We start from the raw sequence: 144,179 nt of genomic DNA on the forward strand, positions 1-144,179 counted from the left end.
TTGGCTAAGATTCCTGGTGTGCTCCCTGGAGTCAGAAGGTTTGCTGGCTTTGAGTCTGTCTGTTCATTTCAAGTGTTCTGGTGAGGGGAAATTAGAGGGACTTATGGCTTCCGTCTATAGGGTCGCACAGAGTCGGACACGACTGAAGCAACTTAGCAGCAGCAGCAGCAGTGCTTAGTTGAGAATGAAATTTCATCAACTGGGAGAGAGGATGAAGGAAGAAGAGAACAGGACAGAAAAGTATGATAAGAGCCCTAAAGTCATGGCTGGGCTGGGAAAGAGGGTCAGCAAGGAACAGTGGTTAAGGGAAACAAAACCTCACTCAATTCCCAGCATTGCTACCTGCTGCCTCTAGGACTAGGAGGAAGTTACTTAGCTTCCCTTTCCTCCTCTATGAAATGATATAAAAATATCATGTTGCTGTAAAAAGACTACAGTGCATAACACACGTAGATCTCTCAGTAAATTATCTGTTATTATTATGATTATCCCTTCTACTGGATTGGATCTTCCTGTTTTTCTAAGACTGAGTGCTAGCTGTACTGTTACTGTTATGGGTGATGATTTGGTAAAATTGGAGTAACCCACCACCCCCATCAAATATCCCGCTGACCAGCCAAATGAATGGGGCCTGAAATTCCCATCTTTGCAGTTAATCCAATGGGCAGGAATCTTCCTCCGTTACCTGTCTGTTCTTTAACATAAATATATTATCCAAGAGTCTACAACATCCTAAGGCCAAAAATCTTAACTCCTTCATGACACAGTTGTGTTCTATTTTCCTATTTTCTTTCTTTCAATGGGGGAGGAGCACTTTCCTGATTAGACAATACAAAGTATGCTGATTGCTTTAACTCCTGAAGTGTAGTCTCACTTGGTCCTAAGACGGTCAAAGGATCAAAGCTTCATCCTTCACTCACATTTGTCACCCACCTTCATCTAGGTTAGGAGTGTGGGAAAGGGGCCAGTGGCTTTCTTTCTCCATCCCCTCCCCCAACTCATCTGGTTTTCCTCACTCATGGCCCATGTCTGGTCCGCAGGAATACCTGACTCTGGAAAATTCTGGGAGTTCAAGCCGATCCCAGCACAGCACCTCTTCTCTGCTTACCTATGACTTTAAGCAGCCCTTCTCTCACCCTTCAGATTCAGTCCCTGTGTACCCTCAAGCCCCCTGGATCCTTTAAAGTCTCAGGTAAAGGCCTCAGTTTGGGAGGAAGTGGACTGAAGAGAAGAGTAAAACCACAGCTCAGCTTTCTCCAAAAAAATGCTCACTACACATCCTCTCTCTTCAACACATGTATACCCTCCCCATGGGATTCAAGAGTCACCTAACCAATTCTCAAAGAAAATTTCTGCATTATCGTCTGTCCTACCTGACTTTAGCATTTGGGGTCTCAGTTAAAACTTCTAGTTTAACACATTGTTCCATAAACCTATCCCCAAGGGCACCATGGTAAATGTACATCTTCACGAGCATGAATTTGTCACAGATTTGTGGTGAGACGGAAAGGGACTGGAGGGGTGTTGTGTAGGGAAAGGGTTTGACTGCTTTACTTGGTAAGAAATACAAATTAAAAATTAAATCAGATTACATTGTGGGGCAGAAAGCAAAGTTGAATACATATTAAAGTATAACATGAGACTTCAAGGAAATGTCCTACTTGCTGTGGCTTTTGCAAGCAAACCCTCTAACTCACCCTAACTCTCCACCACCTCCAGGAGTGAATGTTCACATATCTCTCCTATTAGGAAGGTGCTGAGGGTGGGCAGGAGGAGGTACCCCTTGCAAGATATGCATGAATACATTATTAGCTATTAATTGCAGTGGAGATAGCAATCAAGTCACCTAGACGCTATACTGACCTACCAACATTCATTATCACACTTTTTGCAGATTTGTATATTAAATTGTTAGGGATGAGGAAACAGAACAATAGTCTGTTGTTTTGTGTTTTCTGCCAGAATGTCAGGAATAGGTACAGAGTAGGAAAAAACCTCTTAGAACTGCACTGTCCAGCAAGGTAGTCTAAGCACAAGTGCCTATGCAATGTGGCCGGTCCAACTGAGATGTGCTGGCATATAAAATATAGTGTAGATTTTGAAGACCTAGTATAAAAAATAGAAGGGAAACTATATCATGAATAAGTTTCCATGTTGATTATATAATGAAATAGTCTGGATATACCAGGTTAAATAAAATGCATTACTGAAATTAATTTTACTTTTTAAATAGAACTCAAAAAAAATAGCTATCAGAAAATTCTAATTACATATATGGTTCGCATTTGTGGTGTACAATCTAGTGCTGTTGAACAGCTTTGTTTTTTGATTCCTTAATCCAAGGGTCACCAAATGTGGGCCAAATCTAGCCCACTGCCTGTTTTTGTCAATAAGGTTACAATGGAACACAGTGACCCCATTTCTTTGCATACTGAGTGTTTTCATACTATAATGTAAGATCTGAGTTGTTGCAAAGGAACTGTAAGGCCTTCCCAGGTGGCTCAGAGGTAAAAAATTCGAATGCCAAGCAGGAGACGTGAGTTTGATCCCTGGGTCAGGAAGATTCCCTTGGAGAAGGAAATGGCAACCCACTCTAGTATTCTTTCCTGGGAAATCCCATGGACAGAGGAGCCTGGTGGGTTACAGTCCATGGGGTTGCAAAGAGTCAGATATGACTTAGCAACCAAACAACAATAATAACAAAGAGAACACATGGGCTGCAAAGCCCTAAAATATTTATTATTTGGATCTTTATAGAATGAGTTTTCAGATTCCTGGTAATCCAACTCCCTGTATTTTTCAAGGAAGAAAGCAAAGCACTGATAGAGAAAATGATTAACCGAAAGTTATGTGAACATGTGTGGAGAAGGCAATGGCACCCCACTCCAGTGCTCTTGCCTGGAAAATCCCATGGATGGAGGAGCCTGGTGGAGTGCCGTTTATGGGGTCAGTAAGAGTTCGATACGACTGAGCGACTTCACTTTCACTTTTCCCTTTCATGCATTGGAGAAGGAAATGGCAACCCACTCCAGTACTCTTGCCTGGAAAATCCCACGGATGGAGGAATCTGGTAGGTGGCAGTCCATGGGGTTGTGAAGAGTCGGACACAACTGAGCAACTTCACTTTCCCTTTTCCCTTTCATGCATTGGAGAAGGAAATGGCAACCCACTCCAGTGTTCTTGCCTGGAGAATCCCAGGGACAGGGGAACCTGGTGGGCTGCTGACTATGGGATCGCACAGAGTCAGACATGACTGAAGCGACTTAGCAGCAGTAGCAGCAGCAGCCACTACAACTTAGACAGAGTTGATACAAAATAAACAAACAAAAATCCCACTTCATTTATAAATATTGCTAAATTAAACATTTACAAAACCCTTTTCAAAGATCTGGCCATCCAATTACTCTATGATCTTTAACAAGGATAAACCACATGACATATTTCTCCTAGGACTTAGCGAAAGGAAAAATGTCCCTCCAGATGGACTTGCATGGGTTTTTAAATAATAGAATGAGAACTCTATAACCCAACATGTTGCTCATTTTGTGTGCACTCCCAGGATGACTGGCGCTAAAAGTCTGCTTAATTTCAATTACCAAAGGGTAGCTGAAGCACACCAGTCTTGAAACAGAAGACCAAGGGGTCTTATGTTGGTTAATTTTATGTGTTAAATTGACTGGTTTATGGAGTGTCTAAAATTTGTCTAATCATTATTTCAGATGTGTCTCTGACCGTGTTTCCAGATGAAATTATTCTCAGTAAAGTAGATTGCCCTCCCTTATGTGTGTGGGTATCATTCAATCTGAATATAACAAAAGATGGAGGAAGGAAGAATTTGTTCTCTCTTGGCTGGGACATCGATCTCCTGCCCTCAGACTGAGACTTACACCCTCAGCTTTTCTTGTTCTCAGGCCTTCAGACTCAGACTGAACTATACCACTGGCTTTCCTGAGTCTCCAGCTTGCAGATGGCAGATCTTGGGACATTTTAGCTTTCATAGTTGTACGGGTCAATCCCTCATAACAAACAGAAGTAATAGCATATATAGAGAGGAAGATTAAATGTATTTATCTGAAACTATATATTTTAGATACATTTATTGTTTATAAATTTTTTATAATATAACTATATTTATAATATATAAATATTTTATTGTATATATTAAATATATTATATAATAACTATATATCTATAATATATATTATAAAAATATACACATTTATGGGCTTCCCAGGTGGCGCTAGTGGTAAAGAACCCACCTGCCAATGCAGGAAATGTAAGAGACGCAGATTCAATCCCTGGGTCAGGAAGGTCCCCTGGGGAAGGACATGGCAACCCATTCCAGTATTCTTGTCTGGAGAATCCCATGGACAGAGGAACCTGGTGGGCTACAGTCCATAGGATCGCAAATAGTAGGGCATGATTGAAGAGACTTAGCATGCATGCACACATACATATTTATATATAAATATATTATAAATACATTTAATCTTCCTCTTTATATATCTTATCTCTGGAGAACCCTGACTACTACAAGTCTGTTATATTATACCCTTTCTCAGCCTCACCTAACCTTTATTTAGTAGCACATTTCTTTCTGCACTTACTGTTATCTCCTTGTGCTTGTTTCAACAAATATTTATTTAGGGCCAAATTGAGCCGCACCCTTGATAAACAAAAAGAAAGTTTCTATTCTCAAGGAATTTACAATATAAATGCTGAAGTGAAGAAAAACCCTTACCCACCAGAAATACAATCTAGAGGGGCAGCCAACCTTTTGAGTGGAATAGGTGATACCCTTTACAATGTGATTTCATGAACCATGTAGAGGTCTCCCTGCTATGCTAAATAATATTGCTGTCTCCTACAAGCTATAATCAGGAGGGTAGTCACATGATTTATATACGGCCACTCCCAATTTCTGTGCCCATGGCAGAAATCACAATGTATCAGCATTATTTTCCACAAATCTATTGTAAACGGGCTGTGACATGAATCAGACAGCCACTGACAATCAGAAAGGAATATACGCCATCTCCTAATATCCACAAATAGAAGATCAGTCATTGTGATACAATTTCAGCTTCTTATTAAAGAGTAAAAATTGCAAAAGGAGCAAAGCTAGATGGAAAGTGATATCAGCCATAAACTATTCAGTATAAGTTAAATAACTCTCTCTCTCTTCCCTACTCACTGCCCTCCCACTCCAGCACTGGGTTCACAGTAGTTTGACCTTAAAGAGACTGGCTTCCAGGGACTTGTACAGAAGAAAAAATGAGAGATATGAGAAGGTTTTAGAACAAATATTGCTTACTCCATTATTTTGCATATTAATAATATTCTACCTGAAAATAAAGGATATCCAAACTTTCTTCCTGGCCCTCAACAGGACTTCTGCCTTGAATCTCTACCTTATTCCTTTACCCTTTGCTTTCTCTTTTCATTACGTATTCCTCCTAACTGTAAAATTCCTGAACATGTGTGTATTTAAAGGCGATTAATCATTCAGATACCATAATTAGTTCAAGAATTGTGTCTTTTCTAGATGGAATGAGCTAATTAATTTTTTTTCTCCCAGGGAACCTGCTCTCGGATGTGAACTAATTAGTGAGCTGCACATCAAAAGAAGTGAAGTGTTTCTTGTAAATAGGGTTTCATTTAAAACAGATCAAAAGAAGATTTACCCAAGTCACTCCCCCATCCTCTGATTTTTCAAGCATCAGGCAGACACCAAAGAGAACAACAAAAACAACAAATCACTTCATGATACACATGATGCTGAAACAACAACTGCGATGCCAAAGTCAAATATTAATGAGAAGGGTGAACCAAATATGTCCGGGGATGGAATTTCACTTCTTGGAACTTTCACAGCTGGGTTTCTGATATCGATCAGCCAGGCAGCAATCCATGTTTGTGATTTACTCTATGGGTAAAGTGAGAGGGTTGGAAATATGGTCTCTAGACTGGCTGGAAGCTGGGTGACCTTGCGCATTGGGTCCCAAACCCTTCTCTATCCACCTCTCAAGAGACTTGTGAGGATCAAGTGAGATGATTAATGTGACAAGGGTTTAGAAAAAATCTAAAATGGCTATACAAATGTGAAGCATTTTTGGCATTGTTAACAAGGTCTCTATAGGCATAATAAATTAGAAGAGGAAAATTTCCCAGATGATTTTGGCCAAAATTATAGCTCCTGAAGAAAGCAGTATCCCAGTGGGCTGTCTCCGTAGATCAGATTCACAGCATAATTGCTCAAACCTCCTTTCTCCTGTGATTACAGTTAGAAATTAGCTTCCAAAGAAGAAACAAGTCAAACTAAGCCAAAGGATGAAAAGATCTTTTTGTTTTCCTTTGAGGTTTCAGATCCCTGGACATGACAGATTTCCCAAGAGCAAGCTTACTTGTCCTTCTAAATATTTAGTCATGTGTCCATCAGCCTAGAAGGGCAAATGGAACCTAAGCCACCAGTGATTGACTGTGAAAAGAGCTCCTTGACTTGAATTTAAAATGCAAACTGATGTAAAAGAAATCAATAACTACTTTTTTATTGCACAAATAGCTTCGTGTCATTTTTTGGTGGTTGTTGCTGAACACCGAGAATTTCAAGGTGGGTGAGGAAGCAGGTAAGATGTTCCCTAAAGAAAAGCTCTTCCCAGAGAAATGAGGCCAATGTATTCCCGCAGATGAGAGCATGAACACAAATGGAGAGGTACACTTTGATCTGATGACAAGGAGTGACGCAGGGAGCAGCTGGCAAGGAAGGAGGTGGCTCTGGAAAGCATTGGAAGGACCTCAGGTCCCTTTGTGTACAAGTAATATATGCAGCAAAACTGACAACAATATAAATCCAGAACTGCTAAGTAGATCTGCGGATGACCTTAAGACAAAGACATGAGACAGTTTACATTTTCCCCCAACCCCACCAATCTGGGAAGGCACACCTCTTCTCACAGGGAAGACAAAGTAAGAGAGAAAAAGAGGTCTGGAAGCTACCTTCTCAATGCTTCAGACAAGTACAGGGTTGTGTATAATGGATCCAGGTGGGAGCGGTGGCTGGAGAGAGGTGGTGGTAGAGGATGGTTAGCCCTACCCTGAACAACAGCACTGCAGGCACTATGGCACTGGGCAGAGGAAATTCTTTTTTCACTTTTCTAACTATTTTTATAGAAGAGAAATTCACATAACATAAAATTAACCACTTTGTGATATACATTTTAATGGTATTTAGCACGTCCACCGTGCTGTACAACAATCACCTCAACCTAACTACAAACTTTTCCATCACCTCAAAAGAGGCTCTATACCAGTTAAACCGTCATTTCCCATTCCACCCTGCCCAAAGGCAACACGTTTTTAAAAAAATTCATTTACTTATTTGCTGTGCTGTGTCTTTGTTGCTGCACTGGCTTTTCTCTAGTTGTGACAGGCGGGGCTACTCTCTAGTTGCTGTGTACAGGCTTCTGATTGTGGTGACTTCTCTTGTTGTAGAGCACAGGCTTCAGTAGCTGCACATGGGCTCAGTAGTTGTGGCTCCCGGGCTCTAAAGCACCGGCTTAATACTTGTGGTGCACAGGCTTAGTTGCTCCATGTCATGTGGGATCTCCCCAGACTAGGGATTGAACCTGTGTCTCCTGCCTTGGCAGGCAGATTCTTTACCATTGAGCCACCAGGGAAGCCCAGAAGCAATACTTTTAATAGGGGCCTTCTTTTGTCCATCTCATCCAAATATTATAATACTCAGGGCTCACTAGTGTCTTCTTTAAGCCTAGTTGTAAATCTCAACCATGTCAACTGTTTAGACACAGTCTTTGCATCTCTGGACTTGGCTCAGGCAGTCCAGAGGCCCTCCCCAGAGTCCTGTACCTAGTGCTGTCACAAGCATCTTTGGTTGAAGGATCACACCTCTAATAGAGGCACATCAGGCCTTTGGAAAGGAGTTCAGAGGTGTGTGGTGCCAGCACTCAAGGCACATTTAAGGCTATCTCTGGATCCACCTCAGGGGTGGAACTTTACATTTGATCATGAACAAATTTCCAATTGGCTACAAGCCCCTTGCTCTGGACCAATGCTTGAAGTGATGACAGGCAGCTTCTTGAAGGACTTGACAGTATCACATCTTTCATGATGTCCCCACAAGGCCAGCACGATATAGTAGGTGCTCCATCCACAATGGTTGAATCATCCACTAGGAGGGAAAGGTGCTGAACACTGGGGTACCAGTTAGCTCTGAGGGAAGGCCTAGCTTCGATTCTTGCTTCTATTTTCATGCACCCAGATCTTGGTATTTCTGAGCCTCAGTGTCCTTGTTTGCAAAGCAAGTTTATAATACTGCTTCTCTCTTAGGGTCTGAGTGAATATTATGCAAGTTATAATATATGTAAAGTGCTTAGTCCAGCTTCTCCAACACTGGAGGCCTCTGCACACTGTAACAAAGGTGATTTCGTGGTAGAAATGAAGGAGAGGGCTAGAAGGTACATGATATTGTTGAAAAAGTAAGAGAGTCTTAGGTCAAGAAACAAGACTGTAAAATCAGCTGGGAGATACAAAGATGGTTTAAGGCCAACTAACAAGAAATGATGACGTTTCTGCTTTTGGCTCCATGAGTTTCAGCAATGATACTCTGAAAGACTTCTTCAAGCAGTAGGGAGATGGCCAGAGAAAAAGATTGATGTGGTCTGTATTGTACAAACAACCAGCCCAGCCCTTGATCCCATGTGCTCTTGCACTACTAAAACAAACAAATAAACAAAAAAACCCAAACCCCAATGACCTCTATTGGTTAAACTTCTACAATAGGAATCAAATGTCCCATGGAAGCCTGCTCCTTGGCATCCTAAATGAACCTCTCAGGCTGGGGTGTGAGAACAGAATCTATGTTAAGCCGCGAGAGGCAGATTCCCAAATACCAGGAGGAGCTTGTATTCTGATGTGGGGTTATCCTCCTGCCCTGCATATCTGGATTCCCACGGGAGGCAGGGCATAGCTCTTCCACCCCATGTATGCCCCTAAATTCTTCCTAGATCAAGCTAAACAAACTGTCAGCATAAGCCGAACTGATTCTGTTTCACCCAAGCACATTGGTTTCCAGGGCCATGGTGCTTCTTGCAACTTGCAATGCTGGAAAAAGAAAAACACTTTATTTTGGAGCTATGATGGAATTAGTTAATACAGATTGAAGTTTTCTTTGTTAAAAGAATTGCCTTTTTTCCTAGTTAAACCTGCAGACTCAATCAATTTAGGTATGACTGTTTTATTGTACCAGGTCAATCAAAAATAGAAAGAAAAATAATGGAGATGTAATAGTACTTGGATACATATGTATGTGTAACTATATTGCTCTTGGTATATTCCCATTCCAGAACCAATTTTGTTGTTCACAACTGGAATTAACTGGAGAGTGATGTTTTGTGATGTACCAAGAACTCAGTTCTTGGCCCTTCCACTTTCCATTGATTAAAACAGACATGGCCTGCCTTATGGATGGCAAGAAACTTGAAGTATAACAGAAACTTGAATGAGAAAAGCAAGATTAAATAAGATCCAAACAGACTAAGACAATAGGCCAAATAGAATCCCAGGGAAGGGGGAGCCTGGTGGGCTTCCGTCTATGGGGTCACACAGAGTCGGACACGACTGAAGTGACTTAGCAGCAGCAGCAGCAGCAAGATAAAACATTGTAAGCAAAAACGTCATGTTATGAAATTTTTTAAAAGCCACCTAGAATGCACAAGGCAGGAATAATATGGTTTAACAGTTCACTTGAAAATGATCTGGAGAGAGAAAATAGTTTCAACTTTCATGAAAACTTCTGTCAATTTATATCAGACTCCAGGAACACTGCGTTGAGTAGGATTCTGAAATACTGATATATGCTGAGCTCACTGGACAAGAGGGCTGTGACCAATTTCCTCTGTTGGCTTTGGGTGAAGGATGGGAGGACACTGATACAGATATTGCCTATTATTTGCCAATGGTGGGGTAAAATTGATGTGTATCCATAAAATGTGTAAAGTTCTCTACTGTTTTTTTCTTGCCCAATATCCATTCATCTTTCTTCTGATAAGTGAAAGCTGCTTTTTTCTGGTTATACACCCCTCCACCACTCTCAGCACAAATGATTTCAGTGTTGCTGACTCTACTCCCTGCCCCATCAGTGTATCACATCCCCGTGGCAACAATGATTATCTCAAGGATAATCAGGCTCCCAGCAGAACAAATCAAAGGCAATTCTGAGATTTTTATTTAAAATGTTGAGCAAAAGGAAATCTCTCTGTTCAGCATGGTTTTTGGGAAAGTAAGAAGTGACCCTTAAGTTGCTTGGCAGGCTTTTTTTTTAATCACCATGAGGGAGGAAGCAGACTGATAATAGAATCAAAAAGAAGAAAACAAAGAAAAGAGATGGAGAGCTCTGATGAAATTATTTAAGCAAAGGATTCAACTGTGCCTGAAGCCTACTATCCCTGGTCTTTCAGTCATATGAGCTGACTTTTTGTTTAATTTTGTTTTTAGGACATTTTGCGCTTGGTTTCCTGACACTTTTAAACAAAGAATCCTTAATATTGTGATTTAATAGAGTAAATACACCTAGGAGATGATGGTCCCATTGTTTTCTGTGCTAGCCACAAAGTTTAAGGTTAAGAAAGGAACTCCTAATGCCACACTCCATTCTCTTCTTTGCAATTCATTTAAATAAATGGATGTTTTTTCCCTTGGGAAAAAAAAAAGAAAGAAAAGGACTCCAGGTTGTAGGAGGAGATGAGCCAGTATTTATTGACCCAGTATTTATTGAACGCTTACTATGTGCCAGATACTGTCCTCATTAGAATCTCATTACAACTCTATGTAGAAATAGAATTATTTCTATGTAGAAATTATTTCTACATAGAAATATGGATTATTATTCTTCATATTACAGATTAGGAGACTGAGGCTTAAAGAAGCTAAGAAATTTCCTTAAAGTCACACAGTTGATCAGTGAAGGAGCCAAATTTGCATCCATAACTGCCTGGCCCCAGATCCCACATTCTTTACTTCAAAATTGAACTGCTTGGTCCTCTTTTCTTTGCTAGTGTGAAATACAGAGAAATATCCACTGACCAATAAATATGTATCTGAAAAAATATGTTTTTTTTAATTGCCTCCAACACATACACACACCCTTCTAAAGAAAATGGGATCTAGTAATGGAAGGTCCTTTTATTAGTTGAGGCTGGTGATGGATTTGATAGAAAAATTTGAGAGAAATAGCACTATATGCTACAGTGAAATTTCTCTTCGTGGTAAAAGGTTGGGGAATTTAGAGGCCAGCGAATGATCTGGAAGGAAAGATAAGCCAGGAAGACCGAGTACTGCAAATAAGAAATGGAGGGAAAAAAGGATTCCTTCCAACCCTTCTCTTATTCTCCCTTGTTTTCCAGCCCTCCTTGGGAAGACCTCAGGGATGAAGAATATCTAAGCAGCAGTGATGGCCATTACTGCCGTGGACCAAACATCTCCTCCTCTACCTCCCAGACACACACAGTCACATTTTCCTTTAAAGTTAAGGGTACCACGTGACTGACTTCAGTCAACGGAATGTGAGCAGAAGAGAGGAGAAGAAATACATGTTACTTATGGGCCTTGTATTCTTCCCCTTGCTGAGGTGATCATGGAACCACATATCAAGATAGAAACTCTATCAGTCTCTCTCCCTGAGGAAGCACACCAAGCAGAATCTCCCTGTAGATCTATTTTGGGTATTTAATGTGAGTGAGAAATAAATTTTGGCTGTGCTAAGACACTGAGATGCAGAGACTGTTTGTTACTGCAACATCACTTAACTTTTATTGACTATTTCAGGTTTGTTCACTGTGGTTAAACTCTCTGTCATCTCTCCTGTGAGGCTCTCAGTTAATCCAACATTGATCACTGATACGTTGTTGTGAGGGGATTCCTTTGAGGAAGCTCCAGAAAGATGTAGGATCTGTTGATATCTGGGTTTCATATATAGTTTGTATGCTTATCTACTTTTGCCAGTGATTTCAATTTGACAGTTTTTCCTTTTCCACCTACTGTAATGTATAGGTCATTTTGTTCAACAGGTTATCTAAACATTTGAGGATTTTGGGGGATACTGTATTACTTATGAAGAGAAACTGCTGTTGAATCTAATCTGTTTGGTAGAAAAGAGAACAAGATAAAATTATATATGAAAATCCAACAATTTGCCATAATCACCAAAAGGAACTTAAGTAAGAATTATTATCATTTTTGAAGGACTTCAATTTCACAACTTACAGAATTATTTCCTTTTAATTTTACATTTTGACTCTCCCCTGCTCATTTAATAATACCATTTTACATAAGTTTCTTCACATTTATCATTTAATTCACTCCCGTAGGTAATTCCCCTTTGAGATGGCTGAAAATTGAAAGTGTTAGTTGCTCAGTTGTGTCTGACTCTTTGCAACCCCATGAACTGTAGACCACCAGGCTCCCCTGTCCATGGAATTCTCCTGGCAAGAATACTAGAGTGGGTTGCCATTTCCTTCTCCAGGGGATCTTCCGGACCCAGGGATCAAACATGGATCTCCTGCATTGCGAGTAGATTCTTTACCATTTGAACCACCAGGGAAGCCCCTGAAGTAGCTGAGACAACTGTTTTTAAACATTATTTCTGTATTCATTTTCTCATATACTTCATCCAACAAATCGATGAGGTAAGCAATGCATCTTTTATTACTTCATTTGACAGATGGGAGCGCTAAGTCTAAGAGAGACCATGTGTCTTGTATGTGGCAACAAAGTAGTGAAGAAAAACCTAAAAACTAAATCTCATGGCTCAGAGCAAAAAAACAGGAAGACCTAGATTGCCATTTTTAAAAAAATTATCCTCCACTTGAGAAAAGACTGAAAAGGAACAGGGAAAATGAAATGAGTTGTGTAAAAGGGCTGTGATTATGGGTAAGTGCTTATTGTTTAAAACATTTTCTTTAATGTTTTTATAACTGTGGTTTAAATATGAATGAATAAAAATCAGAAAAGGGAAATAGAAAACTTGATGAAGTTTCATGGAAAGTGGTCTTGTCTTCTGTGTTCCTAAGAGGGAAGGGACTGATTTCAGCTCAAATATTTCTGGAGTTCAAGATCCAGCCCTTGGTTAATTTTATGCTTATAAATTTGTCAATTCTGAGAAAAAATCAATAACTAATATTTATTGAACACTTACTACACCTTAGGCACCAGACTAGGTGTTTTACATGGATTATTTTATTGTGTCCTTTGCAACTATCTGATGAGTTACATAGGGTTATTAGTTCTATTTTACAGCGAGGACACTGAGTCTCAAGAAACTTGCTCACAACTACATGTCTAGAACACTGTAAGACATGGACTGCAACCCAGTCAGCTTGACATCAGTGTTTATGTTCATAATCACTGTGCTACATAGTCTCTAAGCTATTCTATTTGTCATCGGAGGGGAAGCCTGAAGACATAAAGCTCACATTTTCTCAGAATATAGATTTGTGCTTTCCTTCTTATATCTAGTTACATGACTTTCTTCTCACATCTATTTAGTTTTTTTTCATGCTTGGGATGAAGAGTAAGTATCATCTCTAACACCACTCCCTATTGATTAGCAGTATCTCTCTGGAGTGTGGTATTGACAAAGATTCTAAGACTATAAGAAAAATTGCCATGATTGGATTTGCAATGTCTGCCATGGGCACCGAAGAGGGAAGGGTCGACCAAGTGCAAGCAATTTGACAGCCAGCATCTGAAGGTGGTAAAAAGAAGCATTTGGATAGCAAAGCTAGGACCCAAATCATTCAAGGGCAACAGAAGTGATTCTGACTCTAAACCAATCAAAAGTGAATAGGGAGAAACCATGAGTCCCAGGTGAGTGATAGGAGCCTGGCCCATAATGGGACGTTATTACTCCTACCTCTCGGGCTTCCCTGGTGGCTCAGAGGTTAAAGTGTCTGCCTCCAATGTGGAAGACCTAGGTTCGATCCCTGGGTCGGGAAGATCCCCTGGAGAAGGAAATGATAACCCACTCCAGTATCCTTGCCTGGAAAATCCCATGGACGGAGAAGCCTGGTAGGCTACAGTCCACGGGGTCGCAAAGAGTTGGACACGACTGAGCTACTTCACTTCACTCTCAATAGTAGAATCTTGTTCTTTTTCTCTGTTGTGCTTACTTATTTATTTGACAAATACCATATGCCAAACAGTATTCTACCAACGAAGGAAAATGTCTAAAACAACATGGACGTAAGCTCTGCTCTCCTGTAGCTTATATTCTAGTGGGAATAAAAGCAATAAACTGGTAAAGCAGCAAAAATATTTCATATAATAATTCAGTATTAAGTGCCATGAAACAGTCAAGCAAATAAGGAGATCTAGCCATGGGGTGGGGTGCAGGGTGAGAGGAGAAGACTTAGGTAGGCATTAATGAGGGGAGGGTCTGGCTATCCAGTTGTCAACTTCACAATGACACTAGTACATTGGTGCCTTCAGGCTCTCAGCTGCAATAAAGTATGTGTTAACATGCACAGCTTAGCACACAAGACATCTTGGTTCCTACATCCTCTCCCTTCTGCTATGTGGACTTTGACTCATTTTCTATAGCCATATTCTTTGTGCTTCTCAGTAAATCTCTCCTTTGTGGATTTTCTTGTGTAGTTTTCAAATTTCCACAATGTTTTAATCTATGTATTGGATCATTAAAATTGTCTTTTCCTATGCTGTTTCCCCCTCTTAGAGTATATTTCCCACTTCTTTAGCTCACGAATATGACTCATTCTCAAGATCTAGGTTGAGTTAACCCAAATCCACCCAAGTGGAGTTAGGTATCTCTTTCTGAGGTCATCATGATCCTGTGCAGACCATTTTTGGGATGTTCCAGTGTCCCAAACCTCTGGGACACCAGCCTTCTGACTCCAAAGCTTTTCAACTTCAGCTTCATCTAGCCCAGAATTAGTGATGTATGGGTCTTGTTGAAGGTTCCTTTGTAGCCCTAGTCCTAATTCAAAGCTTGATACATGCCAGGAACTCAACAGCTATAATACAGAGGAGATCATGGCTGGAGAGATGGGTCTGTGGGCCTGACACATGCTGTATTCTTGACCCTTCACAGATCACTTACACTCTCTGAAATAGTTTTCTCATCAATTTAAGGTAAAATAAAAACTCATTTCAAAGGATGATTAAAAGAATTAAAGGAGATGACTCATATAAAACATTCTGTAAAATATCTAACAAAAACTTAGCCCTCATTTACTGCATATAAATAATAGCAATTAAGTTCAAAGTTGAATAATTAATAGTTGTGATAGCAGTAGTATAACAGATAGATAATGAAATATGGATGAATGGATGGACAAGTAGATGCTTCTGCTTTTGTGGTTACTTACATCAGTACTTGACTTGGAATGACTATGATGTCCTGAATTCCTTTAGCCTGGCTTCGTGTTCTTCTTGGTTATAGACTACCTAACATTCCTTCTGTCTCTAGCCTTTGCCTTTAGTACCTTTTGCAGGATTTAAAGACTGTCTTCTTAATCCACCACTGTTCACCGTGGATTAACATCCAGAGATTCATCAAATAGAAGACTGACATCTGCATTATTATATACAGTTGTGTTAATTTTACTCCTTCATTCACCTTCTCCTTTTTTCATCTACTCACCAATAACTAGTCATTTATGTAGCATTTAATGCTTCATAAATGTTATGAGGCTTTACATAGCCCTAACTGAGAGGGATATGGTAAAAAGAGTTTATTTGGTATTTTAAATCTAATTTCTCAACATTATCCTTTTGTTTCACCCCAGTGGTTTGCATATTTAGGTTCAGCACCCGGAGTTTTGCCAAGCAAATTGTTATTGATGTGTGGAGTTAAAAAGGCAGGAACAAGAGGTTTCTTACTGTGCTAACTGGTAACTCTACGTGCCTTAAAATAAATCATGCCTGGAACTGCCAAGCCATCTTGGTGTTCTGCTTGCTGATCTGTGAAGACGTTTAGACCTTTTCCTGAGTGTGTCTTGATTCCCAGTCTGCTGGCTGCAGAACCCTCCTGGCTCATGGGCAGAGGGATGAACAGCAGCAAGATGGCCTCTGCCTTCAACATCTCTGACAGTCTCCTTCCTGGTTGGAAGGTCCATCTGTGGCAGGGGCTGATGTTGGGTATAGGGCTGGTCATCAAAGCCCTGAACACTGAGGCACAGGCCAAGGAACATAGGAAGAAGTCAAGCCTGACTCCACAGCCCTTGATATCCTTCCTGATTCCAGAGCAGAAGGTTAAATCAGGAAAGAGGTCAAGCACAAGGAAGCACAGAGATGTCAATGGACAGACATACCCACCTACACATGCACATTAATGCTGCCATTAAGGTCATGTCATGCTTTCAACAATATATAACATGGGGCAACAGTGGAGAAACAGACATAGAGAATAGACTTACGGACATGGGGAGAGGGGAGGAGAGGGTGAGATGCATGGAGAGAGTAACATGGAAACTCACATTACCATCTGTAAAATAGATAGCCAATGGGAATTTGCTATATGGCTAAGGAAACTCAAACAGGGGCTCTGTATCAACCTAGAGGGGTGGGATGAGGAGGGAGGTTCAAAAGGGAGGGGATATATGTATACCTATGACTGATTCATGTTGAGGTTTGACAGAAAACAGCAAAATTCTATAAAGCAATTATCCTTCAATAAAAAATAATTAATAAAAAATAAATAATTTTTAAAAATAAAAAATCAAAAAAATATATAACATGGTGGAATGTACCTGACGTAGTGTCAAGAGAAAAAGTAAAGATAAGAAGCATATGTACAACCTTATATGTGGATACATGTATATGTAAATGATTAGAAAAAGTGACTGGAAGAAAACAAAAATAATAATTGTGTATTGGTTGTATCACATGTAAATGTTAAGACATTTTCACTTCAGATATCTTCTTTGTGTTATCTTTTTATATTTTCCAAATTTATACCATGTTCTAATCTCATTTTTTAAGTTATTGTCATTTAAGGCAAAGTGGTAAGACAAGAGATAGAATCAGAGAGGATGAGAGGCAGAATATTTTAGGCAAGTTTCAGGGGACAGAAACCCAATTCAAACTGACTTGGAAAAAAAAAGTGTACTGAGTTACCACTAGGCAGAACCCCAGGTTTAGGATCCAAGAACTCCAGCAACGTCCTAGGGGCCCATGTATCCTCCTCCTCCCCTCTTCCCTCCCCTTCCTCTCTGTCTCCCCCTCCCCTTCCTCTCTCCTTTTCTTCCCCTTCTCCCTCTCCTCTTCCTCCTTCTCCTCTCCTCCCCCTCTGCCTCCTTCTCTTCCTTCTCCCGATCTTCTGTCAATAGCACTAGAGGCTGCAGAGTGAAATGGTTGAGAGCACAGGCTCAGGAGCCAGGCTGTCTGGGCTCAAATTGTGCCTTCCCCACGCAGGAACTTTTTAAACCTGGATTAATTTAACCACTAAATATCACAGTTTTCTCATCTGTGGAATAGGGATGATAATAATAGCAACAACCATTATAATAATGACCATAAATATAAGCTCTATGAAGGTTAAATGAGTTAATATATGTAAAGCATTTAGATTAGTTCTTGGCATATGGCTGGATTTCATTAAATGTTATCTATCACCACCACTGCCACCACTGTTATCACTTTCCTTTGTTGACTACATTTTGAAGATAAGATCTCATCAATGACAAAATGGCTACCAGTTGCCATACACCTACATCCTTTGAGCTTAGCATCCTTGAAAGAAAGAGGATTTCTATTTGTCTATGTTCAATTATCAACCTCGTGTGTGTGCTCAGTCACTTCATTTGTGTCTAACTCTTTGCAACCACAGAGACTGTAGCCCATCAGACTCCTCTGTCCATGGGATTTCCCAGGCAAGTATACTGGAGTGGGTTGCCATTTCCATCTCCAGGGGATCCTCCCCACCAAGAGAACAAACCAAATTCTCCTGCATCGGCAGGTGAATTCTTTATCACTGAGCCAGCTGGGAAGCCTCTCTGCTGCTGCTGCTGCTAAGTCGCTTCAGTCGTGGCCGACTCTGTGCGACCCCATAGACGGCAGCCGACCAGGCTCCGCTGTCCCTGGGATTCTCCAGGCAAGAACACTGGAGTGGGTTGCCACTTCCTTCTCCAATGTGTAAAAGTGAAAAGTGAAAGTGAAGTCGCTCAGTCGTCTCCGACTAGTAGCGACCCCATGGACTGCAGCCCACCAGGCTCCTCTGTCCATGCGATTTTCTAGGCAAGAGTACTGGAGTGGCTTGCCATTGCCTTCTCCGGGGAAGCCTCTCAGGTGGCTCTAAATGACTTGGTCTGGTTCCAGGCCCAAACACAAGCCTGTCACTAGGCCCAGGAGGTCAGGGTAAGGTAGATTGGTCAGTCTGGGTCACAGGTGTTTCCTATTGTGGGGCTGAAACACTGTAATTGACAACCCCACCAGGGCCTCGGAGAATGAAAGAGATCGCCCAGAGGAAAAAAGACTGTGAATAGGCAATCAAAAAATTATTGCTATTAAAGAGGGACTTTCTTGAATTGAGTCTTCTAAACCTCTTGCTATTCAGTCATAGAAACCAGTGATTAAATCCTTAGGGTATGGCCTCAAATTGGATTCCATAGGGCCACAACTTGCAGTGGAAAAGTGGGCTCTATTCCAGATGGATGATAAAATGTAGGCTGGAGTGGAATGAACAAATATGTGAAATACTACCCTTTCCACCCTATGCTTAATAGACAGGTGGGCACGTGGCATCTAGACACCTGAAAACTATACCTCATCAGAGTTAAGGTGTTACAGGTTAGAGTGAGGGGGACCAGTTAGAAACCATAGCTGTCATCCAGACAAGAGATTTTGGTGTCCTGAACCAAAGGGAATGGAGAGATATGAGAAGATGGGAGTAAGCTCAACAGGACTTAGGAGAAGGCTAAGAGGAGAGAGAGAGGAGTCCAAATGGTGCCCATAGTTTCCTCTCTAAATGAATATCATTTAATGAGATGGAAATACATGGAGAAGAATATGTTGGAGACGGAGAAGATGGAGGTGAGATGAAGACAGGAAAGCCATTTCCTACCAAGGGGTATCACATGTCCTTTTCCTAGAAGACTGTGATGGCAGCACTGACCAAAAACTGTTAAATGATCCCTGGCAATTTCTCCATGTTGACATAGAAGATTGAAGACAACTGTTTTGTAAGCAAAACATATACATTCTGACTTTAAGATCACCAGGTATTTCTTAAAGTTCATTTGCATGCTGGTGAGTTAGTGAACAAAACCCTGAGCCACACAATACATTTGCAATATTTTCAAACTCAGAAGAAAATCTGCAGTTTTTCAGTAATCAACATGATCAGCTCAAACAAATAATTTGTCATGAAGTAATCTGTGTAAATTACTATAGTGAGAATATTTTCTATCATCTGCATGGTTTTATGGAAAGAATTTCGTCTATTATTTAATCCCTTGGGGTTCAGGGAATTGTTTTACAGTGATATAATACAGCAGAAGCCGGGTTTATTTACAGGACTTGTTAGAAGTGATTTTGTGTTCTCTCTCCTTGGCTTTGAGGCTAAAATAAAGGATGCACAGAGCCAGTCCAGACATTCTTGAGAAAACTGGAGGAAAAGGGAATCAAGCATAGATATCATTCACATTCTTAAGACCTTTTAAGATTCATGTGCTAATTTTAAAGATGGGCATTGGAAAAACAAAAGCACAAAAACATATATAACATTGCTGTTCAGTCGCCAAGCCGTATCTGACTCTTTGCAACCCCATGGACTGCAGCATGCCAGGCACCCCTGTCCTTCACTATCCCCTGGAGTTTGCTCAGATTCATGTCCATTGGTTCAGTGATGCTACTTAACTGTCTCATTATCTGCCACCCCCTTCTCCTGTTGCCTTCAATCTTTCCTAATATTTTACATTGGTGAGTCTTAATTCTTTTGGGTTTTAGGTACCTTTGAGAATCTTATGAAACTATGGAAACTATGCCCAGAAGAATCCACATGCATGTGGATACATGTCACATGCAATGTAGCAAGAACTCAGGGAATGCTTTAAGCCCATCTATGGACTCTAGGTTAAGGACACTTACTGTGTCCATAAGGACACTACTACTGTCCATGAATTTTCGTGACCACTCATCTTCATTGTTCTTCACTTTAATTATCAGTATGAGGACAACGAATAGATGAACACCGTGGTGCGTGTACTAGTGTATATAGCACACATTTCTTGATTGTCCAAAGATTAATATGCAGTCTGATAACCTAAATTATCAGAACTCAACTGAGAACCCAAAAGGAAGCAAGGTACAAAACTACAGGAAGACCATGTACTAAAACTGAAGCACTTCCCTCTAAAAGAGTTACTCTGGTGCCATACAGAATTTTGTTTTTCACAAAATTCTAATAAGTTCAGCTATATGCTCTCCTGCTGCTGCTGCTGCTAAGTCACTTCAGTCGTGTCCGACTCTGTGTGACCCCATAGACGGCAGCCCACCAGGCTCCCCCATCCCTGGGGTTCTCCGGCAAGAACACTGGAGTGGGTTGCCATTTCCTTCTCCAATGTGTGAAAGTGAAGTCGCTCAGTCATGTCAGACTCGTAGCGACCCCATGGACTGCAGCCTACCAGGCTCCTCTGTCCATGGGATTTTCTAGGCAAGAGTACTGGAGTGGCTCGCCATTGCCTTCTCCAATATGCTCTCCTAGCCACCAGCAAATCAGACAATGGAAATTGGGCTGCTATAGATAGGCATACTGATCACCTCAAGAACTCAGTTTATTGAGAAACTGACAACAAGGAAAGAGGGGAAAAAAATTCTCAATGAATTGTCAAGGGCACACTTTACACCTGCCTTTAGGCTAGGTGCTATGGATAGAAAGACGAGTAATTTCAGGTTGATTTAGGAATTGGGGATTGGTGAGAATGAAAAAAATAATCTCAGTGTAACATGGTAAATATTTCAGTAAAAATATGTAAAAGTTGCTAATTTGAGAACAAAAGAAGAAATATCAGGCGCTCCCTTTGGAGCCTAGGAAGACTTTACTCTTCAAGGATGAGTCAGAGTTGACCAGGTAGTTATAGGAATGAATGAATTTCAGATCAAGACACAGAGTTGAGTTTGGTCAGATGAGTGATAGGTGGGTGAAAACAGGCAGAGTTGGCTGAGCAGCTGTGAGGGGCAGAGGTAAGGGGCAGATGCACATAGGTGAGTATAGATGTGAAGTTTGGATGGGAAGGAGTGAATTAGTATCAGGAATGGAGGGAGCCCTGCTGACAAGAGACCAGGGTCATTGTATAGCAGTCCTTCAGTTCCGTTCAGTTCAGTTCAGTTGCTCATTCGTGTCCGACTCTTTGCAACCCCATGAATCACAGCACGCCAGGCCTCCCTGTCCATCACCAACTCCCGGAGTTCACTCAAACTCATGTCCATTGAGTCGGTGATGCCATTCAGCCATCTCATTCTCCATTGTCCCCTTCTCCTCCCGCCCCCAATCCCTCCCAGCATCAGAGTCTTTTCCAGTGAGTCAACTCATCGCATGAGGTGGCCAAAGTATTGGAGTTTCAGCTTTAGCATCAGTCCTTCCAATGAACACTTAGGACTGATCTCCTTTAGAATGGACTGGTTGGATCTCCTTGCAGCCCAAGGGACTCTCAAGAGTCTTCTCCAACACCACAGTTCAAAAGCGTCAATTCTTCGGCGATCAGCTTTCTTCACAGTCCAACTCTCACATCCATACATGACCACTGGAAAAACCATAGCCTTGACTAGACGGACTTTGTTTGGCAAAGTAATGTCTCTGCTTTTTAGTATACTATCTAGGTTGGTCATTCTCTGTCGTTTCCTTCTCCTCCCACCCCCGATCCTTCCCAGCATCAGAGTCTTTTCCAGTGAGTCAACTCATCACATGAGGTGGCCAAAGCATTGGAGTTTCAGCTTTAGCACCAAGTTGGTGATGGACAGGGAGGCCTGTCGTGCTGTGATTCATGGGGTTGCAAACAGTCAGACACAACTGGGCGACTGAATTGAACTGAACTGAGGTTGGTCATAACTTTCCTTCCAAGGAGTCAGTGTCTTTTAATTTCATGGCTGCAATCAGCATCTGCAGTGATTTTGGAGCCCAAAAAAATAAAGTCTGACACTGTTTCCACTGTTTTTCCATCTATTTCCCATGAAGTGATGGGACCAGATGCCTTGATCTTCGTTTTCTGAATGTTGAGCTTTAAGCCAACCTTTTCACTCTCCTCTTTCACTCTCATCAAGAGACTTTTTAGTTCCTCTTCACTTTCTGCCATAAGGGTGGTGTCATCTGCATATCTGAGGTTATTGATATTTCTCCCAGCAATCTTGATTCCAGCTTGTGCTTCTTCCAGCCCAGCGTTCCTCATGATGTACTCTGCATATAAGTTAAATAAGCAGGGTGACAATATACAACCTTGACATATGACATACTCCTTTCCCTATTTGGAACCAGTCTGTTGTTCCATACTAAATAAAGGGATTTGGACTTTTCTCAATAGGCAGTAAAGAGCCAGTAGAGGGTTTTCTCACAAGATAGGACCTTGAAGGAATCAGATTTATGAAAAATAACTCCAGAAGCAATTTGGAGGATCAACTAGAGCTAGCATTGATGGGACTGGCAAGGCAAGCAGTTGGGAAACTATTACAATGGTCTGATTGTAAGATGAGGAGGACATGAAGCAAGGCAGTGTTGACAAAGATAAATAGAAGCATGTGTGCACACAGGCGTGCATATGCTCAAGAGGAAGAGAGAAAGAAAGAGAAGGAGAAACATTATTTGTGTGTGTGTGTTGTATACATGTGTTGATAAGAACTAAGACCTTCAAGCCTTGGCAAGGTGTTGAGAAAGAGGAAGGAAGAGGAAGAAACTCAGTAATTTCACTGTATATATAATCTCAATATTTATATCCTGTCGCAATCTCACATATTTGGATCTTTGTTAGTTTAGAAGACATGGTTATTTGAGTGGCACAATCTCAAGTTTGCCTTTGAAATATCTATGAAGATTGTGGTTACCAAATGCCAAACCATAGACTTTCCATATTAGAATTCCTTGGGGTCTTCATTGAAAACATATTCCTGGGAACTTCCACAGATATGACAAATCACTTGGGGTGGGAGCACAGGGAATTCACATTTTTAACTAGCTGGTTAAGTGACTCTGCTGGGAAGCTGTGACTGGGAACAACCCCTGTTAAACTTAACTTTCAGTCAACTTGAAGAAGGGTATATAAATATTCTGAAGAGTAAATCTCTCATGCAACATTCAAGAATGCATACACTACCAATATTTTCAGTACACAAAAAGATATATTTGATAGCACGTTTGGGGGGGGCCTCATCTCAAAGTAACTGCATATGCTTTAGACTAACTCATTGCATTTCTTTCTGTGTATTCCTTAATTAAGTCTCTTCAGTAATTTACCCTTAGCCTAAAGCTTTGATAAATATCAATGAGTTAACAGGCCAAGCTAAAGCTAAGCAGTCTGCAGAAAATCATGTCAAAGGTCCTATTTTTTCCTCTCTCTTTACCGCCCACCCTAGGTGAGCTCATCCAGTCCTGTTGCTTAAATAGCATCTATGTGCCGATGACTCACAAATTTCTATCTCCATCGTGAGCCTATCATCTGCACTTTAGGGTCATATATCCGACTGTCTCCTTGTCATCTCTAGTTGGCATCTCATACGAATCTCAATTTTAAGAATGCTGAAAAGTACTGAACTCTTAAATCATTCCACCTAACCTTTTCCTCTCCAATCTTCTCAACCTCAGCAAATGGTACCACCATTTACCCAGTCACTCTAGCCAAAATCCTAGGGGAGACCAGTCTTGATCCCTCCCTCTTCCTAACCACCCCCTTCCACATTTATTTCTAAATCCTGTGACTCTTACTCCACAAATGTATTCCAAATCTGCCCGTGACTCTTCACCTCTACTTCTATGACCTTGATCCCAGCCACCACCATCTTCGGCTTTATTTAACAGGAACTCCTCCAAGCCACTCTTACCACTGGAGTCAGAGGATTCTTAAGGAGGGCTCTATATTACAGAACCTCATGCCTTTGCTAAAGATCCTGCAGTGGTGTTTCAGTGCACTCAGAATCATATCCAAATCCCTTTCCAGGGTTTCCTTTCTTTTCCATCTCATCCAGGCCCTGTCTCCTTCCAATCAAATGGACTTTCCTCCAGGTCCTTGAACACACCTGACTCCTCCCCATTGCAAGGTCATCACTCCTGCTCTTCCCAATGTATTCAATTCCTGAAAGGCTCCTCCTCCAACCTGAGTTAAATCTCTTTTCCAAGAGGTTTGCTCTGCTCAGCTAAGATTCAACACACATTTTCTGTAAGGGGCCAGACAGGAAATATATTAAGGCATGCAGGCCCTCAACTCTGTTTTTGTAGCAAAAGCATCCATAGATAATATATAAATGAGACGTGTGACTGTGTTTCAATAAAACTTCATTTACAAAAATAGGCAACATGCAGATTTGGCCTCTCAGCTGTAGTTTGCTGATCCCTGACCTAAACCAAAGTGTGACTTGTCTGTTATTCCTTTTCAGGGTTTCTCATGAGTCCTAAACATGTGCCCACTGCCTGTCTCTCTCACTAGTTTCTTAACTCCATGAGGGTAGAGAGCTCACTCTTATATATTCCCATCAAATACACAGTTCCTGGTAGAATGTTTGCTGCAGTGAGGCCTCAGTAAATACTGGTTGGATAAAGAAAGAAAAGGACAATTGAGGAAGGAAGAGAGAATTTCTCTTTGAAGTCCAAGCACATTTTGTAGAAAGGCAGCAGCTATCACTGGCCCATACTTTTTAGCTCCTCTTTCTCAACAGAGTTCTTGAATGAATCACTTATTCATTTATCACTCTGTTCATTCCACCATTTGTTTAGTGATGCAGTGTTAACTAATATCCAAAATATTAGTAATGGCAAAATGGCAGGCTGAGGGTTCTTTCCAGATCTCTGATCCTAGAAGCCTTCTTTCTGGTTTTTCTGCGGGGAGGCCAGTGCAAGATTTAAGCTTTGTGAAGCAAAATTGAGAGGCTGAAGTGATTAGTAAAAAAAAAAGCCAGGAGAGACACCTCTCAGCCAATAGGTAGCCCTGCCTTCTCTGCCTGACTCATTACCCTGAAACAGCCCTCAACGTCACTCTTCACTATTTCTCCACTTGGACAGATGAAATGCAAATAATTGGGTACACTGAAAGCTTAGCACCAACAATACTTTGAAAGAGGTGCCTCCCTGAGGGTTGTGTGTCCTACTCCTCCCCCCCTATCCCTTCCCCATCTTCCATCCTCCTCCAGGCTGACTGGAACACCAGAGGGAAAGCTGAGAGCTGGGCAGTATTAAAGATCATCAACTAAAGAGCTCTTCACCAGTCAGGATTTCGTTTAATAGACAGCAAGAGTATTCCTGCTGGCTCCCGTTAAGTTTCACTAAAACTGTGCCTAATTAAAATCTTCAATTTAATTACGCTCGTCTGCATTACAAATTTTGATTAAATTGCTTCAATGTGGTGCAAGGAGAGATGTTCCTTCACATGCAGAGTGAACCCATCCTGAGGCTAGCTAGCTTCTGTGTCCAAAAATCTCTTGGGATCCCCATGTCTAATCCGGATTGCCTTGACCCTCCCCAATCTTGAGATGTGGTGAATCACCTATGGCTCAGGGAATTGGCAACTGTTGCTTTGCCCACATCTGCAAGAGCTGTCTTGGAGCCACACAGAAGCTGACAGCTGTCTTCCCCCACTCACCTCCCCCTTCCCAGGCTCCCTTCCTCCCCTGCTTTTGAAATACCCACATCTCGGGAAAAAATCGCACCCAATCTGTCAGAGAAATATGCTGCGGGACTGAAGTTCTGGCAATCTGTTTCACTCTCAGCTTGTTAATGGCCCTACAGAGAACTTTAGAGTCCTCGATTCAGAGTCCCAAAGTAAACAGAGCCCTGGTCACCCAGGCCAAGGCATTCTCCCCCTCCTTCCACTCATGGACAAAAGCACTGCCAAGACTCAGTTTCCCAACACTTCTTTCTCCCTTCCAGGGCCCTTCACTCCAGCCTGTAAAGTCCAAAGACCTGATGTCACCCAGGCAACTTCCTCCACCTTATACCCACTGAGCAACCAGACCTTTCCTGATGGTCTCACCCTCAACAAAATATCCCCACATGAGGTCCCAATCCCTCCTCTAAGGTTTCTCCTGTTAACTGACTAGCCAAACTGATGATCAAATTTCAGCCAAAACAACAAAAGCAGCAGCAACAACAACAACAAAAAAAAAGTGTGAAAAGAATGCTCCCTACAGCTTAAGCCAAAGTGCGAGCTTCCTTCCATGTGAGTGTGCCTGGGATAATTTGTTCCTATGTGAAGCCACAGGCTAAATGCTCCTTGTCATCCTGTAGAGTAAGTTTTACTCAGAAATAATTTAAACTCTGATTTGTATATTGCAGAGTAAACTGGAAAATTCACACAATGTATTAAGACAGAAGAGGAGACTTGAAAGGTAAGCCTGCTGGGGGCTGGCCCCAGGCCCCTTGAGTCTCACTCAGTTTCCTTCATCTTGGTCAAAGAAGCACATGTAGTCCTGGTGATGTATTCATCACCATGTTAACATGTGTCCCTCACTGGGAACTCTGACACAAGAAGACTTTTATTTTAAGTGTGACCGTCCCCCCTGTGAGAGATGGCTCAATCTACTTCTTCCGCATCCACTCCCTTCAGCTCCACTCTGAAATAATCAACTGCATGATGGGACAGTTTCACTTGAATGGCCTGCCATGGCCTTGAAATGAACTTGTCTACCATTCTACACCAGTACCATCAAACCTGCTATCCTTTGTCATTAAAGGGGTCCCACTTTCACCAGGCACTGTGTTGGAAAACATAGCACATATCCTCAACATTATTCATCAAATAAGTAAATAAATAATTAAGAGTTGCTTTTGTGTTGTTGTTTCAAAACCACCCCATAATAAATCCTTGCTGCTGCTGCTAAGGCACGTCAGTCGTGTCCGACTCTGTGCAACCCCATAGACGGCAGCCTACAAGGCTCTGCCGTCCCTGGGATTCTCCAGGCAAGAACAGTGGAGTGGGTTGCCATTTCCTTCTCCAATGCATGAAAGTGAAAAGTGAAAGTGAAGTCGCTCAGTCATGTCTGACCCATAGCGACCCCATGGACTGCAGCCTACCAGGCTCCTCTGTCCATGGGATTTTCCAGGCAAGAGTACTGGAGTGGGTTGCCATTGCCTTCTCCTAATAAATCCTAAGCAAGAGAGTTCCAGAAAACCATCTATTTCTGCTTCATTGACTATGCCAAAGCCTTTGACTGTGTGGATCACAATAAACTGTGGAACATTCTGAAAGATATGGGAATACCAGACCACCTGACCTGCCTCTTGAGAAACCTGTATGCAGGTCAGGAAGCAACAGTCAGAACTGTACATGGAACAACAGACTGGTTCCAAATAGGAAAAGGAGTACGTCAAGGCCGTATATTGTCACCTTGCTTATTTAATTATATGCAGAGTATATCATGAGGAACGCTGGGTTGGAAGAAGCACAAGCTGGAATCAAGATTGCTGGGAGAAATATCAATAACCTCAGATATGCAGATGACACTACCCTTATGGCAGAAAGTGAAGAGGAACTCAAAAGCCTCTTGATGAAAGTGAAAGAGGAGAGTGAAACGGTTAGCTTGAAGCTCAACATTCAGAAAACAAAGATCATGGCATCTGGTCCCATCAATTCATGGGAAATAGATGGAGAAACAGTGGAAACAGTGTCAGACTTTATTTTTCTTGGCTCCAAAATCACTGCAGATGCTGATTGCAGCCATGAAATTAAAAGACGCTTACTCCTTGGAAGGAAAGTTATGACCAACCTAGATAGCATATTAAAAAGCAGAGACATTCCTTTGCCAACCAAGATCCGTCTAGTCAAGGCTATGGTTTTTCCCGTGGTCATGTATGGATGTGAGAGTTGGACTGTGAAGAAAGCTGAACTCCGAAGAATTGATGCTTTTGAACTGTGGTGCTGGAGAAGACTCTTGAGAGTCCCTTGTACTGCAAGGAGATCCAACCAGTCCATTCTAAAGGAGATCAATCCTGGGTGTTCATTAGAAGGACTGATGCTAAAGCTGAAACTCCAATACTTTGGTCACCTCATGCGACGAGTTGACTCACTGGAAAAGACTCTGATGCTGGGAAAGGTTGGGGGCGGGAGGAGAAGGGGACGACAGAAATGAGATGGCTGGATGGCATCACCGACTCTGTGGACATGAGTTTGAGTGAACTCCGGGAGTTGGTGATGGACAGGGAGGCCTGGCGTGCTGTGATTCATGGGGCCGCAGAGAGTCAGACACGACTGAGCAACTGAACTGAACTGAACTGAACTGAATAAATCCTTACCTGTTCTTTAATGAGTAAATTGACTTGATTTTAGTGTTTCTTTCTTTAAAGCAAATATGCCTCTGGTTACTGATTCTATATGAGCATGCACTCTATAATAGTTTAAGACAAGATGTTTCAACCTAACTTAATAATCCTCTTTTCCCCAAGCAAGTTCAGTTCAGTTCAGTTCAGTCGCTCAGTCATGTGCGACTCTTTGCAACCCTATGAATCACAGCACGCCAGGCCTCCCTGTCCATCACCAACTCCCAGAGTTCACTCAAACTCATGTCCACAGAGTCGGTGATGCCATCCAGCCATCTCATTCTCTGTCATCCCCGTCTCCTCCCACCCCCAATCCCTCCCAGCATCAAAGTCTTTTCCAGTGAGTCAACTCTTCACATGAGGTGGCCAAAGTCTTGGAGTTTCAGCTTTAGCATCAGTCCTTCTAATGAACACCCAGGATTAATTTCCTTTAGTTGGATCTCCTTGCAGTCCAAGGGACTCTTAAGAGTCTTCCTGACCTGCATACAGGTTTCTCAAGAGGCAGGTCAGGTGGTCTGGTATTCCCATCTCTTTCAGAATGTTCCACAGTTTATTGTGATCCACACAGTCAAAGGCTTTGGCATAGTCAATAAAGCAGAAATAGATGCTTTTCTGGAACTCTCTTGCTTTTTCCATGATCCAGCGGATGTTGACAATTTGATCTCTGCCTCCTCTGCCTTTTCTAAAACCAGCTTGAACATCTGCTGACGCCTGGCTTGGAGAATTTTAAGCATCACTTTACTAGCGTGTGAGATGAGTGCAATTGTGCGGTAGTTTGAGCATTCTTTGGCATTGCCTTTCTTTGGGTTTGGAATGAAAACTGACTTTTTCCAGTCCTGTGGCCACTGCTGAGTTTTCCAAATTTGATAGTATATTGAATGCAGCACTTTCACAGCATCATCTTTTAGGATTTGAAATAGCTCAACTGGAATTCCATCACCTCCACTAGCTTTGTTCGTAGTGATGCTTCCTAAGGCCCACTTGATTTCACATTCCAGGATGTCTGGCTCTAGGTCAGTGATCACACCATCCTGATTATCTGGATCATGAAGATCTCTTTTGTACAGTTCTTCTGTGTATTCTTGCCACCTTTTCTTAATATCTTCTGCTTCTGTTAGGTCCATACCATTTCTGTCCTTTCTTGAGCCCATCTTTGCATGAAATGTTCCTTTGTCATCTCTAATTTTCTTGAAGAGATCTCTAGTCTTTCCTATTCTATTGTTTTCCTTTATTTCTTTGCATTGATCACTGAGGAAAGCTTTCTTATCTCTCCTTGCTATTCTTAGGAACTCTGCATTCAAATGGCTATATCTTTCCTTTTCTCCTTTGCTTTTCACTTCCCTTTTTTTTCACAGCTATTCGTAAGGACTCCTCAGACAGCCATTTTGCTTTTATGCATCTCTTTTTCTTGGGGATGGTCTTGATTCCTGTCTCCTGTACAATGTCACGAACCTCTGTCCATAGTTTATCAGGCACTCTCTCTATCAGATCTAGTCCCTTAAATCTATTTGTCACTTCCAGTGTATAATCATAAGGGATTTGATTTAGGTCATACCTGAATGATCTAGTGCTTTTCTCCACTTTCTTCAATTTCAGTCTGAATTTGGCAATAAGGATTTCATGATCTGAGCCACAGTCAGCTCCTGGTCTTGTTTTGGCTGACTGTATAGAGCTTCTCCATCTTTGGCTGCAAAGAATATAATCAATCTAATTTCAGTGTCGACCATCTGGTGATATCCATGTGTAGAGTGTTCTCTTGTGTTGTTGGAAGAGGGTAGCCAGCACATTGTAGGGCTCAACAAATGTTAAGTATTAATAGAAATAATACTAAATAAAAATTTATCACAACGTGGTAAAAGATGTCAGTGGATGGTATGCAATTAGCTGCCAAGCAAACAAGAACAGAAAGCTAAGAAAGACAGAGAGACAGCTGAGAGGTCAGGAGGGAGCAGTCCCTCCCACCCTGACAGTGTTGTAAGACACAGCATCCAAGGAGATTTAGGAAGGTACTCAGGAGACTTTGAGGCCTGCTTGTGGCCAGACAGACCAGCTTCCCTAGAGCTTGTGGTTTATGCTTCTTTGGCAAGATGATGCTAATTTGAGAGCAGAGTCCAGTGGAAAAGTAGACTCGCACTAGGGTAGTGGCAGGTGTGGCATGAAGCCAGAGGCCTGAAATGAAAAGCACAAAAGGCATTATGGAGGAGGCATTCAAGTATTTACAGAGTGTATTAATTATAACAACACCTTAATGGCTAAAACATTTATTGAGAGCTTGCTCTGAGCTGAGTAGTATTTAAGTGCTGTACAGCAATTACCTGTTTAATCCCTATCACAGTCTGGAAAGGGACCTTTTATTTTTCTAATTTGATAGATGTGAACTGGACCCCCGAAAGGGTAACTAATCTGTGCAAGGTTGCACAGCTAGAAAGTGGTAGAGTTAGGGTCTGAATCCAAAGCCTGAGTATTTCATCCTCAAATCTTTCTTCCTCTTACTTAAATGTCTGCATTTTTATTTCATTTTTCTTTTTCCTCTGACAATGCTTCAACTTCACACTCAGCAAACTCTTTGAAGGTAGAGGTAGGGTCTCAGAGTTCCTAAAATTCTTCTCAATGACCCACCCAATGCCTTCTAATGTAAATATGTAATAAATGTGATTGATTTATTGATAGAAATATTTGTTAGTCACCACACTGAGAAAATCACTGTAGCAAAGAGGGGAAACCTGTCTAGAAAGGATCACTCAATACTATCTGGTGAAGTCAGTGTACTATCAATAGGCTATATGTAATAGTTTCTCCTGGCCCACTCAGCACTGCTGTTTCTATTGCCTGGCACTCTCTTTTCTTACCTCCACCCTTTTCCTGGTTTATTTCCTCTAAGAAATACTTAACAATCGTCTATAGGCGTTAGCACAGATGCCTTTTTCTCCAGGAAGCCTTCCCTGATTCCCTCAAAATTTGGGTTAGACGCTCCCACAAAATCCTATACTCCTCCCACCAGAACACTTATCCCATTGTCTTATAATGATCTAGTTCACTCTTCAGTCTTTCCCAAGTAAATCATAAGCTTGTTGAGAATAAGGTTGTCCTCAGCAGCTAGCCAGAGAAAGCAATGGCAACCCACTCCAGTACTCTTGCCTGGAAAATCCCATGGGTGGAGGAGCCTGGTAGGCTGCAGTCCATGGGGTTGCGAAGTGTCAGACATGACTGAGCGACTTCGCTTTCACTTTTCACTTTCATGCCTTGGAGAAGGAAATGGCAACCCACTCCAGTTCTTGCCTGGAGAATCCCAGGGACGGGGGAGCCTGGTGGGCTTCCGTCTATGGGGTCACACGGAGTCGGACACGACTGAAGCGACTTAGCAGCAGCAGCAGTACCTAGCACATGGTATATATTTTTGAATATATATATATTCTGTATACATATATATACTGAGTGTACTATATACTTATTGGTATACCACGGAAAAAAGTGATGGAGATAAACTAGAAAAGATAAACGAGTTTACTTTCCTTATCTACAAGATAGCCCCAGTTACCCAGGCTTTATGATTTGGGGCAAGTTCTATACCCTCTCAAAATTTAGGTAAGGAAGTGGTGAACTACTCTACTTCCCTCATGGGATTGTTGTGAAGATTTGTTAGGATGTAAAACAGAACAGTACCTGGCACATAGTATCTGCCCAGTAAGTGTCAGATGCTGTTATTATTTTATAGCATCAGCTGGTATTTGAGAGTGAGATTTTCCATTTTTACTCATACAGAGTAACTCTGCCCAAACACTTTAATGTCATTGGTAAATTATTATGCAGTTAACATATACAAGTAATACTGCCAGTAATACATGCAATTAATTAAATGTATGGAGATGTTGACATCTTGGGAGCAAAGTCAGATTGATTGGCAAACCCTAGCTAATCCAACTGACCACGAGTGTGGTCTAACTAGCTGCGTGAAGCAGGCAGGTTTTGGCTGGACCAGAGGATTCATCAAAAGTTTCAGATCCCTGGCTCAGCAACAGTTCTCACTCCTCAGCACCTTTCCAATTCAGTTCACACAGCTGAAAATTAAAACAAGCTAACAAGAGCCATAAAATTTTGATACCAACAAAATGTTCTTAAATTTTACTCAGCCATAAAGCTGTTTATGACAAGAGAGTAGAAAGTTTCCCTCTCATTTTTAAAGCTGTGAGCAGCATTGTTAACAAACAATGCAGACTGTACGTTCAAGAACAAGGTTTGGAGCTGTGATCAAATAAATTAACAGCAGAGCGAATCTGACATGCTTAATGATAAATCTTTTTACTGTGCTGTGTGGTAATTAGAAAAAATGAGAAGTTCACATAATGGCTGTAATTATTTAGTCATATTACTTTCATACTGTCAAACCAAACTTTCATGGATTTTCTTTATTTTCTTAGTTCTGCATTTATAAAAAGCCCCAGTGTTGACCATTTTCTCTGCTGCTACTTAAAATTACAATGGACTCTAATTGCAAAAAGGCATAATTAGACATCAGAAAACACACATTGGAACACAGAGATCTGGAACCCTGGTCTCCATGTCCTATGCTCCTGCATGCTTCTCTGCCTCAAAGCAAAAGCTCTGAGAACCACCTATTTTTCTTTTCCAGTCTGTGAGGTCAAACCTTCCCCCTTACTTCTCATTCTCTCCTGAGATAAGAGTTTCTGAACAAGAAGATTGCAATAGCCCCTTTTCCGTAGAATGATCATTAACCTCATTTGGTGACACTGGCTGCTCTAACAAATAGATCCCCAATTATGTAAAAGCTCTAACATAATAGTAGTGTATTTCTGCTCATTTAACAACACAAGGCAGGTGGTGTCCCTGATTGGCATCAGACTCTCTTCCATCCAGTGATCTGAGGACACAGGTTTCCTTATATCTTGTGGCTTCACTGTTCCCTACAGCTTTGTCTTCACTGACTGCACCCAACTGGCAAAAGAGCATGGATAAAATCTTGCTATTTCTTAAAAATCTTGACCCTGACATTTCACCCATCACTGCCATTAGAACTTGGTCACATGATCACACACCTAATTTCAAAGGAGACCCAGAAATGAAGTCAAGCTGTTTGCTCAGGAAGAGAAACAGGCTTTGATGTACAGTTTGCAATCTCTGCCCTTCCTGAAATCAGTGTGGAGATGAGGAGGTAGAGTCAGCAAACCAGAGGTAGAATGTGGGGAGGGGTATGAATGAGGTAGCAAGGAGCACAAAACAAAACAAGACGCTATAAGGCTCATTACTGGGGCCACAGGGAAATATGAATTTTGTCTGTATAACAGTATTATATTAATGCTAAATTTCCCAAGTGTGATAATTATGCTAACCTTATTCTTAGATGATAGCTCCCAAAATGCTCGGGGGTGAAGTGCCGCTGATGGTTTCAACTTACTCTCAAATATGCCTCCTAGTGCATATACAGAGAGACAAAGACACACAGAGAGACACATACACAGAGAGAGAAACAGGGTGGAGAACAAGTGTGCTTAAATGTTAACAATCTGTGAATCTTGATGAAGCCTATTCAAGGACAAAGGCCTACAGGTATGACCAAAGCAAAGAAGGACATGGTACGCTGAAGACAGGAAGCGGGTCAGGGTTGCTGGAGTATAAAATGCCCAGCAATGAGGGCAGGAGATGACTCTAGAGAAAGGTCAGAATCATGACAGGGCTGGCATAGTGTGAGGCTTAGGACCCATTTAACAGCAGGCAGGGATAGGTCTGGTGTGTCTTTCAGGTAGAATGTACTCGATGATTTAAGAGAAACGATTCTGGATGAAGGGGTGAAATTTCATTCATTTAACAATTTCAGGTGCCAGCCCTGTGCTAGAGACTATAGATAATACAGAACTAGGGTAGCCACCAGATATGTGGAAGAGCAAAAGCAGACATGGTTCCTGCCTTCTTGGCAGTTAGGGTCTAGTGAGTGGAGATACACATCAAGTAATAATCATAAGGGTAAGTGTGAAATACAGCTGTGACAAGAATTTATTGCTATTTCGTCACTGAGTTGTGTCTGACTCTTTTGTGACCTCATGGACTACAGCCCACAGGCTCCTCTGTCCATGGGATTTCCCAGGCAAGAATGCTGGAGAGGGTTACCATTTCTTTCTCCAGGGGATGTTCCTGATCCAGGGGTCAAACACAGGCCCCCTGCATTGCAGGCAGATTCTTTACCACTGGAGCCACCAGGGAAGCCCATGACAAGAATTAGGAAGGCGAATTTTGTGATGGCCTAGGAATCCATGATGGCTACACATGGTTTGACCTGGGAAAGTAGTATCTCCAAGAAATTGATGTTTGAGCTAAGACTCACAGGATGAAAAGGAGTTATGTAGGGAACACCATATAGGGCAGAGGAAATAGCATGAATAAAGGCTCCTTGGTTGGAAGGAGCCTGGTTTACCTGACTGAAAAAAAGACCAGTGTGGCTAGGAGGCAGTGAGTGAAAAAAGGTATGCATGATTATATTGGAGAGACAAACAGGGACCAGCGCTTGAAGTGCCTTGAAATCATATTCATGGATTTTGACTTTTATGCCATGTGCACTGGGAAGCTATTTAGAGTATTGGAGAAGGAAATGGCAACCCACTCAGTGTTCTTGCCTGGAGAACCCCAGGGACAGGGGAGCCTGGTGGGCTGCCGTCTATGGGGTCGCACAGATTCGGACACGACTGAAGAGACTCAGCAGCAGCAGCAGCAGTGTGTGTCAAGGGAGGGGTGAGAGATATAATCCCTGTAGCTGCACAGTGAAGAACAGGCTAAGATATAAACTTCAGCAGACCAGTTAAGAGAGATGATAAGAGATGGAGTAAGGGGATGGAATCAAGAAATCCTTTGATTTCTTAGGGAGGGATAACTTAGGTATGGCCTTGGGTGTTTTTTCTTTTTGCTCTGGAGGCAGTTGTAAAATAACTTAATGTAGCTTTTTACAACTGTGTATTCTATAGTATTTTTTTCATTTGGTGAAATTTTAACTGTTAATGTTTTTGGCATTGTGCTTTGTACCATTTATTAAATAAAAATTTAAAAAAAAATCCTTTGACCACAAAATGAGTATAATTTTGGAGTTTGGTTTGAAATGCCACAGGTGCAGGGCTGAAGTTGACAAAAACTGGTCAGGTGATGGTGTTATCAAGGGAAAGAAAGAATACTGATGAGGAAGCAACTAACAACAACCACGAAGAATTCAGATTGAGATGGGTTGTGTCTGGGGTAACAGGTGAAGCTATCTGGCAGAGGATTAGATAAATGAGCCTGAAATTTAGGAAGAAGTGACTTGTGAGTACTCAGCATTTAGATTTAAATTGAGGTGATGTTGATGCCACAAGTCCACCATCATTTAAGGTCAGAGAAAACAGAGCACATTTCAGAGACAGGGAATCAAAGTTCAGAGAGAGACCAAAAAAAAAACAAAAAACAAAAAAACCACCCAGGGGGTTATGGTATAACAAGAGGCTGGGAATAGGGAGATTCAAATTGTCAAATATCCAGCATATCACTAGAAAATAGGAACTGATGAAAATCCAGGACCATGGAAGTTAAGACGATCACTGTGTGGGGTGGAGGACTTCCCTAGCGGCCCAATGGTTAAGACTTTGCCTTTCAGTGCAGCAGACGCAGGTACAATCCCTGGTTGGTGAACTAAGATCCCACATGTCTTGCAACCAAAAAACCAAAACATAGAAGAGAAGCAACATTGTAAAAAAGATTTTAAAAATGGTCCACATTAAAAAAAAATCTAAAAAAAATATTATTGGGCACCTCAATAACAAGTTTCAGCAGAGTGATGGGGCTAAAGTCAGAAACCAGCTATGTGAGGGTATGGGGAAAAGAGGCAGTGGGCATAAATCACCCTTGGTGGTAGTTTAGATGACAGAGAGAGAACTGACAGTGGTCTTGCGGACTTGGGATCTGGATTGAAGGCATTTAACTCCTTCACTCATCCCCCATACTTATCTTGAGTATATTTTATGTGTCAGTCATAAAAAAGGCACATAAAAAACTAAAGTGGTACCCTGTCCTCAGGAAGCAATGTGTGCTGAGTGATTTTCAAATGATATTCCATGAGTCCCTGAGTTTTGGAGCACCACTGGAGGAGGGGAATCAGGGGAAAAGCTTCGTGACTCCTATCCCTCCACATATCACCCCATATCTTTTTCATGAGTGTCTACATTTAAAATATTCTTTACAAAAATGCACTCTGCTGCCAAGGGGGAAAGTTTACAAAGTAGCTCTCTAGAGGATACAAAAGTTTAGGTCAGGGGTCAGCAAACTTTCTATAAAGGAGCAGATAGCACATATTTTGGGTGTTATGAACCATATGGTCTGCTGTAACTATTCTGCTGGTGCAGAATAAAAACAACTTTAGATGATTAGGAATGGGCATGGCTCTGCTCCAATAAAACTTTATTTATGAAAACAGGAGGCAGATGGCAGTTTGTTGACCCCTGTTCAAAATGTTGATGAGACGCAGCAGGACTGTTCAGGCTATTAGTCCTGATAGTATTTCTAGACATAGGATATCATGCAAGGGTAACTATGTTCTGGCCCCTCTCAGTTTCACTGGTTTCCAGCATTTTCCACCCTTAGTTGCCTCACTTTGCTGTCTTACCAACTGGAGGCCTGTAATCTCCTATGTCCCACTGAAGATTGCTAAAATTAGTCTTTTCAATCCTGCTACCCCCCATTTATCGTCTTAATCTACTGTCCATTTTATTTTTCCTCTCAATTTAAAACAAGGGAGTTAAAAAAAAATATCATTCCTTTAAACCAAGCAAAAGCAATCTTTAAAAATGCTAGCTGAAGACACACTGCCCTCATTAAACACAGTACTCATGAAATGAGTTTTCATTAACAATAATTTGGGGAAACATTGGCTTTGAGAATTCTCATACAATAAGCTTCATGCCATACCAGAAATCTATAAACAGAAAATCAGGGCTCCCTGGGCCAGGCCATGCCCAGAAGAGAGGCTGCCAGCTCCCTGGAAAAGGAATTGACGGCTGGGCTGCAGTCCATGGGGTTGCTACTAGTCAGACACGACTGAGCGACTTCACTTTCACACATTGGAGAAGGAAATGGCAACCCACTCCAGTGTTCTTGCCTGGAGAATCCCAGGGATGGCGGAGCCTGGTCGGCTGCCATCTATGGGGTCGCACAGAGTCGGACACGACTGAAGCGACTTAGCAGCAGCAGCAGGAAATCTACGGCAGGCTTCTCAGATCAGAGCCGAGCTGGACACTCTCTCTGGAGCGTAATAAAATGACAAAAGGCCAGAGGAAGGAGACCTTCCATGTCAGTGAGGAAACATCCCATTGCCTTGTTGTGGAAAATAAAGGAAGGGAGAGCACAGGAGAGAGAATGAAGGAGTCCAGGAAGCACGTTGACCAGCATGAAGGCCTGCTGGCCTGACTTGTGATGGTTGCACAGCTGGGGGACAGTGACCCTTGTCCCCAATATTACCCTGGCTGATCTGGTGCTGATGTCATGCCCAGTGACTCCCCTACTTTTAATATAATACAACTGATCTCTGGCATTTTTAAAGTGGCAGATTCCCATCCACACTCCCGGTGACTCTGATTCAGGATGGAACTCAAGTCTTCCCTTTGTATGCATGCAGCTGGCGATTCTGAAAACCACTGCCTTCCAGGTTGTGATGATGGTGTTCAGAACCAGCCATTACATTGCACCAGGCTTCCTTTGGTTCACTGAGCAAACGTGCCTGGTCTGAGGATGCTGAGTGTGAGTATGCCATCATTAGATTGAAGGGGGAAAACACTGCCTCTTTATAAAAATATTGTGACTTCTAACACGTGATGTTTTAGAAAGTTATTTCTCCTTTGATCCTCCTGACCAATGAGGTAAACAGGGTGTGAATTATGGTCCCCAATCTACACGAGACACAGCTTCCCGGTGACATCTGCCCAGGACACACAGCTAATAAATAACAGGGCAAGGACTGGAAACTGAACCTTCTGATCACTTGTCTGTTCTCTTCATCCCACTCCTTCTCACTGCCCCACCCAGAATCTTCATGATTGGCAGACTGAGGCCACAGAGTTAGCAGTTAGCTGACTCCATTTGCAATTGGCCCCATGACTTATAAACTTATGAATATCATGTTTTAATGCAGCAGTATATGACCCCCAAACTTCCTGTTCAACACGCAGATGCCCTGGCTACAGTGTAAACATGCTCTTCAGGACCTCTGAGGGTGGGGCCTGGGAACCTGCAATCTTCTAAAAAACACTCCAGGTGATTCTAATGTTGAAATGATTGTTACCTGATGCAAAGTACTAAGCGAAGTTTGAAATTAACTCTCTACCTAACTTATTATCCAGGTAATAGTTTCCATAGCATTTAGATTCTGCCTCTATGTTCACTCCTACCCCCAATTCTACATTTTCATTGTTTTGTTCATTATCAGCATCTCTGAAGGAAGAGAGAGGTGAAATAATCTGGGTTAGCCTTTCAATTTGGGAATGCCTATTGGAGAAGGAAATGGCAACCCACTCCAGTGTTCTTGCCTGGAGAATCCCAGGGACGGGGGACCCTGGTGGGCTTCCGTCTATGGGGTCACACAGAGTTGGACACAACTGAAGTGACTTAGCAGCAGCAGCATGATGGTTTCTGCATAAAAAAATCGAAATTTTTCTCCCCCCTACACCCTCAAATCATGTGCAGTCTGTCAGAACCCTTAGAATATTGTTTAGAGGGGAAGAATATTGTCTAAAAGGCTGATTTTTTAAAAAAATCTTGAATCTCACAAACTGCAGTAGAGGCTTCAAACACACACCTGATATGATTGCTCATTCCATGAGAGTTCTGCATGGAAAAGATCGACACACTCTTAAAATAGAATCTAGAGATGCAAAGGAGTCTGCAATAGTCTCACGTATTTGTATACAATGCAGTGTAGCTTCTGGTATTTTTATTAGCAATGAGAGGAGGCTTGTCACAGTCAGCCATCTGCTTGAGTCACTGCCCGGCTGCAGTGGCCATGGCTTTAGAGTAGGAACACTGAAATCAAAGCCTAGATTTACAGAAGAGTCACAGAGCAGGGAGCCAACAGAACCCTGCAAGTGACACCCTTCAGTGTCCTGAAAGACCCAGTCATACCTTACGTCATGAAAATTCGCCTACACCCTTGGATTCTTAAAGAGAACAAGCGGCTGTGACATCAGGTGGAAGCTATTGTATTTGCTCTCATGGAAATGTTTGATATTTCAAAGTGGCCTCTGCAGTTCCATTCAAATTACAGACTTTTTTCTCCCCCCTGCTGCTTTTCCACATTCTAATACAGGCTTCTGAAAGAAAAAAAAATGAGAGTAAGCTAGCATGGGACTTTTCTGGAGTCAAAGAAATCCTGACACTCATTATGGCCTGACATCCAATAAATCATCTTATTTTCCTCCTATTCTTTGTTTTTTACTTTAGTCAATGTATAAAATCCTTTCATGCCAATAGAAAATTTTCTGAATCTGAGATTACGGTTTGACCACAAAATTTATAAAATGTTTTAAGCACTTTTTGCTGCTGTTTGTCGCTAAGCTGTGTCCGATTCTTATATGACCCTGTCAGGCTCTTCTGTCCATGGGATTCCACATCTAATCCTGACACTTGAGGTTTAGGAAGCAGAAAGCAAAGACTTGCCAAACCAAGGGCTAGCCTAGTACACTCTGCACCAATGAAGATGTATATCCTAAAATAAAGGCTGTTAGAAAACAGGATTTTTAAAAATTTGAATTCAATCAGCACCAGTGAGAAAGGTGTTTGGAGTTGAGGGTCACCACAAAAAGTAGATTAGAAAAAATTATTCTGAGATGTGGAAACGAAGGTGAGTAGGTCCTCCCTATCCCCTGCCCCAAATAATAAGAGGTGGCGTTTTGAAAAGTAAAGGAAAAGAACAAACAGCCAGTTGTTGACCAGAATGTAGTCAAGGTTTTACAAATCTTGTCTGCCATAGGGCACGTGATGATTTCAGAGGGTCCTTAATCCATCATGCAAATGTTATTATATTTGGCATTTGTGCTGGGTATCAAGGACAAAATAGGTGGGAGAATTCAACATCTCTTTCTCTAGAAAACTATCCCAGATTTGTGGGAAAAGGTCAAGGAACAAGCAGAGGGTTGGTGTACTATAAGGAAATGTCTGGCTCTGCATGTGAAAACACACCATTGATGGAATCTGTTCTCAAGCCAACTCGGAGCCAGCCAGAATCTCAAACTTGATGACCGGGCTAACACCAGCAACTGTAGCTGCTGTTTCCTTTGCTTCTCCGGCCATCACAGCTAGGAATGCTTCACATTTGCATGGCTATATCCCTGTGACGGCTGTACAGCCAAAGAAGTTTTCTACTTGTCTCTTTTCCTTTTTTTTTAAAAAAAGACTTCAGGGACGTCCCTGGCAGTCCAGTAGTTGAGACTTCGCTTTCCAATGCAGGCAGTTCGGGTTCGATCCCTGGTCAGGGAGCAAAGATCCCATATGCCTCCTGACCAAAAACCTAAAACATAAAACAGAAACAATATTGTAACAAATGAAATAAAGACTTTAAAAATGGTCCACATCCAAAAAAAAAAAATCTTTAAAAAATATACTCCAAAGTCTATTTCAAGCTAACAGCCAGATTTAATCATCATCATTGTCATCATCATCATTTTTTCTGGTAATCATCAAGAAGCAAAAGATTAGAAGTACAAAATATCAATCATGTAATTTTAATTGTTTTCAAAGGAAGAAAAAATAAATGTCAGGTCCAACAAGGTCATGTGCCCCCTCAGCAGATAATTGTCTCCACAAGAAATCTTTTGATGTATTGAAACTGAAGTAGATTGTTAATGCCTTTTTACAGAGGGGAACTCAAGACTCTGTAGCATTATACAGTTTAGAGTATAAAGCAAGCCCCCCAGGCATTAGTCACTCTTTCTGGGTAATCATCTAAAAATAGGGATGGCCTTTCCAGCTACCCTTTGTAGTTGAAAATGTGATGATAGAGGTGCCTTCTGATGTCCATTTCATAGACTCTCTCTGATACTATTTTTTCTTTTCTCTTCCAAACTCTCATATTTGGGGAAAGGAAGTATGTTATATTAAAGGTTAAGAAAATTGGACTATGTTTCCTGACCTGTAACTTAATCAAGATTTTTTGGTACTGAGTATACCGAAACCCACTCAGACAGAAATAAAATAGAGGGAGTTTATTATAGGAGTGCAGGAATGAAACGCTGAGAAAGTGCAAGAGGAACATACATGGGTTCAAGTGAAACCAGCAAATGGAAAGCTATTGGATTCCAGGGTTCCTGTCTCTAGAATGCCACCTTCTCTTGTGTCTGTACCCATCTGCAATAGATTCATCCTCTTTCTTCGATCAGGTTTTTTTTCCACAGGCCATGGCAAAGATGGCCGCTCTATAGGCCTCAAGTTCAAATAAGCAGCAGACACTGACTAGTGCCTCTCAGAATCAATTTAAATTCTCTGGAGAGGAAATAAGATAGCTTGAGGTGGGGGCTGGTGTCTACCTCTGTCCAGTAAGTAGGACAATAGTCTGAGATCTCCTCAGTTTGCTTCTCTTGGCATGAAACCCCAAAATTATGAGCCAGGGTAAGGGAAACCAGGATGCCACTATCTTAAGCACACCATTTCCAAGCTAGAGCCTCATTCCATGAGCGGGGAAGAGGCAGAAAAAGGTCTCCAGCTCTGGGACTTAGTCTCAGCAACTTGTCACTGGAGACACAATAGGAAATGCTGAAATACTCCTCCTGGGATAAAAGCCCTACAACTGGGAGATGGGGGTAGAAGGAGTCCTGCATTCTTGGCTGCACCCGCTAGAGTGAAGTTCCACTAATCATTGAATGGGGATAGAGAGATATTTTTTCCAAAAAGCTAAAGATTCTCACTTTTCTTACAAAATTTTCATAGATTCTCTAGAACATATGTTTTTTCTTTTACTACATACACTTTGATCCATTTCCAGAGGATTTAAGTGGTTATTTTTAAATACTTTTCCCCAGTTTTCCTGGGGAGTGGGTTCACAAAGTCCCTCATGTTATCATTCAAGAAAGTGATCTCATTGTCTGCGTTAGATCTTTATATTTTGTAGGTTTATACTTGGGACATGCTAAGTCACTTCAGTTGTGTCTGACTCTTTGAGACCCTATGGACTGTAGCAGCCAGGCTCCTTTGTCCATGGGATTTTCCAGGCAAGAATACTGGAGTGGGTTGCCATTCCTACTCCAAGGGATCTTCCTGACCCAGGGATCAAACCTGTGTATATGGTACTCTTAAAATTAGAGAAGGCTTAGGCTGGTTTTCAAAAAAGGACCTATTCTATTCTTTTTTAAAATTAGAGTTTATTTATAGGAACTAGAGTCTGAATATTCTTTACATGGTTAGTGAGATATCTAGTTCTACCAGCATTTTATTCATTCATTCAGAAAGTTTATGTCTAATGCCCAGCAGTCCCCAGCATTGTTCTAAATCCTGAAGACACAAATCTTAAAAAAAAAAAAAAAAAAAAGCTCTTTTCATATCTGGAGCTTGAAATCTAGTAGATGAAGACAGGCGATAAAAAAAGAAACACATAAGCAAGGTAATTACAGATTCTGGTGAGCGCTATGAAGGAAATAGGATCATCCGAAAAGTGTGAGATTCTCTAAGGTGGTGAACAGGAGCTGAGATTTGAAAGATGAGAAGGATCCAGTGATACAAAAGCCAAGAAAGAGAATTCCAGGTAGACGAACCAGTGAATGCAAAGGACCTGACTCAGGTGTGAGCACAACATGTTCAGGGAACAGAAACTACACTAGTATGGATGGTGGAATAAAGGGAAGAGAAGAATGAAAAAGGCTTGGAAGGCAGGCAGGAGCCAGTTCAAATACAAACTTGTAGGCCATGGAATGGAGTGAGTTTTATTTTAAGTGCAGCAGGAGAACATTGGTAGGTTTTAGACAGAAGACTGGGGGTGGTGACATGAGGGAAGCTATGGGAAGCTGATTTTAGATGTTTAAAATCAAAATTTTCAACACTGACCTCTACCCTCAGCAAAATTCCATGTAAATTTTCTTGTTTTTGACTCTGTTTCCTAAATAGTTCAGTTCAGTCGCTCAGTTGTGTCCGACTCTTTGCAACCCCATGAACGGCAGCACCCCAGGCCTTCCTGTCCATCACCAATTTCTGGAGTTTACACAAGCTCATGTCCATTGAGTCAGTGATGCCATCCAACCATCTCATTCTCTGTAGTCCCCTTCTCCTCCTGCCCTCAATCTTTCCCAGTGTCAGGGTCTTTTCAAATGAGTCAGCTCTTCGCATCAGATGGCCAAAGTATTGGAGTTTCAGCTTCAAAATCAGTACTTCCAATGTATACCCAGGACTGATCTCTTTTAGGATGGACTGGTTGGATCTCCTTGCAGTCCAGGGACTCTCAAGAGTTTTCTCCAACACCACAGTTCAAAAGCATCAATTCTTCAGCACTCAGCTTTCATTACAGTTCAACTCTCACATACATACCTGACTACTGGAAAAATAACAGCCTTGACTAGATGGACCTTTGTTGGCAAAGTAATGTCTCTGCTTTCTAATATGCTGTCTAGGTTGGTCATAATTTTCCTTCCTAAACATCCTTCTCCCTAATTAATGGAATTTGATCTATTTCTCTACCCTACTATCAGAATAAGATGTACTTTGGACTTCTCTCTGTAGAGAGAAGTCTTATTTCTGCCATATACTCCATATTCTCCTTCAAATAAACCTTATTTCTGCCATAGTCTCCTCTCTAGTCTCAGGAGAAGAATGGCAGGTATATGTCCATTTTTGCAAAGGAAGCCTTTCTGAATTTGTCCTTCGTAATGAAATTCTATTTCCCCATTACCTTTTATATCCTGAGGTATCTGTGACTATGAAGCAGCTCCAAAATCTATAATTATACAATGCCTCTCTGCCCCTCTTCCAGTGAAGAGATGCTTTATCTTAATTTCCCAACAATCACTGGAGGCTAAAAGTTAGTTGGGTTTCTCTGATTCTGCCAAGCCCCTAAGTCAAGTAGTAAATTCTGTGAAAACAAACACTTTAAGTGCTCCCGGTGGAGGGTTGGATTTAAACAACACTGTGTTTCTTCTGCAAGGACATACATCTGCTTTACAGCCTCAGATTTTCCTTTATATGGTTTTCTTAAAGAAAAGCATGCCCTGAACATCATTTTCTCCCTACTCACTTCCATGTTAATGGTTTGCAGCAATGGAGGTTGCAGAGCCATGATTGAGAGTGTGGCCTTGAATTCCTGGGACCAGGTCCTGGGTCAACCACTTCACACAGAGTCTTTGGACAAGTTGATTTCTATAAAATCCCCATGCTTCATATGTAAAATAGGGGTAAAATAGGCTGGCCTCACAGGGCTGTTGTGAGAATTAAATGATGTGATGCCTGATATATCAGCATGCACTCAATAAGTGTTAGTATTCCCCTCACATAAGAAAAAGTGACTAGTTTATTGACATAAAAAGACACATGATGTGGGAAAACAGTGAGAGAAAATGTCATCACCACCCTCCATCCTGACTGATATCATGGCTCTGTCTGTGAACTAGGACACAGAGTTTGAGGACAGATGCCAAGGCTGATGAGAAATGAGGATTAGGGAGGCTTCCAGGAGCTTTGAAATGCAATCTCATCTCAATCCCTGGGCAGACGACTAGGCTGAGGAATGTAACTCATCCATTCTATCCAGAAACCTTCACCCTGACTGTCCTTACCACCCAGAGGAATGGGCTCATGGTCCAGACATAGTCTGATATGCATTTATTACTCTCTCCAAAGAATAATATCAACTGCCAAGTTTGGTAGTGAAATTTGGAAATTATAATGAAGAAACAGCATAGGGAGGCAGATAAACCAGTGGATTCAGGATCAGGAGGCTTGAGCCCTAGTCCTACCTCAGTCAGTAGCAGACTGGAAGATTCTGGGAAACTCATCTCATCCTGCTCAGTTAGTTTTCTCATCTGTTTAATGAGGAAGTGAAACAGAAGATCTTAAAAGACACCTCTTCAGTTCTAATCTATGGTAGTGAAAACAGAGTTGTCTCTATGTCTCCAAATTCCCTAGCAGAAGGAGTACAGAGGGGATGGGGCTGTCTACAATAGAAAGTGACCAAGAAATGACATGCAAAGTCTTAGAATCAGTGCCTCATTAATGTGTGTTAGAACTCACTACTTGTGTTCACCTGAGAAACAAGCTGACTAAAATCCTAACATAAACTATTGATAGAATGACTGAAAGGAAAAAGAATACAAGCATTGGGAAGGATGTGGAGAGACTGGCACTCTTGCATATTAGTACAATCATCTGAAGAACTGTTTGGCAGTGCCTGCTGACACTGATCCATACTCTGCTGCTGCTGCTAAGTCGCTTCAGTCGTGTCCAACTCTGTGTGACCCCATAGAAGCAGCCCACCAGGCTCCACTGTCCTTGGAATTCTCAAGGCAAGAACACTGGAGTGGGTTGCCATTTCCTTCTCCAATGCATGAAAGCGAAAAGTGAAAGTAAAGTCGTTCAGTCGTGTCCGACTCCTAGCAATCCCATGGACTACAGCCTATCAGGCTCCTCTTTCCATGGGATTTTCTAGGCAAGAGTACTGGAGTGGATTGTCATTGCCTTCTCCGATCCATACTCTGCTGCTGCTAAGTTGCTTCAATCGTGTCCGACTCTGTGCGACCCCATAGAGGGCAGCCCACCAGGCTCCCCCATCCCTGGGATTCTCCAGGCAAGAACACTGGAGTGGGCTGCCATTTCCTTCTCCAATGCATGAAAGTGAAAGGATCCTGCAATTCCTCTCCTCAGATTATCCCAGCAGAAATGCTCACCTATGTACACCAAAAGATATGTACATAAGTGCTCACAGCAGCACTATATGCAGTAGAGAAATACTGAAAACAGCCCAAATGCCTGCCTAGACTGCTCTAGGGTACACAAATCCTGGAACATTCATGTAAGAAAATACCTTATCATCACAGAATGAAATGAACAACAGCTAAATATGACACTATGGTGAATCTCTAAAACATGTCCAGCAAAAGAAGTCAGACACAAAAGACTACCCTTTTGATTGATCCCATTTATATAAAGATTAAAAACATTCTAGGGAATTCCCTGGTGGTCCAGTGGTTAGGACATCAGGCTTTCATTGTTGAGGGCACAGGTTCAATCTTTGGTAAGGGAACTAAGATTCCACAAGCCCTGCGGCAAGGCCATAAAGAAAAAAAAAAAAAAAAGAAAGAGCAAAAAAGGAATCATTCTAAACGATTGTTTGAAGTCAGGAAAGTGGTCACCCTCTAGGGTGGATCAGTGTGACTGGAAGGGAGTATGTGAAGGTTTCTGCAGTGCTAGTCATGTTCTGTTGTGCGGGTGCTCGCTATATGGGTGAGTTTACTTTGTGAATATTAGTTTAACTGTGTACTTTGATTTGATACAGGCTGGATGGCATCACCGACTCGATGGACATGAGTTTGAGTGAACTCCGGGAGTTGGTGATGGACAGAGAGGCCTGGTGTGCTGTGATTCATGGGGTCGCAAAGAGTCGGACACGACTGAGCAACTGAACTGAACTGAACTGAACTGATACTTCAATTACATTTACTAAAAAATAATAATAATAAATAAAAGCTCAAATATACAAATCACGTCTGAGCTTATTTCCCCTTGTGGGAAATAAAAGAACCACTTTCTTGTGGCAGGTATGTATGTGAGTGTGTGTATTAGATGCTCAGTCATGTCCACCTCTTTGCCACCCCATGGATGTAGCCTACCAGGCTCCTCTGTCCATGAATTCTCTAGGCAAAAATACTGGAGTGAGTAGTCATTCCCTTCTCCGAGAGATCTTTCCAACCCAGGGATAGAACCCAGGTCTCCCGCATTGCTGGCAGAGTCTTTACCATCTGAGCCACCAGGGAATATATATCTGCTTAATCTTGGGGTGTACAAAAAGCTACTTTGGGTTTTTAAACTGAACTTCATTTGTATTCTGGATCCCTCTTCTCATCCTGCTCCTAATACACGTCTCATTCTGCTAGTGGTGGAAGCAGCATCAATCAAGCTTGCATCCCTCTCCTCCCTTGGTCTCCCCTGGATTGTGTCTGAGCTTCCTGGGTTGAGGGAGCTGAACCCAGCTGGATTGTGTCTGAGCTTCATAGGACTGAAGGAGCTGAACCCTCAGCACCACAGCACCAGCACAGTACCCAGGTGGGATCCACTGAGAGGCCCCTGCTTTCATCTATCTTGGTTATTTGCCCCTCCAGACCACTGCTTTGTTCTCTTCCTCCCATTGTAAGTCTTCTCTGCTTCATGCTGTAAACTCAAAACCAAGACTTAGTAGTGCACTCCCCTGAAGCAATGAGAGCTGGCATCCAGATGTCCAAATGTGAGGGGGCAGCATGGGGAAAAGGTGTAGTCATTATAGAAAACACAGGGTAAAATCAAGGTCAACATTTCAAAGGTATAATTTCCTCACATTTTCATCTACAAAACATGGTGTTCCTCTTGGTAGTCTGCATATTCTATGTTGGAAGTACCTTTTCCAAAGGAGGAGGAATAAGAGGTGGGATTGGGTGGAAAGAGAGGGCAAGATAAAGGGTTAGTGTTAGTCCCTAGGACTGCCCGGAGAAGGCAATGGCAAGCCACTCCAGTACTCTTGCCTGGAAAATCCCATGGATGGACAAGCCTGGTAGGCTGCAGTCCGTGGGGTCGCTACGGGTCGGACACAACTGAGCGACTTCACTTTCACTTTTCACTTTCACACATTGGAGAAGGAAATGGCAACCCACTCTAGTGTTCTTGCCTGGAGAATCCCAGGGACGGGGGAGCCTGGTGGGCTTCCATCTATGGGGTCGCACAGAGTCAGACACGACTAAAGCGACTTAGCAGCAGCAGCAGCAGCTAGGACTGCCATAACAAATCACCATAAAGTGGGTGGCTTGAAACAAATTGTATTCTCTCACTATTCTGGAGGCTTGAAGTGTGAAGTCAAGGTGTTGGCAAGGTTGGTTCCTTTTGGAGGCCTCTGAAGGACAACTGGTTCTATTCCTGTCTCCTAGCTTTTGGTGGTCACTGGAAATCATTGGCATTCGTTGGTTTCTATATGTATCACTGTGATCTCTGCCTCCATTGTCATATGGTGTTCTTCCCTGTGTGTGTCTCCCAAATTTCCTCTTCACATAAAGAGTACAGTCTTAGTTCATCAGTTTGCTAAGGCTGCAGCAACAAAATATCACAATATTGAGTGACATAAATAATTGCACTGCCTTTCAGTTTTGGAGACTAGAAGTCTAGAATCAAGCTATTGGTAGGGTTGGTTCCTTCTGAAGGCCACCAGGGAAGGATCTATTCTAGGTCTTTCTTTGGCTTCTATATGACCATCTTATCCCTGTGAATCTTTGCATCATCTTCCCTCTACACGTGTCTGTCTCTGTGTCCATATTTCCCCTTTTTATATGGACTGTGGATCAAGACCCACACCAAGAATGTCATTTTAACTTAACTGCCTCTATGAAAACCCTATCTTCAAATAGAGTCACATTCTGAGATACCGGGGATTTGGACTCCAACATATCTTTTTCTTTTTTTAAGCAGTAAAGGCAACAATTCAGCTCATAACAATTTACAAAGACCATATTTCCAAATAAGGTCATGTTCACAAATACCAGTAGTTAGGACTTCAAAATACCTTTTTATGAGAGACACAGTTCCACTTATCCATTTCCAGTGGCTCAGACAGTAAAGAATCTACCTGCAATGCAGGAGACCTGGGTTCAATCCCAGGGTTGGGAAGATCCCCTGGAGAGGGAATAGCTACCCACTCAAGTATTGTTGCCTGGAGACATCCATGGACAGAGGAGCCTGGTGGGCTACAGTCCATGGTGTTGCAAAGAGTCAGTCATGACTGAACAACCAATACTTACTTACTTATTTCCTTGTAACAGTCAGATTCCAAGAACCCCTGAGAACTGCAAGAGTGCTGACTTCATCACTCCTCAGGTCAGGATATGATTCTAGGAAATCTTTGAGTGCTCTGAGCTGCCCCAGCATCCCCAGTGTACCTCTAACCTAGTACTTACTACATCATGTTGAAACCTATGTGAAATCTGTTTATGCGTTTGTCACCAACCCTCCTCATCCTATCCAGGACTATGAGCTCTTCCGAGATAGGGACCAAATCTTATTATTCATCTTTAAGCCTCCACTCAGGGTCTGGCATCATGTAGGTGCTCAATGAGTGTTAGAGTGAACTGAATTGTTTGCCTACCATGTAAAAAATTGTCATTTCATACTTTGTCATCAGCCATGAGCAAATAAGTAAGCCAAGTTTATTCTTGGTTGATTATATAAATCATGCAACCACAGGCTATCAGAATCAGGGTGTATCCTACAGATTTTCTAACATAAAGCTAGCAGATAGCCAACATGCATCTCCTCATTGTCAGCTCTGCACCTATGCAGACATCACTAATCTATTACAGCATTCTTTCCCACACAAAGCTTAGGTACAGCTTCAGAATCATTCTCAATATGTAATTACAAATGCTGAAACAAATTTGCTTTTGGGGGGGGCATGGTTCAACTCTATTCCTCCCAATAGATGAGACAATGGAGACCCATAGTAAAGAAATATGTCCAAGATGATAGTGATAGAGCTAGAAATGGAAACCTGATCTAATTCCTAGGGTCCTGTTGGATCTTCCCCCTCCCTCATAGTTTTCTAAATTGTTCTAGTGAAACATGAATCACTGATATACTGCTGCATTAAACAACACTGATTAACACAGTGAGAAAAATCATTCCTTTTTGAAACTTTCTGATCATATTGAAGAAGTCCTAGTTTGATGCTATTATGTCTTTAATATTCTAAACCCCATCCTTTCTTTTTTTTTTTTTAAGGAATAAGAAGTCCAAGTTTTTAGGAGGGAATAGTATCTAGTTAGAATTTAATATCACCATACTGTTTTCCTTTTCCTTACGATTATGACCAAAGTCCAATCATAACAAACTATCCACATGCAACAGTGATAACATTTTCCTTTTTAAATAAACTTGAAGCTGCACCCATGAAATTAAAAGATGCTTACTCCTTGGAAGGAAAGTTATGACCAACCTAGACAGCATATTAAAAAGCAGAGACATTACTTTGTCAACAAAGGTCCATCTAGTCAAGGCTATGGTTTTTCCAGTGGTCATGTATGGATGTGAGAGTTGGACTATAAAGAAAGCTGAGAGCCGAATAATTGATGCTTTTGAACTGTGGTGTTGGAGAAGACTCTTGAGAGTCCCTTGGACTGCAAGGAGATCCAACCAGTCTATCCTAAAGGAGATCAGTCCTGCGTGTTCATTCGTAGGACTGATTTTGAAGCTGAAACTCCAATACTTTGACCACCTGATGTGAAGAACTGACTCATTTGAAAAGACCCTGATGCTGGGAAAGATTGAAGGCAGGAGAAGAAGGGGATGACAGCGGATGAGATGGTTGGATGGCATCACCGACTCAGTGGACATGGGTTTGTGTGGACTCTGGGAGTTGGTGATGGACAGGGAGGCCTGGTGTGCTGCGGTCCATGGGGTCGCAAAGAGTCGGACATGACTGAGCGACTGAACTGAAATGAAGTGAACTGAAGCTTTCAGGAGTCAGCATAAAGACAAATGTTAATGAAATATAGCATAAGTAAAGTGAAAGTCGCTCAGTTGTGTCTGACTCTGAGACACCGTGGACTGTTGTAGCCTGCCAGGCTCCTCTGTCCATAGAATTCTCCAGGCGAGAATACTGGAGTGGTTTGCCATTCCCTTCTCCAGGGGATCTTCCCAACCCAAGGATGGAACCCAGATCTCCTGCACTGTGGGCAGATTCTTTACCATCTGAGCTATCAGGGAAGCCTGAAATATAGTATAAGTAGCACACAAATGTGATAAAAGAAAAAAACCAACTTGGGAATTTTTCTGTAGCCATGAAAATATCCTTATGCAGGGCTCCTTGATGCCTTTCTCTCTATGACAAATAAAACTTTTCCCCTTTCTTCACCAAATTTATTGGAAAATGCTTCCTTTAATTTTCTCTCCTGGCTTTCTCTTAGGTTTTCCTCTTGCTCCCAGCCTCCTCCCCAGATTCTCGCCTGACAGCCCCCTTGCCTCCCCAGTTGCTAGACTCTGTCATTTTCAGCATTGCTCCCTCCATCTGCCAAAACCCAGTCCACAGTTGTCTCTCTGAAAACCATATGGCCTGCCAGACAAGGCAACCTCAATGTGGATTCAAGAGTTGAAAGCAAATCCAGCTTAACCTGCATCCTCCCTACTCAGCAGGAGAGGAAGCAAACTTTGTTTCCTGTCTCTCCTAAACCCAGCCAGAGAAAGGCAGGTCCAGGCTAGCCTCAAGTTGCCTGGTCCTGCCTGACCTGGATCCTGCTGCCTCCCTCCCCAACAACAGCTATTCTTAGACCCTTCTGTGCTCTCTCATAGAAAGGAACATTTTTGTGCTCTTCATTGGATGGACTTGAAGCTGAGAAACCTTCCTTAGATCAGAAGGGATAGGCCAGTCAGCCTCCCTTATAATTCAGGGCAGTGATGGCCCACAAAGGTTTGCAACAGGCAGAAAAGATCCTCGGGGCAGGCTAGGCAGCCTTAAGGGTCAGCACATTTATTCTCTGATGGCGCTGTTCCAGGGAACCCCACACCTGGTCCTGGAGGTAAGAAACACCATGTATCCTCTCCCAATGGACAGAGTGAGATAAAGTCACATTACATCGTGAGAAAAGGAAAACAAGAAAGAGAATATGAATGAAGGGGAAGAGAAAGGGAGAAAGGGAAAAGAGGATGGTAGAGAGGACCCACCCAAGACTAGGTGTAGAGTTTTCTGAGACCAAATAAAAAGTACCATAAAAGGGCATCCCAAACCACAGTGGGTATGACTTGCCCATTCACAAAGATTCTTTAATGGTAGGAAAAAGTGTTGGCTGAACCCTACCAGGCACTGACTGGCTTTCATTCAGTGAGCAGCACTGAGTGCCTACTACATGCAAGGAGATGGAGCACCAGCAGTGCACAAGACAGACGGGGTCCCTGCCTTCTTGGAACTGACATCGGAGTGGAGTAATAGAGTGATGAGAGCATTTGGGCAACAATGTGGAAGCAGAATACTGAACATTAAGCCTGTTGCCCTACATCTTAGCTATGTGACCTTGAATCTTCACTTAAAACAAGTATCCTTATTTATAAAATGGAAATAATAAGATTCCCACTTAAACAGTTTTTGCAAAGATTAAAAAATATAAGTAATATATGGCATAGTGAACTTGTGATATCTCACTGCAGCTTTAATTGCATTTCCCTAATGTCTAATGAGATGGCTGGATGGCATCACCGACTCGATGGACATGAGTTTGAGTGAAATCCAGGAGTTGGTGATGGACAGAGAGGCCTGGTGTGCTGTGATTCATGAGGTCACAGGGAGTCGGACACGACTGACCAACTGAACTGAACTGAATGTCTAATGATGTTAAGCATCTTTTCATGTGCTTACTTGATATTCCAGTATCTTTTTTGGTTATGTGTCCATTCAAATCTTTTGCTATTTTTTATTAGGTTGTTTGTTTTATCACTAAGCTATAAGAAATTATTTCATTGTCTAGATTTGGGTCCTTTATCAGACATTATGTATTTTGTAAATATTTCCCCCAGATTAAGACTTATTTCGTTTTTTGTTTTCTTGGTGGTGTCTCTCTAAAAGCAAAGGTTCTTAATTTTTATGAAGTCCAATCTATTGATTTTTTATATAGATTTTCTTTTGATAACTCATCTAAGAAATCTTTGTCTAACTTGGGTTTATTAGTTTTATTTATTACGTTTAGGACTTTGATCCATTTTAAGCTAATTTTTGTGCATAGTGGAAGGTAAGGGTCAAGATTCATCTTTGGTACATGGATAATGAAATTGTTTACAATTCCCTTTATACAGACTGAAAAAAGAGAGAGGCCCAAAGAAGCCAAGTGAGCGGCTCCAAGTCACACAGATTACAAGGGACTGAGCTACACTTGAACCCAGATCTCCTGATTCTAAATGAAGTGTTGTTTGCATGCTGCCTTCACTTGCCTATGTGCCTACATTTTCTTGAAGGCTGTGGTACGAGCAGGCTTGGCAATAGACTGACAACATTTCAAGTCCTGGCCTCATCACTTAACCAAGGCACGTTACTTAGACCTTCTAAGCCTCTGGTTTTTTTCCATCTGTAAAATGGGACTAATACGAGTACCCCCCTCATAGGTTGTAATAACTATGTATATAAAGTAGATAGCACAAGCCTGATATTTTGCAGGTGCTTCATACAAGTCAGAACATTGGGATGGCTTTTCTTATCCTCTCAGTCCTTGCCTTGACTAGAGTTCATACTCATCCTCTTCTAAGCCTTGGGAAGCTCCAAAGTGGCAGGACATTTGGAGTAAACTGAGAGAAGGGACAGACACTTTCTATGATAATAATCTACTGAGGTTACATTGCATGAGATGTTTGGCCTCAACAACTGCATAGTTTATTTGTCTAATAGGCGTTTCCACCTTGAAGGTGTTTTAGCCACTTATCCCATCCCCATCTCCCAAGCTAGAGCTGCCAAGGTAGAGACACTAGAAGCTGTAGTGGACCCACTCCAAGATGTTCCCTCAACTATCTGTGCCTTCTGGTATTCAGATTATGGTATTCATAATCTGGTATACAGATTATGCCCTGTATAATCTCTCCAGTGACCTGCTTCCAACCAACAGAACTGATGATGAAGGTAATGGGATGTCAAGCCTGTAATTACATTACAAAAACTTGTAACACCAATCTTGCAAAACAGACTTTGTCCTGTAGGCACTGGTGAAGCAAAAGGCCCATGATCTGAAGGTTCAAGCAGCAAAGAACTGAGGGCAGCCTTATATTAAAAAAACAAAAACCCTGGTAGAACCTGAGGGCAGCTTTTGTCTATTAGCCAGCAAGAAACTGAGGCCCTTTAGGTTAAACAGGACACTAGGAACTGAATTTTGCCAACAGCTGCATAAGCTTAAAAGCCAAGCTTTCCTCAGTGGAACCTTAAGAAGAGATCATAGTTCCAGCCAACACTAAATTTAAACCTTGTGAGAGGCACTCAGCTAGGCCTGGACTGGACTTCTGTCCCTCAGAAATGAGATAACAAATATGTGCTTTTATTAAGTCACTTCAGCTCAGTTCAGTCACTCAGTAGTATCCGACTCTTTGAGACCCCTTGAACTGCAGCATGTCAGGCTTTCCTGCTGCTGCTGCTAAGTCGCTTCAGTCGTGTCCGACTCTGTGCGACCCCATACATGGCAGCCCACCAGGCTCCCCCGTCCCTGGGATTCTCTAGGCAAGAACACTGGAGTGGGTTGCCATTTCCTTTTCCAGTCAGGCTTTCCTATCTATCACCAACTCCTGGAGCTTGCTCAAACTCATGTCCATCAAGTCAGTGATGCCATCCAGCCATCTCATCCTCTGTCGTCCCTTTTGCCTCCTGCTGTCAATCTTTCCCAACATCAGGATCTTTTCCAATAAGTAAGTTCTTGTATCAGGTGGCCAAAGTATTGGAGTTCAGCTTCAGCCTCAGTCCTTCCAATGAATATTCAGGACTGATTTCCTTTAGGATTGACTGGTTTGATCTCCTTGCAGTCCAAGAGACTCTCAAGAGTCTTCTCCAACACCACAGTTCAAAAGCATCAATTCTTCAGCACTCAGTTTCATTTATAATCCAACTCTTACATCCATACATGACTACTGGAAAAACCATAGCTTTGACTAGACGGACCCTTGTTGGCAAAGTATTGACTCTGCTTTTTAATATGCTGTCTAGGTTGGTCATAGCTTTTATTCCAAGGAGCAAGCATCTTTTAATTTTGTGGCTGCAGTTACCATCTGCAGTGATTTTGGAACCCAAGAAAATAAAGTCTCTCACTGTTTCCATTGTTTCCCCATTTATTTGCCATGAAGTGATGGGACCAGATGCCATGATTTTAGTTTCCTGAATGTTAAGCTTTAAGCCAACTTTTTCACTCTCCTCTTTCACTTTCATCAAGAGGCTCTTTAGCTCTTCTTCGCTTTCTGCCATAAGGGTGGTGTCATCTGTGAATCTTAGTATATTTATAGTTCTCCTGGCACTCTTGATTCCAGCTTGTGCTTCATCCATCCTAAGTACATTTGCATGATGTACTCTGCATATAAGTTAAATAAGCAGGGTGACAATATACAGCCTTGATGTACTCCTTTTCCTATTTGGAACCAGTCTGTTGTTCCATATCCAGTTCTAACTGTTGCTTCTTGGCGTGCATACAGATTTCTCAGGAAGCAGGTAAGGTGGTTTGGTATTCCCATCTCTTGAAGAATTTTCCATAGTTTCCATACACAATCAAAGGCTTTTGTGTAGTTAATAAAGCAGAAGGAAATGGCAACCCACTCCAGTGTTCTTGCCTGGAGAATCCCAGGGACGGGGGAGCCTGGTGGGCTTCCGTCTATGGGGTCACACAGAGTCAGACATGACTGAAGTGACTTAGCAGCAGCAGCAGCAGATGTTTTTCTGGAACTGTTTTGCTTTTTCGATGATTCAGTGGATGTTGGCAATCTGCTCTCTGGTTCCTCTGCCTTTTCTAAATCCAGCTTGAACATCTGGAAGTTCACGTACTGTTTAAGCCTGGCTTGCAGAATTTTGAGTATTACTTTGCTAGTCTGTGAGATGAGTGCAACTGTGCGGTAGTTTAAACATTCTTTGGCATTGCCTTTCTTTGGGATTGGAATGAAAACTGACCTTTTCCAGCCCTGTGGCCCCTGCTGAGTTTTCCAAATTTGCTGACATATTGAGTGCAGCACTTTTACAGCATCATCTTTTAGGATTTGAAATAGCTAATTAAGTCACTAAGTTTGTGGTAATTTGTTACACAGCAATGGATAACTGATCGTGTATCCATATTAAGTCACTTCAGTCATGTCCAACTCTTTGCAGCTCTATGGACAGTAGCCTGCCAGGCCCCTCTGTCCATGGGATTCTCCAGGCAAGAATACTAGAGTGGGTTTCTGTGCCCTCTTCCAGAGGATCTTCCTGACCAGGGATCAAACCCATGTCTTTTACATCTTCTCCATTGGCAGGCAGGTTCTTTACCACTAGTGCCACCCGGGAATGTTGGATAACTAATCAGAAACTATTAATAATATAACGAAGAAACAGAAGGCTAGGGTAAAGAGCAAAGGAGGTGACAAACTGGGGAAGGAATAGGAGAGGGTGTCCCTTTATGCCATCTGTGAGTCTTTCCTCTATCCTTTTAAATATGCTTAGTGACCCAGGTGAAAACTCCAGTAGGCCTGTGACTTTTTGTATTAGTCTTAGATAAATGCAAGTCCTACCACCACCTTAACTACAAAACACGGTCTCGTTTGGGTACTTAATACTTGCTGTGGTAGTCAAAAGAGGACCATAAACAAGACATCTTTTCTCCTTTCCTCGGGTAGGGCCAGCACGGGGCAGCCTCCTGCTTCCTCAATGGACATGGGGTCCGCTTTTCATCTCTTTCTCTCCTCTCTCCTCAGACTGTTAACTGTGGCTTCTGTTCTCCCCAGTGTTGGCGTATGGAAAGGGATAGGAGGAGGTGGATGAAAGAGAAGAAAAAAACGTACTTATTTGTCTGCCACTGTGTAAGATAACTCCGGGCTCTCTGAGATATACACTGGTTCTTTATTTTCTGAGCACTTTAGTGGGTCTTCAAGAGCTCAACCCCAGCTGAGTCCCTCTGTCAGCTAGTCCCATGATTCAGGCAAAATCCCTCCTTCATGTGAATGTTTCCCACAACCCTCCTTAGCTTCAGTTTATTTTCTGAAAGGGCCACATCATACAGGCTCTCTGTTTGGGTAACTTGCTTTCTGGAAGAAGCTCTTTGGGGCAAGATTCCTTTCTAGATAGCCCCATGCAAAGAGCAATATTGCATAGGAACCTGGAATGTTAGGTCCATGAATCAAGGCAAATTGGAAGTGATCAAACAGGAGATGGCAAGAGTGAACGTAGACATTCTAGGAATCAGTGAACTAAAATGGACTGGAATGGGTGAATTTAACTCAGATGACCATTCCAATGCTTTGGCCACCTCATGCGAAGAGTTGACTCACTGGAAAAGACTCTGATGCTGGGAGGGATTGGGGGCAGGAGGAGAAGGGGATGACAGAGAATGAGATGGCTGGATGGCATCACCGACTTGATGGACATGAGTTTGAGTGAACTCCGGGAGTTGGTGATGGACAGGGAGGCCTGGCGTGCTGTGATTCATGGGGTTGCAAAGAGTTGGACACGACTGAGCAACTGAACTGAACTGAACTGATGCAAAGATTTCTACCATAGATTCTACATCTGGTCCCCGGTATCCATGTATCTTTCACCTGCCAGTGGTGGAGAGAGAAGTTACTCCCAATACAGTAGCAAACTCCATTTCCTTCTGCCTTGACATCTCCACCTAGAAATTCTTTACATTTCTTAAGTGTGTACCAAACATTAATCTGCCATGCCTATCTCATGTCCAAGGGACATATATCAGCATACCAAGTGCTCTTCTGACAAGGTTTTCTCCTTACACTTGTAGTAAGGGGTAAACCATCCCCCACATCTCCCTCTGGAAGTTGGGACTTGCCAAATAGCATCAGATCAATCCAAAAATTGTTTGTCACAATGTTTCTTCTAAATCTACTCCTGATCATTCAGTGCCCCAAAATTGTTTGTTTTTTTTTAATGTTATATTTTGGCTTACCATTTCACTTTGAAATTTCCTTCCCACTCTCAGTTTAAAACCTTGTTATGTGACATACTGGTCTGGTGGTCTCATCAACAACCATCCCCCTTTTTCCCCTTGGCTGACTCAAGTGAACAGACCTAAGCCAATTTGTTTGGCAAATACCACATTCTTTTTAGTGTGCGTTGGTGAGCCTCTGGTGGTTAGAGGCCAGAAAAGGTGAAATAGTCCTGTGCCTGCAATCTTGTTCTATGGCGGTATCATCAAGTAAAAAGAAGTTTCAGGCATAATCAACAAGCATACAGGTGTCTACCAGCAAGCAGGCAAACCACCACTCTGCATCTAAGGAAAGACTACTCCTGTCTATGCCTTTAGGTTCCCTGGAAAGCCCTTTGCAGGAACAACTCCCTCAGAAACAAATGCCCTATTAAAGATGCCTTATTAAAGAATAATCAGAAAGCTCATCACCAGGAAAGGGGCTCCTCCACAGGAGGATGCAGGCCAAGGGGCTTCCGGAACTTCTGTCTCTGGTATTGACAACTGAGCATGTTCATTTCTTCTACCTTATTCATGTGGGTGTTGCTACCCAACTCCTAACTGATCTTAAACACAACTCATTTCACCAACAAAAAATTATTCCTAACATTCCTTATGCTAATTAACTAACCCAAAGGTAATTATTCAGACAAGGACTCTTCATACACTAATTAACCACTCATTCCTAGAGTGTTGATTAATATTAACTTGCACTCATACATATCACAGCACTTATACTGAAGTACTTTAAGGGAAATTGCCATGTACACAATATAGCACTAACTGAACCGTGATTTTGTTTGGGTTGCCAAGAACACAGTCATGCGAAGTGAATCATGATTGCTTCTGCTAATTCAATCATGACAGAGGTAGCCTCTTTTTATCAGATACTCTCCAGCTTCTCCTTGTGGTCATAGCTGGCCACATGATTTTGTACCCATCTATGAAATGGAAGGAGAAGAATGCTGACAAAAACTTTCCTCCCTGATAAGAGAGAAACACACATGAGGCAATTTCTCAACATCTTGGCTGCCTTTGTTTCTGTCTTTCTGTGTTGTCAGAAGTAAATGTGATGCTTGTAGCTGAGGCAGCAACCTTGTAATCATAAGGCCTCCAGTATGACGGGAGGAAAACTAAAATGCTGAGGATGGCAGAATGGAAAGGCCTAGCTTCTAATGATCTTATTACGGTACCAATCATCCCTGTGACTTCTACGTTTTTTCTGTGAGAAATAGTTAACTATGATTTTAGTTGTTAGTTTTCTATTATTTTCAGCCCAAGAGATCCCAACCTACTACATGTGGCCTGAAATAAAGATATAAGTGAGGGATCTTTCCTAAACAACTAATGACCTAGAGTCTGTCACACACACTCTCCCAACCCCAAGGCTGAAGACCTCTTCTCAAAAAGTCACTTCAAGTCCATCATTTCAGAGTGAAGTGGTCAGTTCTAGTCTCAGTTTTTTCATCTCCCAGTCCAGGTTTGATGCATGATATAGGATGCTCGGGGCTGGTGTACTGGGATGAACCAGAGGGATGGAATGGGGAGGGAGTTGGGAGGGGGATTCAAGATGGGGAACACATGTACACCTGGGGCAGATTCATGTCAATGTATGGCAAAACCAATACAATAATGTAAAGTAATTAGCCTCCAATTAAAATAAATAAATTTTAGAAAAAAAGAGTAGCATTTTCCCTAAAAATCCTATGGGCTTAGGATAAGAATTTTAAGGTAGTTTAAACAAAAGATGATTTAGAACAGGGTTTACAATCATATACCCTGGAGCTAGACTGATTGAATTAAAATCAGTTCTACTACTTGTCAACTGCATGAGGAAATTATTTCTCTGTGTCTTAGTTTTCCCATCTGCAAAATGAAGGTAAAATACTACCTGTTTCTAAAGAATTTGTTAGGCTTTAATGAGTTAACACATGTAAGGCACTTATAACAAAGCAAACAACGAAAGTAAGCATTGTACAAGTATTAACTATCTTCATCATAGTTATTACTATTACACTGAAAAGAGTTTGAAAAACATAAGTACACTATGTACTTATAAGAAGAAGCATAAGAAGATAATAAGACAACTCTGATCACCTCAAGTTAGAAATGAATATTAGTGCAATTAATAGGACTTATAGGGAAAGAAGGAAAAGAAAGAAGAGATAACCAAAAAAAAAAAGGAAGAAAGAAAGTGAAGAGAAGGGGTTGATCAGGGTTGGGAAGTCAGAAGGAAAGGAATAGGAGAGGAGAGAAAATGTATGGCAAGTGAAATTGCACAGAGTAGAAATACAGACTAAGCGACAAGAGCAGAAAGAAACTGCTCATTTTCTTTTCAGCAGACATCACCGTAACTTTGGGAGAATATCATTCAAAATGTACCATTTCCCATAGAGAATAATGTAGCTTACCCACAATTTCATCAGTTGTGCCCAAGTTGCATTAAAAGCATTGAAGTTAGCCCTTCACCTTAGGGCATGGTCATGTAGTGTCATTATTTCCATGACAAACACAATCTTTCCCAGGAAACAGAAAAGGGAAAATAAGGGAAATGTCCATAATGCAGTGAGAAATTCAGGGTCGCTAAGCATTCCACATTTGTGAGATTGCCCTATGGTTGAGATTCCCACCCTGGTGGCGCCTACAGGGTCCTATTTTTGAACGAAGAACCAAGCACCAGCGTGTATAGCATACATGTGGGGTCCAGATGCCTCATTTCCTGGCTCCTGGTACACACTAAATCAGGAACAAGTAAATGCATTGCCAAGTCCAATACTAACTACTTGGCTTCCCCCCTTGCTCAGAAAGACCTATTCCCCATCTCTATCTATGTTCCCTAGCTGGGATCTTGATCCTGTGATTCCCATGCAACTGCCATCTCTTCCAGTTTCTTCCACCCCCGTGTAAATGCTCAATAAACATTTTTACATTTAAAAAATATTGTATGTAAAAAGCCAAGCGGAGATTTTAGGGACACACTGTATGATAGCACTTCACAAATATTAGTTACCCTTCATCTCCCTTCTATAAATTAGGTCTTTCATATCATCTCTATGTCAACTTCTCAAGAAGTCAGGGAAGTATAATCTTGAAGGTGAACTGGTTACAGTTGGGAAAAATTGTCTGCAAGTGGATTATAATTTCATAAATCATAATCACTGTTTTTAAAATAAAATTGGTTGTTAAAGGAATCTATTTAACTTAACAGAATCAAATTCAAGAATTCTACTACCAGTTAGCATACTAGGTTTATCAAACACTATCACTCCAAAACAGCAACAACAAAACCAGGTAGAGTTAAAAAAACAAAACAAACAAAAAACTCACTTCTCTTTAAAGCTTTTAAAGCCTGTAAAGTAAAAATCTAAATAAACTGAAATGAAGACAGGGAGTTTTTTTTTAGATGCACAGACTGGAGACTACTTCAATCTCTAGGGAGCTGCTGAGTCTGAAGGAGAAGCAGGACTGCTATAGGCAGAGAAGTTTTGTGGGAACAAGGAGAAATCAGCCAAACTTTTCAAGGCTATGCATAGGCTGGCATGGCACACTGGAATCTGGAAGAGTCCCAAACTCAAAGTTAGCTCTGTCCATCCACCCAGTTTCTCCCATGGAAATTACATTCAATAAGTGGAATCACCAGAAAGCCTAGAATAAGGTAAGGGAAACAGAGGTCTTAACAGTGTTCACATCTCCAAACTCTGCTGGAATTGGGGGTGCTGATCTCCCTCAAGGCATTTAAATCAAAGATGAACTAAAACTAACTCTATTGGCCCTATTTCAGCTCACTGCTAATTAGACTGATGAGCTCAGTCCCTAATAATAGATGCATGTGAGACAGAAGGGTCAGCCTTTTTTGGAGAAAATGATCATCTACTTCAGTCTCTCCTGGTCCTTTATTTACTATATCTGGTATACAATAAAAAAAACTACGACATGAGAATAGGCAGGAAAAAGTGACCCATAGTCAAAAGACACAAAAACATATCAATAGACTCAAACCCACAGATGAATCATATGATGATATTTTCAGAGAAGAACTTATAATTACCATACATATGTTAGAGTTCAGAGGAAAACAATGAGTCAATGGGGTTAGAAATTGAGAATGCCATCAAATAAATGAAAACTCTATAAAAGAACCAAATAGAAATTCTATAACTAAAATATACTGTATCTTAGGAAAAGGAAATTGTCAGATGGGCTTCACAGCAGACTGCACAGGGCAGAACAAAGGATTACTGATCTGGAGGTAAATCACCAGAGATTATACAACTAAAGTAAACAGAAAAAAAAAATAAAGTGAAAAAATAACAACAAAGACCCATGGAACAATATCAATTCAACTAACATAAATGTAATTGGAATCTCAAGAGTAAAGACAGAGAATAGAGAAGAAAAGATATCTGAATTGATGATACCCCCAAATTTTCCAAAACAGATGAAATACTTCAACCCACACATTTTAAAACCATGGCAAACACAAAACAGAATAAATACAAAGAAAAATCACACCAAGATACATAATAGCCATACAGCTAAAGAGATAAGATAAATAGGAAATCTTAAAATCAATGAGAAGGAAATAATCATTATAGGAATATCAACATCAATTACAGCTGATTTCTCATTGGAAACAGTAGAACAGCATCTTGAATGTACTGAAAGAAAAAGAAAACTGTGAATCTAAAATGTTCTACTCAGTGAAAAAATCCTTCAAAAATAAAGACAATTCAAATATTTTCAGACAATTAAAATAGAGAATTTATGATCAGCAGACCTGCAGTACAAAAAGCTAGAAAAATTCTTTAGGCTGCAGGAGGAATGATCCCAATCAAGTCCACAGCTGCAGGGAGAAATGAGAAGCACTTAAAAGGGTAAGTATGTGAATAAATATAAAGGAAGATTTAAAAATTTTTTCTTTATAAGACTATTTGTTTAAAGCATGTATAATAATACAGCCTCAGGTTTATAATATATTTGAAGTAAAATACATGACTAACAGGCTTCCCTGGTGGCTCAGATGGTAAAGAATGGGTCTGCAAAGCAGGAGACCTGGGTTCAATCCTGGGTTGAGAAAATCCCCTGGAGGAGAACAAGGAAACCCACTACAGTGCCTGGAGAATCGCCATGGACAATGGTGTCACAAAGAGTCAGACACGATTTAGTGACTAAGCTAAAGGCAGAAGAGAGATAAATAGAATCATACTTTTGTAAAGTTCTAACATTGTTTACCATTCTTTGTCTCCAAAATCATGGCAGATGGTGACTGAAACCATGAAATTAAAAGATGTTGGCTCCCTGGAAGAAAATCTATGACCAACCTAGATAGCATATTCAAAAGCAGAGACATCACTTTGCCAACAAAGGTCCATACAGTCAAAGCTATGGTTTTTCCAGTAGTCATGTATGGATGCGAGAGTTGGACCATAAAGAAGGTTGAGCAACAAAGAACTGATCCTTTTGAACTGTGGTGCTGGAGAAGACTTGAGTCCCTTGTATGGCAAGGAGATCAAACCAGTCAATCCTAAAGTAAATCAACCCTGAATATTCATTGCAGGGACTGATGCTGAAGCTGAAGCTCCAATACTTTGGTCACCTGATGTGAAGAACTGACTCTTTAGAAAAGACCCTGATGCTGGGAAAGACTGAAGGCAGGAGAAGGTGATGACAGAGTATGAGATGGTTGGATGGCATCACTGACTCAATGGAGATGAGTTTGAGTAAGCTCCAGGAGATGGTGAAGGACAGGGAAGCCCTGGCATTCTGCAGTCCATGGGGTCACAAAGAGTTGGACATGACTGAGAAACTAAACCACCGTAAAACATTGTTTATAGATTGGGATACTAATAATTTAAGGTGGATTGTGATGTTAAACATTATACTCACTAGATAAATAATTTGTAAAAGTAATGCAAAGACATATAGGCAAAAGTCACTAGAGAAGATGAAATGTAAAAATATAAAATACTTGACCAATCCCAAAGAAGGCAGCAAAAGTGGATGGACAAGTAGGAGGAGGGTAAATTATTGGTAATTGGATTAAACATAAATGTAGTAAACATTCCAACAAATGAATAATTTAAAAATCAAAACAGAGAATTTTAAAATAGAAAAAAAAAAAAAACCATAGCACGCATTGCACAAAAGAAAATATGTGAATGGTTAATAAGCATATGAAGGGGTAATCAGAGATATCAGCCATCGAGGAAATGAAAATTGCAACCACCATGAGAAACCACTCAACATAGGCACTAGAAAGGCTAAGCTTAAAAAGACTAATGGTACCAAGTGCTGGCAGGGACATGGAGCAACTAGAATGCTCACAAATTGCTCATGAGAGCATAAACTAACGCAACACTTTGGAAACACTGACAAACTTTGTCAGTTTCTAATCAGGTTAAACAGCTACTCACTCTATGACTTAACAATTATACTCTCAGTCTGTACCAAAGAGAAATGGTGGATTAAAAAGACACATAAAAGAATGCTCCTAGTGCATTTATTCCTCACATCCCCAAATGTCCCTTAACAGGAGAGCACATAATGTTGCATATTCATAGAATGGACTACTATTCAGCAAAAGGAGTGAGTTACTAATACTTGCTCCCACATGAATCAATTTTTTAAATGTAGGGTAAGCAAAAAAAAATGACACACAAAGGATTAGATACTATCTGAACCCACTTACATGTAGTTGAAGAACAGAGGAAACTGGTCTAAAAGGAGAGACGTGAGAATACCATTGACTATTCAAGGAGATCAGTCCTGGGTGTTCGTTGGAAGGACTGATGTTGAAGCTGAAACTCCAATACTCTGGCCACCTCATGTGAAGAGTTGACTCACTGGAAAAGACTCTGATGCTGGGAGGGATTGGGGGCAGGAGGAGAAGGGGACGACAGAGAATGAGATGGCTGAATGGCATCACTGACTCGATGGACATGAGTTTGAGTGAACTCCGGGGGTTGGTGATGGACAGGGAGGCCTGGTGTGCTGTGATTCATGGGGTTGCAAAGATCAGACACGACTGAGCGACTGAACTGAACTGAACTTTGGGGAATGAGGATGGAGTTTATTAACTAGAATGGGGAATGAGATAGTTTTCTGGGGAAATGAAAATATTTTACATCTCAATGTTGGTGGTGGATACATGAGTATATACTTGATAAAGACATGGAGCTGTATGCTCAAGATGCATGCATTTTACTATGTATAAATTATACCTCAGTAAAACTGCTGGAAAAAATTGAGTAGAAGTTCAGGTGATGTAGGTTAACTATTCCCTTGGCATCTGGGACACCACAGTTTCTGGATTTCTTCATGCCTCTACCCTCAAAGCTCCTTCTTAGTCCCTTTCATGAATTCTTCTCCAATTGATTGCCTCTCTAGGTGAGTGTATGTGTGAGATGCTTTTATTTTATGTTTATTCTCTTTAAAGAAATTCCTGCTTACTGGAACAAATGAAACATGGTTATATATGAAGAAAATTTAATTTCATCTGCCATTCAGTACTGTCTCCTTAAAGAGTGATCCAAACTGTCATTGGCCCTACTCAATTCAAGAGAACACCACCCATCTCCATCAGATTCTATTGCAGAGCAGGAGAAACCCTGGACCACATGCTGGGTCTAACCATTTACTAAATTTCATCAGGTCACAGAGCATAAGCCCCAAACTAAATGTCCAAATTGGGGTTCAGAGTTAGAACATTTGACAACTGCCTTAAAAGAGAATGCCTGGTATTACTTTTATGCATTTGTGCCATCTATAACCATCTCTTCCACAGGACTGGAAAAGGTCAGTTGTCATTCCAATCCCAAAGAAAGGCAATGCCAAAGAATGCTCAAACTACTCCACAATTGCACTCATCTCACACGCTAGTAAAATCACGCTCAAAATTCTTCAAGCCAGGCTTCAGCAATATGTGAACTGTGAATTTCCAGATGTTCAAGCAGGTTTTAGAAAAGGCAGAGGAACCAGAGATCAAATTGCCAACATCCGCTGGATCATGGAAAAAGCAAGAGAGTTCCAGAAAAACATCTATTTCTGCTTCATTGACTATGCCAAAGCCTTTGACTGTGTGGATCACAATAAACTGTGGAACATTCTGAAACAGATGAGAATACCAGACCACCTGACCTGCCTCCTGAGAAACCTATATGCAGGTCAGGAAACAACAGTTAGAACTGGGAAGCACAAGCTGGAATCAAGATTGCCAGAAGAAATATCAATAACCTGAGATATGCAGATGACACCACCCTTATGGCAGAAAGTGAAGAGGAACTCAAAAGCCTCTTGATGAAAGTGAAAGAGGAGAGTGAAAAAGTTGGCTTGAAGCTCAACATTCAGAAAACGAAGATCATGGCATCTGGTCCCATCACTTCATAGGAAATAGATGGAGAAACAGTGGAAACAGTGTCAGACTTTATTTTTGGGGGCTCCAAAATCACTGCAGATGGTGATTGAAGCCATGAAATTAAAAGACGCTTACTCCTTGGAAGGAAAGTTATGACTAACCTAGATAGAATATTAAAAAGCAGAGACATTACTTTGCCAACAAAGGTCCATCTAGTCAAGACTATGGTTTTTCCCGTGGTCATGTATGGATGTGAGAGTTGGACTGTGAAGAAAGCTGATTGCCGAAGAATTGATGCATTAGAACTGTGGTGTTGGAGAAGACTCTTGAGAGTCCCTTGGACTGCAAGAAAATCCAACCAGTCCATTCTAAAGGAGTTCAGTCCTGGGTGTTCATTGGAAGGACTGATGTTAAAGCTGAAACTCCAATACTTTGGCCACCTCATTCAAAGAGTTGACTCACTGGAAAAGACTCTGATTATGGGAGGGATTGGGGGCAGGAGGAGAAGGGGATGACCGAGAATGAGATGGCTGGATGGAGTCACCGACTCGATGAACATGAGTTTGAGTGAACTCTGGGAGTTGGTGATGGACAGGGAGGCCTGGTGTGCTGTGATTCATGGGGTCGCAAAGATCGGACACGACTGAGCGACTGAACTGAACTGATAACCATCTTATTTTTCACTTTTACTTGTTCTCCCTATACCTCTTTCTTGCCCTTTAGCTTTCTTTTTCTTTTATTCCTAACTCTCCCACTTCTCTTCCATAAGGTGTGCTATATGTATTTTTAAATTTTTTACACATATATGTTTAATATATATGTGTATCTTATGCTTTTTTTTTCACCAAGAGGTGAAATGCCTTATATTTTCATTAAAAAATGTAGTGAAAAAAATTAAAATTAAGGTGGATTTTTACTTTGATCCTTTGTTAATTTTTCATGTGAGTCATACTGATCTTTGCTCTAGAATTACACATTAAATTAACTGTTTCTTTTCTGTGTGACTATGTGTGTGTGTGTATTTTTTTTTTTTCAAAAGGGAGCAAGTCCCAAGCTCTGTATTATAGAAAATAAGCTTGTAAGTTTCTCTAGCTTTATTTTTGAGTTCAATGTATTCTGAAGTGGCTAGGAGAAAGTAAATGGGCTTGGAAACAGAATGTCTGGGTGGTAGGGAAAATACTCTCTCTCTCCAGGAAAAAAATTTGAGACATATTTCAAATGACTGGTCCATCTAATTTGTAAATTACAACCGCTTGCTCATTTCAAACAAGAGGTACGAGCAATGTGCATGCACACACACACACTTGCATACACACACTGCAAGATCTTTCAAGATAAACAGTCAAATATGTCTTATAACACATTTTCTCTTATAAATCTGAACCATTATCAACTTGCAGTTTCTGAAGAGAATTAACTTTCCTTGGCAACCATATTTTACATAAACCTAAGGCTGTCCACCCTGGTGTTTTCTGCAGTCAGGAAAAAAGTAGACCTGAGAATGAAGTGACCTGCCATTTGGGTAACACATTAGCTGTTGGAATGTTCTTATCATCTTCCTGGCAATTCACTGAAGAAACATTTCACCCTGGCCGCTCCAAAGTACAACTGCTGTCACTCTAGTGTGATATGTGTGGAAGGATCCAAGTTCACTCCACGTTTGTCTGGAAACATGCCCACAGTTCATTACCAGAGAGCTCAGTCTATTTTGATCTTAACCAAATGAAGGTTCTGGAAGTGTTCATTTTGTGGTGAATCCAAATTTTCTTTGTCCTTATTCCTTTCAGAGAACCAAAGTGGAGAAAACCTAGCTGTTAATAAACATGGTATATAAATTAATCATGATTTGGGTCCTGAGGTATTTTTTCCCAATAGTAAAAAGGTCAAAGTAAATGCCATGACACAGGCTGTCTTTCTATAATGAACAGCTGCTTTCTTAAGAAAAAATTGCACTAACAAAATTCTCCCTATAATAATTTCTATTATTTATTGACTGTTTATTGTCTGCAAGACACTGTGTTAAGCCTCACAAGATTATTTCACTAACTCTTCAAAATCCTGAGATAAGCACTGTTCATTTTAGTTCAGTTCAGTTCAGTCACTCAGTCATGTCGACTCTTTGTGACCCTATGGACTGCAGCTGTCAGGCTTCCCTGTCCATCACCAACTCCCAGAGCTCAAACTCATGTCCATTGAGTCAGTGATGCCATCCAACCATCTCATCCTCTGTCGTCCCCTTCTCCTCCTGCCTTCAATCTTTCCCAGCATCATGGTCTTTTCCAATGAGTCAGTTCTTCGCATCAGGTGGCCAAAGTACTGGAGTTTCAGCTTCAGCATCAGTCCTTCCAATGAATATTCAGGACTGATTTCCTTTAGGATTGACTGGTTGGATCTCCTTGCCATACAAGGGACTCTCAAGAGTCTTCTCCAACACCACAGTCCAAAAGTATTGATTCTTCGGTGCTCAGCTTTCTTTATGGTCCAACTCTCACATCCATACATGACTACGGGAAAAACCATAGCTTTGAGTAGATTACTGTTATTAGCCTATTTTACAAATGAAGAAACTGAGAACAAAAGCTTAAGTCATTTTTACACTATTCTTGATGGGTCCTGAATTCGAAGTCTAAATCAAAGAAGTTTAATTTATAGGGATTTTTCTTTTCTTTTTTATATTTTACTTATTCATTTTTGGCTGTGTTGGGTCTTTGTTGCTGTGTGCAGACTTTCTCCACTTGCGGCACGCAGGCTTCTCATTGCAGTGGCTTCTCTTGTTGTGGATCTTGAGTTCTAGGTGTGATAGCTTCAGCAGTTACAGCACACAGGTGTAGCTGCCCCGAGTCTTATGGAATCTTCCCAGACCAGAAGGTCAAACCTATGTACCCTGCATTGGCAGGCAGATTCTTAACCACTGGGCCACCGGGAGAGTGAAGGGTTTTTTCATAATTACTATTATTGACTGCTTCCTGTTTAAAAGAAAAAGACAAAAAAAGTTGTAGCAGTGGAAAAAAAGAGATTAGGAATTAAAGACTTCTTTTACACAGTTTTATCCCTTTGCTGTCCATTGTTAGCATAAAAAGAAATAAATTGTAGCTGGATTCACAACTATGAATGACCAACAAAAGAAAACCCACACTGAGAAACTCAATACCCTAGCAGGTAGCAATGTGCTTCCCTGCCTTGGGAGACCAACTTTCTCATTCAAGTGGTACCAACTCCCTGGTGGTTATATCAGAGCCCTAATGTTCTGCACAGTTAAAACTGTATGCTTTAATTGATCAATGCCATGCTGTCTAGTTTCTGTTATGAAAATTCAAGCTGTGGCAGAAATATCTGTGAATATAAGATAGATTTTCCCGTATGGAGAGATCAGATCTCAGTGAGCCACATGTTTAAATCTTGCCATGTCTGGATCCCAGGCTTCATAACGTATGGAATAAAGCACTGAGTTCTCTGCATTGACTTTTTAATAGTCTGCCACCAGCAGGGGATTCGGAGAAGGCAATGGCAAGCCACTCCAGTACTCTTGCCTAGAAAATTGCATGGACAGAAGAGCTTGGTGGGCTGCAGTCCATGGGGTCGCTACTAGTCGGACACGACTGAGCGACTTCACTTTCACTTTTCACTTTCACACATTGGAGAAGGAAATGGAAACCAACTCCAGTGTTCTTGCCTGGAGAATCCCAGGGATGGCGGAGCCTGGTCGGCTGCCGTCTATGGGGTCGCACAGAGTCGGACACGAATAAAGCAACTTAGCAGCAGCAGCAGCAGGGGATTGGGGCATGTGTCTTGGGAAATATCTATAGCCCAGAAGCCTTTTCATTGTGTCTCATACCCCCACCAAAGTCATGAGATGAATACTCAGTGTATGTCAGATTTCTGCTGTGACAATGCTATGCAACAAACACCCCCTACCCCACTGCAATCTCACTGGCTTACAAAAAGTATCTACTTCATGTTTATGGGAATATAGGTTGCCTGTGGTTTGGTTAGGCTAAACTCGAGTTTATGGTTTAAGTTCAAATTTGCTTCATGTGTCTTTATATTCCAGGACTCAGGCTAAGAGAGCAATGATTACCTGGAACTCACTCTTTATGGGCAAAAGTTCTAAATGTATGAAAAAATGATTTATTTTTTTAAAGTATCTGCTCAGAACTGGCACATTGTGACTTGAATTCTGCTTAAATTAATTGATCAAAGCAAGTCACATGGCCCAGTCTGAAGTGAATGGGGTGAGAATATATATTCTGCCTACTCTTGTGACATGCACTGGAAAGTATGTGGTAGAAGGCATGGGAATAATAATCCAATCTACCGCACTCAGTATTTCCCATGGGAATTTTCTCATATCTCTTAGCACATTTTGGTCCTATCATATTTTGTTCCAGTTGTGTTTATATGTATGATTCTCTTGGCTGCCATGGTGGCTCAATGGTAAAGAATCCACCTGCAATGCAGGAGTTCAGTTCAGTTCAGTCACTCAGTCATGTCCAACCCTGCAACCCCATGGACTGCAGCATGCCAGGCTTCCCTGTTCATCACCAACTCCTGGAGCTTACTCAAACTCATGTCCATTGAGACAATAATGCCATCCAACCGTCTCATCCTATGTTGTCCCCTTCTCCTCCTGCCTTCAATCTTCCCTAGCATCAGGGTCTTTTCCAATAAGTCAGTTCTTTGCATCAGGTGGCCAAAGTATTGGAGTTTCAGCTTCAACATCAGTCCTTCCAATGAGTATTCAGGACTGATTTCCTTTAGGATTGACTGGTTGGATCTCCTTGCTGTCCAAGGGACTCTCAAGAGTCTTTTCCAACACCATAGTTCAAAAGCATCATTTCTTCAGCACTCAGCTTTCTTAATGGTCCAACTCTCACATCTATACATGACTACCGGGAAAACCATAGCTTTGACTAGACAGACCTCTGTTGACAAAGTAATGCATCTGCTTTTTAATATGCTGTCTAGGTTGGTCATAGCTTTTCTTTGAAGGAGCAAGTGTCTTTTAATTTCATGGTTGCAGTCACCATCTGCAGTGATTTTGGAGCCCAAGAAAATAAAGTCTGTCACTGTTTCCATTGTTTCCCCATCTATTTGCCATGAAGTGATGGGACTGGATGCCATGCTCTTAGTTTTCTGAATGTTGAGTTTTAAGCCAGTTTTTCACTCTCCTATTTCACTTTCATCAAGAGGCTCTTTAGTTCTTCACTTTCTGCCATAAAAGTGGTGTCATCTGCATACCTGAAGTTATTAATATTTCTCCTGGCAATCTTGATTCCAGTTTGTGCTTCATCCAGCCTGGCATTTCGCATGATGTACTCTGCTTTTAAGTTAAATAAGCATGGTGACAATATACAACCTTGATGTACTCCTTTCCCAATTTGGAACCAGCCCATTGTTCTATATCTGGTTCTAACTGTTGCTTCTTGACCTGCATATAGATTTCTCAAGAGGCAGGTCAGGTGGTCTGGTATTCCCATATCTTTCAGAATTTTCCAGTTTGTTGTGATCCAAACAGTCAAAGGTTTTGACATAGTCAATAAAACAGAAGTGAATGTTTTTCTGCAACTCTCATGCTTTTTCGATGATCCAATGGGTGTTGGCAATTTGATCTCTGGTTCCTCTGCCTTTCCTAAATCCAGCTTGAACATCTGGAAGTTCATGGTTCACATACTGCTGAAGCCTGACTTGGAGAATTTTGAGCACTACTTTACTAGCGTGTGAGATGACTACAACTGTGCAGTAATTTGAACATTCTTTGGCATTGCCTTTCTTTGGGATTGGAATGAAAACTGACCTCTTCCAGTCCTGTGGCCACTGCTGAGTTTTCCAAATTTTTGGCATATTGAGTGCAGCACTTTCACAGCATCATCTTTCAGGATTTGAAATAGCTCAACTGGAATTCCATCACCTCTACCAGCTGAGTTCGTAGTGATGCTTCCTAAGCCCCATTTGACTTTGCATTCCAGGATGTCTGGCTCTAGGTGAGTGATCATATCATCGTTGTTATCTGGGTCATGAAGATCTCTTTTGTATAGTTCTTCTGTGTATTCTTGCTACCTCTTCTTAACATCTTTGCTTCTGTTAGGTCCCTATGGTTTCTGCAGGAAATGCAGGTTCAATCCAGGGAAGATCTTCTGGAGAAGGAAATGGCAACCCATTCCAGTAATCTTGCCTGGGAAATTCCATGAAAAGAGGATCCTGGCTGCCTAGCCTATGGGGTTGCAAAAGTCCAACATGACTTAGCAGCTAAACCACCAACTGACTGGTTCAAAATTATGAAATACATAAATTATTTAATTCTCAAAATAGGTTTAAACCAGCATCACCTACAGCAAAGTGGGTAATCAATAGTATAAAAAATAATTATATAGAAATTTTATTTTTAAATGCTCCAGTTTTGGATTGTTTCACTCATTCATTCAGTATATATTTATTGAATGTTAATTATGTGCCAGGTACAAAGGTGCAAAATTGAATAAGACAGACACAATTACTGTTGTCACCAAGCTCTTAGGCAAGAAAGACAAATAGGAAGTTATTACACTGAGTGAAAAATGGCAAGCCTATGAAAGTGTAGGAGCACCTAATCAGTTTCAGGAGGCCAGCAAAGGCTTCCTGGGCACCATGACTTTTAAGCTGAGATCCAGTGATAAGTAGGAAGGGAAAGGGAGATGGAGAATTATTCAAAAATAAGGCAACACTATAGAATGTGAGCTAGAAAATTAAGGGTAAAACATAGGTTTCAGGTTTGGGCAGCTGGGTGGATAGTGTTAAAATATTTAGTAAGAGGAAATATAGGAGAAAAAGTCTATCTGTTGGACAGGGTGGTGGGATGGGGATTGGGGTTTATTTTTAGATATTGACAGATTAGAGGAAACATGGTTTCTCTAAAAACGACACCCAGGCAGTAACTGGGTCTGAGAGTCTCTATTTCAGAGAAGAGATAAGAGCTAATAAATTTGTGATTCATGTGTATATATGTGTCTGATATAATAAAAAATATATATGATTTTTGTTCCCAGTTCCTGACACAAAGGGATAAATTGTGATATTGGGATTGACATATATACACTACTATATATAAAACAGATAACTAATAATAAGGACCTACTCTACAGCACAGAGAACTCTTCAGTATTCTGTGATGACTTACATGGAAATAGAATTTAAAAGAGTGGGTATATATATAACTGACTCACTCTGCTGTATAGCAGAAACACGATATCGTAAATCAACTATAATCCAATAAAAATTAACTCTAAAAAAACCCTTGGAATTACCTGAGTGACAGAAATGTCTTTGTTATGCTAATGAAATGACTCTTAGTGACACAGTGTTAGTCACTCAGTGGGATCCGACTCTTTGTGACCCCATGGACTGTAGCCAGCCAGGCTTCTCTGTCCATGGGATTCTCTAGGCAAGAATACTAGAGTGGGTTGCCATTTCCTATTACAGAGGATCTTCCCAACCTAGGGATTGAGCTTGTGTCACTAATATCTCCTGCACTGGCAGGTGAGTTCGTTACCACTAGCACCACCTGGGAAATCTAGGAGAGCTTCCCGATTGGTAAACACATTGCTATGATGGGAGACTGATGTACCTGGAATTCCGTGAGGAGGGGGCATAGAAGCTGTGTCCCTACCCCCTCCTCAGATCTTGCCCTATACATCTCTTGGCTATTCTTGAGTTATACGCTTAATAATAAAACTATATCATAAGTACAGCACTTTCAGTGGGTAACGTGATTTGTTTCAATTAACTATTGAATATGAGGGATCATGGGAATCCCTGAATTTATAGCCATTCTGAAGTGTGGGTGGTCCCTGAGACTTAAGGATGGTGTCTGAAGTGGAGGCAATCCGTCAATGACTTTGCCTTTAACTTATGGGGTCTGTACTAAGTCCAAGTAATTAGGGTTGGAATTGAAACAAATTGCAGAACACCTAGTTGGTGTCAGAGAGTTTGTGTCTGAACAATGTGGAAAATGAGACCATTTGCTACTGATGTGATAGAAAAGGTCATTTAGGGCAGAACCTCAAGAAATATGGGCATTTGATGCAATGTTCCCTATGGGGTCGCAAAGTATCCAACACAACTGAGTGACTAAACGACAAGAAGGGGAGGAAGGCGCTCAGGACACAAGTGGAGAGGCTCACCTTAAATGGGAAAGGTGTGGTTTCCACTGGAATAGGTGGACTGCCAAACCACCCTACCTGTCTCCTGAGAAATCTGTATGTGGGTCAAGAAGCAACAGTTAGAACTGGACACGGAACTGTAAGGGGAAACACACTGACTGAAACTGCCACCCTGGCCAGGCACCATAGTAACCATTTGCACGAGCTATCTTATGAGAGGAGGTCCTAGTAAGGAATACAGGAACTAACAAGCCACCACCAACCAGAAAGTTGGGGAAAGGTCAAAAGGAGACACCATGTGCCCTACCACCTCCCAGAATCCTCCTCGCTGGCATCCATTTTGGTTGAGCAATGTGTAAGCCACCAGGAAGGATCCTGAGTCAGAGTGACTGGCCAAAGAAAACCTGGAAACTAATCTCATCACCATAAAACCTGAGACTCTGAGCCACATGACAGAGCAGTTCTTCTGGGTTCCTTTAGCTACTGCTCTCTGCTTGGGTGCACCTTCCCAATAAAGTCTCTTGCTTTGTTAGCTCATATTCTGCCTTGGACAATTCATTTCTGAGTGTTAGACAAGAGCCCACTCTCAGGCCCTGGAAGGGTTTCCTCTTCCTGCAACAGTACAATGGATTGGTTCCAAATTGGGAAAGGAGTACAACAAGGCTATATTCTGTCATCCTGTTTACTTAACTTCTATGCAGAGTACATCATGAAAAATGCCGAGCTGGATGAATCACAAACTGGAATCAAGATAACCAGGAAAAATATCAACAACTTCAGATATGCAGATGATACCACCATAATCGGAGAAGGCAATGGCAAGCCACTCCAGTACTATTGCCTGGAAAATCCCATGGATGGAGGAGCCTGGTGGGCTGCAGTCCATGGGGTCGCTGGGAGTAGCAGCAGCAACCACCATAATGCCAGAAAGTGAAGAGGAACTAAAAAGAGGGTGAAAGAGGAGAGTGAAAAAGTTGGCTTAAAACTCAACATTCAGAAAACTAAGATCATGGCATCTGGTCCCGTCACTTCATGGCAAATAGATGGGGGAAAAATGGAAACAGTAAAAGATTTTCTTTTCTTGGACTCCAAAATCACCACGGACAGTGACTGAAGCCATGAGATTAAAAGATTCTTGCTTCTTGGAAGAAAAACTATGATAAACCTAGACAGCATACTAAAAAGCAGAGACATCACTTCATCAACAAAGGTCCATCTAGTCAAAGCTATGGTCTTTCCAATAGTCATGTATGGATGTGAGAGTTGGACCCTAAAGAAGGCTGAGCGCTGAAGAACTAATGCTTTCGAATTGTGGTGCTGGAGTAGAATCTTGAGAGTCCCTTGGACAGCAAGATCAAACCAGTCAATTCTAAAGGAAATCAACCCTGAATATACATTGGAAGGATTGATGCTGAAGTTGAAGCTCCAATACTTTGGCCACCTGATACAAAGAGCATTGAAAAAGCATTGGACTCATTGGAAAAGACCCTGATGTTGGGGAAGATAGAAGGCAAAAGCAGAAGGGTGTAGCAAAGGATGAGATGGTTAGGTAGCATCACTGACTCAGTGGAACTGAATTTGAGCAAGCTCCAGGAGATAGTGGAAGATGGAGGAGCCTGGAATGCTCCAGTCCATGTGGTTTCAAAGAGTCAGACACAACTTAGGGATTGAACAATAACAGGTGCTATCATGCTGACCCTTTCTAGGGTTTTCAAGAAACTTGAAACTTGAACCATTCAAGTTTCAAAACTAATTCTTTCTCCACTAAAAAAAGCTACCCACTGGCCTCCAGTTTCTACTGACCTTATTCCGGCTAATTCCACTCTCTCTCTAGTCTTTTATCTGTTTGAGGCCTGGTGCCCTTCAATCTAATCTCTCTAATTAGCAAAATAGTTCTACTCATTTGCATTATTTAAGCAGCATTTACCTAGAAAGTCCCAAAGGTGATATGTAAATCACATGGACCATCTGGAGATCCCAAAACTGAGATTATAGAACTATACATGAATTAAACCTTGAGATCCCAGAACTGAAATTATAGAACTATAAACTAATTAAATTTCATCTGGTTTGTGGTGCCATTGAGGAAATCCTGCTTCCCAAAGTAAAGTAAAAAACAAGATCTACACAGTATGCTGTCACCAGAAGTAGTTCAGGGATCTTCTTCTATAGCCTGTCTCATCCCTCCCCACCCACTTCAAATTCTTCAAGTACTCCAAGGTCACATAGTGTTTGATAAGCAATGTTCAACAATTGTTATCCTCCAGACATTTTAAACTTCTTCACCAAAGTTTTATGGAACATAGTAGTCTATGAACTTGTATTGCAAAGGGAACTGGCACCTCATGCCAAAAAGCCTGAATTTTTTCACTTTTTAAATTGTACTTTTTTGTTAAAAGTCATACACATTTTGTATTATCCTTTATATCTGTGTTATGTTTGTTACAGGGAAGAACAAAATCTGACTACATATTGGATTTGGTTGTTTAACTTTAACCTTTGTTTCTTGTTGCTTTTGTTCCCTAAAAAGGATACTGTCTTTACAAAATGGCCTGCCTCAAGAAACCCTGCCCCTGTGCCTGAATGTTAAACCAAAGTGCCTTTGTTCAGAGAAACATTCTGACCTGGCCCACCTGTGAATGGCTGCAAGAAAAAAAAAACTAACACATACCCAACCCAACGCTGGCCATTCCAGGAGATATATGCAAGAATAGGGCCTTTTTACTTTACTTCCTCACCTCTTTCCCCTCAGTTCAGTTCATTTCAGCCACTCAGTCGTGTCCGACTCTTTGAGACCCCATGAACCACAGCACTCCAGGCCTCCCTGTTCATCACCAACTCCCGGAGTTCACTCAAACTCATGTCCATCGAGTTGGTGATGCCATCCAGCCATCTCATTCTCTGTCGTCCCCATCTCCTTCTACCCCCAATCCCTCTCAGCATCAGACTCTTTTCCAGTGAGTCAACTCGTCACATGAGGTGGCCAAAGTATTGGAGTTTCAGCTTTAATATCAGTCCTTCCAATGAACACCCAGGACTGATCTCCTTTAGAATAGACTGGTTGGATCTCCTTGCAGTCCAAGGGACTCTCAAGAGTCTTCTCCAGCACCACAGTTCAAAAGCATCAATTCTTCGGCGATCAGCTTTCTTCACAGTCCAACTCTCACATCCATACGTGACTACAGGAAAAACCATAGCCTTGACTAGATGGACCTTGGTTGGCAAAGTAATGTCTCTGCTTTTTAATATGCTATCTAGGCTGGTCATAACTTTCCTTCCAAGGAGTAAGTGTCTTTTAATTTCATGGCTGCAGCCACCATCTGCAGTGATTTTGGAGACCAGAAAAATAAAGTCTGACACTGTTTCCACATCTATCTGCCATGAGGTGATGGGACCAGATGCCATGATCTTTGTTTTCTGAATGTTGAGCTTTAAGCCGACTTTTTCACTCTCCTCTTTCACTTTTATCAGGAAGCTCTTTAGTTCTTCTTCACTTTGTGCCATAGAGGTGGTGTCATCTGCATATCTGAGGTTATTGATATTTCTCCCAGCAATCTTGATTCCAGCTTGTGCTTCTTCCAGCCCAGCGTTCCTCATGATGTACTCTGCATATAAGTTAAATAAGCAGGGTGACAATATACAGCCTTGACATACTCCTTTTCCTATTTGGAACCAGTCCATTGTTCCATGGCCAGTTCTAACTGTTGCTTCCTGACCTACATACAGATTTCTCAGGAGGCAGGTCAGGTGGTCTGGTATTCCCATCTCTTTCAGAATTTTCCAGTTTATTGTGATCCACACAGTCAAAGGCTTTGGTATAATCAATAAGATGGAAATAGATGTTTTTCTGGAATTCTCTTGCTTTTTCAATGATCCAATGGAAGTTGGCAATTTGATCTCTGGTTCCTCTGCCTTTCCTAAATCCAGCTTGAACATCCGGAAGTCCATAGTTCACATACTGCTGAAGCCTGGCTTGGAGAATTTTGAGCATTACTTTATTAGCGTGTGAGATGAGTGCAATTGTGTGGTAGTTTGAGCATTCTTTGGCATTGCCTTTCTTTGGGACTGAAATGAAAACTGACCTTTTCCAGTCCTGTGGCCACTGCTGAGTTTTCCCAAATTTGCTAGCATATTGAATGCAGCACTTTCACAGCATCATCTTTTAGGATTTGAAATAGCTCAACTGGAATTCCATCACCTCCACTAGCTTTGTTCGTTTAGATGCTTCCTAAGGCCCACTTGACTTCACATTCCACAATGAGTGATCACATCATCGTGATTATTTGGGTCGTGAAGATCTCTTTTGTATAGTTCTTCTGTGTATTCTTGCCACCTCTTCTTAATATCTTCTGCATCTGTTAGGTCCATATCATTTCTGTCCTTTCTTGAGCCCATCTTTGCATGAAATGTTCCCTTGGTATCTCTAATTTTCTTGAAGAGATCTCTACTCTTTCAATTCTATTGTTTTCCTCTATTTCTTTGCATTGATTGCTGAGGAAGGCTTTCTTATCTCTCCTTGCTGTTCTTTGGAACTCTGCATTCAAATGGGTATATCTTTTCTTTTCTCCTTTGCTTTTTGCTTCTATTCTTTTCACAGCTATATGTAAGGCCTCCTCAGACAGTCATTCTGCTTTTTTGCATTTCTTTTTCTTGGGGATGGTCTTGATCCCTGTCTCCTGTACAATGTCATGAACCTCCATTCACAGTTCATCAGGCACTCTATCAGATCTAGTCCCTTAAATCTATTTGTCACTTCCAGTGTATAATCATAAGGGATTTGATTGAGGTCATACCTGAATGGTCTAGTGGTTTTCCCCAGTTTCTTCAATTTTCTTCAATTTAAGTCTGAATTTGGCAAGTGCAGCCCTGGCGCGGTGGCTGCACAGTGCTGGAGCAGCGGGTGGCCTAGTAAAGATACCCCACGTCCAAGGCAAGGTGCAGTAGCTGTGCTTTGCCGGAACAGCCGTGAAGAGATTCCCCACATCCAAGGTAATAGAAACCCCAGTAAGATGGTAGGTGCTAAGAGAGGGCATCAGAGGGCAGACAGACTGAAACCACAATCACAGAAAACTAGCCAATCTGACCACATGGGCCACAGCCTTGTCTAACTCAATGAAACTAAGCCATGCCGTGTAGGGCCACCCAAGATGATGGGTCATGGTGGAAAGATGTGACAAAATGTGGTCCACTGGAGAAGGGAACAGCAAACCACTTCAGTATTCTTGCCTTGAGAACTCCATGAACAGTTAGAAAAGGCAAAAAGATAGGACACTGAAAATGAACTCCCCAATGGGTAGGTGCCCAATATGCTACTGGAGATCAGAGGAAAAATAACTCCAGAAAGATTGAAGGGACGGAGCCAAAGCAAAAACCACACCCAGTTGTGGATGGGACTGGTTATAGAAGCAAGGTCCGATGCTGTAAAGAGCAATATTGCATAGGAACCTGGAATGTTAGGTCCATGAATCGAGGCAAATTGGAAGTGGTCAAACAGGAGATGGCAAGAGTGAATGTCAACATTCTAGGAATCAATGAACTAAAATGGACTGGAATGGGTGAATGTAACTCAGATGACCACTATATCTACTACTGTGGGCAGGAATCCCTTAGAAGAAATGGAGTAGCCATCATGGTCAACAAAAGAGTCCGAAATGCAGTACTTGGATGCAATCTCAAAAACAACAGAATGATCTCTGTTCGTTTCCAAGGCAAACCATTCAACATCACAGTAATCCAAGTCTATGTCCCAACCAGTAATGCTGAAGAAGCTGAAGTTGAACGGTTCTATGAAGACCTATAAGAGCTTTTAGAACTAACACACAAAAAAGATGTCTTTTTCATTATCAGTTCAGTTCAGTTCAGTCGCTCAGTCGTGGCCGACTCTCCGCGACCCCATGAATCACAGCACGCCAGGCCTCCCTGTCCATCACCAACTCCCGGAGTACACTCAAACCCATGTCCACAGAGTCAGTGATGCCATCCAGCCATCTCATTCTCTGTCGTCCCCTTCTCCTCCTGCCCCCAACCTTTCCCAGCATCAGAGTCTTTTCCAGTGAGTCAACTCGTCGCATGAGGTGGCCAAAGTATTGCAGTTTCAGCTTTAGCATCAGTCCCTCCAATGAACATCCAGGATTGATCTCCTTTAGAATAGACTGGTTGGATCTCCTTGCAGTATAAGGGACTCTCAAGAGTCTTCTCCAACACCACAGTTCAAAAGCATCGATTCTTCGGCGATCAGCTTTCTTCACAGTCCAACTCTCACATCCATACATGACCACGGGAAAAACCATTGCCTTGACTAGACGGACCTTGGTTGGCAAAGTAATGTCTCTGCTTTTTAATATACTATCAAGGTTGGTCATAACTTTCCTTCCAAGGAGCAAGCGTCTTTTAATTTCATGGCTGCAATCAGCATCTGCAGTGATTTTGGAGCCCCAAAAAACAAAGTCTGACACTGTTTCCACTGTTTTTCCATCTATTTCCCATGAAGTGATGGGACCAGATGCCATGATCTTTGTTTTCTGAATGTTGAGCTTCAAGCCAACCTTTTCACTCTCCTCTTTCACTTTCATCAAGAGGCTTTTGAGTTCCTCTTCACTTTCTGCCATAAGGGTAGTGTCATCTGCATATCTGAGGTTATTGATATTTCTCCCAGCAATCTTGATTCCAGCTTGTGCTTCTTCCAGCCCAGCGTTCCTCATGATGTACTCTGCATATAAGTTAAATAAGCAAGGTGACAATATACAACCTTGACGTACACCTTTTCCTATTTGGAACCAGTCTGTTGTTCCATGTCCAGTTCTAACTGTTATTATAGGGGACCGGAATGCAAATATAGGAAGTCAAGAAACACCTGGAATAACAGGCAAATTTGGCCTGGAATACAGAATTAAGCAGGGCAAAGGCTAATCGAGTTTTGCCAAAAGAACGCACTGGTCATAGGAAACACCCTCTTCCAACAACACAAGAGAAGACTCTACACATGGACATCACCAGATGGCCAACACTGAAATCAGATTGATTATATTCTTTGAAGCCAAAGATGGAGAAGCTCTATACAGTGAGCAAAAACAAGACTGGGAGCTGATTGTGGCTCAGATCATGAACTCCTTATTGCCAAATTCAGACTTAAATTGAAGAAAGAAAGCTCTCATTCAAACCCAATTATGCCAGCACCTTGACTTCACACTTTCAGCCTCCAGAACTGTGAGAAATAAATATCTGCTGTTTAAACCACCTAGTTTATGGTATCTCATTATGGCAATCCCAGCAGATTAAAACAGTCTTCTAAGGCTTTCCCTCCCTCGTTTTCTAGACTGTGCTCTCTACTTTTATCCCCTCCACAAGGGGAAGCTGTTATCTTAGTACAACAGGAGTCATCCCAGGTCACTGCTGACTGGTTCCCAATGGATGAGTACCTCCCTCTTTTCCCACTCAGACCATGGTTGATTGGCTCAGGGACAGGCACCTGATCTAGGTTGGACCAAATAGAATTTTCACAGGCTCTGGAGAACTCACAATGAGGAAGTAATTATCCAGTGACAGAAGCAGAAAATGTAAAATTAGGAAACACTGGTGGACATTTTTCTACCATGTTGATAATGACACCAATACAGGGCAGAGTAGATGTAACAACCAAAGAGTCCTGACACTACTGTTTCTGCCTGTAGTTTTCCCAAGGCCCAGCTGTGACCCTGCCCTTCCCATAACTTTACAATCATGCTTGGTTTCTGGAGCTAATAAATTCCCCCTATACTTAAGCAACTTTGACAGGGATGTTTGTCACTGGCTCTAAGAGGAATTAAATGTAATTCAGAAAGCAGAACCAAGATTGGGAGACTAATAAATACTTGTTGATTGCCTGCTTGCCACTTATTGGCTTCAGTCTTGCTGAGAGATAACATCTTGGGAAAATATTGACTGCCATAGACTCCAACTGGGAGATGCAACTCAAGCAATTCACATTTGCAGTATTTGTGAAATTCAAGGCCGCTAACCAGCTGGAAGGGTGAAAATATATTAAGAGGCCTTCACTAAGAGCAGGGAGAAAGAGATGTTACACAAGGGTAATACACTCAAAATGATGACAAGAAGTAAAGGAGCGGGAAGTAGTCTGGGCCACGTCTCTGATCAGGAGACGTGGCTCTCCATCCTGGACCTTCTTGGCCCACAGTGTGCCAAGCACTGTAGGTGGCAGTTGCCAGTGCAGATCTACTGTCTAGAAAGAGTAGAGGTGGTCATTGGGAAGTTCCTTCCTTAGATGGAGCATTGGATATCACCAGTCTGGACCAGCCAGACTGTATAAGAGGGGCCTCAGGTGTCACTACATTGACCAAGGAGAAGAACATGGGCTTCCAAATCAAGGTGGCAGGGTAACAATACAGCAGGGACAGAGAACTGTGCCAGACAGAAATGGGGGCCAAATGGAGAGCAAAGGGCTGTTCCTATTTGGCTGGTGATTATGAGGACCTAGGGAAACTAGATCTTGTGATATAAGAAACAAACAACAAAAATTAGATCATCATGTGAAATCTCACTGTTTTAAAATGTGTCAAAAACAACAACAAAAACCCAAACACTGTCTTGGTAAAAACTAAACAACAATAACAAAACACTATGCCTTCATACCAAACATGAAGCATGGCCTTTGCACAGTATGGTGTATATGTGAAATTATGACATTAAGTCACATAATGCCTTATCATATCAATGTCAGCAGGAGAGCTACCAAGTACTACCAGGATCTACACATTAGAGATGCCTGATTTGCCTAAATGTAAAGTCGATGGCCCTGCATCCTGACAAGTAAAACTGATGGAGCCAGCATGTATACTAGTTAAACTAGTAACGTGTGCCAAATACGAGAACCCTGAGCTTCCATTAGCACATGATTGACACTTGAGCCCACAGGAGGGCTCATGCTGTCCCAATGCTCTCCTGATGTTTGAGGGTCCCTTCTTTGGCTGGGGACTCTGGACCTCACTCTAGATCCAGTCTCTGGTGCTAGGTTAGGTGTTTGCTGGAAAGAGAGCTTTAATCCACATTCACATAGAAATGTAGGGATACTGTGGCCTCCCCTGTCCCAAAGGAATGTGTATGAGCTTATGTAAAGGTGTATCTTAATAGGAAGGTTTGGTTTAAATGAGATGGTCTCATATTGGATGATCTTTTACTATGTTCCATAATTTTATAAGAAATAGGAATCATTCGGAAAGTCTACCTCTGGAATTTTCCACCTGTTATACCAAAGGCATGGAGTCAATACTGAAGGCTTTAGACTTCCAAATATAAGCAGTCAGTCCCCCAAAAATGACAGAGTGAGGCTGGCATGTATGTCTCAATGGATACTCTGATTCCCAGTTTCTTGTTCTTTCTCTCCCTCTATTCTGATGCCAACTCTATTTCCTGGCTCTCCAAGGTTAGAAGACACAAAGAAGTCTAAAGTCATTAGCCAAAATCTTTCTTTTGCAGAGAAAATGGCAAATTTATAAAGGGACCAAAGAGAAAAAGAAGACGAGGCAGAAAAATCAGGGGGTGGACATTCTAAAATTAACTCATTCATCTATATTTAATTCTCTTGGTTCTTTATGTTGTTCAACATTTATTTTCCCTTTACTTCTGTTTGTTTTGACAATTAGGAAGCAAAATTCAGATGTCTTTGGTGCCCGAAGGGGAAAATATTACAACAACACTTTTAACTAAGCCCTTAGACATGCAGACACATATCTCAAACTTGGTTCAGCACAAACAGATTGGGGATTTTCACCACCTAAGTCTGCAGTTTTAGGGGCTGTCAGCTCTAATCATCTATCTTGTTGATTATCCAGGTGCTTTGGGGTTTTTTCTTCACTTCATCCTGCCTACTGCCTGGATTGGCACAATGTCATATTATCAGCTTGGTGAATGAGGAAGCATGGAATAGGGGACTTAAGGAAAAGAATAGAAACACACTTTCCATCACACTGGAAGGAACCCTCTGAAAGCTTACCACTGATTCCTAAGCTAGAGTGACTCAGATTCCTTCCTGTTCAGGCAGTGGGTAGCTGGGGACATCAGCCTTGGCGATGAGCAAGAGATATAACCAGTAGTCCTAACATCCCACTTGAACAAAGTTCTAGACTCTTCTTTTCAATCTAGGGGTGAGAGTCATCTGAGAGATGTATATTTGTATCAGACAAAGAAGTAAGGTAGGAGTGTTAAAGCTTGGAAGTCCAAAAAGTCATCTAGATAACCTGGAGAGTGAAAGGAAGTACTGTTCATAGGTATGTGAGGACATTAGCTATGAACTGGTAGCTCTGATGTTCCCACCCTTCCTATGAATCATGGAGACAAGCAGTCCCAACCCTGTTTTGGTCACAGATCCCTTCGAATATGAGATTAAATTTATGAAATTACTCCTTGCACAAACATGTTTTGTATAAAACTTCTAGAGTTCCAGAAGTCCTTCTCACTCCAGCCATTGATCCCGAGATAGAAAATTTTTATGGCAAAGATAAAATTTTTATGGCAAAGATAAAATTTTTATGGCAAAGATACTAATCTTTGGCTTATAAAAGTATCCATTCCTTAGCCTCTGATGACTAAACTTATGGACAAAGAATGGCCCCAGAATTATTCTTTTAAGAAGAAGTGGCAAGAATACACAGAAGAACTGTATTAAAAAGGTCTTAATGACCCATAAAAGCACAATGGTGTGATCATTCATCTAGAGCCAGACATCCTGGAGAGTGAAGTCAAGTGGGCCTTAGGAAGCATCACTATGAAAAAAGCTAGTGGAGCTAACGAAATTTCAGCTGAACTATTTCAAATCCTAAAGGATGATGCTGTTAAAGTGCTGCACTCAACATGACAGCACATTTGGAAAACTCAGAAGTGGCCACAGAACTTGGACTTTCATTCTAATCCCAAAGAAAGGCAATGTCAAAGAATGTTCAAACTACTGCACAATTGCCCTCATTTCACATGCTAGGAAGGTAATGCTCAAAATCCTCCAAACTAGGCTTTACCAGTACATGAAGAGAACTTCCAGATGTTCAAGCTGGATTTAGAAAAGGCAGAGGAACCAGAGATAAAATTGCCAACATTCTTTGGATAATAGAAAAAACAAGAAAATTCCAGAAAAACATCTGCTTCTGCTTCATTGACTACTCTAAAGCCTTTGACAGTGTGGATCACAACAAACTGTGGAAGATTCTTCAAGAGATGGGAATACCAGACCACCTTATCTGCCTCCTGAGAAACCAGTATGCAGGCCAAGAAGCAACAGTCAGAACCGGACATGGAACAACAGACTGGTTCCAAATTGGGAAAGGAGTATGTCAAGGTTGTATATTGTCACCTTGCTTATTTAACTTATATGTATGGTACATCATGTGAAATGCCAGGCTGGATGAAGCTCAAGCTAGAATCAAGACTACTGGGAGAAATCTATAACCTCAAATACGCAGAAGACATCACCCTTATGGCAGAAAGTAAAGAGGAACTAAAGAGCCTCTTGATGAAGGTGACAAAGGAGAGTGAAAAAGCTGGCTTAAAACTCAGTATTCAGAAAACTAAGATCATGGCATCCAGTTGCATCACTTCATGGCAAATAGATCAGGAAAAAATGAAAACAGTGACATTTTCTTTTCTTAGGCTGCAAAATCATTGCAGATGGTGACCACAGCCATGAAATTAAAAGGTGCTTGCTCCTTGGAAGAAAAGCTTTTCCAAACCTAGACAGCATATTAAAAAACAGAGACATCACTTTGCCAACAAAGGTCCGTCTAGTCAAAGCTATGTGTTTTCCAGTAGTCATGTATGGATGTGAGAGTGGACCATGAAGAAGGCTGAGTGTTTTCAAACTGTGGTACTGGAAAAGACTCTAATGAGTCCCTTGGACAGCAAGGAGACCAAACCAGCCAATTCTAAAGGAAATCACCCTGAATACTCATTGGAAGGACTGATGCTGAAGCTGAAGCACCAATACTTTGGCCACCTGATATGAAGAGCCACTGGAAAAACTCTGATACTGGGAAAGATTGAAGGCAGGAGAAGAGGGTGACAGAGGTTGAGATCATTGGATGGCATCATTGACTCGATAACCATGAGTTTGAGTGAACTCCAGGGGATAGCGAAGGACAGGGAAGCCTGGCGTGCTGCAGTTCCATGGCTTATATAAAAGCATATAAAATGTTCTCTGCCTTGACACTATCAAGTCAGAGTTAATCTGTTTATGCCTCTTATCCAAGATTTCTCCAGTCTTTACAATCTGCCAACACTCCTACATTCCTTGTATCCCACACTGCATTCCCCACACAGCACCCAGGTAGGAGGTCAGAAAAATGAGCTGAGCCCACCCTCCCATTCCACAGCCGTCTTCGCTGCTTTGTGCTTGCCATAGCCCATATTACCATAAGTGAAGTGAAAGTTTCTCAGTTGTGTCCAACTCTATGTGAGTCCATGGACTATACTGTCTATGGAATTTTCCAGGCCAGAATACTGTAGTGGGTAGCCTTTCCCTTCTCCAGGTTCAGTTCAGTTCAGTCGCTCATTTGTGTCTGACTCTTTGCGACCCCATGAACCGCAGCATGCCAGGCCTCCCTGTCCATCACCAACCCTCAGAGTTCACCCAAACTCATATTCATCGAGTCAGTGATGCCATCTAACCATCTCATCCTCTGTCATCCCCTTCTCCTCCTGCCTTCAGTCTTTCCCAACATCAGGGTTTTTTCAAATGAGTCAGCTCTTCCCATCAGGTGGCCTAAATATTGGAGTTTCAGCTTCATCATCAGTCCTTCCAATGAACACTGATGTCCTTTAGGATGGACTGGTTGGATCTCCTTGCAATCCAAGGGACTCTCAAGGGTCTTCTCCAACATCACAGTTCAAAAGCATCAATTCTTCAGCACTCAGTTTTCTTTATAGTCCAACTCTCACATCCATGCATGACTACTGGAAAAACCATAGCCTTGACTAGACGGACCTTTGTTGACAAAGTAACATCTCTGCTTTTTAATATGCTGTCTAAGTTGGTCATAACTTTCCTTCCAAGGAGTAAGAGTCTTTTAATTTCATGGGAGCAATCACCATCTGCAGTGATTTTAGAGCCCAGAAAAATAAAGTCTGACACTGTTTCCACTGTTTCCCCATCTATTTCCCATGAAGTGATGGGACCGGATGCCATGATCTTAGTTTTCTGAATGTTCAGCTTTAAGCCAACTTTTTCACTCTCCTCTTTCACTTTCGTCAAGAGGCTCTTTAGTTCTTCTTCACTTTGTGCCATAAGGGTGGTGTCATCTGCATATCTGAGGTTACTGATATTTCTCCAGAGGATCTTCCCAATCCAGGGGTCTAATCCAGTTCTTCTGCATTGCAGGCGGATTCTTAACCATCTGAGCTACAAGGAAATTACATTTTCCTGTATGACCCCTTTAGGCACAAAGGTAGGAATTCTTATATGTTCACTGCATTAGCCTCAGTACCTAAAGAGTGTTTGGTGCATAAAAGGTATCCCATACATGTTTTGTGAATGAAAATTCATTGAATGGAAAGCTAACATTTTTGAGCACCTACTACATGCCAGATGTGTAAACACTTTTTTACAAATACTGTTTCATTTCTTCTTTGCAATAATCCAATGAGGGAAGTATTATTATTTTAATTTTACAGATAATTTTTTAAATTATTTTAGTTTTTACAGATAAGGAGACTGAGACTTAGAAAGATTATGGAAGATGGCCAATGCCACAGAGCAGTGAATGATGGAGCCAAGATTCACTCCGGCATCTGTGCTCCCAGATACTGTGATTTAAAGTCATTACATGAAATACCCTAAGGCATGAGTTATTCTGTGTTACAAATGGGACATCTTGACCTCCGTTTCCTGTTTTTGCCTAAGCTGTTTTCTGTTATTCTAACAGATGAGGAGATAAACCTGATCTATTTCACATAACACACTACAACATTTCTTCCCATAGCATGTTTGGAAAAGGATTTGGAACACTAGACCTTGAAATTACATGACATTACTCACTTTCCACCACCCTCACACAAACAATATCCACTACATAAGAAGTTCGGTTGGAGAACGCCAGTGGTCCCAATTGAACATTGATGACATGTCTGAAGTAGGAGCCAAAGAACCCCACACTTGCTCAGAATGATGCATTGCACCTGCAAAGCTGCAATGACACATTCATTTCTCATTCATGGGGAGAGTGGGACACCTCTGGAAAGAATGGTCTGGAGCAGGCAACTAGACCAAAAGACAAGCAAGATGTCAATGTGAAAGGGTAGGACCACCTTCCAAAATAGAGCTCTCACTGCCTTCCATGCTGTGGCTAAGATGCTATTGCAAGGAGACAGATTTGAGTTCCTAAATCACCAAGCAGGAAAAAAAATCATCTATGCAAAATCTGTATTAACATCCACATTTCCATAAATGCCAACCCTTTGTGTGCTAATCAGGGCCATCCTTTATTTATTTCTATTAGTGATATTGCAGAAGGTTCAAATACAGAGGATCCCCTTTTTTCCCCTCCAAAGCCTCAGTCGGGCTAGAGATCTCCACATTAAGATATTAAAGATTTCTGACAAAATTAACTCATTTGGTATGCACAGACATGCCAGGAATTGGTCTGGAGGACACAGAAATGGAAAAAAAAAAAAAACAGACCTTTTGTCTCTTGTCCTCCTATGGCTAGACTTCAAGTTATGCTAAGGATGTAATATTACGTCATGATCAGCAGTATACCATCAAAAACTGTGGTGCTACTGAGTCATTCAACAGGACCAGAGACCCAGAAATGAGCATCTCAAAGCATCTTAGTTACAGCACTCTGATTACAGGGTTTTCTAGTAGGATCTCAGAAGTTGTGATGCTGCCCACTAGACTTAGACTATCTAGACCAGAATCACTGTGGGTGCTGGTGTAAAGGCAGATTCCTAGGTCCCATCCTCTGTCTATGAAATCAGAATCTCTGAGGGCTCAATCCAGGAAAGTATGTGCATGTTAACAATCTTCTAGGGAGAGTCTGATGCTCATCCTTCATGTAACCACTCGTCTAGGAATCACAGCTCTAGATCCCTAAGCCTACATTTGGGATCCAGAGAGTTGACTTGTCACTTTATGTTCTTTTTCACCTTGTTGATTCTTCTCATTGTGTTAGAATAAAACCATCTATTTAGAGCTGACTGAGAATTTATTGACTGCTTCAGATTTACAAATCAGGAGAGGCATGTCCAAATCTGTCACTAAGTAGTTACAGTAAACTTGGACACGTTACTTAACTCTCTAAGCCTCAAGCTACTCATCTGTTAACTGGGGAGTGATACCTACCTCTTGGTATTTTTGAAGGGATTAATGTCATAATACTCAAAATGTGATTATAATACATAATACAGTGCTTGACAGGAGCAGGATAACAACAATGGTGGTGCTGGGGGTGGTGGGGGTGACATTGAGGCTCATAACCAGAAGGAGGGTCGCTGACAGTCATGTAGTCCCAGGTTTGGAATCTGAGAATTTGATGAAGTGAGATAAGTAAAAGAATGATGAGGAAATGTATATGAGGGTGTTTGTCAGGGACAGAGGGAGCACTCTAATTTTAGAGTTCTGCAAACTATATCCCTTGGATCAAATACAACCTGATATCTGCTTGTAAATAAAGTTTTATTGGAATGCAGCTACATCATGTGTTTACATTCTGTCTATGGCTACTTGCAAGCTATAATAAAAGAAATGAGTAGTTGTGACAGAGACCATATGGCCCACAGAACCTAAAATATTTTGTTTGGTCCTTTTCAGATGAAGTTTGCCAATTCCTACCCTAGTGGGTTGCAAGAGGGGCTTTTACACCAGAAGAGGTGTAAAATCATATTTTCCACTCCCAACTAAATTCATGTGTAAAGCCATGACCCCAGCATGAAGTTTTAGAGACAAGGCCTTTATGAAGGTAACTAATCTGATTTAATAGGGTTCATGTCCTTATAAGAAGAGGAAGAGACATCAGAGCTTGCTCTTTCCACGTCTGCATAGAGGAAAGACCACGTGAGGACACAGTGAGAAGGTGGCTGTCCACAAGCCAGGAAGAGAGACCTCACTAGAAGACAATACCTTGATCTTGGAACTACAGCCTCCAGAACTGTGAGAAAACAAATTCATGCTACTGAAACCATCCAGGGGGTGGTCCTAAAATGGCAGAGGAATAGGACAGGGAGACCACTTTCCCCCTACAAATTCATCGAAAGAACATTTGAACGCTGAGCAAATTCCACAAAACAACCTCTGAACGCTGGCAGAGGACACCAGGCACCCAGAGGCAGACCATTGTCTTCAAAAGGAGGTAGAAAATATAAAAGATAAAAAGAGAGACAAAAGAGTTAGGGATGGAGATCCATTCCGGGGAGGGAGTCATAAAAGAGGAGAAGTTTCCAAACACCAGGAAACCCTCTCACCGGTGGGTCTGTGGGAAGTTTTGGAATCTCAGAGGGCAACATAACCAGGAGAAAAATAAATAAATAAAACCCACAGATTATGTGCCTAACGGCAACTCCCAGAGGAGAAGTAGCCCAGACCCTCGCGTCCACCACCAGCAAGCGGGGGCTGAACAGAGAGGCCCGGGTTGCATTGCTTAGGGTAAGGACCAGGCCTGAATGCCCTGAGGGCAATCTGAGGGCGCTAACATGAGATAGCAACCCAAACTGTGGGATAGCCAGAGGGAGAGAGAGGAAAAAAAAGAGAGAGAGAGAGAGAACTTTCCCGCAAAAAGCCCTAACCTAAGTCACTGCCGCGCTGCTCATACAACAAAGGACTGAGTGAATACTGGAGGAGAGCTAGCCAGCAGTGGACCAGCCCATCCCCCAACAGATGCAGGGAGGCAGGCCGGCGTCAGCCAGAGCGGGAAAGGGGCAATCTCAGCCCCAGAGAGGGCATCCTCTATCAAACTGCGAGCTGGCTCCCAGTTACTAGCCAAGTCTTCTTGGGATCCTGGATGGTTGACATCCACCACGAGGGTCACAGCCTGAGATCAGCTCCCCAGAGGAGACACATGGCACACCTAAGACAATGCTCCTGCTGCACACCCAGGAAACCCAGCGGCTGGGGCGGGGGAGGCAATAAGACGCACCATACCGGAGGAGAGTGTACTCGCCAAGCACCTGGTCACCTGAGCTGCTCGGACCTGGGAAGGGCACAAAACACAGGCCCAACTGAGTTTGCACCTTTGTGGAATACCCAAGAACCTGAACCTGAGCGGCTTAGACCTGGGAAGTGCATGCAACCCAGGGCCCACTTTAGACAGCTCCCCTGCAGAGCAGCCTGGAGCCTGAGCAGTGTAGACTGGGAAAGTACACACGCTGTAAGCAGGGGCAAACCCAATGTGGCTGAGACACTGTGAACACTCCCCACACATGCCAGTGATATTTGTTTGCAGTTTTCCTCCCTCCCCACAGCAAGACTGAACAAGTGAGCCTAAAATAAGTGACCACCTTTGCCCCCTTGTGTTAGGGCAGAAATTAGACACTGAAGAGACTTGCAAACAGAAGAAGCCAAAATAAACAGAGGGAATTGCTTTGGAAGTGACAGGTGCAACAGATTAAAACCCATAGTTAGCACCAACTACATTGGAAGGGGCCTATCGATCTTGAGACAGAGAAGGCAATGGCAACCCACTCCAGCACTCTTGCTTGGAAAATCCCATGGACATAGGAGCCTGGTTGGCTGCAGTCCATGGGGTCGCGAAGAGTCTAACACGACTGAGCGACTTCACTTTCACTTTTCACTTTCATGAATTGGAGAAGGAAATGGCAACCCACTCTAGTGTTCTTTCCTGGAGAATCCCAGGGACTGGGGAGCCTCGTGGGCTGCCGTCTATGCAGTCGCACAGAGTCGGACACGACTGAAGCAACTCAGCAGCAGCAGCATTGATCTTGAGAAGTATAAGCTGGAACAAGGAACTATATGAAACTAAACAGACCCTACACTGCCTGAAACAGCTCCAGAGAAATTCCTAGACATATTTTTACTATTATCATTTATTTTTAATTTTTTCTTTTATTTGTAAATCCTCTACTACTCCTGTAATTTTCATTTTTATAACCTACTATTACCTTGCCAAAAAAAAGACCCTACTTTTAAAGCAAACTTCATATATATATTTTTATAATTTTTGTGATTTTGTTTTGTTTTATTAATATTGCATTTTTGAGAGTCTAACCTCTACTCTAGATTTTTAATCTTTGCTTTTTGGTACTTGTTATCAATTTTGTACCTTTAAGAATCTAATCTTCAGTATGCATTTTTACTTAGGAGTATGATTACAGGCTTGATTGCCCTCCCCCCCTTTTGACTCTCCTATTTCTCCCCTAGGCCACCTCTATCTCCTCCCTTGCTCTTCTCTTCTCTACCCAATTCTGTGAATCTTTTTAGGTATTCCGGGCAGTGGAGAACACTTAGGGAACTGATTACTGGTTAGATCTGTCTCTCTCCTTTTGATCACCCCCCACCTTCTCCTCCTGGTCACCTCTATCTCCTTCTTCCCTCTTCTCTTCTCTATGTAACTCTGTGAACCTCTCTGGGTGTTCCAGGCTGTGGAGAGCACACAGGGATTTGATTACTGGCTAGATTACTCTCTCTCCTTTTGATTTCCTCCCTTCTCCTCCTGGTCACCTCTATCTCCCTCCTCCCTCTTCTCTTCTCCATGTAACTCAGCGAACCTTTCTGGGTGTCCCTCATTGTGGAGAATCTTTCCCGCATTAACCTAGATGTTTTATCATCAGTGATGTATGGATGGAGAAGTCTTGAGGCTACTCTACTGTAAGAATAAGACTGAAAAACAGAAGCAGGAGGCTTAAGTCCAAAACCTGAGAACACCAGAGAACTCCTGACTCCAGGGAACACTAATTGATAAGAGCTCATCCAAAAGCCTCATCCAAATAACTTAACTCGACACCTAAAGCAAATAGAAAAGGAAGAAATGAAGAACCCCAGGGTTAGTAGAAGGAAATAAATCATAAAAATTAGGGCAGAAATAAATGCAAAAGAAACAAAAGAGACCATAGCAAAAATCAACAAAGCAAAAAGCTGGTTCTTTGAGAAGATAAATAAAATAGACAAACCATTAGTCAGACTCATCAAGAAACAAAGGGAGAAGAATCAAATCAACAAAATTAGAAATGAAAATGGAGAAATCACAACAGACAACACAGAAATACAAAGGATCATAAAAGACTACTATCAGCAACTATATGCCAATAAAATGGACAACTTGGAAGAAATGGACAAATTCTTAGAAAAGTGCAACTTTTCAAAACTGAACCAGGAAGAAATAGAAAATCTTAACAGACCCATCACAAGCACAGTAGTCAAAACTGTAATCAGAAATCTTCCAGCAAACAAAAGCCCAGGACCAGATGGCTTCACAGCTGAATTCTACCAAAAATTAAGAGAAGAGATAACACCTATCCTACTCAAACTCTTCCAGAAAATTGCAGAGGAAGGTAAACTTCCAAACTCATTCTATGAGGCCACCATCACCCTAATACCAAAACCAGACAAAGATGCCACAAGAAAAGAAACTACAGGCCAATATCACTGATGAACATAGATGCAAAAATCCTTAACAAAATCCTAGCAAACAGAATCCAATAATATATTGAAAAGATCATACATCATGACCAAGTGGGCTTTATCTCAGGGATGCAAGGATTCTTTAATATCCGCAAATCAATCAATGTAATACACCACATTAACAAATTGAAAGATAAAAACCATATGATTATCTCAATAGATGCATAGAAAGCCTTTAACAAAATTTAACATCCATTTATGATTAAAAAAAAAACCCTCCAGAGAGCAGGCATAGAAGGAACATACCTCAACATCATAAAAGCCATATATGATAAACCCACAGCAAATATTATCCTCAATGGTGAAAAATTGAAAGCATTTCCCCTAAAGCCAGGAACAAGACAAGGGTGCCCACTCTCACCACTACTATTCAACATAGTTTTGGAAGTTTTAGCCACAGCAATCAGAGCAGGAAAAGAAATAAAAGGAATCCAGATTGGAAACGAAGTAAAACTCTCAGTTTGCAGATGACATGATCCTTTACATAGAAAACCCTAAAGACTCCACCAGAAAATTACTCCACCAGAAAATCCACCAGAAAATTACAGAAAATCAATGAATATAGTAAAGTTGCAGGATATAAAATTAACACACAGAAATCCCTTGCATTCCTATACACTAACAATGAGAAAACAGAAAGAGAAATTAAAGAAACAATTCCATATCACCATTGCAACAAAAAGAATAAAATACTTAGGAATAAATCTACCTAAAGAAACAGAATACCTTTATATAGAAAACTATAAAACACTGATGAAATAAATCAAAGATGACACAAAAAGATGGAGAAATATACCATGTTCATGGATTGGAAGAATCAATATAGTGAAAATGAGTATATTATCTGAAGCAATCTATAGATTCAATGCAATCCCTATCAAGCTACCAATGGTATTTTTCACAGAACTAGAACAAATAATCTCACAATTTGTATGGAAATACAAAAAACCTCAAATAGCCAAAGCGATCTTGAGAAAGAAGAATGGAACTGGGGGAATCAACCTGCCGGACTTCAGGCTATAGTACAAAGCTCTAGTCATCAAGACGGTATGGTACTGGCACAAAGACAGAAATATACATCAATGGAACAAAATAGAAAGCCCAGAGGTAAATCCACGCACCTATGGACGCCTTATCTTTGACAAAGAAGGCAAGAATATACAATGGAGAAAAGACAATCTCTTTAACAAATGGTGCTGGGAAAACTGGTCAACCACTTGTAAAAGAATGAAACTAGAACACTTTCTAACACAAAAATAAACTCAAAATGGATTAACTATCTAAACGTAAGACCAGAAACTGTAAAACTCCTAGAGGAAAACATAGGCAAAACACTCTCTGACATAAATCACAGCAGGATCCTCTATGACCCACCTCCCAGAGTAATGGAAATAAAAGCAAAAAGAAACAAATGGGACCTAATTAAACTTAAAAGCTTTTGCACAATGAAGGATACTATAAGCAAGGTGAAAAGACAGCCTTCAGAATGGGAGAAAGTAATAGAAAATGAAGCAACTGACAAAGGCTTAATTTCAAAAATGTACAAGCAACCCCTGCAGTTCAATTTCAGAAAAACAAATGACCCAATCAAAAAATGGGCCAAAGAACTAAACAGACATTTCTCCAAAGATGTACAGATGGCTAACAAACACATGAAAAGATGCTCAATGTCACTCATTATCAGAGAAATGTAAATCAAAACCACAATGAGGTACAATCTCACGCCAGTCAGAATGACTGCTATCAAAAAGTCTACAAAAAATAAATGCTGGAGAAAAGGGAACCCTCTTACACTGTTGGTGGGAATGCAAACTAGTACAGCCACTATGGAGAACAGTGTGGACATTCCTTAAAAAACTGTAAATAGAACTGCCATATGACCCAGAAATCCCATTTCTGGGCATACACACCGAGGAAACCAGAATTGAAAGAGACATGTGTACCCCAATGTTCATTGCAGCACTGTTTATAATAGCCAGGACATGGATGCAACCTAGATGTCCATCAGCAGATGAATGGGTAAGAAAGCTGTGGTACATATACACAATGGAGTATTACTCAGCCATTAAAAAGAATACATTTGAATCAGTTCTTATGAGGTGGATGAAACTGAAGTCTATTATACAGAGTGAAGTAAGTCAGAAAGAAAAACACCAATACAGTATACTAATGCATATATATGCAATTTAGAAAGATGGTAATGATGACCCTATATGTGAGACAGCAAAAGAGACAGATGTATAGAACAGACTTTTGGACTCTGTGGGAAAAGGTGAGGGTGGGATGGTTTGAGAGAATAGCATTGAAACATGTATATTATCATATGTGAAACAAATCGCCAGTCCAGGTTCGAGGCATGAGACAGGGTGCTCAGGGTGCACTGGGATGACCCTGAGGGATGGGAAGGGGAGGGAGGTTGGAGGGGGCTTCGGTATGGGGAACACATGTACACCCATGGCTGATTCATGTCAATGCATGGCAAAAATCACTACAATATTGTAAAGTAATTAGCCTTCAATTAAAATAAATAAATTTTTAAAAAAGAAAAGAAAGAAACCATCCAGTGTGGTATTTTGTTACAGCAGCCCTAGCAGACTGATATAGCTAGATTCCAGGTTTGGTGATTTTGTAAGGAATAACAATGACACAGTCCTTGGCTCAAAGAGCTTTTTTGGTAGATGAAGATTAGGAAAGAGCAGTGGCAGATACTGAGTATTGATATGGTTCACCCCCAGGCTAGTTCAGTTTCATCTTTTTATTTAGCCTGTGAGTTGATGGACCTGGTGGTTGTTTTTATGAGAAATGGGGGGGGGGGGGTGAGGAATGGGCCTTGAAGTCAGGGGGTCTGCATTCCAATCTCAGCTCCACATATTAATATTGTGCAAATCAAATCTAGCATGGGGTTTGGGGTTCATCAGATCTGAGGTCAAATCCTGTTTTTTTTGTTGTGTGACCCTAGACAAGTGACCCAACTTGTCTGATAGACAGTTGCTTTTATGTATAAAATGAAAGTAACATTAGTCACTTATCAGGTCACTGTGAAGATCAAATGCAATAGAGCACATAAAAAACCTAGCTCATGGTAGGTAATGCTGTGCAATACAACAAATATAGCCTATAAGAAGTTGGTTGCATTATCTTTTGCTAGTAATGAATTATCCTAAAATTCAATGGCTTAGTACAACATTTTAAAGTATTTTTAAAACTAGTTTAGCTTTGTTGTTGTTGTTCAGTCACTAAGTCATGTCCAACTCTTTGCAACCCCACGGACTATAGCACACCAGGCTCCTTGGTCCTCTGCTATCTCCTGAAGTTTGCTCAAATTCATGTTCGTTGAGTAGATGATATCATCCAACTATCTCATCCTCTGTCACCCGCTTCTCATCCTGCCCTCAATCTTTCCCAGCATCAGGGTCTTTTCCAATAAGTTGGCTCATCACATCAGGCGGCCAAAGTACTGGAACTTCAGCTTCAGCATCAGTCCTTCCAGTGAATATTCAGGGTTGATTTCCTTTAGGATTGACTGGTTTGCTCTCCTTGTAGCCTAAGGGACTCTCAAGAGTCTTCCCAGGCACTGCAATTCGAATCAATTCTTCAGTGCTTAGCCTTTTTTTAAAAAAATTTTTATTTAATAAATGGTACAAAGCACAATGCCAAAAACATTAACAGTTAAAATTTCACCAAATGAAAAAAATACTATAGAATACACAGTTGTAAAAAGCTACATTAAGTTATTTTACAACTGCCTCAATCTGCAAAAAGAAAAAAAACCCAATGCCATACCTAAGTTATCCCTCTCTCAAAATAATGCCATTTATGTTATAAACCATGAGCACCCCATCAAAAGACGGGAACTGCTTTTGTTAATTCATATATATATATATATATGACTGTATCACTTTGATATACACCTGAAACAAACACAACACTGTAAATAAAATATCAGTTCAGTTCAGTTCAGTCGCTCAGTCATGTCCGACTCTCCACGACCCCATGAATCACAGCACGCCAGGCCTCCCTGTCCATCACTAACTCCCGGAGTACACTCAAACTCATGTCCACAGAGTCGGTGATGCCATCCAGCCATCTCATTCTCCGTCGTCCCCTTCTCCTCCCGCCCCCAACCTTTCCCAGGATCACAGTCTTTTCCAGTGAGTCAACTCGTCGCATGAGGTGGCCAAAGTATTGCAGTTTCAGCTTTAGTATCAGTCCCTCCAATGAACATCCAGGGTTGATCTCCTTTAGAATGGACTGGTTGGATCTCCTTGCAGTATAAAGGACTCTCAAGAGTCTTCTCCAACACCACAGTTCAAAAGCATCGATTCTTCGGCGATCAGCCTTCTTCACAGTCCAACTCTCACATCCATACATGACCACGGGAAAAACCATTGCCTTGACTAGACGGACCTTGGTTGGCAAAGTAATGTCTCTGCTTTTTAATATACTATCAAGGTTGGTCATAACTTTCCTTCCAAGGAGCAAGCGTCTTTTAATTTCATGGCTGCAATCAGCATCTGCAGTGATTTTGGAGCCCAAAAAAATAAAGTCTGACACTGTTTCCACTGTTTTTCCATCTATTTCCCATGAAGTGATGGGACCAGATGCCATGATCTTTGTTTTCTGAATGTTGAGCTTCAAGCCAACCTTTTCACTCTCCTCTTTCACTTTCATCAAGAGGTTTTTGAGTTCCTCTTCACTTTCTGCCATAAGGGTAGTGTCATCTGCATATCTGAGGTTATTGATATTTCTCCCAGCAATCTTGATTCCAGCTTGTGCCTCTTCCAGCCCAGCGTTCCTCATGATGTACTCTGCATATAAGTTAAATAAGCAAGGTGACAATATACAACCTTGACGTACACCTTTTCCTATTTGGAACCAGTCTGTTGTTCCATGTACAGTTCTAACAGTTGCTTCCTGACCTGCATACAGGTTTCTCAAGAGGCAGGTGAGGTGGTCTGGGATTCCCATCTCTTTCAGAGTGTTCCACAGTTTATTGTGATCGACACAGTCAAAGGCTTTGGCATAGTCAATGAAGCAGAAATAGATGTTTTTCTGGAACTCTCTTGCTTTCTCCATGATCCAGCGGATGTTGGCAATTTGATCTCTGGTGCCTCTGCCTTTTCTAAAACCTACTTGAACATCTGGGAGTTCACGGTTTACATACTGCTGAAGCCTGGCTTGGAGAATTTTGAGCATGACTTTACTAGCGTGTGAGATGAGTGCAATTGTGCGGTAGTTTGAGCATTCTTTGGCATTGCCTTTCTTTGGGATTGGAATGAAGACTGACCTCTTCCAGTCCTGTGGCCACTGCTGAGTTTTCCAAATCTGCTGGCATATTGAGTGCAGCATTTTCACAGCATCATCTTTCAAGACTTGAAATAGCTCAACTGGAATTCCATCACCTCCACTAGCTTTGTTCGTAGTGATGCTTTCTAAGGCCCTCTTGACTTCACATTCCAAGATGTCTGGCTCTAGGTCAGTGATCACATTATCGAGAGACGCCAGCCCCGGCGGCGCAGACGCGATGCGAGAGACGCCGGCCCGGGCGCAACGAACGACGCAAAGAGGTGCGGCCGTGAGGAGATACCCCACGCCTGAGGCCAGGGCCGGCGGCCGAGAGGAGCTACCCCACGTCCAACAGGCGGTGGCTGCGCGGGCGCAGGAGGGCCGAGAGGAGCTACTCCGCATTCAAGGTCAGGAGGGGCGGCCTTGAGGAGATACCCCTCACCCAAGGTAAGGTACAGCGGCTGCACTTTGCTGGAGCGGCTGTGAAGAGATTTTCCACGACCAAGGTAAGAGAAACCCAAATAAGACGGTAGGTATTGCTAGGGGGCACCAGAGGGCAGACAAACTGAAATCATAATCACGGGAAACTAGCCGATCTGATCACATGGACCACAGCCGAATGTGGTCCACTGGAGAAGGGAATGGCAAACCACTTCAGTATACTTGCCTTGAGAACCCCATGAACAGTAACAAAGGGCAAAATGATAGGATACTGAATGAGGAATTCCCCAGGTCAGTAGGTGCCCAGTATGCTACTGGAGCTCAGTGGAGAAATAACTATAGAAGGAATAAAGGGATGGAGCAAAAGCAAAACCAATACCCAGTTGTGGATGTGACCAGTGATAGAAGCAAGGTCCGGTGCTGTAAAGAGCAATATTGCATAGGAACCTGGAATGTTAGGTCCATGAATCGAGGCAAATTGGAAGTGGTCAAACAGGAGATGGCAAGAGTGAACGTCGACATTCTAGGAATCAGTGAATTAAAATGGACTGGAATGGGTGAATTTAAATCGGATGACCATTATATCTACTACTGTGGGCAGGAATCCCTTAGAAGAAATGGAGTAGCCATCATGGTCAACAAAAGAGTCCGAAATGCAGTACTTGGATGCAATCTTAAAAATGACAGGATGATTTCTGTTCGTTTCCAAGGCAAACCATTCAATATTACAGTAATCCAGGCCTATGCCCCAACCAGTAATGCTGAAGAAGCTGAAGTTAATCGGTTCTATGAAGACCTACAAGACCTTTTAGAACTAACACCCAAAAAAGATGTCCTTTTCATTCTAGGGGACTGGAATGCAAAAGTAGGAAGTCAAGAAACACCTGGAGTAACTGGCAAATTTGACCTTGGAGCACGGAATGAAGCAGGGCAAAGGCTAATAGAGTTTTGTCAAGAGAACGCACTGGTCATAGCAAACACCCTCTTCCAACAACACAAGAGAAGACTCTACACATGGACATCACCAGATGGTCAACACCGAAATCAGATTGATTATATTCTTTGCAACCAAAGATGGAGAAGCTGTATACAGTTAGCGAAAACAAGACCAGTTGCTGACTGTGGCTCAGATCATGAACTCCTTATTGCGAAGTTCAGACTTAAATTGAAGAAAGTAGGGAAAACCACTAGACCATTCAGATATGACCTCAATCAAATCCCTTATGATTATACAGTGGAAGTGAGAAATAGATTTAAGGGACTAGATCTGATTGATAGAGTGCCTGATGAACTCTGGACAGAGGTTCGTGACATTGTACAGGAGACAGGGACCAAGACCATCCCCATGGAAAAGAAATGCAAAAGAGCGAAATGGCTGTCTGAGGAGGCCTTACAAATATCTGTGAAAAGAAGAGAGGCGAAAAGCAAAGGAGAAAAGGAAAGATATAAGCATCTGAATGCAGAGTTCCAAAGAATAGCAAGGAGAGATAAGAAAGGCTTCCTCAGTGATCAATGCAAAGAAATAGAGGAAAACAACAGAATAGGAAAAACAAGAGACCTCTTCAAGAAAATTAGAGATTCCAAGGGAACATTTCATGCAAAGATGGGCTCGATAAAGGACAGAAATGGTATGGACCTAACAGAAGCAGAAGATATTAAGAAGAGGTGGCAGGAATACACAGAAGAACTGTACAAATAAAATATAGTACAATAAAAAATAAAAATAAGTAACAGACCTTTGGGGCTTTACACCAAGTTAGAGTTCCTATCAGAGGGATAACAGCACCACAGCCATACTGAATCCACATGAAGGAGGCACACGAATGACTCGATTACAAGAGTTACAGGAATGAGAGCTGCTCCCTTCCCAGAAACTACAGCTCATAGAAAACCAACAAAGGCACGAGATACAGACCATTTATTATGAATGTGTAAAACTCAAGAAAGTCCACATTAGCCTTTTTTAAGGTCCAACTCTCATATCCAACATGACTACTGGAAAAAATATAGCTTTGATTAGACGGACCATTGTCTGCTAAGAGATGACTCTGCTTTTTAATACGCTAAGTTTGTCATAGCTTGTCTTATAAGGAGCAAGCATCTATAATTTCATGGCTGTGGTCACCATCTGCAATGATTTTGGAGCCCAAGGAAAGAAAATCTGTCACTGTTTTTACTTTTTTCCCTTCTATTTGCCATGAAGTCATGGAACAGAATACCATGGTCTTAGTTTTTTGAATGTTGAGCTTCAAGCCAGCCTTTTCACTCTCCTCTTTCACTCTCATCAAGAGATTCTTTAGTTCTTCTTCACTTTCTGCCAGTAGAGTTTTATCATCTTCATATCTGAGGTTGCTGATATTCTGCCTGGAAATCTTGATTCCAGCTCGTGATTCATCTAGTTCAGCATTTTGCATTAGCTTACTGCCTTTGATTCTCAGATTTCTTACAAGGCTACAAATAACATGTTACCCAGGGCCACTGTCTCATTTGAAGCTTGACTGGGGAGGGAATCTGCTTACTCAAGACCTGGTTCTCTGCTATATCAATGGTCTCACTTCCCTGCCGGAACTATCAATTCCTTGCCATGTTAGCCTCTCCACAGAGCAGTTCATATTATGGCATCTGGTTTCCCACAAAGCAAACAAGAGAGTGAAGGAGACTGTACAAGATGGAAGCCATAGTCTTTTGTAACTGAATCTTGAAAGTGACATCTTACAATGTACTTTGAAATCAATCATTAGGTCGAGGATACTCTCATGGGTAGGGGACTACCAAGGGCATGAAGACCAGGAAGTGAGAATCACTGGGGGTTTTCTTAGGGGCGGCCAATCAAAGCAGTGTAAAGTGTGAATAAGAGCAGAAAGACACTCTGGAATAAAATCACAGCCAATCCTCATTATTAATAGATTCTATATTTTTTAATTTGCCAGCTTGCTAAAACTTGTAACTTCAAAATCAATATTCATGGCACTTTCTCAGTCGTTTACAGATGGGTGCATAGCCATGAACAATTTCCAACACACACATTTACAGCTGGGGTGGTACAATACGAGGACCCCATCCCTGTATTTCCCTTCAAAGCAATGGTTCAGTATTCACTAACTCATTGTAGAGACTTTATAGACTATAACTATCATGAATAACAAGAATCAGTTGTAGTGGGTTTGAAATCCAACTCTATCACTTGCCCAGCTGTGCCATTTGGGACCAGTTTTTTAACATCTCTGTTTTATTTGCATTAAGAAAATGGGAATGGCAATAGACATTCAACCATGGGCTTTGGGGAGGATGAGCTGTAATGTTCTCAGCACAGTGGATGGCACAAAGGAAGTGCTTAATAAATAAGAGATATTTAACTATTATTGTCTGAGCTCAGTTTCATCTGAATTATACCAGATTTTCTGAAGACTTCATTTCTTTTATTCTGGGATAGTCCTGGGCACAGAGTAGGCACTCATAAACTACCTGTTGAATTAAATAAGGATTCCCTGAATCCATCAGGCAGACAATCCAGAGCTGGAGGAGAGTGAAGATGTCTATGTCTGGCCTCTGGGTTTGATATCATAATTGTGGCTGGTGGGGGTGGGAGTGTGTTAAACATTATAAAAACTCTCACACCAGAACCCACATCAAGACACTAAATCCATAGTATTGATGGACTGTTGACTCACTGCCCCCAGGAACTGGGAGAATGCCTGGCAGATGGAAATGTACCCAAGACACAGCAGTCGTGGTATTTTCCCCCACGTTACCAGGCATAAGGCCAGAACTGGACTTGGCCATAGTACACAGTGGGATCAATCATCTGTAAATAAGTCGCCTACATAGTTTCAGAGATGATTTTTCATCTCTAAATGCAGAGTCATCGCTATAAGAGCTGAAATGTAAAATCTCTATAGCCTCTGGGTTTAGGATCTGACCTTACTTTTGCAGTTTGCTCTGCAAGCCAAGGGCACTGTCTTCCTCCAAAAGGGAAAGCATTTGGGAGCTCTCCAACACAGACTGTCTTGGGAGGGGGCCCAGAAGGATTTCAAAGGCTACCACCACTAGCCCTCTCTCGGGAAGGCAGAAAAGCTATTTGAGAGGATTATTAGGATCATAGCTGAAAGGGGAGTGGGCATTATACCCTGTTTTTTAAGGGCATTCTTGGTGATGGACAGGGAGGCCTGGTGTGCTGTGATTCACGGGGTCGCGGAGAGTCGGACACGACTGAGTGACTGAACTGAACTGAAGAAGCTTTATGACTCAGGTCCAATTAATCTCTCTAGGTGAAACAGGAATGGTAAACAGTACCTATTTTGCAAAGCCCATGGAGACTGACCTACATGAAAGAGAAAGCAACTTAAATATATTTCCAGTGAGGTCATTTGCCACCCACCTCATCTTCTCAGAGTTTATTAATAGCTTCTAATAACAGCTAACTTTTATTGAGCACTTATGACCCAGGTATTATCTTACCTATTTCTCACCAAACTCGATTATTATTCTCACTGTTAATAGATGCTGGAACTGAGACACAGACACATGAAGTAACTTGGCCAAGGTCACACAACTAACAAGTGGCAGAGTTTACCCCCACCTCATCTTGCATGACCCAGAAAAGATACCTGTATTTTAACAAGAGTAACATTTTAAACTAAATACACAGTAGGAATTTCAGGCGGTATATTCACATGGTGAGAAAGACATCTGGGGAAGACAGGTCCTGCACTGCACTTTACCCATGATTATCTTATTTCTGTTTGAGAGCTGACCAGGGACTGGACAATTAACCTCACTTATCATTTCTCCTTTCTCAGACATGTCTCAGTCTTAAATAAGAAACTGTGATCAATTTGGTGCTTTAAAAGACTTTAAGGTCTCAAAGTTTAGGGAGTTGAGGAATGAAGTGGAGCAGCCCCTCACATTCCACAGACACCACCACTCCTGCTTTATTTTTAAACAAAGTATCATTTATCCCATACCTATTTGGTCCAGGGACTGGACTCAGTACCTAAGAGACTTTATTGCTTCCCCTAGCAAAAATTCATTCACTAACTACTAACAAGTCCATTTTACAGATGAGAAAGTGAAGCCAAAATAGTCACGTGGCCCCTCAAGATGGACAACCAGTAATAGATGAATCTGGGGGTCCTGTCCAGTGTTACTGGGCTCCAAAGCCAGACCTCCCACTTCACTACACTATGATCCCAGAAAGCTTCTTTGATGCTGCAAATCTGCTCCTAGTGCCAAAAATTTTCATTAGTCCAGTTGCTACTGGGTGGCAGCTAAAACTGCCAGGCTGGATAAAGGCTGTTGAGCTTTGCAAGAGATGGATATGCCACATAAAACAAAAGCCTTTTTGGCGACAGAGAGGAAATGTGGCCCAAAACACCAGCTAACAAATAGTAAGGGTATAATGTGACTAAGGCAGTAAGTTAACTTTTATCACACCAAGGAGAGGTGAAACAGGAAAGCTTTGTGTGCCAGGATTCCTACCTTGGATGTCAACCACAGCTCTAAAGAATGTTCTTATTCTACCACAGATAGTTCAACTTATAAGTCAGCACTACAAAAATGCCTTCAAACAAGGAAAATTTTTCATGCAGTTATACCATCAACTGTAAGAAATCAAGATTTTTTAAAAAAAAGTCATAGGACAGATTCTGACACCCAATTCTGGGCAATTTGGTGCCTACTGAACCAAAATTGGCTTCAGCCACACAGATGGGCAAAAGTATAAACTGAAATGACATTTCTGGGTGGGGAGGAGGTAATTTAGTAATGCAGATCAAAGAGCTTAAAAATGTGCATCGTCTCTGATGCAATCATTCTGCTTATAGAACTGTATCATAATATATAAGCACAAGTGAGGTCATCACAATATCATTTTTTAAGAAAAATAATACAAGTAAGCTACATGTCCAATAACAGGGATGGGTTATATTTACAGCACCTGTGGTAAAACAGGCAGTGCTGGCTCAAAGCTCATGCCCTTCCCTCTTAATCCTGCATCTGTTCCAGTGTTCCCTACCTCAGCTATCCCAGTGCGCCAGGTAGAAGTCTGTCCTTATCTCCCTTATCCAAGTAAGTCACCAAACTCTGTCCCACACAACTCCTAAAAGAGATCTCAAATCCATCTACAGTCATACCTCATTACACTTTCTTTTACTGCATTTTTTACCACTTGAAGGTTTGTGACACCCCTTAATGGAGCAAGTCTATCTGAGCCAGTTTTCTACAGATATTACACACTTCGTGTCTCTGTACCACATTTTGTCAATTCTCAAAATATTTCACACGTTTTCCTCATTACTGTATTTGTTATGGTGATCTATAAACAGTGATCTGTGTGCCCTCCAAGACTGGAGTCTCTGTTTCCCCCAGTCCTGTGGAAGTTTTGTAATAAAATCCCACTGGCCTTCAAGGTCAGATTCCCTGGGAATTCCCAGTCCGTTTGTCGGATCCCCAGGCTGGGAAGCCTGACATAGGGGTCAGAACCTTCACAACAGTGGGAGAACTTCTTTGGTATTATTGTTCTCCAGTTTGTGGGTAACCCACCCAGCGGGTATGGGATTAGATTTTATCATGATTATGCCACTCCTACCATCTCGCTGCAATTTCTTCTTTGTCTTTGGACATAGGGTATTTGTTTTTGGTAGGTTCCAGCATCCTCCTGTCAATGGTTGTTCAACAGCTAGTTGTAATTTTGGTCACAGGAGGAAATGAACACACGTCCTCTGCCATCTTGAACCAGAAGCCCTGTAATTAGTGATATTTGATGTTACTGTTGTAATTGTTTGGGGGCACCACAAAACACACCCATATGAAACTGCAAATTTGATAAATGCTATGTGTTCTGTCTGCTCCACTGACCAGCTGTTCCCCCATCTCTCTCCCTCTCTGTGGGCCTCCTTATTCCCTGAGACAGAAAAACATTGAAATTAGGCCAATTAATAACCCTACAGTGACCTCTAAGTACTCAAGTAAAAGGAAGAGTCACATATCTCTCACATTAAATCAAAAGCTAGAAACGAAGAAGTGAAGCTTAGTGAAGAAAGCATGCTGAAAAACCAAGATAGGCCAAAAGCTAGGCCTCTTGTGCCAAACTCTGAGCCCAAGTTTTAAATGCAAAGGAAATGTTCTTGAAGAAAATTAAACACACTACTCCAGTGAACACACAAATGATAAGAAAACAAATCAGCCTCACTGTTGATATGGAGGAAGTCTTAGTGATCTGGATAGAAGATCAAACCATCCACAATATTCTCTTAAGTCAAAGCCCAATTCAGAGCAAGGACCTAATTCTCTTCAATTAAATGAAGTCTGAGAGAGGTGAGGAAGCTGCAGAAGGAAAATTTGAAGTTAACAGAGGTTGGCTCATGAGATTTAAATAAAGAAATCATCCCTATAATATCAAAGTAAAAGGTGAAGCAGCAAGTGCTCATGTAAAAGCTGCAGCAAGTTATCCAGAAAATCTACTTAAAGTCATTAATAAAGGTGATTGCACTAATTGAAACAACTTTATTTTGTATATATTGGAAGAAGATACCATCTAGGATTTTCATAGCTAGAGAGGAGAAGTTAATGCCTGGCTTCAAATTTCTAAAGGAAGGATCATTCTCTTAGGGGCTAAAGCAGCTAGTAACTTTAGGTTGAAACCAATGCTCATTGACCATTATGAAAATTCTAGAACCCCTAAGACTTACACTAAATCTACTGTGTCTGTGCTCTATAAATGAAACAACAAAGCCTAGATCACTCACACATACACATACACACACACGCACTGTTGAGACCTATAACCCAGAAAAAATTTTCTTTCAAAATATTACTGCTTACTGACAATGCACCTAAGAGCTCTGATGGAGATGGACAATGAGATTAATGTTGTTTTCATGCCTGCTAACACATCATCCATTCTGCACCCCATGGGTCAATGAAGAATTTTAACTTTTGTGTCTCATTATTTAAGAAATACATTTCATAAGGCTATAGCTGCCATAAATAATGATTCCGCTGATGGATCTGGTCAAAGTAAACTGAAAACCTCCTGGAAGGATTCACCATTCTACACACCATTAAGAACATCAGGATTCATGGGAAGAGGTCAAAATATCAACTTTAACAGAAATTTGGAATAAGTTGATTTCAACCCTTGTGAATAACTTGGAGAGGTTCAAGACTTCAGTGCAGGAAGTAACTGCAGATGTGCCAGAAATAGCAAGAGAACTAGAATTAGAATTGGAGCCTAAAGATGTGACTAAATTCCTGTAATCTCATGATAAAAATTTAATAGATGAGGAGTTGTTTCTTATGGATGAGCAAAGAAGTGCTTTCTTGAGATAGGATCTGCTCCTGCTGAAGATACTGTGAAGACTGTCGAAATGACAACAAAGGATTTAGAATATTGTATCAATTTAGTTGATAAAACAGGAACAGAGTTTAAAAGAACAGACTCCAATTTTGAAGGACACTCTATTGTGGGCAAAATGCTACCAAAGAACACTAAGGCAAGATACAGAGAAATCATTCATGAAAGAGTCAATTGATGCAACAAACTTCATTTTTAACTTGTTTTAAGAAATTGCCACAGTCACCTCAACCGTCAGCAACCGCCACCTCGATCGGTCAGCAACCACTGACATTGAGGCAAGACTCTCCACCAATGAAAAGATTATGACTCACTGAAGGCTCATGTGATGGCTAGCATTTTTTAGAAATAAATTATTTTTAATTAAGGTATGTACATTGTTTTCTTAGACATAATGTTACTGCATAATTAGTATATGCAGTATACTACAGAATAGTATAAACATAACTTTTATATGCACTGGAAAACCAAAAACTTCACGTGACTCTCATTATAGCAGTATTTCCTTTATTGTGTACTTGTACCAAACACCCAGTGTCTCCAAGGTATGCATTTATTTCTCTGTGTCCACTTGCCAGTGTCTACTTGGCATAACCCTAGTCTCAACCACCAGTCCTTCTCTCCTAGACACTTAGGTTTCCTGTATCTGCAAAGGATTTCCACTGTGCCTAGAGTCTGATTAAGTTCCTTCCCTGCTTTCCTCTCAAAGCCTTCTCAGTGTATTAGTGATTTAAAAATTTCACCGCATGTCCAACTGCAAGACCATAAAGCAGATGTTCAAACTTTTCTGTAAAAGCCAACTAGTAAACATTTTAGGTTTTGCAAGTCATTCAGTCTTTGAAGCAACTATACATTTTTGACATCACAGCAAGAAAACAACCATAGACATTACATAAGTGAATATACATGTTTCTGTTCCAATAAAACTTTATTTTTAAAAGTAGGTGGTGTGCTGGATTTGGCCCAAGGACAGTAGTTTGCTGAAACTTGCTCCTTAGGATATGACTCTCATTTCCCTCTCCAACTTCCACAAATCCCTCTCCTCTAGTCACTGTCTCCTCATCAGCACCCCAGGAAAGCTGTTCCCTCCACCAAGAGCTTTCCCATTCCCTTCTGCTTCCTGCCTGCACACAATTCTTATCTCCTTGATCCAACACACACCTTCCTTTTCTGGCCAACAATTTCTCACTACTCTGGTCTCAGTTTCAGGGTCCATTCTTTAGATGATCCCTCTGATGCACTATAGGTTAGATTAGGAACCCCGTACTCTCAGAAGACTCACGATTTGTCCTTTGTGGCATTTGCCAAATTTGAGATTAAATATGTCTTAGTGCAGTTGTGTGTCACTTCTGCTAGAACCACAGTCCACGTAAAAGATTATGCATACTATTCATCACAACTGTATTCTCAGTGCCTAGCAAGGTGCTTGATACACACAGAAGCATGAATATTTGTGGAATTGTTGACTGAATAAGTGATCATACAACTTGGGAAAAAACCCAAATGGATATGTACTGAAATAGTAGGAGATAAATGTATAGTTGGTTTTTATTTTCTTCTTATACATTTTATATATTTCTCAAGTTTTCCATAAAGAACATATATTACTAGCATACTCAGAAAAATAATCAATGTCAAAAAAAAGGGCTGGGAAAAAGAGGGATTCTGTTTCAATCTTTAACTGAGCTGTAAGAGGCCTGTTTTGGTTTATTCCTCATTTTAGACCATCATCTTCCTCTGCTTGTTCAGAGCTGCTTAATAAACCCCTCAGTTTCTCTTCTTGTTGCCTTTACCTGGCCAACCCTCATGTTTACAGGTGAATCCATCAGATCCAGGAACATCTGTGTACCTAGGCAGTGATTTGAGTCACCACTTTCAGGAAAGCCTACAACAGATAGACACTAGTGTACCCATACCCATGAGGTCTAGTTGGCCTTCAAGGGCCTTCCAGCTCCAAGTTTAAGAAGGGGTTAAGTGATCAATTGCAGCCCTATGAGATAATCAGCACCAGTGGCTTTGCAATGCAGAAATTGTCCATGCAAATGAAAAGTATGAGAGCTAACTTATTTCTTTCACTCACCAGTGGCTCAACTTCAAACATCTGGTCATTTCCATGCCAGGCTGATCTCCAAATAGTACTCAGGGGCAATAGGCCACATGGCCACTGTGTTCCTATTCTTTCATCCAGTAATTCCCTCTACATTTAAGAGGAAGCCAATGAAGATGAGACTAATTATTATCTCCATTTAGAGATAACATTTTAGTCATCTTTTGAAAGAATCTATGTGAATAGAATAAATAAATAAAATTGTGTGGATTATATAAAGGATTGTGGAGCTACACAGAAGTAAAAGGCTTACCTCTGTCTTTGATTCAGAAACTTTCCAGACTATTGCTTATTCAAAAATATATCAGAAAGACAACAATATGAGGTAAAGTAAGTAGTAAAAAATAAAGTAATAGTTGTCAAACAAGTGCAGAGAGAGTTGAAGGCCAATTAGACCTCATGGGTGTGGGTACACTAGTGTCCATCTGCTGCAGGTTTTCCTGAAAGTGGGGACTCAACTCAAATCACTGCCCAGGTACACAGATGTTCCTGGATCTGATGGAGTCACCTGTAAATATGAGGAATGGCACGTAAAGGCAACAAGAAGAGAAGTTGAGGGGTTTATTAGGCAGCTCTGAACAAGCAGAGGAAAGTTTCCTCCCTTTGTTAGGAAAGGGAGAAAACAAATGCAGTTTACACTTTCCCTAGATCTCACAAAATCAAGGCCATTATCTCACACCCCTAAGTTTCTCAGTATATCAGAATGTTATTGGTTATGGAAAATTCCAACTCAAAAAGGACTTAGGGAAAAAAGCAAATATCACTTCACATTTAATAAAGTCCAGGGGTAGGGAAGGGATTGGTTGTTTAGCAGCTCACACAGTCATCCAGAATCCTGCTTTTTTCCATCTCTTCACTTCATGATCAGAGATTGCTTCAACCTCATACTTAAAATTAAAACAGCTGCAGCAACTACTGGCATGACATTGAGACACGGCAATCCTTTTGGTTTTCTGGTAGGAATGAGAAAACTTTCCTTGGAAACCCTCCAAGAGATTCCCTGAATATACCACTGGCTAAAGTAGGGTCATGTGACCCATGAAACAAACATTGCAAAGGGACAGGTATCTTAGACCAGCTAGATCTTAGACCGGCAAGATCCCCAGTGGAGCTAGGGGTAGGATCAGCTTCTTCTGAAGCACATGGTTACATAGGAATGACTTCTGTTAGGAAAGGGAGGAAACAAATGCTAAGCAGGCTACCAATAAAGTCTATTATTCATGGTTAATTTGAAAGGTAAAAAACATTTTATACCTGCAGAACCTGACACTGCAATTACCTTTTGAGCTTCATCTCTTACTACTCTACCTTCCCCCATCACACACACACACACACACACACACACACACGCATCCTAGACTAACCAGATTGCAATTCTTGCAGTCCTTCAAAAGCAATGTGCTCTTTCATACCACTCTAGAATTCTTCCTATGTCTCTTCTCTAGGCTAATTACAATCCCCGTTTGCCTAGAGCAGTTCCGGCTTATACCAGTTGTCCTAACTTAAGCACTAACTCTGCCCTCTTTATTTTTGAAATGTTCCAATTTAGATAAGAGCACAAAAAAATATTAAGGAAAGAAAATGAAAGAGTTTGGGGGACTGTGTGTGGAGAATCAAAGAGAGAAGATGGACTCTCGGGTATCTGATATTAAGAGGCTGGATATAAGTGTCATCAGGGAATTAAAGAGAGAGTACAGTTTAAGGGAGAAGCTTCCCTTATAACTCAGTTGGTAAAGAACCTGCCTACAATGCAGGAGACCCAGATTCGATTCGTGGTTTGGGAAGATCCTCTGGAGGAGGAAATGGCAACCCAATCCAGTATTTTTGCCTGGAGAATCCCACAGACAGAGGAGCCTTGCAGGCTACAGTCAATGGGGTTGCAAGAGTCAGAGACGACTTAGCAAGTAAACCACCATAGTTTAGGGGAAGAAGTTAACAAGTGAAGTTTTGAACTTGGGAGATAGTCAAGTATAAATGACCATCTTAAAGCTAAGTTTTAAAGTTCAAAAAAGAAAAGCCTCACCTGGAGAAGAAAGTTGTGTCAATTGTATCTCAATAACCTGAAGTCATGAATATAAATGACGTAGCCCAAAAGAGACATAGAATTAGAAGATGCCCATAGCCAGAACTGTGGTGAGTCAATATTTAGAAGTCATAAGAAAGGAGAGGATGCACCATTGCAGGTTGAGAAAAACTGGCCAGAGAGAAAACTGGAGAACTGAGAGAGGGGAAGCAATGCAGCCCAGGACAATGAACATTTCAAGAAGTCTACAATTCATAGACAGCTCAAATAATTAAGAACCAAAGAGAGTTTACTGACATCAGAAATTCACTGGCCACCACTCCTGGAGTATTCAGAGAGAACAGCAGAGAATAACAATTTTAGGATAGAAGAGGACTTCATAGATGGCCTCATGTTAAATAGGAAAAGAGATCTTAATGAGAAATCACAAGATTAGTAAAGTCTCGATGGCAGAACCTGGACAAAAAACTCCTGACACTGACTCATTTTTGTCCACCATATTATGCTGTCCCTTTCTGTGTAATTCAACTGTAGAGCTGGGTAAAAGTGGGAAACATGCAGCATCAACACAAATCACTCACTGTTAGTCTAGACAGACAATTCTACTTCTCCTGTCCTTCACTGCTGCTGCTTGATTGTGACCACTGTAATCAAGTCTGTACTGCTGCAATAACCTCCTCATGGATCTCCCCACTGCTTCCCAGCTGTTTCCCTCACATCAGCAAATACATCACATTCCTTCTTTGCTTAATATTCTTCAAAGAATCACCAGTCCATTCTGGCACAGGAACAACTGGAGAAACTTCTGGAAAAAAACTAATCTCTATATGGTCAAAAATATAATTCAAAGTGAATCACAGTTCTGAACATAAAAAATAAAAACAACCTTGGAGACGGCAATGATTTTTTAGATACAAAACATAAAGCACTAGCTATGAAAGAAAAAAGATCAATTGAACTTCATCAAAGTTAAAAACTTTATTTGATCAAAAGACACAATTAAGAAAATGAGAAAACAAGACACAGACTGTGAGAAGATGGATTAATATATGTGAATGTGTGCATACAAAGCAGTCAATAGTACAAAGACAAAAACCTCAATTAAGGAAACCTCACAACAAAAGATATATTAATAGGCAAAAAGCAAATGAAGAAGTATTCTAAATTAGTAGTTATTGAGGGAAGGCAAATTAAAATTGTAATAAGGTACCACTTCAAATCTATTAGAACCCTGAAAGTAAAAAAAGAATATAGACAATCCAAATGTTGGAAAGTTTGTGGAAAAACTAGAACTTGAATGTACTGCTGTTTGGAGGATAAAATCCACAATTACTCTGAAATACTGTAAAATTGGAGGACAAAGCATACAATTTCAAGACTTACTGTAATATTATAGTAATCAAACAGTATGCTAATGGTGTAGGGAGAGACATGTAAAACAATGAGACAGAATAAATAATATACAATACATGGTATAGGCCCACAATATATGGTTCAGTTCAGTTCAGTCGCTCAGTCGGGTCCAACTCTTTGCGACCCCATGAATCACAGCACGCCAGGCCTCCCTGTCCATCACCAACTCCCGGAGTTCACCCAAACTCATGTCCATCGAGTCAGTGATGCCATCCAGTCGGTGATGCCATCCAGCCATCTCATTCTCTGTCGTCCCCTTCTCCTCCCGCCCCCAATCCTTCCCAGCATCAGAGTCTTTTCCAGTGAGTCAACTCATCGCATGAGGTGGCCAAAGTATTGGAGTTTCAGCTTTAGCATCAGTCCTTCCAGTGAACACCCAGGATTGATCTCCTTTAGAATGGACTGGTTGGATCTTCTTGGTGTCTTCAACACCACAGTTCAAAAGCATCAATTCTTCGGCGATCAGCTTTCTTCACAGTCCAACTCTCACATCCATATATGACCACTGGAAAAACCATAGCCTTGACTAGATGGACCTTTGTTGGCAAAGTAATGTCTCTGCTTTTTAATATACTATCTAGGTTGGTCATAACTTTCCTTCCAAGGAGTAAGCATCTTTTAATTTCCTGGCTGCAATCAGCATCTGCAGTGATTTTGGAGGTAATTCAGTGAGGGACAGGAGAGCTTTTCAACAAGAGGTGCAGAAACAAGTGGATATACATCACAAAAAATGAACTCAAAACCAATCACAAGTCTAAACATAAGACTAAATGTATAAGACTTTTAGAACAAAACCTTGTGACCCTGGACTAAGGAAGGGTTTCTTAGAAAGAACATGAACCATATAAGGAAAGTTTGTAAATGTAGATTCATCAAAAAATTTTTCATTGCTCTTTGAAAGATAGCATTACAAAAAATTGAAAATATCCTGTAGACCATGAGAAGGAGAAGGCGATGGCACCCCACTCCACTACTCTTGCCTGGAAAATCCCATGGATGGAGGAGCCTGGTAGGCTGCAGTCCATGGGGTCGTGAAGAGTAGGACACGACTGAGTGATTCACTTTCACTTTTCACTTTCATGCACTGGAGAAGGAAATGGCAACCCACTCCAGTGTCCTTGCCTGGAGAATCCCAGGGACGGGGGAGCCTGATGGGCTGCCGTTTATGGGGTCGCACAGAGTTGGACATGACTGAAGTGACTTAGCAGCAGCAGCAGCAGCAGACCATGAGAAAATGTTGGCTAAACATATATCTGATAATTTGTCTATAAAAAATTTCCAGAACTCACTAACAAGAAGACAAATACCCTAATTTGTAAAAAAAGAATTTTAAAGATTTGAGCAAACATTTCATCAAAAAATATAAGAATGGCACATAAGCACATGAAAAGATGCTCAATATTGTTAGCCATTAAAATGCAAATTAAAACCAAATGAGGAAAATGGCAGAGTAAGGATCTCTGAAAAATTCTCTTCTCCATAAAAACAATGGAAAACTTGCCAAAAAAAATGGTTAGAATCAACTTTTTCAGAACTCTGAAAGTTAAACTATCTGGCAAAAATCTGCAGAGTATTTATTCAAGAAAAACAAATGAATGTCAACAAGAACACAAGCTCTGCGGCATTTCAACTTGCCCTAGTTCCACCCCCACTCTTCAGCTTCAGAGTAGCCTTGAAAACTTCCAGTCCCAAATCATGGAGAAAAATAGTAGCCTTGTACCCATAAGAGGAGGTACTACGGGGTTAGAACTACTTATAAGCCCTATTCTCAAAAAATTGCCATCATTTGACATATCTGGAAGATTTCACTTGCACGTCTATGTTTATTTGACCTGAGAACTCACCCAGTTTCTCTTTATGAGCATTTATCAAAAGGAGTTATAAGCAATTGCTTAATTTTATGGTTGTCTGAGATAGCTGATAACACAATGAACTTACAAAAAAGTTTTCCTTAAAAGGAAAAGTTGGGGAATGAGATACCCACATGGGGCTTTGAAAAGCTCTGACATATTCCTAAGAATCTAAAAGGCCATGTGCATGAATGGGGCTGTGTACAGGCACAGGAAAGACCTGAGAAAGCCTCTCTCACCTCTGGCTGACTTTGAGTATCTGTGCAAGCAGGAATTGAGAGGTAAGGTAGAGTTGTCAGCCACCTGGCTGAGTGCTCAAGGCATGCTCAAACATTCATACAGAGCTCCTTTGCAAAAACTGGGAGTCTTACTGGTTCTTGGTGTTTTAAAGCAATCTCTGTCTAATCATTATCTGACCACTAAGCTAACTAAGGGGCTTCCCAGGTGGTGTGGTGGTAAAGAATCCACCTGCCAATGCAGGAGACACAAAGGACATGGGTTCTATCCCTGGGTTGGGGAGATGCCCTGGAGTACGAAATGACAACCCACTCCAGTATTCTTGCCTGGAAAATTCCATGGACAGAAGAACCTGGTGGGCTATAGCCCATGTAGTCACAAAGAGTCAGACACAAGTGAATGACTGAGCACACAAGCTAACTAAGCACTGTCTTCAGTGGTCACACTCAACAAAAATTACAGATTTTACAGAAATAGGTCAGAAAACTCAGGAAACAAACAACAATAACCAAAACAAACTGGAACAACAAACCCCAGGGAGAAAAAAGAATCTGATTTCCAGAGTTGTCATATTATATTACTTAAAATATAAGTACAGTTTTCTACTAAAAAATGAGACATGTAAAAAAAAAAAACAACAAGAAAGTATGACCTATACATAGAAACAAAAATAAAATTCAATCAGGCAATTGCTGACCACATTAACACAGCAACTCCTCTTAAAATTGTACCCAAGAGAAATGAAAACATACAGTTTCATAAAACTTACATTTAAGTATTTATAGAAGCTTTATTCATATGAGCCAAAAACTATAAACAACTTAAAAGTTCATCATACAATAGAACACTACTCAGCAACAAACAGGAATGAATTAATATAGCACTCCGTGGGGTCGCTATGGGTCGGACACGACTGAGCGACTTCACTTTCACTTTTCACTTTCACACATTGGAGAAGGAAACGGCAACCCACTCCAGTGTTCTTGCCTGGAGAATCCCAGGGACGGGGGAGCCTGGTGGGCTTCCGTCTATGGGGTTACACAGAGTCGGACACGACTGAAGTGACTTAGCAGCAGCAGCAGCAGTACTGATACATGCAACATGCACTAGTAATCCAGAGCTCTTCACATGCTATCCCTTTTGCTGGATACCCTCCCACATATTTTCACATAGTTGGGTCATTCTCATGCTTCAGTTCTCAGATAAATAACCACCTTCTCCAAGAGACCCTCCTTGACTACCCTCAAAGTATCTCTTCTTGGTGGCTTGCTTCTGACCCTAAATTGTTTCACTCATACCATTTATTAACAATTCGTTGCATTTTGTGATCTAGTTACTTCTATCTGCCTGTCTACAGGATAAAAGTTACCAGTCATGTCAATAGTAGTTCAGTGTTTTAATTTTCATGGTGTTGAGGATGCTTTTGAACTGTGGTGCTGGAGAAGACTCTTGAGAGTCCCTTGTTCTGCAAGCAGATCCAACCAGTCCATTCTAAAGGAGATCAATCCTGGGTGTTCATTGGAGGGACTGATGCTAAAGCTGAAACTCCAATATTTTGGCCACCTCATGTGACGAGTTGACTCACTGGAAAAGATTCTGATGATGGGAAAGGTTGGGGGCGGGAGGAGATGGGGACGACAGAGAATGAGATGGCTGGATGTCATCACCGACTCGATGGACATGAGTTTGACTGAACTCCGGGAGTTGGTGATAGACAGGGAGGCCTGGTGTGCTGTGATTCATGGGGTCACACAGAGTCGGACACGACTGAAGTGGCTTAGCAGCAGCAGCAGCAGCAAACCTGTCTCAAGCACTTTTTCATCCCCACTAGTACTGACTTTCCAAATTAAATGAGAACTTTCTAAGGGTCAGTGTCAGATTTATTTATTTTCAAAGGGGACTCCATAGACACTCACTTGGTTTAATTTGACCTGGTACAAAAGCCCTACAAGCTCCCAAATTATCCAACTGACCTGTTAGTATGTCAGAATATCAGAATCCCCAACATTAGAGAACTTTGTTGGGTTTAAGATTAAATATCAGTAATCCACAAACTACTAGATATAAGATGAATTAGAAATAAGGATGTAATGTACAGTATAGGAAGTATGATAAATATTTTACAACTTTAAATGGAGTATAATCTGTAAAAATATTGAATCACTGTTATATACCTGAAATTAATAAAACATTTTAAATCAACTATACTTTAGTTTTTAGTTTTTCAGATTGCTAGAAGGCCCCTGTGGAAATATAAATATAGTCTCTGGGTGTATAAAATATTGTCATGTAGGTATAATTATTAACAGCATTTTTTACTCTTAAAAGTGTTCTGGTTTTCATCAACAAAAGGACAACCTATGGAATGGGAGAAAATATTTGCAAACCGTGTGACTGCAAGGGGTTAATATTCAAAATATATAAACAGCTTATACAATTCAATATCAAAAAAGCAAACAATCCAGCCAAAAAATGGGCAGAAGATCTAAACAGCCATTTTCCCAAAGAATACATACAGATGGCTAATGGACACATGAAAAGATGCTCCACATCACCAATTATTAGAATGCAAATCAAAGCTATAATGAACTATTATCTCACACTGGTCAGAATGGCCATCATCAAAAAGCCTACGAACAATAAATGCTGGAGAGAGTGAGGAGGAAAGAGAACCCTCCTACACTGTTGGTGGGATGTAAATTTGTGCAGCCACTATGAAAAGCACTATGGAGGTTCCTTGGAAAACGAAAAATAGAGCTACCATATGATTCAACAATCCCTCTTCTGCATATTTATCCAGAAGAAATGAAAACTCTAATTTGAAAAGATATGTGTACCCCAAAGTTCATAGCAGCACTATTTATAATAGCCAAGTCATGGAAACAATCCAAGTGCCCATCAATGGATGACTGGCTTAAAAGGATGTGCTATATAATCATATATATATACATACACACAATGGAATATTATTCAGCCATAAAATGAATAAAATTTGCCATTTGCAGTGACATGGATGAACTTAGAGAATAGTATATCATATCAGACAAAGAAAAAATACTATATGACATCATATATATGGAATCTAAAAATAATACAAATGAATCTATATATAAAACAGAAACAGAAATAGAAAACAAATTTATGGTTAGCAAAGGGGAGAGGGAATGAGGGACAAGTTAGTAGTATGGGATTAACAGATATAAACTACTATACATAAAACATTTAAGCAACAAGGACTTACACAGGGGATTATATTCAATATCTTACAGTAATCTATAATAGAATATAATTTAAAAAAATAACTACTTCGCTGTATACCTGAAACTAACACAATATTGTAAATCAACTATACCCCAAATTTTTAAAAAAACTCCCAGTTTGAACACTAAATTCTATGGTCATCCAACCCAGCAGGAAACCTAATTGACACAGTGGCATACAGGAGAGGTCAGTGGTAGAAACTGAGGTAGGTGGCTAGCAAGTAATATATGTGTATAAAGACAACAGCAGGTGCCAGGGACACAGGAAGGCATAGCAATGGCAAATGGTAGGCAACAAAAGGCAACAGACAAAATTCACTCCATTACAACTTCATCAGGTACCAACTCAGCCTGCAGCACTCAAAAACTCGTCCACCTTTCCTTGAGGCAAAAAGATTAGCACCAGTCTTGTCCAGATAAAAATTAATACATGTTTTCAATCTATGTTCAACACAGAATCTTTGTTTATTCTGGAAAAGGAGTTAGAAGCTCCTCTTTCAACACTATAATCCTTTGGCCCAATCATCTTCCAGCAATAGCTGAAACAGTGTACAAGGTAAGTGCTGAGGAAGGGCTGACAGGGAAATCCTTTGTGAGTCAGGCAAGCAGTCATATTCAATATCAAATACTGGATGGACAGTGCCAGTTTCTCTCAGTCCCTCTGGGAATGTGAGTGCAATTCACAGTAACACCTACCTCAAGGTTCCCTGGCCTGACAAGCTCACTCTTAGCATCTATTAAGCTGGGCTGATCTGTGGAGGAAAACTCCTTTTCAGACTTATCTTTCACCTGAGCCTGGAAAAGAATCTTCTCACTGTGACCTCCAGCCATGACTAGGCAGAAGGTGTAAAACCCAAGGCCCATTACCCAGTAAAACATTTCCAGGTGTTTCCATTCAAGGTCTGCCATAGGAAGGCTGAATTTACCTTTTGCTCCATTCTCCATTAGCCAAAACAGCAAAAAGAAATCCCACCTCTGAGCTGTTTCACACCTATATTCACCATATACCAGGCAAAGGGAGAGAAAAAAAATCATGTTCTTCATGAACTATAGAAACTTGTATCCAGAGTATGGTCACTTGGCAGCTTTTTGGATTCCCTCATTTTCTTCCACCCAGCTGGGTTCTACCTCAGAACTGTTTTCCAAGTGGCAGCTTGTGTTTATTCTATTGGGCTTTTGGAGAACTTAGGAAAAAAGAAAAATCAACAGTGTAGTTAGGCACATGGAAAACCATATGCTTCCTAAAACTGCATATGTGATGTGTTTAAGATGTAAAGAAAGATATGCAAAAATAAACACCTGCCAACTTCATTACTTACCTAGACTAGAAAATTCAAAAAGCCTATGTTCATATGCAAAAAATACAGCATGCCTTAAATTTCACAGATTGTTAACGCTGAAACAGTTCATTCAAGTGTTACAAATTCCAGTTCCAGTGGGGGCATAGGCAGGTAATACAAAGGAGTGAAGTGGGCCAGGTGGGGCCTTGGGAACTGGGAGGTGGGGGTGCTCCCTAAACAGGTGAGTTCTCCTGACTTTTTCAATACTGTTCAGTCATTCGGATTTATTTAAAAATACTGTATTGGCCAAATGATACACATATACATAAAGATTTGATCCATGGACTTTCAGTTTGAGACCTCTGTTCTACAAAGATTTCATAGCTGATAATGTGATATAAAGGAAAATATTTTCTCAGAGTCCCGGATTGTGAATCCCAGACGTGTCACCAAGACTCAGTTCTTCTAATTCTCACCCTAACACTCCTTCCCCTCATTCTGATATTACACGCACTACTAAACAAAAGAGAGTCCACACACAAGTATCCAGACGACCAATTTCACTGTGTGTTTGTCCTCACTGTTTTTCATTTGACGTCAAGATCCGTTCTGAATCCTTCTTTACCCTGTGTCACTGTGTCTCAGGGGGTGACATTTATGACTTATGTCAATGGCTCCTTTGTTCTCTAGTTTTTAGTTGAGTTAAGCCAACGAGAGGCCTCAACAGGAGTTCAGAGGGAAGGTAGGAGGAAATTGGTATGTTTCTCTATACTAAAGGTTCCTATGAGGCAGCATGCTCCGTGGAGCTTCTTTATTTAGCTTTTCTGGGTTTCATTAACCACACCGTCTCCTTGCCCCTTCAGGCTTAGGGGTGGTAATGATTCCCCATTACTGTTAGGTCCAGGGTGCTGCATCCTTCCTTGTTGGGTTCCCCCAAACTCTATCCACAGGTTACAAATAGTCCCTTTACTAAAATCTTTTCAATTATCAGTTGAAACAGTGTGGACAACCATCCTGGTTCGTCAGAGACTCTGTTTCAGCCCTGAAAATCTTATGTTCTGGGAAGTCCCTCAGTCCTGAGCAAAGTGAGATAGCTGGCCAACCTATATACAAGTTCTATCTGTATATTTCAAAATCTTCTGCTTCTTTTATCATACTATTCCTCCTCTCACATCTTTAACCATTTCAAATATTTTTATTTTATAGTCTCTTATAGTTTTGTCTATTATTTCTGATTCGTGGGGTACTCACTGTGCTTTTGCTGCACCTGCTGGCTATCTCTCGTGGTGGTTAATTTTCATTTGTGAGTTCTTTGGGCCTTGAGTTATAAAAACATCCCAAATAAAATAATTTTAAATTGTTTGGGTTGTACTCGGTGTCTAATTGACTTGAGCATTTTGTGTTAACTTAGAAGCATATACTTGGATACCATACATGTATGTGCCACAGACCTGGGATTTTAGTTTCCTGGATGTAATTTTTCTTTATTTTAAACCATGGTCTTAGACAGGTGGTAATCTTGGGTGTCAGGTCCCCAACCCTCAGCTCTTAAAGCCTCTATCTGGATCAGAAATTCTGCTGAAATGCCAGTCCTCCATTATTGTGCTGGCTTTGATTTCTATCTTCATTTCTTGCACTTGGAGGTTTTTCTGTCTTTCATGCCAGAGTGTTTTATAAAATTCTATTTTTTATTCAGTCTTTCTATAAATTTGCTCTGTCATACTGTCAGAACCAAAGACCACTTGGAAATACTGAAGTTCATACCCAGCGTAAACTGGAGACAGCCTTATGTGATTCTGCTTCCATGCTTACAGAGTCAGTAACAGAATTCAGCTGATGACTTGAGGCCAAAATGTAGCAAATCTGAGGGGACCAAATTGGATACCTAACCAAGTGTGAGTCACTTCTGATGTTAATCTGATCTCATTTAAGGCGGCCTCCACCATGAGGCAAGGTGGAAATGAAATATTCATTGCCCATTCAATATTACCTCATTTGTATGTCCAAGTGTTGACAAAAGAGAAACCTTTGCCGTCTACTTTATGAGTAATTGTAAATTAATATGCAACCCTGCACCTATTCTAGTGAGAAGAGAGTAACTTAGATTTGCCAACTGTTCAACAACATGGCCTGGTTTCAACTGCAGATGTCACCCATCCTGCTTCCCACTGTTGAAAATTCAGAGGAATAGAGAGACTTACTTAGAGAAGCAATCTTGAATAACACGATAAAACCTGGAACCTAAAATCTTAAATAACCAAGGTTAAAATAAATATTGAGGATCATCACCTTGTTTAATAGATGAGGCCCAACTTGTATTTCAGGTTTAGACTGAAATACAAACTCTTCCAAGCACTGTAACAGCATAGCCAAACACAGTCATTTTTGCTCCTGCAGTGTTTTCTCCTTATGTGGCTTGCTAGCTTTTTTTCACTTGAGGAGTTGTATTGAACAGATGCTGGAATGTTCGATAGCTATACAGATCTAGCAGGCAGGACTAGAGTGCAATATCCATCAGCATGACCTAGGGCTCAAAGATTCTCCATTTGCCTAACATATTAGGCCCTGAAGTTCCCTGGGGGCTCAGTTAGAAAGGAACCACTCAGAGCTATGACACTGAGCAAATGCCAACTTGAAATTCCAGACATTCCTCACAACAGGTAGGCTGTTGGCAGAAAAACCAGGCCCCCACAGGACAAAGCAGGTGCCCCTACCATTCCCCAGTCGAAGCTTTCTATATGGGGAATTAAGCTCAAGTCAAGAGCTAAGAGTGGGAGGTCACCTCTATGAATCCAGTTTCTTCATTCAATAAAAGGGGCAGGACTAGTGAAGAGGATCCCAGAGGAGTAAAGTAGTGTGGTTGTGAGGTTCACAGTAAAAGCATTAGTAATAATGGGGAAAAGAGGAAATAGTCATGATAAAACTAGCATTCTTCATATCTTTGTATCCCTTGTCTTATAGAATCATTAGCAAAAAAGTATGTTATGTCATATTCTGGGACTTCTGTCTCTGTTCCTTTTTTATGCCTGCTCCCTTCTCTTATATCTTAGATTTTAATAAAAATATATACCAAATACTTCTTATATAAAAACACTTGGTTAAGTGCTTTATATGCATCCATTTTCTCTTTTATCCTCACAATCCTATGAGGTATTATTATTCTTCATTTTATTGATAAGAAAACTGAGGTTTAAAGAAAACTAAGTTACTAGCTCAAGGTTACACAAGTAGAGGCCACATTCAAATCCAGACTAACTTTAAAATCAGAGCATTCATTCATTACTGTGACCCTGGATCTCAAAATTTAATGCATACTCTGCGAATCTTTGAAGAAAACAAATTCCAGTCTTCTGCTCCCCAATTCTGAATCAGTAGTTCTGAGTTAAGCCCAGAAATCTTCATTCTCAACAAATATCCCAGAACTTGAGGACTCTACTTTGCCAAACCCTCACTATGCCATACTACTTCTATGACTATAATAGGTCAGGCATAAACTGGTAAGCTGCATTTTAGCCATAAAATAACAAACTAACATTGCTGAAGTCTGTTCCTCTTCTGTCTGGGATTATCCAAACCCAATAGCACTATATGTTAATGCTCACTGTCCTTGCTTATTCATTGCAGGATTCCTTTTTTCTTCTCCCTGCATATCACCCTGAGTATCAAGGTAACTGTGTTAGTTGAGACATTCATCAATGCAAGTGATAAAACCCAATTAAAATAAAGTTTACCAGAAGGGGGACTTCATCGGCTCATTGAACTGATGAGTCCAGAGGTAAAACTACCTTCAGGTATGGCTTAATCTAAATGGTCATATAGAATGGTCACCAGAAATTTATCTCTCCACTGTTCAACTTTTATTTTCCTCTGGGTTGGCCTCATTCTTGGGTATTCAGTTCAGTTCAGTTCAGTCGCTCAGTCATGTCCGACTCTTTGCGACCCCATGAATCACAGCACGCCAGGCCTCCCTGTCCATCACCAAATCCTGGAGTTCACTCAAACTCATGTCCATCAAGTCGGTGATGCCATCCAGCCATCTCATTCTCTGTCGTCCCCTTCTCCTCCTGCCCCCAATCCTTCCCAGCATCAGAGTCTTTTCCAGTGAGTCAGCTCGTTGCATGAGCCAAAGTATTGCAGTTTCAGCTTTAGCATCAGTCCTTCCAGTGAACACCCAGGATTGATCTTTAGAATGGACTGGTTGGATCTCCTTGCAGTCCAAGGGACTCTCAAGAGTCTTCTTCAGCACCACAGTTCAAAAGCATCAATTCTTCGGCGGTCAGCTTTCTTCACAGTCCAACTCTCACATCCACACATGACCACTGGAAAAACCATAGCCTTGACTAGACGGACCTTGGTTGGCAAAGTAATGTCTCTGCTTTTTAATATACTAGCTAGGTTGGTCATAACTTTCCTTCCAAGGAGTAAGCGTCTTTTAATTTCATGGCTGCAATCAGCATCCGCAGTGATTTTGGAGCCCAAAAAATTAGAGTCTGACACTGTTTCCACTGTTACCCCATCTATTTCCCATGAAGTGATGGGACCAGATGCCATGATCTTTGTTTTCTGAATGTTGAGCTTCAAGCCAAACTTTTCACTCTCCTCTTTCACTTTCATCAAGAGGCTTTTGAGTTCCTCTTCACTTTCTGCCATAAGGGTAGTGTCATCTGCATATCTGAGGTTATTGATATTTCTCCCAGCAATCTTGATTCCAGCTTGTGCTTCTTCCAGCCCAGCGTTCCTCATGATGTACCCTGTATATAAGTTTAATAAGCAGGGTGACAATATAGTATTGGCTAGCCTCAAAAGTTGATAGCCATACACAACTGTAGAGAACTAGGGAAGACAACCCTTCAGGATAACCCATAACTGAGTTAGGTAGGTTTGGGGACCCTAACATTTTGGGTACTAACAAAATAAAACAAACTCGGTCCTTGATGAACATAATAGAATACATGACAGAATTGTCATGTTGAAAGCATTTTATTGATCTTCCAGTCCATCCACTTCATTTTGACATTAAAAAAAAAAAATCGACTGTTTTGAGTTAGAAAAATCAATAAATCATTCACTAAGCATGCAAATTTATTGACATCTATGGAAACAGCACTAGGAGGTCTGGAGTCCTGAGTTCTAGTCCCAGAAAAAGGAGGCAGGTCACTAAAGCAATATGGTCCCCACTTTCTTTCATCGGGTGATTTATGAGAATTTCCTCAGTGATACAATAGAGCCCAAGTCTGTCAGCCAAGGACTCTTTCTTCCATCAGTGTAATTCTTTGCAGGAGCATATTCCTTCCCTATCGTGGTCCTACTTTCTTCCTCTTTATTCTGGTTACCCTTTCTACCAAACAATGATTTTCATTACTCATTTACTGATCAGCAGCATTTACTGATTGGACACCAAACATGTAAGGATGATGGGAAGGCAACATAAGTGAGATAAAGTTGGTGGCCTCGAATTTACAACTTGTGTGTCCTCAGGTTTCTTGGAAAATGCTACTTTCCTGCCAACTTACCCTTTTCTGCCACACTTCCCCAGTTTTTCTCATCCCTCTAAATCCCCTCCTTCTCAGGGATGTTGTGTGGAGACAGACTCGCTCCCTTTCTCTGCTTTCCCATCCCATAGGACCAGAGTAAGCTTTCTCAAAACTCAATCTGCACCAACTGACACTGCCTGTTAAAATTTAACAAGTGCTTAGCAAAATGATGACAAGTTTTACTGGGAATTCAAATCAGATTATTGGGCATCAATATTGCCTTCCTTCAAACTAGTGGGAAGAAGGAATGGATCTTTGTGGTATTATTTTCAGATTACTGCAAAGGATCCTAGAGAGCTGCCTCTTGATCATGTTAATTCCCACTGTAAATGAGGCCAAAATATCATGGAGGGCAAGTGACAGTGAACATCTCTATCTGCATTCTATAATTATGTGAAAAGCAAACTGAAGTGTTCCTGTCTCCTTGTCTTCATCCTATCAACCTCCCACCACTCACCCCACCCCTAGACCCTCTGGAGATAGAGCATATAGACTTGTAAACTGCAAGGAAGTAGCCACTTGAGACTCCATGCGAGTAACAAGAGTGCAGCTAGAACATCTTGTCTCTTCCACAGTCTGGATCAAATTCAAGCCAAGTCAGTGGTTATATTTCACCTTCTATCTCAGTTCTGAGGCAGTCAGAACCCCAAGGAAGAATCTCTCCAGAAAATACTAGACAGGTCAAGTCTATTGACTGAGGAAAGAAAGATGAATCCATATGAATCAAGGAAGGGGCTGGGCTTCCATGGCTTCCAAATCTGAGTGAGCACGTGATTCCTCTTGGAAAGTGATAAAAAGGCAGGTCCAAAAAACCATTTCCAGAGACACAATTTAAGGGAGTTGGGTGGAAGCAGTGAATTTACTTTTAACAAAATCCTTCAATAATTTTGATGCAAGGAATTATTCCCAGGGCTGACCTTTAGAAATTCTCTCCATGTTTTATGCACCTCCCCCAAAACTCATTCCAAATCTCACTCCCTGATAGGCATCGGCTCCGGAAAGCTCCAGTTTAAAAGGAAACAGGTTCCCCAAGAGATAAACTGTTAACTCATTAGCAACTGCTACCCCAACAGCACAGATTCAAGGGGCAGATAGATACCCTGCACTCAGAGGGACAGGACTGACCAGGACTGATAAACTACAAAGGCCTGATCATGGGCTTCCTGGGAGCAAAAACATAGGAGAGGAATGTGAAGGTAGGGGTAGAGGAAGGGAGATGAAGACACTACATCCCAAGGGATTTGGAGGCAAGGGTGGAGCTCTGCCAGGAAAAGAAAAAAAGGAGAGTGATGGAGATCTGGAGAAGTCATGGAAAAGGATGGGGAGATCACAAACATAATCCCTGCTAACCTCCAGTTTTATCTAGAGTACATTTTCCAGAACAGAAGAAACACCAGAGCATTTAGTTTTCACATTCTTGATATAGTACCAGGTATTTGGGAGAGGTGAGCGGATGTTGACATTAGCAATATTCATGTGAATACATTAATAAATTTAAATTATCTTATTACCCTAATGCATTTTGTTTATACATTATAAATTATAAAGAACAAGTTTTGACAATTTCTGGCAGCAGTAATTTCATGTGGAAAGATTTTGTACAATCTATTTAACGCAACTGTGCATTATATTTTACAAACTCCCATTGGTGTTTTGTCAGTACCTCATAATTATAAAATTATTTTTATTATTTTCTGAAGTCCAAGCCCTTCACTTCTTCAAACCCTCTTGTTTGCACACATCCTGTCATGGGAAATGTTATTACACCAGCAGTGAGAGCTCAGTTTGCCATTAGAAAACTTCACTGGGTAGAGCATTGTCCCTTACGTATCTGAACATCACAATCAGTGGTAGGTTTGTGAAACACAGGTTTCTGTCTCAGTAGGTCTGGAGTGCAGCTGAGAGTGTATACCTGAGACAAGTTCCCCGGTGCTACCCGTCCAGGGCCACAGTTGAGAACCATTGAGCTAACCCCATCCACCTCATAGTTTCTACTTTCTGATTCCCAGGATGATCAAACAAGTCTAATTCCTTTTTCACTGCAAAAAACTTCAAATATGGGACTTCAAACATGCCTCTTCCCACAGCAACATAAATATAAAACTATGAACTGGGCCCACAGCATTGTCCTTGCTTACTCCCAGTGACTCTAACAGTGCTGGCAACTTAGTGTGCTTGCAACAAAGAGTTGTTGATTGACTGGCACACAGTAATTGCTATATAATTGTTGCTCATTATTCTTATTACTTCTGAGGAATAAAAATCTCACAAGATAGACCTTTCTAAAGAACCTATAAAATGCATTCTAATCTCGTCTTCTATGGTTCCAGATTCAGTAGGGCCTAGAGTCAAAGAAGGTGCATTTAAATAGGGGGTTTCTAGAATTTTACAGGATTGTGTCACTCTCCATCTCTTTAAAGAATGGGCTGACAAAAGGAATAAAGTGATATTTTAACCAAAGGATTTTTCTATTAATTTTATTCATTTAAAAAATTTTTATTGGAATAATTTGTTTTACAACTATTTGTAGTTGCGTTAGTTTCTACTGTACAGTAAAGTGAATCAGCAATATACATACATATATATATATATATATTCCCCCTTTTTTAAATTTCCTTCCCATTTAGGTCACTGCAAAGCATTGAGTAGAGTTCCCTGTGCTATACAGTATAGTTTCTCACCAAAGGGCTTTCTTACTGAGTAGAGGAAAAAGAACAGAACTCAGCAATCAGATGGGAGATGGAATAGTAGAACCAGTACCCACAGGAGATGTACTCCAGACATCCTAGTAGTAATTTATCTCTCGTTAACTCCCCACAGCTGGGAAAAAAGTAAAAAAGGAATCGTGCAAAAGGGGCCTGATATGATAGTAGTGCTTCTGACTCATGGCCTGAGGGGAGTGAACTTCTACTCTGTCTCATTCCTTATTACTGGTCTTCCCAACTTAGGCTTGGTGTTTATCCATCGGTGATGAAGTTGATTGCACCCTGTAACTGGCCTCAGTGCTTCCCAACCCCGTGCTTCCATTTGAGGAAGAATAAATAAAAATCTTTTGAAATGAGTAACTCTAAAAGTAACTCATTTTTGTCCTAATGCATGCATAGGATTTTGACAGTTGAATGGAAAACTTCCTTTTTACAGCCCTTCCCAGGCTCAGGAACAAGTTATTCCAAAGCCATCACAGGCGACTGCCTCAGCAAAGAGACAAAAACAGAAGAAACTATTGCTATAATTATGACTAATTACAATCGCATGATTCCATTTAATCTCCACATAAGAAGTTCACCAAATGGAGAATGCCACTGATCCTCTTTGCCTGAGCCAATTAGATATTTTGGTCCAATCCAGAACAGTTGCCCAGCCTTTGCCAAAATGAAATTGTGTTCAGAATTTTATTTTTACAGCCTCTGAGGCATCCCAGATTTTAACAGGACATTGGAAACCATCCATTTGTGGCACATCTGCTCCAACAAGATCTGCATATTTCAAAAATCATTAAGAAGTTAATACTGAAACCCATTTTAACTTTCTCTCCAATGACAAGTTGTTTTTAAACATTCAAGTGTTTAGATTTCTTTTTGAAAGATGGAAATGATTCTTTAATACCTTAGAATTTTGGTCAAGATAGCCAAGGAAGAAAGAGATTATAAGTGACATCTCAATTTTTGGCATCTCATTAGTCAGTGGGATTGGGTTTCTGATCACTACTCTTCTAATTGACCAGTGGTGGACTGTTGCTCTCTGGGGTGTTGTAAGACTCCATGAATCCTGCTCCAGCCCTTCGGGGATTTAAATAGACTGCAGCCTTTCACTGCCTGTGATATCCCTGGGCCTCAAGAAATCATGAGCGGCAGAGGGCCTCTGCCATTGTACTACCCTGTGGGCTGAAGTGAGTTATTTATTCCCTTATACCTTCCAATTTCTCAGGGCATAAGATGAATAAAAAATCCCTGCCTGAAAATTTGATGTGAGGCAGTTCAAGAAGCAACAGTTAGAACCAGACATGGAACAACAGACTGGTTCCAAATTGGGAAAGCAGTGTGTCAAGGCTGTACATTGTCACCCTACTTATTTAACTTCTATGCAGAATACATCATGCAAAATGCCAGGCTGGATGAAGCACAAGCTGGAATCAAGATTGCCAGGAGAAATATCAATAACCTCAGATATGCAGATGACACCACCCTTATGGCAGAAAGTGAAGAGGAACTAGAAAGCCTCTTGATGAAAGTGAAAGAGAGAGTGAAGAAGCTTGCTTGAAACTCAACATTCAGAAAACTAAGATCATGGCATCCGGTCCCATCACTTCATGACAAATAGATGGCAAAACAATGGAAACAGTGAGAGACTTTATTTTGGGGTGCTCCAAAATCACTGTAGATGGTGACTGCAGGACTGCAGCCATGAAATTAAAAGATCCTTGCTCCTTGGAAGAAAAGCTATGACAAACCTAGACAGAGTACTAAAAAGCAGAGACATTACTTTAGCAACATTGGTCCACCCAGCCAAAGCTATGGTTTTTCTGGTAGTCATGTTTGGATGTGAGAGTTGGACTATAAAGAAAGTTGAGCACCAAAGAATTGATGCTTTTGAACTGTGGTGTTGCAGAAGCCTCTTGAGAGTCCCTTGGACTGCAAGGAAATCCAACCAGTCCATTCTAAAGGAGTTCAGTCCTGGGTGTTCATTGGAAGGACTGATGCTGAAGCTGAAACTCCAATATTTTGGCCACCTGATACGAAGAACTGACTCATTAACCTGAGTTAATGAAAAGACCCTGCTGCTGGGAAAGACTGAAGGCTGAAGGAGAAGGGGATGATAGAGGATGAGATGGTTGTATGGCATCACTGAGTCGATGGACATGAGTTTGAGCCAGCTCCACGAGTTGGTTATAGACAGGGAAGCCTGGCCTGCTGCAGTCCATAGGGTCACAAAGAGTTGGACAAGACTGAGCGACTGAACTGAACTGAACTGAACTGAGAGGTACAATATGTGCTGTTCCAGGGCTGGGCAAGGCAGTGCCCAAACAAAATTGTTTATTTGTTTATTCAACTAAAAGTTAAGCTCAAGAGTGACTGTACAATATATGGACTCTGCTTTCCTGTCTGTTATGTTCTAGTATAGAAAGGGGATGTGAGTCAAATAATTATTCAGTTTAGTTAGGGAAAAAGATAAAACAATAATAAAGCAAAATTTAAAGCAGAGGAACTCTCAGTGAGGTGGAGATAGGGCCAGAGGAAAGGGTCAGGGCAGAGATCGGGGAAGGCTGAAGAAGTAACACTAGAACCAAGATATAAAAAAGATGGGGGTGCTGAGAGGGAGCCTGTTGGGGGCAGAATCAGGAAAGGAGGACCTCAGAGAAAACAAGGAGGAAAGACAGCAGAGATGGGGCTGAAATCACCAGCAGTATCACATAAATTATTAGCAAGCTTTCTTCTATGCAGCCTTTGATTTGGATGTCAAAATTTTACAAGTATGTCTTAGAAACAAACTTTTAACCTGTTTATGGAATAAAATTTATTGACAGGAACACTTCATGATCCATTTCACTAATTTCTCTGAAAAACCAATTCATGTGAAAGAGAAAAAGGCAGGGGGGTGGGGGCGGGCAGGAAAGATACACAGTTACCTAGCTAAGATAGTACAGGATGAAACCATTGAAATTTATCATAAGTTATAAGGAGTAGACTTGGAGTTGAGGAAAGATCTGAGACAGAGGCTTATTGCTGGTTGTGTTAGCCTAAGCAAGTCATTTACAGCTGTCCCCTGGTATCAGTAGGAGATTGGTTCCAGGACCTCCCTAATTAAATCCAAAGACGTGCAATCCCTTACATAAAATGGCATAGTATTTGCTTATAACCTACACATATCCTCCCATATACTTTAAATTATCTCTAAATTACTTATAATACCTCAGTTCAGTTCAGTTCACTCGTTCAGTCAAGTCTGACTCTGCAACCCCAGCCAGGCCTCCCTGTCCATCACCAACTCCCGGAGTCCACACAAACCCATGTCCATCAAGTCAGTGATGCTATCCAACCATCTCATCCTCTGTTGGCCCCTTCTCCTCCTGCCCTCAATCTTTCCCAGCATTAGGGTCTTTTCCAATGAGTCAACTCTTGGCATGAGGTGGCCAAAGTATTGGAGTTTCAGCTTCAACATCAGTCCTTCCAATGAACACCCAGGACTGATCTTTAGGATGGACTGGTTGTATCTCCTTGCAGTCCAAGGGACTCTCCAGAGTCTTTTCCAACACCATGGTTCAAAAGCATCAATTCTTCAGCTTTCTTCATAGTCCAACTCTCACATCTATACATGACCACTGGAAAAATCATAGCCTTGACTAGACGGACCTTGGTTGGCAAAGTAATGTCTCTGCTTTTTAATATACTGTCTAGGTTGGTCATAACTTTCCTTCCAAGGAGTGTCTTTCAATTTCATGGCTGCAATCACATCTGCAGTGATTTTGTAGCCCAGAAAAATAAAGTCAGCCATTGTTTCCACTGTTTCCCCATCTATTTGCCATGAAGTGATGGGATCAGATACCATGATCTTAGTTTTCTGAATGTTGAGCTTTAAGCCAACTTTTTCACTCTCCTCTTTCACTTTCATCAAAAGGCTTATTAATTCTTCTTCAATTTCTGCCATAAGGGTGGTGTCATCTGCATATCTAAGGTTACGGATATTTCTCCCAGCAATACCTAGTACATTGTAAATGCTAGGTAAATAAGTGTAAACAAAATGCAAATGCTATGTGAATTCAAGTTTTCCTTTTTGGAAATTTCCAGAACTATTTTTTCAAATATTTTTGATCTGTAGTTGCTTGAATATGAGGATTCAGAACCTGTAGATACGGAGGGTAACTGTTCAGGGTTTTCTCTATGCCAGACAGTGTGCCAAGTACTTATGTGACATGTATCATTGAATCTTCACAACAACCCAGGAAGCTACCCAATGTCCTCCTCCTTCTCATCCTTATCATCATCACCATCATCATCTGCCCTTTAAGAAGAAGAATCAAGCTTAGAAAAATTTAGTAGCAGGCCCAATTTTACATAGGTAGTAAATAATAAAACTCGCATTTTAATCCTGGCAGTTCAGTTCAGTTCAGTCGCTCAGTCATGTCCGACTCTTTGCGACCCCATGAATCACAGCACGCCAGGCCTCCCTGTCCATCACCAAATCCCGGAGTTCACCCAAACTCATGTCCATCGAGTAGGTGATGCCAACCAGCCATCTCATTTTCTGTCGTCTCTGTCTCCTCCCACCCCCAATCCCTCCCAGCATCAGAGTCTTTTCCAGTGAGTCAACTCTTCACATGAGGTGGCCAAAGTCTTGGAGTTTCAGCTTTAGCATCGGTCCTTCCAATGAACACCCAGGATTGATCTCCTTTAGAATGGACTGGTTGGATCTCCTCGCAGTCCAAGGGACTCTCAAGAGTCTTCTCCAGCACCACAGTTCAAAAGCATCAATTCTTCGGTGATCAACTTTCTTCACAGTCCAACTCTCACATCCATATATGACCACGGGAAAAACCATAGCCTTGACTAGACGGACCTTGGTTGGCAAAGTAATGTCTCTGCTTTTTAATATGCTATCTAGGTTGGTCATAACTTTCCTTCCAAGGAGTAAGCGTCTTTTAATTTCATGGCTGCAATCAGCATCTGCAGTGATTTTGGAGCCCAAAAAAATAAAGTCTGATACTGTTTCCCCGTCTATTTTCCATGAAGTGATGGGACCAGATGCCATGATATTCGTTTTCTTAATGTTGAGCTTCAATTTGTCCTTTTCACTCTCCTCTTTCACTTTTATCAAGAGGCCTTTGAGTTTCTCTTCACTTTGTTCCATAAGGGTGGTGTCATCTGCATATCTGAGGTTATTGATATTTCTCCTGGCAATCTTGATTCCAGCTTGTGCTTCTTCCAGCCCAGCGTTCCTCATGATGTACTCTGCATAGAAGTTAAATAAACAGGGTGACAATATACAACCTTGACGTACTCCTTTTCCTATTTGGAACCAGTCTGTTGTTCCATGTCCAGTTCTAACTCTTGCTTCCTGACCTGCATACAAGTTTCTCAAGAGGCAGGTCAGCTGGTCTGGTACTCTCATCTCTTTCAGAATGTTCCACAGTTTATTGTGATCCACACAGTCAAAGGCTTTGGCATAGTCAATGAAGCAGAAATAGATGTTTTTCTGGAACTCTCTTGCTTTCTCCATGATCCAGCGGATGTTGGCAATTTGATCTCTGGTTCCTCTGCCTTTTCTAAAACCTGCTTGAACATCTGGAAGTTCACGGTTCACATATGGCTGAAGCCTGGCTTGGAGAATTTTGAGCATGACTAGCTCCCAAATCTGCACTCTTAAAGCCACAGTAGAATTCATTTGCTCTGTCTAGCCTGGAAGGTGGTTGTGAGATGAAATAATTATGAACATCCTTTGTAAAAACAAACCAACCACCCACAAGACCCCCACACCAAGGTAAAAGACTGGTAGGATGAACGTATTTGCTCTCCTGCCATGCAACCTAGACCCTTTCAGATTCACTCCAATTTTATTCTTTCTGGGATTTCAGAAGACTTTTTCTTAGCAGGGTGCTTTTCCTGAGCCCAAAGGCCCATGGATCCACAAAAATTGTTTGCAAAGTATTACATGCAGATTGACATGTACATTTTTCATATGGCTGGTTACCCAAAATGTTTAGGAACTTCTGGGACGAGGAACATTCTCACTAAATTCTGATTCAGTGAAGTTGGTTCAGGACAGTAAGGGGCTGGGAGTTCAGGAGAGATTTTTAATTCTCTCCTGGAATGACCTGCCAACTATATACTTCAGGTGGGCCTATAATGTATGAACCCAGAGGTCTAGCCACAGTGGGGCTCCTTTAAAAATTATTATTTACTTAGTTTAAAAAAAAAGTCATTTCTTTTCTATATAACTTTGTATATTTAGGAGTTACATAGCCCTGTGGGAAAAAGAGTCTAAAACATGTTAAACTCTGAACTATCTGAATCCTTCAAAATTCTGCACAGTCTGCTTTAGCAGATCAGCGATCACACACTCCCCTTTGTACTGGGTTTTCACGAATGCTATTTCACATAAACATTTTCCTGTACTGGCAGAGCCCACATACTTGTGATTTTAATAACTTGATAGAAGTCCACTCTATTAACATATCTTAAAAAATTTTAATATCTTTAAAGTGTTTAAATTTTAAACAGAAAAAAAAAAAGAAACCCTCAATTTTAGATTTGCAATTCCTCAATTTTCACTTTTAAAACACCCTGATATCATGGGCTTTGGAATCCAACTAGCCTGTATTTAAATCCCATCTGTGCCTCTTACAAACTATGTGACTTTGAGCAAGTCATTTATTATCTCTGAGTCCCAGTTTCCTCATTGTAATATGGGGATAATGGCAGTATCTCCCTCTTCAAAATTGTTGCAAGATTAAGCTATATAATATGCCTAAAGTGCTGCTTTGCAGAGTGTCTGGTACATGCTCAAAGCTTGGTAAGTGATAGCTATGGGCATAATAGACAGAAAATAGAGAACAGGATCGACCTAGAGCATTTTCTTTAGGAGAGGTGAAGACATATTTTTCCAAGGTCATAAGGAAAGGAAATCTGGGGAAATAGATTTATTGGCTACATGTTGGTATAGATTTATTGGCCAATTCCAAGTTTGAGTGTCTGAAACGAACACTTTCAGTCCTAAAATAAGGATGGCAACTTGGGGCTGGTAAGCATGAATAAATATAGCCAGAGAATAAATATACCCTGCGTGTCCCTGGCACGGTGCATCTGTTCAGACCCACTGTTCCCCACCTCCCTGCAAAGCAAATCCTCCCAAGTCAAGGCAGCCCTCCACCATCAAGGAGTGTCTTCTGACTCTTCCCTGACCAAATGCTAGAATATGCAAACTAGACAGAACCACAGTGATTCTCTCTTGCCCAACTCACTCATGTAACAGATCAGAAAATGGGAGGCTTGGGCAAGGGAAATGGATTTTCAAGGTTGTGTAACTCCGGAAGGGCAAAACAGGTACAGAACTCAATCCCAAACCATCAGCCCAAGGGTCTTCCAGTAAGTCATTTGTGTTTCACTTTCCTGGTATTTTATTTTACTGTGGACCTTCTATCCTAATATTTACTTAACTTTTAATTATCTCTCTTTTTTGCTAAAAATATAAAAAGAAACTTTATGTGTACTATTATTGGGAAAGACAGTATTACTTAAATAAAAGATAGTCATAAAACTTAATAACAGAACAATGATATTGAATTCCAGTTAAAAGTACACTATATTCTATCAAATGATTACAGCCTGAGGTAAATGCTCTTCTTTTACATATAAAGGAGATTAGCAGGGGTTCAAATGGAGCTAAACAAGGACCACCAAACCGATTCTATCAAATGAAAACTTCATCAAGTTTTTCTCTTTGAGAATGGAAGAAAGAGTGTAAAGGGAATGACTACATTGGCTTGGCATGAGGGCTGTGAATTTGGAACATACCAGCCTGCTCCATTCTGCTTTACTTTATTTTCTTGTGTCCCCTTATACTATCCTTCACAGGTCACTCACTTGGGAATGGTCCCTGAAGGCCTTTGTATTTTGAGATTGATTCTAAGCTCCAATAAAGTTATCAACCTCTTGGCCTCCTTTTACAATGGGAAGCCCTAGTCAAACCCTGCACACTTAAGTTTTTCATGTGCTCATTTGCAGATAATCTTGGCTATGGGACAGTCTTGTGTATACATATTATCTTATTCAATCTTCATCATAACCTTTTTAAGTGGGTTCTACTAAAATTCCCATTTTACAAATGGGAAAATTGAGGCACAGAGAAATTACTGAATTTGCCCAAGTCCTTAGCTGGTAACTTATAACTACATGATTCCTTAGTCTATGTTCTTTGTTGTTGTCCAGTGACTCAGTCATATCCAACTCTTTGTGACCCCATGGACTGCAGCATGTCAGGTTTCCCTGTCCTTCACCATCTCCCAGAGCTTGCTCAAACTCATGTCCATCGAGTCAGTGATGCCATCCAACCATCTCAGCCTCCATTGTCCCCTTCTCCCTTGCCTTCAGTCTTGCCCAGCATCGGGGTCTTTTCCAATGAGTTAACTGATCACATCAGGTGGCAAAAGTATTGGAGTTTCAGCTTCAGCATCAGTCCTTCCAAAGAATGTTCAGAATTGATTTCCTTTAGGATTGCCTGGTTGGATCTCCTTGCAGTCCAAGGGACTCTCAGGAGTCTTCTCCAACACCACAGTTCAAAAGCATCAATTCTTTGGTGCTCAGCCTTCTTTACGGTCCAACTCTCACATACATACATGACTACTGGAAAAACCATAGCTTTGACTAGACAGACCTTTGCTGGCAAAGTAATGTCTCTGCTTTTTAATACTCTGTCTAGGTTTGTCATAGCTTTTCTTCCAAGCAGCAAGCATCTTTTAATTTCATGGCTGCAGTCCTGCAGTCAGTATCTGCAGTGATTCTGGAGCCCAAGGAAATAAACTCTGTCACTGTTTCGTTTTTTCCCTATCTATTTGCCATGAAGTGATGGGACCAGATGCCATGATCATTTTTTTTTAATTTGTAAGATTAATTTATTAAGTTCAATGATGAAAGCCATCAGAAGAATATTCTCCTGAAAATTATTTTTTTCTTAGAAAAAGAAGGGAAAATCAATACCCTCTTAGCATAGCCACAGATGCTGTGGCAGTCAAGCCTCTCTGCAAACGGGAATAGTCCATCAGTTGGTCAAGTCACTCTCCCAGTCAGCAGGATTGTAGTCTGGATCATCTTCATCGTCCTCCAGCTCCAAGTCATCCATTTCCTGGAACAAAGACTCATCTACCTCCACGTTGTTTCCAGCATCTTCCAAGAACTGGATATCAGATGTCTCAAGATTATGATCTGTTTCAAATAGTTGTCTCCCACTTAATTTATTTTTGCCTGCTTGCTCTTCTTCCTTCATCCGTTTCTTTTTAATTTCCAAGAGTTCTGCATCAAACATGGCCTTCCAATTTAAGAAATTCTCAATTGTAACAGGAGTACCATAGAATAATTGCTTTTCGGCTTCTTCTGCTTCTTTTTGTTTCTTTTCTTCTTCTCTTCTAGTTTTTATTTGATCTACTATTTCATTTAATTTTTCTTGCACAGCTATCACTAAGGTGAAGATCATCACCATACCAAGGTTTTCTTTTGCCTGTAATGCTAATAATTTTAAAATGTCTGCTACATCACTATCTTCTAGATTTAACTGGGTGAATATTTCATAAAGGGGAGCTTCATCAGGGTATTTTTCACTGTATGTAAACTTGAGGATTGTCTGGACAGTTTCATCATTTTCTCCAGCCTCAGATGTCACAGTAATGGTGAAGCTGGGTGGATTTTCTGATAATACTGTGAAGGAGTCAGGGTAGATGGACTCCAGAGCCTCCAGCTCGTTGCTCTGCTCCTCACTGTAATCTGGCATCGCGGCCCTTGCTGCAGCCCATGGATCTCCCAGACACCCAGGTGGCATGCTGCAGCCTGGACTGCAGCCCCGTTGGGAGAGCAGGCAGTGGCCAGGCAGGCGCAGGCACAGAGTCCCAAGCAGAGAGGCCTGGGGCCCACAGCCAGGCTGGGCCTGAACACCATGATCATTTTTGAACATTGAGTTTTAAGCCAGCTTTTTCATTCTCCTCTTTCACTTTCATTAAGAGGCTCTTTAGTTCCTCTTGGCTTTCTGCCATAAGGGTGTTGTCATCTGCATATCTAAGGTTATCGATATTTGTCCCAGCAATCTTGATTCCAGCTTGTGCTTCATCCAGCCCAGCATTTTGCATAATGAACTCTGCATATAAATTAAATAAGCAGGGTGACAATATACAGCCTTGACTTACTCCTTTCCCAATTTGGAACCAGTCTTTTGTTCCATGTCCAGTTCTAACTGTTGCTTCTTGACCTGCATACAAGTTTCTCAGGAGGCAGATCAGGTGATCTGGTATTCCCATCTCTTGAAGAATTTTCCAGTTTGTTGTGATCCACACAGTCAAAGGCTTTGGCTTAGTCAATGAAGCAGAAGTAGATGTTTTTCTGGAATTCTCTTGCTTTTTCTATGACCGAACGATGTTGGCAATTTGATCTGTGGTTCCTCTGCCCTTTCTAAATCCAGCTTGTGCATCTGGAAGTTCTTGGTTCACATAGTGTTGAAGTCTAGCTTGGAGGATTTTGAGCATTACTTTGCTAGCATGGGAAATGAGTGTAATCATGCAGTAGTTTGAACATTCTTTGGCATAGCCTTTGTTTGGGATTGGAATGAAAACTGACCTTTACCAGTCCTGTGGCCACTGCTGAATTTTCCAAATTTATTGGCATACTGAGTGTAGCATACTTTTAACAGCATCATCTTTTAGGATTTGAAATAGTTTGGCTGGAAGTCCATCATCTCCACTAACTTTGTTCGTAGTGATGCTTCCAAAGGCCCACTTGACTTCACACTCCAGGATATTTGGCTCTAGAGGAGTGATCATACCATCGTGGTTATCCAGGTCATTAAGATCTTTTTGTGTATAGTTCTTCTGTGTATCTTGCCACCTCTTCTTAATATCGTCCATACCGTTTCTGTCCTTTACTGCGACATGTTCTTTAGGACTGTGATATAGTGCTTTTCAGCTTAACTTCTGTTCATTTAATCTGCTTCAAAAATATTTTTTTAATATTTTTTGATCCCATAAATGAACTCAATATAGTACAAGTTAGCAAGGAAGGATATAATTTAGTCTTGTACTTAAGCTTTACTGTTATTCAATACTTTCAGCAAGTACTTGCTGGCCTATTTTCAAGCTGTAATTTTATTGAAGAGCCAAGACATATACTCATTAAAACATGCATAAATAAATGTTGTGCTGTGCTTGGTTGCTCAGTCATGTCCTACTCTTTGCAACCCCATGGATTGTAGCCCACCAGCCTCTTCTGTCCGTGGGGATTCTCCACGCAAGAATAGTGGAGTGGGTTCCCATGCCCTGCTTCAGGTGATCTTCCCAACCCAGGGAATGAACCCAGGTCTCCCTCATTGCAGGCAGTTTCTTTACTGTCTGAGCCACCAGGGATCAAATACCAAAATATACAGAGTAATTGTTAAGAGTTATAGGCAGGTCAGGAAGGAGATATAGCATTGCGATCTGGCATTATCAGGATAAGTTTCTTGGAAGACAGGACTGTTGAAATGAGGGAGGGCATTCCAGGCAAAAGGACACAGTGAACAAAGAGACAGACATGGCACCAAGCATCAGGGTGATAGGACCTTCCCTGTGTTAACATCTGATAAACTAACAACAGAACAAATAACCCAGCCACATGGCAGCAGGGGCTTATACTTCTTAGCTATAATTTTCAGGAATCAACTTTAATAAATTCTCTGAGAAAAAATTTTCTCCACTCTTAAGAGTGGCATTGGATCTGGGGGAGGCTTCCCCAAGGATGCTTTAGACTTCAACTGTATTCCTGACAAAGGTCTGCATGCCCTAGAATATCAACTCAGGGGCAGGAAGCATTCAGTCAGCGTGAACGTTGCAGAGGGAGGGGAAAAGCCTACTTATTAGGATTGTTCATTTCAGAAGCCTCAAGGTACACTGGCAAGGCAAGAGCTAAGAAACAAGACGTGCTCCTTACAGTCAAGAGCCAAGTGCTGTCAATAACTTAGGGTGGGCTCATTATGGGCCTATTTCTGCTAATCCTCTACAGGCAACAGTTCTCCTCTTTTCAGGGACGATAGAAGTCTGGGGAGGGCTTTTCCTTTCTATAGTCAGGGGTGAGGGCAAAGAGCCATCCATCTTTAATAAATCTCCAGGATCATGGCATTCTTCTTATTGTAGCTAGTGCAGAATTTGTAGGTCCCTGAAATATTCAACATCCATTCTGTCCCTTCCTGATTAAAGAATAACAGTAAACTGTTTATTAGACATCCTATGTATCCTCTGTACTAGATGGTAAGTTTCTAGAATAGTCATCCATATATTCACTTACCTGTGCATTAATTCAATTAAAAATTGAAGGTCTCCATTTTACGCACCTCCATTTCAGCATCTAGACACTAGACTGCACTCATTTCCTCTTGGGGTACAGCCCTTATCTCCATTTCCAGTCTCATCTTTCACTACTCTGTGTCTAAAACTCTAGGCCCCATCCACAAGGACTCCGCTTCCTGGTCTGTGAGCTGGGCCTCTTCTTTCCCACCATAAGACTTTCACATATACTTATCATGACATTCTCAGTTCAAGTCTCATTTTGTCTTCCCCCTTACAACTCTCAGACCAGGTCAGCTTCTTGAGTTACAGGCAACTGAGTATCTTTTCCCTTACTAGTGTGTAAGCTTCGTGATGCAGAGATCTTGTCTGTTTTTGCTCCCCAGCACCTAGCACAGTGCCTGGCCTGTTGTACGCATTACATGTAAGTCTACTGTTTGTGAGAATGAATGCATGAACAAACATGGTCCTATCTCCCAGACAGCTATCACACCCTCGAAGGCAATGATGGCATTTCATGGTCCTACTGCCCAGCATAAGGTCTGGCATACGAGCACTTAGTAAATACCTGTTGAAATGAATGAAACTTCCATGTGCAAGCCACCACTCTAAAGTACTATGGAACACAAAACAACAACAAAAATTAAAATGACAGACCTATAAAACATGGTCCCAAACCTTAAGGAGCTTTCAGACAAAGAGAGGAAAAGAGGGCAAGTACGCAAATAACCATAATGTATGGTGAAAAGAAACAGGTGGCTCCAAAGGAGTGCAGACCAAAAGGCTCAGGAAATTCAGAGCCAAGAAAGGTAACATGGGAGAAAGGGTAGGAGAAGGGGGAGCACAGAGCACAAGAAGACAAATGGAGAGGTTTAGGGGAGACGTGGCCCTCAGCTCAGTGATTGTTCTAGTTTTTATTGGTAACCATGTGTCCAGGGTTCTATTATGCAGGGCTCTTCCAGGTCTAACTTGGGTGAAGGGGGTACCCCCTACCACTACCCCACTTCTGAGGCTTTTCTTTATTTATGAAGGCTCAAAACAGGCCAGACAATTTAAAAACCTACAGGGGCCAGGAAGCCAAGATAACCAAAAGATATAGGTTGGCTATAAAACTCTGGCCGGTTTTCAAAGCACATCCCCTGCCTGACAAGCAGAGGCAGCTGCTTCTCAACTACTGCCAGTCATTGTCAGGTGTGAATAAGGGCTCTGTGTACTGATGTCGTCCCATTTTTCCCCCAAGGGAAAAAAAAAAAACAAATCCAGATTCTTAAGTGAAATCCTCCAATTTTCAAACATTGGCAACTAATTCTTTTTTTTTTTTTTTGGTTCAAAAACACCCTTCAATCAAACGCAACACATTCATGGATAGCATCCAGACTTCAGGTCTCATTCAGCCCATGCACAGCTGGTTTGCAACCTCTGGCCTAAACAGATGGGATTTATGAAAATTGAAACCACCATTTTGCACCTATAAGATTAGTAAATGTTAAGAAATCTGTTCAAATCAAATGTTGCCAAGGGAGTGGAGTAACAGGAACACTCATACACAGCTACTGGGAGTGCTGATTGGAACAACCATTCTGGAAAATAAATGGTGTTAACTTGTAAAGATTAAGATATGCATATCCTATTACTTAGTAGTTCAACTGCTGGGCATATGCTCTAGGGAAATCGTTGCAAACGTGCACAAAGAAACATATATAAGAATGTTGATAGCCACATTGTTTATTCCAGCAAGAAACCAAATGTCAATTACCAGAAGAATAAATAAGTTGTGCACACTCATAGAATAGACTGTAAAGAACAAAAGTGCTATCAATTAACACGGATCTGGTATTAGATTCGCATGACCTCCAAGGTCTTTCCATCTCTAAAGTGAAACATTCCTGGATATTACTAACCTACTGCTAGTAGAACTTTTACTCATCCAGAAGCTATAAGCATTCACATGCCTCGTACTCTGCTGGGTACTGGGAAAGCAGTAGTGAACCAAACAGATAATGTCCCTGCCCTCACAGTGTGGTTGGAGACAACAGTAAATAACTAAACAAGCAAATAGAGAATTGGTGAAAAAGCAAGGTGCCATGAGAAAGCTCAATGGAGGAAGAACACTGAGCAGATAGAGTGGGGAAGAATACAGAACGTTAGGGACGTCGTCCCTGTGCATGCTCAGTAGCTCAGTCATGTCTGACTCTTTGTAGCCCTATGGACTATAGACCGCCAGGCTCCTCTGTCCATAGGGTTTTCCAGGCAAGAATACTGGAGTGGGTTGCCATTTCTTACTCCAGGGGATCTTTCCAACCCAGGGTTCAAACCCATGTCTCCTGCATCTCCTGCATTGCAGACAGATTCTTTACCACTGAACCATCTGAAAAGCCCTTGTCTTCTCCATAGAAAAGATATTAAAATGGAGACTTGAGAAGTTATACAGGACAAGAGAGCAGAGGGAACAGCCTGCAAAGACCCCAAGCTTGGAAAGAGCATAGACACTCAGATGTTCAGTGTGGGAGGAACATGGAACAGTAACACTTGAAGGCTTGCTAGCAATGAGGACTAATCTGAGTTCAACCTTCTACTCAATTTTCAAGATGGTTGGCAAGCCAGAATGATGTATGGAATCTAAATGACAGAACAAAACTAACTAGATTTAATCCACAGGCTCTTGCTGCATTAACACGAAATTCTATCAAACTACCCATTGGCTTCCCTGGTGGCTCAGAGGTTAAAGTGTCTGCCCCCAATGCAGGAGACCCGGGTCGGGAAGATCCCCTGGAGAAGGAAATGGTAACTCCACTCCAGTATTCTTGCCTGGAGAATCCCATGGACAGAGAAGCCTGGTAGGCTATAGTCCACGGGGTCGCAAAGAGTCGGACACGACTGAGCAACTTAAAAAAAAAAACAACAACCCATTGGCTAGAAGGAAAAGAAAAGTAAGCTCCAATTTCTCCCTTCTACTCACACTGAGGCTTCAAGATAA

The 144,179-nt window shown here is 41.3% G+C and overlaps 2 pseudogenes; one reads left to right on the forward strand and one right to left on the reverse strand.

Annotated features, from left to right (window-relative positions):
• Positions 1-13,870: 13,870 nt before the first annotated feature.
• On the forward strand, positions 13,871-92,118 carry LOC148777039 (uncharacterized; annotated as a pseudogene).
• Positions 92,119-137,902: 45,784 nt separating this feature from the next.
• On the reverse strand, positions 137,903-138,704 carry LOC129559382 (RWD domain-containing protein 1 pseudogene; annotated as a pseudogene).
• Positions 138,705-144,179: the final 5,475 nt, after the last annotated feature.

The sequence above is a fragment of the Moschus berezovskii genome, chromosome 8 (genome assembly GCF_049115385.1).
Source record: "Moschus berezovskii isolate FMDL1 chromosome 8, NW_MosBer_1.0, whole genome shotgun sequence".
Lineage (NCBI taxonomy): Eukaryota > Metazoa > Chordata > Mammalia > Artiodactyla > Moschidae > Moschus > Moschus berezovskii.